This window comes from Vulpes vulpes, chromosome 7 (assembly GCF_048418805.1).
Source record: "Vulpes vulpes isolate BD-2025 chromosome 7, VulVul3, whole genome shotgun sequence".
Lineage (NCBI taxonomy): Eukaryota > Metazoa > Chordata > Mammalia > Carnivora > Canidae > Vulpes > Vulpes vulpes.
In genome coordinates, this window is record NC_132786.1 from 76,138,298 (window position 1) to 76,282,476 (window position 144,179).

The 144,179-nt window shown below is 34.4% G+C and overlaps 1 protein-coding gene and 1 long non-coding RNA gene across 13 annotated transcripts; one reads left to right on the top strand and one right to left on the bottom strand.

Moving 5' to 3' along the window:
* Nucleotides 1–38,215: 38,215 nt before the first annotated feature.
* LOC140599692 (uncharacterized) lies at nt 38,216–39,592 on the bottom strand. Its single transcript, XR_012002644.1, has 2 exons — nt 39,431–39,592; nt 38,216–38,701 (listed from the first exon to the last, which is right to left on the bottom strand). It is a non-coding gene; the product is annotated as an uncharacterized lncRNA (long non-coding RNA).
* On the top strand, nt 39,497–119,736 carry POT1 (protection of telomeres 1). 12 transcript variants are annotated; one of them, XM_026010764.2, is made up of 20 exons: nt 39,570–39,852; nt 40,653–40,836; nt 50,149–50,221; nt 53,442–53,533; nt 64,426–64,539; nt 65,327–65,374; nt 67,464–67,578; nt 82,682–82,812; nt 86,215–86,505; nt 90,629–90,784; nt 95,794–95,963; nt 97,025–97,113; nt 101,484–101,540; nt 103,850–104,006; nt 105,542–105,747; nt 109,322–109,457; nt 112,428–112,516; nt 114,454–114,545; nt 116,240–116,345; nt 118,582–119,736. In XM_026010764.2, the coding sequence occupies exons 2-20, from the start codon at nt 40,714–40,716 to the stop codon at nt 118,692–118,694; spliced, it is 2,358 nt and encodes a 785-aa protein (XP_025866549.1). In that variant the 5' UTR covers nt 39,570–39,852; nt 40,653–40,713; the 3' UTR covers nt 118,695–119,736. The 12 variants fall into 12 exon arrangements, with proteins under 12 accessions (XP_072620231.1, XP_025866549.1, XP_025866558.1 ...); XM_026010766.2 differs by having other exon boundaries at nt 39,578–39,852; nt 40,656–40,836; XM_026010767.2 differs by having other exon boundaries at nt 39,816–40,179; nt 40,656–40,836.
* Nucleotides 119,737–144,179: the final 24,443 nt, after the last annotated feature.

A 144,179-nucleotide genomic window follows, 5' to 3' on the forward strand; every position in this document is an offset into this window, starting at 1 on the left:
CACATCCGGCTCCCTGCATGGAGCCTGCTTCTCTGTGTCTGTCTGTCTCTCTCCCTGTGTCTCTCATGAATAAATAAAAATTTTTTTCAAAGGATACATACTGCTGACATCCAAGCATGTTAAAAAATATAATAAATTAAAATTTGAGTTACGTTCTACCAATTGAGTAAATTGTGTATAATAATAGTAAACAGCAAGGATTTTGTTGTATGAAATAAACAAGAAAATCCATGTAATGTGAACTGTGCTCAACATATAGTAAATGTTCAAAAATGGAAACTATGGTGAGAAGAAGGATAATGATGGGCACCTGGGTGGCTCAGTCGGTAAGCATCTGCCTTTAGTTCAGGTCATGATTCCAGGGTCCCGGTCTCCAGCTCCACCTTGTCAGGTTTCCTGATCAGCTGGCAGGGTGCCTGCTTCTCTCTCTCCTTCTGCCCCTCCGCTTCTGCTTCCTGTATCAATCATGCTCATTCTCTCCCAAATAAATAAAAAAATTTTTTTTAAAAAGAAGGATAATGAAGTCACCTCAATAAGTGAAGTCACTTATTTTGTTAGGAATAAGTTTCATACTCTTTGACACAGTAATATCTACCTTGAGAAGCTTTTCCTAAAGAAATAATTAGATATGTATACAAAGATTTTCATAAAAGTTAATTTGAACAAAGATATTGTTAGCAACCTAAGTATTAAAAGGGGAATATTTAAATCAATCAATAGTTCATAAGGAATCATGAAACACTATGAAACTATTTTAAATGATACCAAAGATTAATACTGGATGGCAGGATACATTTTTTTAAGATTTTACTTATTTATCTATTTGAGAGAGAGAGAGACAGAGATAGCGAGAGAGAGCGCAAGTGAGGAGAGAGAGAAGTAGGTCCCCTACTGAACAGGGAGCCCAACTCAGAGGGCTTAATCCCTGAATCCTGGGTTCATGATCTGAGCCAAATGCATCCAAGAAGATATATTTTTGATGACATATTGTTAAATGGTAAAATTTATTTAAATATGTTTTGAATATACATAAATAATATTTACCTGATACTACCTACATTTTAAATTTACAAACTATACACACATTCATAATGAAAAATATATACCTAATCTGAATAATTGTGTCTGTGTGTTGATTATTTGTGTCTTTTATTCTTTTTTCTGTTTTTTTTTTCTTTTTTGTGTATTTCCAATTTTCCATTTGACTATGCTTTATTTTTATAATGTTAATATCAATTGAATGATCTTCTAAAGGACTTTTTATAGATGCTGCTGATAAGACCAGGAAAAGTATTCAGTGAGTATATTGATTTGAATTGAAAATTTAGATTGTAAAGGATCCCAGAATCATATATCAAGAGTTATGGCCAATGCTGAAATGAATACTGGAATGAATGACTGAGAATCTATAGGGCCAACTTAATGTATTTTTTAAGCTGAATTCTAAGAATGACCCACAGAGTCTTCAAGCAATTTAGGACCCTCGTACACTAAACCAAGTACTTCTTGATTTAGTAGTTCTTTAACAAGTAAATTAATGAGGTGATCTCAATGATTGCTAACGCCTAAAATGTGTAGAGAATGTGGTCCTCCCTCCACATCCTAAAAAACTGAAAAAAAAGCTATCATAAAGAGGTAGGCAAATGAGTATGAGAATCCAAGCAGCAGATGGCTCTGGTGTTCTTCAGCAGGTGCTCATTTACATATTTTGGCCATAACCATCCTCGCCTTTCCCCCAGTATGGCAATATGCTCTGGCTTGAATGCACATTTAGACCAAAAGCTGTGAGATACAGTGAAAAATGTACTGAGTAGAGTCTTAGGTTGATTTATGATCCTGGCTCTTACGCTAAGTACATGTACAGTCTTAAACATGTCCTTTGAACTTTATGAATGCTTCTTATCTCAATCAGATTTGCTATCATATTATTTATGCACAGATTAAAAGGAACTAATGGAAAATTGGGCTTAAAAGACTTGAATTCACCATAAGTCATTGCTATTTAAAAGCTCACACTTTCAAAGAAACAGAATGGTGTAGTGGGCAAAAACACACAAGTTGCAGGTCAGATATTTTGGTTGTCTCTTTGTCAATAATTATAGTATGACCTTCATTACATATAATTTCATCCATCTTCAATATGCATGTATAGAAGAAAGGAAAAAGAGACAATAGGAATTAAGCTGTATTGTCTTTGAGATCTTATTAAATATAAAATAACTATGTTTTATTAAAGTGTAAAATACCTGTTCCATGAAGGGAGTAATCTGGTAATTTTTTCTTGAGAAAAGTATATCTATTCAGAAATTTTAAATGACTGTCATGCATTAATAGGAATACATAATAAAACATCATTTAAACAAAGGGTCTGTATAATAGCATCACTGAAACAAAATGATATATAAGCAGACATAATATTGAATAATATTTTCCCAAAATATTTTATGTATGAATAGAAAATAACTGATATATCCCTTACATGTGCAATACTTTTCTAATACTAGCTAAATATAAGGCATCCTTCTTACAAATAATATTTTTCTATATTATTAGTATCATAAACTTTTGTCATTATGATCCTCCCAGATAGCAGAAATATGGCCTAAATTAGTCCTTTAGGTACCAATGAAAGTTTTGAAATAGTAAATTAAATAAATATTTAAATTTTTTAAAGATTATTTATTTATTTATTTACTTATTTATTTATTTACTTATTTATTCATGAGAGACAGAGAGAGAGAGAGGCAGAGATACAGGCAGAGGGAGAAGCAGGCTCCATGCAGGGAGCCCAGCATGGGATTCAATCCCGGGACTCGAGGATCGCGCCCTGGGCTGAAGGCAGGCTAAACCACTGAGCCACCAGGGCTGCCCCAATATTAAAATTTTAAGGAAACAATTTGGACTAGCTTAAAACATGTTTTGTGGAAAGTGACAAGTTGGTTTTTTTTATATTCATTGCTATTTATTTAATATCTCCCAAGAATGATTGCTTCATAATCTGTATATTATAATATCAAATTAATTATGAAAAATTTCTCCTTGACAAAGTAATAAAATAATCTGGACATAGTAAAATATGTTCATATCTCACTAAATAACTAAAATAAAAAAATTAAAGCAAGTTTTATTTGGAGTTCATTCATTTATTGAACAAGATTTAATCGACTGTCTGATGTGTATGCAGCATTGCTAAATGCATTAAAGTCTTCACATAACATTAGGTGAATATTTGAGAGGAAAATAAGTAATCTCAGTTTCTTTGTATTCTTATTTGGTCTTTATGATATGCTAATCTTTCTACATCTAACGGCATCTTTCTATTCCCTAAGAACTTTCGATTCTTTGGAACTTCAGAAAAATGTAAGGATAGAGAAATCTTTTAACTAAAGATCATTTTAAGTGAATAGTATTATATATCACAAAGAATCCCACCAACCAAATTATTTTCATTCTAGGATACAGAAAAATAAGCAGGTTTCAAATACATACAGGGGAATCATTGTATGAATTATGTCATCGCCTAAAGAATAATATCTTTTATGATGAATTTTCATAGATTTTGAAAAAAGGATTACAGTAAATCATACTCAAAGGTGACAAACGTTTTTGCCATAGACTCTTTTACTTACTGAGAGAAATGTATTTTCATCCCTGAAAGAGAATAGTGATGAGTCTGGAAATCTGAACAAGTTATCAAGTTTTCAGGCAAGTATACAAGTATAATACAATATAAGAAAATACTTACAGAAAAAGAAATGCTCAAAAATACTGTGAACAATCCATTTATTTTACAGTAGTTGCTTCAAATCCGAAGAAAATAAAGAGCCTCCCTGTTACTGAGACTTCAATATATTCTGAAGAACTCACTGTCTAACCTTTTTAGAAGCCCACTCGCCAGATAGCAATTAGGTTTTAAAACTGACATTGAGAAAGACAGGCCAAATCTATCAAAAGTGATGCTATTTTTCAATAGTGATATAAATGTCAACTGTACTCTAAGATTGTTACAAGTATTCACAGAGCTAGAACAAGCAATCCTAAAATTTGTATGGAACCACAAAAGGCCCTAAATAGCTAAAGCAATCCTGAAAGAGAAAATGCAAAGCTGAAGGCATCACAATTCTGACTTCAAGTTATATTACAAAGCTGTAGTCATCAAGACAGTATGGTACTGGCACAAAAACAGACCCATAGATCAATGAAACAGATCAGAAAACCCAGAAATGGACCCACATATCAGGGTCAACTAAACTTCAACAAAGCAGGAAAAGATATCCAATGGAAAAAAGATAGTCTCTTCAACAAATAGTGTTGGGAAAACTGGACAGCCACGTGCAGAAGAATTAAACTGGGCCACTTTTTTACACCATACACAGAAATAAAATAAAAATAGATGAAAGATCTTAATGTGAGACAGGAAAACACCAAGGTTTCCTCAAGGAGAACATAGGCAGAAATCTTTCAGATATGGGCCTTAACAACTTGCAAGAAAATAATTTAAAATAATAGTTAATAATGAAAACATGTATGGCATCATGCAATTGAAAAATAATATTGCACTGAACATTTTATTTTCAGATATCCTGTTTAAGTCTTTATTGATATATCATACACTATTTTGTTTCTTAAAGATAGGCTGAGAGGCATGTAGAACTTAAATGAAGTAGCTTTCATCATAGTGAGGACTAAGTTGTGTTCAGATTAAGTGGAGCATCTTCCACTTTTCACACCTACTCAAAAAGTAAAATTAAATTGAACTGCTAAATAAGTTTATCAAAACAAAAATTAATATTAAAAAAATACAAGCTCCCAAAATGGGTAAGGGTATTTCATGAAAGTACACTTTTTTGTAATCATTCTCAAGAATAAAAGAGAGAATCAGAGAAAGAAGTAGGGGGAGAGAGAGAGAGAGAAAGAACACAAGCATCCAGTGGAACTAATTATTTTTTTCCCTTGGAAATAGCTTATATTTCATCTTTGTCCCAAAGAAGTAGAAGTGTAATATGGAACATTTCATTCTGACAGAACTAACTCTTAAAAACAAAGGCAAAATGTGACAGGAATTGTAACAAGTGAATGAGAACTCTTTTTAATTTGGAGCTGCACATTGAATCAGGATGCAAAAACTTATAACTGGATAGGAGAACAGTGTTTCCTTAATAAATATCTTCCCAAGAGCTTGTAGAAATAATGCTCTCTGCTACAGATTATATCTTGTAGATCAGCATCATCTCCTTAATGACAGATGACAAATACCACCAAGGAAGTTTAGGAGCTGGACAAGAGAATATAGACAGAAGCGAAGTAAACTCCTCTCAAATATATGACAAATTCATTTAAAAAAGTAAATCAAAATAAAAACCCACCAGAAATAGATACCTAAACTTTAAACTTTCTCTCTGTTGCTCAATCCATTAGACCATGTTATCTCTCAGGACGGGTTGAATTGAGCAATTCTTATTCACAATGCTAGAAACAAACGGGTGTGCACTGATTCTGTTTTAAGCCTGAATGGGTGTGAACTGACGGGTAGTTTGATAAAGGTAGTCATATGATGACTCTTTGTAAGAAAATGTTTGACAAGCTGCCAAAACTCTTTTGGAGAAAGAGTGGATAGAGTTGCTCTAAGGAATACATGTCAATTCAGTTATCTTATTTCTACATCATATTTTGATGTTAGATGAGTAATCTCTGTGGATCTCATGTTAAAAATCAGGTTAAAGTAAAGTGAGTCAGACTGATTTAGAAGCATTTAGCTAATGTTAACATTCATGCCAAAATTTTGTTACAGGGTAAGTTCAGCTTTACCAATACTTAAAACAAATATTGATAATATACAAATACAAACTTATGGCTTGATCAAATAATTCAACACACACTGGAATTCAGAGGCTTATGTATTAAATGTCAAAAGTTAGAATCTGAAGAGCTGTCAGGGTATAGGAAAAGGAGGGTAATTCTCTGAAAACAAATTAAAACCTGCAATCTGTCATCCGGGTAATGAGATCAAGAAAGATTTGTATAGTAGACATGTTGAGTGGAAGGTGATTTTAAAAAAAATAACTATCACTCAGTAAAATATTTTTATGACTTCCCATTTCTCAGGAAATATCATGCAACTACTTTAACTTTGGCATTCTAGGCCCTCTCTGATCTCAATGTCACGTGATGGTCCTCATTTCCTACATTCCAGCTGCACTAGACCTCTTACCTGATCTCTACATTTACTGCCTACAAGCCTTCACTGATAGTCTGTCTATCCATTAGAGAATTCCATTCTCTCTACCTCTGACTACTGAAACCCTACCTAACTTGTAAAATTCTGTTCAAATACTCATATCTCATATCTTCCAAGAAAATTCCTCTGATTTCCTGGTGAGAATTATGCTCTCTTGTGTACATACAGACTTTGATTTGACTCTATAATTGATTCATCACATTCTGCCATAAATTATGGTTAATTTTATACATCTCTCTCTTCCCTATATATAGTGTTAGAGAACAGGAACTATATTAGTCACTTTGTATCCCATTTATATTTGGAAGATTTTGTGGAATTTGACTACAGTTGACTCTTGAACAAGATGTGTTTGTACTGTAGGGGTCCACTTATAGGTAGATTTTTTAAATGTATAAATACAGTACAGTACTGTAAATGTATTTTCTCAATAACATTTCTCTAGCTTATTTATTGTAAGAATACAGTGTGTAAAACATATAACCTGAAAAATATGTGTTAATTGTCAATGCTATTAGTAATGCTTCTTCCACTCAACAGTAGGCTATTAATAGCTTTGGGGGAATCAAGTTATAAGAGGATTTTTGACTGTGTGGGGGGCATCAGCACCTCTAATCCCCATGTTGTTCAAGGGTTGTCAATGAATTAAATGGCAGATTAAAAGATCACAAACGTTTCATTTAAATATTCTGTATTAAAAAAAAAACATCTCAAAAGGTCTTCACAGACCTTGATTTGCCATTTTACATAAACGGGGGGAAAAATCCTCTGGGGTCCTCTGCCACATGTCTCCTTTGCCATTTGAGTACCCAAGTATTATTCTAGAGCAATGAAATATCTTTGAAAAATTGTCATATTTCCCTTATTTATCTCCTAATGCCTGACTATAGCTTGACGTATTCGTTTATAATAGTACCTCACACATTCCTTCTCATTTGGGATACCAACAGTCTACGGGCAAAGCATCACGCTGACTGTACTCTGAAGGCTGAAAATTAGATTTGGAGGCCTGAGATGTTGACAATCATTTGTATGTACTTTTATATCTATGTGGAGTTTCCGATGCTGGACGACAATGAGGACTATTTCTTCATGGTGCAATAAATGCCCGACGTGCCACAGTGACATTCTGAGGTTTCCTATGTAACGAAAAGGAAACCTGTCTTTGTGTTTACTGATTTAAAAGAAAAATGTTATGTTGGAGTTACAGTCCAACATAAACTCAGACCTCACCAGAGCTCTCAGCAGTTAACACCTTCTAACTAAGCCTTGTAATGTTAATATTTTATGAAGAGACTGGATGAAATGATCAGTGTAAGAACCACCTCCGCCGGAAACATCGTGTCTCCACGCCTGCTCTGGCAATCCTGCAGTACTCAGCTATTTGTTTTTAGACTGTAAAACCTCTATAGGCGTCCAGGCGAGAGTTCCTTAACACTGAAACTTGTCTTTGTGAGACAAGAACAAAGGAAGTTGAGGTTTGGGGAAACAAACAGCCTCAGCTTTAGAATTATTCCTTTTCTTTCTCCTTCCTCTGGTTCCATGTCTCTGTTCTCCAGTTACATTGCCCTTCTTCCTTCAGTTGATGAAGCCTTCTGATCCATCAGTGTTGGAACTAACCCATCTCCTACTGTTGCTTCAGTTTCTTCAGATCTCCCGGATGCTGATTAATACATGCACCTCAGACCTCCTGCTCTGCTTTGTCTCTTTTATCCACTACCTGGCCCTTGGATACTTCCTTTGCCTAAACATAGCATGTCCATCTGTGTTTGGCTTCCCTCATTACAGTTCTTCCAGGGGCTTCTCTGCCCACTGCCTGAAGAGGTAATAACAAATAACAGTTTTCACCTTCTCAGCTTTTCTCAAACACCAGGTGGCCATCAGCTTGTTAAAAACATTGGATTTAAATTTTTACTGGGAGGAAAGGATGAGAAGAATGGTATATTAGTTTTCCAGGGCTGCATAACAAATTACCACAAACTGAAGGATCTCAAAAAAAAAATTTTTTTTTTTTTACTCTCCCACAATGTGGAGGCTAGAAGTCCAAAACCAAGTTCTTGACAAGGTTGGTTCCAACTGGGGACTCTGAGGGAGACACTCTGCTCCACATTTCTCTCTTAGCCTTTGGCGGTTGCTGACAATCCTCGGTGATCCTGGTTTGTAGATGCAACTTCTGCTTTTATCGTTACATGGTGTTCTCCCTTTGTGCCTTTGTCTTTATGTCTCCTCTCTTCTTCTTATAAAGACACTATTTATACTGGATTGAGAGCCCACACTTCACTAGTATGACCACATCTCAACTAATTACATCTGCAACAACCCTTTGCCCAAATAAAGTCACATTTTGAGATAGTGGAGTAGAATTTCAACATGCTATTTTAAATCCACAACAAATGACAATAGGCTGCCTGGTGACATTTGTTAGCAGAAATTTAGGACTGTTCCAAATTATTAAAATTTCTGACTACAGATGAGTATATCCTAGCTTCTACAGGTATGGTTTCTCTGCCTCAGATATGGTTTTCTTTGAGAAGAAAACTCCCCAAAGTCTTTGTCTTATGCATATTAGTGGGATTTAGGGATTTTGTTCTTGTTTATTTTGTTTGCCATAACTGCAAATAGTTTCACATCTGTACTATAAATATGCCTACATTTTATTCAATAAGTATTTATATCTCTACTCATTATAAGATACTGTTTTAGGAGCAAGAGGGATTTATAAGAAAATATAAGGGCAACTCATTCCTTCAGGGATGTGTTAATTTAGAAGAAGACTACCTAAATTTTAATTTAGAAGAAGACTATTTAAATTTCAAGGTACTTACTGTATTAAATGTCTAAAAAAAGTACAAACTAAACATCATAAAAATTCCAATGGAGGTGAAGATGACATCAGCTGAGGGAACGAAGGAAAGTTCCCACTAGCACAGTTTTAGGTTTAGATGTTAAATGATAAATTAGGAGAAGAGCAATGAATACTGGATTAGATGGAAATGTGTAGATCTTGCCCCACCAAATTCTGAACTTCTTTGATTCCATCATTTCACAAATATGAAAATAGATTGGTAATGGGCAACATTCCAGGCAGAAGAAAATCAAACTGTAAATAATGAAAGGAGGGCAAGGAGAGTAAATCTCAGTGTGCTTGGATTAGAGCTAAGGGAACTAACCAGAGATGAGACTGGAAAGGTGGGCCATGTATGACCCAAGCTAGTTGCCAATAGCAACAGTTCAGCCTCCTGCTCTCAGGACCAATCTCTTTTAGAAATAAGAGATATATAAATATTTCCCAGTCAAAAACCTTGAGTTAAGTTTCAGGTCACCTTTACTCCAGGTTCTGCCTGCTTCCTAAGCCCAGCCATGTAATTTGTGTCTGAGTTTGAAAAAATCTAAAAGAGCACTCTGGGGAATGAGTAGTGCCTATGTATTTCTAGTAAAAATTTAAATTGTAGCATGTTTGCAGAACAATCTTGAAGACAATTCTTTTTCTCCCCTTAAAACTCATTTATTACAGAAGAAACACATTTATTATAGGAAATCTAGGAAATGGTATAAGCCAAATAAGGAAAAATCTTACTCATTGATAAATATTATATACCTTTCAGTATATATTGTCCAGGATATTTTCCTTTGAAAAATATTTTTCACTAAAGTGATTTCATACAAAAGAGATGTTGGGTGATAAATTAGTTTTTATTGCTGTTGTAACAAATTATCACAAATAGAGGCTTAAGACAAATTTCCAATTTCATGGTTCTGAAAGTCAGAAATCTCAGATGGATTTCACTAAGTTGAAATCAAATTGTCTGCCCCTTCTAGAGGCCCTGAGGAAGAATCCATCTCCTCACATTTTCCAATGTCTATAGACTGCCTAGTCTCCTTGGCTCTTGTCTCTTTTCTCTATTTTCAAAGCCAGCAAACTAGCATCTTGGTTTAATCACATCTCCTCCTCTGAGTCTGATATTCCTTCTTACCACTGTGTTTACACACATTTGGTGGGACCACCAAATAAGCTCTACTCACTGCAAGATTCTTAACTTACTTATACCTGCAAAGTCCCCTCTGCCATGTAGAGTAACATATTCACAGGATTCTGGAATTATAACATGGATATCTCTGGGGGGAAATTCTTCCACAAATGGGTTCTCTAGAAACAGATGCTGAGACAGAGTTTTGAATGGAAGATGTTTTTCTGGATTTCATCTGTGAAAGGGAAGGGAAAAACAGGCTTGGATGGAGGAAGAAATCAAACTTTGTCAGGTCTGAAAACCACAGCCAACCCAAGGAGGAATTCTAGAACAAGCCTGACCTTTCAGAGTGGTTTATGTCAGGTCCAAATTGTCAAATCCTTATACCCCAAACTGCATCAATTGCTGGGTGTGGGTTGCCCCAGGAGGGAGTGAGGTCAGGCAAAGCAGTTCTCTGAAGCTGTGGCTGACCCAAAAGGAATTATCTGCCTACCACACTTCCTGTGGCTGAGCAAGAAATCATCCTTGAAGGGGGGATCTGTGGGGCATGTCCATGTCACCTACATAATGTATTTAAGACATTATTTATGGATTATTCTTTTATAACTTCATTTTTTCATACAAAGTATTTTGAACATTTCCCAAAGGCCTGCATATTTCTTAATTTCTAATACTCATGATACCTACAACAGGTATTTCATAGCTGAGCATTTGAGTTATATTCATTATTTTTACTCTTATGAATAATTATACCATGAATTATGAACATTAGAAATATTTAATAATATTCACCTTAGACTTGCTCTTTCCTACCAGCACAAACTACTAATCACACATTTTTTCCCCCAACTCCCCTAACAATGAAAGCATATTGGAATGGAACATGGTAAATCATTCAAAGCAAAAGCTGCAATTTATCTTTCAAAGTTATATTTTACTTCTTATGGCATTAAGATCTGAAGTGTTCCTTATGAATGTAATTTTACCCCAATGAATACTAAGATATAGGAAATCTTGTCAAAATTTGTAAAAATTAAACATTAATTCTAAGAATAATGGGCAGCCCAGGTGGCTCAGCAGTTTAGCGCTGCCTTCAGCCTGGGTTGTGATCCTGGAGACCCAGGATTGAGTCCCACATCAGGCTCCCTGCCTCTCTCTCCCTATGTCTCTCATGAATAAATAAATAAAATCTTTTTAAAATTTTTAAAAAATATATAAAAATAAAAATCTATAGCAAATCTTAAGTTCCTCCTCTATGGTCAACCTGCCTCTCTCTCTTAGGTGTCCTGGTGCTCCTCACCTCCCATTGAAGCTGTACCTCCAATCCCATTGTCATGGAGTTCGCCTTCCTTCTCAGGAAGACACAAAGGACTGCTTTCCCAATCCTTGAAATTTAAATCTAGACCAGAGATAATGCCTTGAAATCATACAGACTAGGGAGATTTACACATTCCCTTCATGTGAAGCCAATCCTGAGTGCATGTTTATATCAACCAAGAAGAAACAAGAATTCACGCAAAGAAAAAGTGGCTGGGAGATTAACAAACCTCGTTGCTCTCTGGACCAAAAGTTAGTCATCTTAAGAGTCATGTCTGCTTATCTTCTTGGCAAATCCAGATGCACTGAGAGAATTAGGACACATTTGGGAACAAATTTGTACCATACAGGGAAAAATCTGATAATGTTTTCAAATATGAATCTCTTTTTTACATAGACAGATACATAAATAATTTTGCCAGCAGTTGGAAGTAAAATTGCATTTACAAAAATAACTTTTTGCATCTTTAAAAACATCCTACTCATAATTGCTCAGTACAGAATGTTTATTTTGTGTCTGTTTTTTTCACTTTTAAAAGAAGACCAACTTTTAAAATTTAATTTGCTACTTACCTGTCATGTCACAGATTATACAGCCACATGTAATTTTTAAGTATCTTATAAAGAAATATTCAGGGCAAATATTATAATGTTAAAAGCTTAGTGAAAATGTATTAAAAATAATTTTAGGTTTGCATTTTAAAAAGGCATGTGCCTATACTGTCCTCCCTCACTTAGAAAATTAAAATGAAATCTCCCTGAAGACACATACAAAGTTACATAACAAAAACTCCTTGTTTATGAAGTAGTTCATTAGGAGAGTAAGTCCATTTTTTTTGTTGGAATTTATCAGCAAACTGGTATTTACATCTCTGTGTATGTGTACAGAATTTTTATCTTCCAAGGTAAGGAATATTATACCTGAATACAGTCCAGTCACTATGACAAATTATTGATGGAAACAAACAATAAACTATTTTTCACTTTCATGGAAAAAAGCATTGGGTGTAAATGAAATTGACTGAGGTAAATGTGATCTGACAGTTGGATGGTAGTGCTGAACTAATTAGTGTAACACTAAATGAAAAGAAGTCATAGTTGGGTGCTAAACAAAAATATCTCATTTTGAACAGACTCTTCTGCCTTCTTTTAAAGTATGTAAAGGAAATTACAATCTCTAAATGAATTTCTCACCTACCTTGTAAGTTAAGACACTAACAGTGAAAACAGTAAAGAAGGATTGCAAGTATCAGTGAGATCATGGATCTTTTAGCATTTCTGTTTAAGTTGCTGTGTTTTTCTGATTGTAAGGCCATTTTTTAATAACTTGACATAATTATTAATTTTTTAATAACATAAGACATAAACATAATAGTTGTCTAATTATTGATGTAAACTGCTACAGTCTTCTATCAAAGTGACTGTTATCAATGGGATTTGCTCAATATAGGGCCAAAGTAGACCCAAGCAGGGTAGAAGTGAAAGATAATTATTCCCTTCAGATCTTCGTTCTAAAGTAGACACTTATGGCAGAAGGAATACAAGCCCTCATAACCTGTGTACTCTAACTCCCCAGTTTTTAGTGTTGGAACAGATCATAAATGTCTTGGGGGACAGAAGACTAGTTAGCAAGGAAGTGCAGACCTACAGTGATTGAGCATTTCTAGTGATATATGTTGCTTTGGCTCATCAACCCTACAGTTCATTATATAGCCAGGAATTGGTCCCTAAGTTCATAACAGTATCAGTTGGTGCCAAAAGGTTGGCAGGTTTCTAAAAACCCTGGACTTTCATCTGACACTGGTTCACTCTCATACTTGTATCTAATGAGGTAGAATTTTAGTTCTTTCATCCCTGTTAATGGCAAAATATCGGGACCTCCTTTTCTTTTTTCTACATCATTCCACTCCCTAAGGATATATTCTTGATTTTATTTGGCTCTTCCTGATCTTACATGTCTTGCCCTGGAAATTACAGAAGATATTGGCTTTCTGGTTTAGTATTCTCTTGTTCTCCAACTCCCTTTACCTCTGGCCATGTCAGGGAAAGAACAGGAATCAGAATCATGAAAAGTTTGCAAGCAAGAAAATGGTGTTAAATCACAGTCTGGTAAGGCAATAAAGAGAGAAAAAAGATGTGAGGTCAAAGAGTGAAAGATTAAAGACAAATTAGCATGTGATGGATGTAATGTTAGGATTTACTCGTTAAGAGATACAAGAAAAGGATGTTGGTGTCCACTTATGTGAAATGCCAACTTTATGTTGTAGAGAGGTGCCAGACAACTTAAAAGGACCTGTCCCTGGAAATGTCTTTGTTTACCCCCACCCCATCTGCCTGAACAACTATCCGTTTCTCAGCTTTCTCCAGCAGTATCTCTCATATCATCAGCTTATTTCTTCGTTAACGTTTGCTGCCATCTGAAATTAATGTATTTTATTAATATGTGAATATTTATCATCTCTCTTTTCTAATAGTGTATGCTATGTGATATTAGGAGCCTTTCTTTCTTGTTTACAGCTATAGCCAGAACTCATTAAGGAGGCCATGTGTTGTGATGAGCACTGGGTGTTATATTCAAGTGACGAATCACTAAATTTGGAGCACCTTGGTGGCTCAATTAAGCATCTGCCTTTGACTCAGTTCATAATCCCAGGGTCCTGGGATCGAACTCCACATCAGTCTCTCTGTTCAGTTTGGGGTCTGCTTCTCCCTTTCACTCTCTCTCTCTGTGCTCTCCCTCTCTCATATAAAAAAAAAATCTTTAAAAAAAAATCACTAAATTCTACTTCTGAAACCAATACCACACTTATGCTAACTAACTTGAATTTAAATAAAATCTTGAAAGAAAAATAAACACACAATGAGAGCCAGCCCTGAGCACAGTGCCTGACACAAAATTGATGCTTAATGATTTTGATAAATGCATGCATGCACAAATGGATGAAGGAATGAATTCAAGATCCATTTCAAGTATCACATCCTTTGTGAATTTTTTGCTATACACCTCAGTAATTCCTTTCTTGTTATAATGATGGCACCCCCTTATACAGTTGTATTCTACTTTAATAAACTCATTGTTTACTTTTGGTATCTAATAAAATATAAGTGCCCTAAAGATTGGGTCATGTATTATACCTATTGGAACTCCCAACCACTTAGTATATAGTTTTGTAAGTGGATAAACACTTTTGAGAAAATATTATTAGGTTTCCAAAGCCATTATGACCACATGAGAAAGTTTAAATTTTGTAAGTTATCAGATGTGGAAAATATAGTTTTTTTGTAATTCAGATAGTAGAGAGGTTTATATTATTTGCTTATGGAAATGCATCATAATCTAACTCTGCATTTTCTCCTTGCCTGTAAATTCTGGTCAGTTTCATCCACTTCGTTGGCTACAACAAAAAAACAAAAACAAACACACAAAATCTATTTAAAATAGGCAAATGCAAGGCTAAGAAACATTTCTGATGTATTATTTTTTAAGAACTGGTTACTAGCCTTATATTCCTTCACCTTCTCCAACTTATTAGATGCTGTGATGCTCGAAAATAATTGACTTTCTCTAGCATACATAATGAAAATTCCAAGAATACCAGAGACTTCTTTACAACAGATGTTAGTTTAAATGAAAAGTCATTTTCCACTGCTTTGTAAACTTTTCAGTGAATAAGATGCCCTACATTTAATCAAATTAGAAAGAGATAGGCTACAAAAGTGTGGACTTTGTTTTTACAATAGAAGACTCATATTAAGGAAAACTTAATATTTTTCTTCATTATAGATATTTACTTTCAGTCTTTTTGCCTAAATATTTATTTAGATAAATTTTCAATAAAAGGTATAAGATGTATGTGCTTTGGCTTTCTTAAAAGAATAGTGATATTATTCAGCAACCAAGTATCCCAGGTGCCCAAAGAGTTTCCTGAGTTATAAGACTTTGCTAAAATCAGGCAAAACAGGATGGTTGTTCAACCTAGACTGAAATAATATTTTTTAACTTAATAATATACTTGAAAGAGTTTTTAGAATTTTACAAGAATGCATCTCTAAGGTATAGTTAAAGAGAGAAAGGTAACTCATTTTGTTTGAAAGGTTGACACTTTTATGTTTCATTTTTATCCCAAGATGATGATGATGATTTATTTATAATAGTTGTAAGGGTACATGGCACTTACAAACACATAAAAGACAAAGCTCCTGTGAGGTTTCCCAGCTAACTCGATATACAATACGCTATGCAAGAGCAAAAGGGGAGACAGAAAAGGTTGGAAAAAAATCAATACTGGAAGGCTTAGTGAAAGAAATGTGTTCTAAGCTTTCAAGGAGAGATGTCAAGGAATAAAAGGAAGTGTGTTCAAGTAGGACTAATCTAGTTTTAAGCCCTTTGAGAATTATACATGCATAAGTAATAGGAAAATGGATTTTTATATCTTTTTTTCTTATTACATTGTCTTAGAGAAGTTTTTTTCAAAGTTATCATTTTACAATGACACTCTTTAACCTTACTAATGTTTTCCGCCTTAAACTGTTTTCCCTGGGAATTGTATAGCTACACCAGCTTCTTATGGTTAATATGTGTCAGGTATATAATTTTTGTTCCTCTTACTTTTAATTTTACCAAGTTACTATGTTTAAGATGTGCCTTTTAAAATAGGATACAGCTAGGGCGCCTGGGTGGCTCAGTCGGTTAAGTGTTGGACTCTTGATTTCAACTTGGGTCATGATCTCAGGCTTGTGAGAGGGAGCCCCATGTGGGGCTCCATGCTGGGTGTGGAACTTGCTTAAGATTCTCTCTTCCTCTCCCTTTGTCCTCCCCCACCAAAAATAGCATATAGTTGAATTTGGAATTCAGCTATCAAGTTTTCACCTTTTATTTAATTTTTTTTAAAGATTTTATTGATTTATTCATGAGAGACACACAGAGAGAGAGAAGCAGAGACAGAGGCAGAGGGAGAAGCTGGCTTCACACAGAGAACCCGAAGTGGGGCTCCATCCCGGGACCGCAGGATCAGGACCCAAGCCAAAGGCAAATGCTCAACCGCTGAGCCACGCAGGAGTCCCAAGTTTTCACCTTTTGTCTCTCTTTTTTCCTTTACCATGTTTCTTAGTATTTTATTTCTGCCAACTTACTTTGTATTTTGCATTTTTATGTTCTTTTTTTCCTTCTTTATAGTCTCTAATTGCGCTAACCAACTGTCTTTATTCCATTTTTTTCTCTAAACAATTGGAAGTTATACATTATTTTTCTGTTAATTTAGTGGTTCCTCTTAAATTTCTATTATGTGTAACCTAATCTGACAAAGTCTAACATTAATCAATATCCTTATACTCCACACCTGTGATATAAGTAAACTTCTAACACCTTCCCTATCATTCATGTCTAGTGTTTTCATTGTCTTATTTTTAAACCACAATAATTAGTCTTTATTTTTTCATTAATTTTCATTTAGATTTACCTCATATTTATCAACATCCATCCTTATCACCCATTTATGAATCCTGCTCCTACCTTTTGGGTATAATTTTCTTCTTCCAACAGTAAATTACTGAGTGATACTTTAAGTGATATAAAGTCTCTAGTCACTTAAAAAAAAAAATCCAGCAAACAAAAAGTCGTCTGTCTGAAAATATCTCCACTCTCCACCCACAACTCTTGAAGAATTATTTAGTGGGGTATAGAACTCTAAACTGGTAGTTATTTTCTCCAAGCATTGTGAAACTATTATTTATTCTTCATTTTCTAAGCTTTCTTATTGTTTTTGATATATCTGCTGCAGTCAAAATGTTATTGCTGTGTAGTTAATCTCTTCCTTTCTCTCACCTTTTCTTTCCTGGTAATCATCTTTCTCCTGACCATCTTTATTTTTTTTATTGTCTCTGCTGTCCAACAGTTTCAACTAGATATTACTGATATAACTTTATTTTCATTTATCCTGGTTAGAAATCATTTTGCTTCTGGACTGTAAGGATTCTTATTTTTCCTAAACATGGAAAAACTTTTAATCATTATAATTTCAAATATTGCCCTTCTCCTATTCTACTTCTTTAATTTATATTAATATAAATGTTGGTTTCCTATATGTCTTAGTCTTTTTCATTTGTTTAATCTTTGTACCTCTCTGGGTTACATCCTGAGAAATTTCACCAGCCAACCAATTCAATATTTTCTTTTCACTTTATTTCATCTGCTACTTGGCCCACTCAGTGATCACTTTTATTTCAAGAATCTTTAAAATTTTTTAATTTTTAAAAGTTTTAAGTGATGATTTCTCAAATCAGTCTGTATTTTTTTCTAGTGCCTAATTATTTTCTTATGGTTTCCATCCATATATGGCTTTAATTATATTAAATAAACTTATTTTATTTTCTGTCTCAAACTGTTTTGTTATTCTTTTATATATTTTAAACATATTTCTTATATATATGCTGGGTCTCAGGTAGATCATTTCCTTGTGATTTTTTAAATTATTTTATTGTGATCTTACCTTGCAAATCAATTATTTATTCCATTGGCATGTTGTGCAGCATAAATTATAAAAATATCTCTTCAAAGTAGTTTAACATTTATTATTTCCAAGTGTGTCAGGAGAAACACTCACCCAGGAATCATTTTTTTAAGCATCTTTATTGAGATACAGTTCACGTATCATAAAATTCATGAGTTTAAAGCTCACAAACCAATGGCTTCAGTATATTTACAGAATTCTGCAACCATCATCACAATCTAAATTTAGAAAAAGTTATCACTCCAAAAAGAAAGATGTACCCATTGGAAGTTGGTCATCTCTTCCCCTTCTCCAAGCAACTGCTAAAATACTGTCTGTCCCTAAGGATTTACCCATTCTGGAATTTTTTTCATATAAATAGAATCATGTAATATGTGGTGTTTTGACTCCTTTCATTGAGCATAGTAATTTCAAAGTCCATCTATGTAGAATCATGTATCACTACTTATTTCTTTTTTATTGGCAAATAATGTCCCATACTATAGCTATACTACATGTTGCTTATTCATTCATTAGTTAATGACATCTGGGTAGTTTTCACTTTTTTATTATGAATAATGTTTTTATGAATATTCATATATAAGTTTTAGCATGGATGTATGTTTTCATTTCTCTTTGAGTATATCCCCAGGAGTATTATTACTATGCCATAGAGTAACTCTATGTTTCACATGTTAAGGAATTGCCAAAATGTTTTCTATCATGTTTATAGCATTGTACATGTCCACCAGCAGTGTCTGATTTCTCCACATCCTCATCAACATTTGTTATGATCTAGTGTTTTTATTATAAACCATTCATTATGAAGTGGTATCTCATTATAATTTTGATTTGAATTTCTTTAATGGCTAATGATATTGAGCATCTTTTTATGCACCTATTGGAATTTTGTATATATTTTCTAGAGGTGTGTCTATTTAGATGGCTTTTCCCATTTTTTTTTTTTAGTATGTTGTCTTTTTATTATTGAGTTATAAGTGTTTGTATATTCTGGATGCCAGTCCCTTATCAGATAAATGATTTGCAAATGTCTTCTCCCGTTCAGTAAGTTGTCCTTTCACTTTCTTGATGGTATTACTTTCAGCAAAAGCAATTTAATTTTGATGTAGTCCAATTTACCTATTGTTTTTCCTTTGTCCACGTTATTTTTGGTGTCAAATCTAATAAATTCTTACTTAACCCAAGTTCATGAAGATTTATGTCTTTACTCTCATGCTTTCATTTAGGAATTTTACAGTTAACTCTTACTTTTAAATCTATGATCCACTTTGAGTTTATTTTTATGTATGGTTTAAGGAAGGGGTCCCATTTCATTCTTTTGCCTGTGGATATCTGAGGTTTTTTAGCACAATTTCGTGAAAAGATAATGTTTGCTATTGACTTGTCTTGGCACCTATCATGGTGAATTCTACGTGTCCACTTGGCTGGACCACAGTAGCCAGATATTTGGTCAAACATTTTTAATTTTTCTGTGAAAGAGTTTTTAAATGAGATTAACATTTAGGGATGCCTAGGTGGCTCAGCGGTTGAGCACCTGCCTTCAGCTCAGGTGGTGATCCCAGGATCCGGAATCGAGTTCTGCATCGGGCTCCCTGCATGGAGCCTGCTTCTCCCTCTGCCTGTTTCTCTGCCTCTCTCTCTCTGTGTGTGTCTCTCATGAATAAATAAATAAGTCTTTAAAAAATAAAATAAATGAGATTAACATTTAAACTGGTAGACTTTAAAAAATAAATAAATAAATAAACTGGTAGACTTTGAGTAAAGCAGATTATCCTCCATAATGTGGGGTAACCTCACCCAATCAGTTGAAGGCCTTAATAGAACCAAGATATCCCCCTAGCAAGAAGGGGACTCTAACAGACTGCTTTGGACTCAAACTGCAACTTTTTCATGGATTTCCAGTCTGCAAGCCTACCTTAAAGATTTGGACTTGTCATGCCTCTACAACTGTGTAAGTGAATTCTTTAAAATCTATCTATCTATGGATGTATCTATAGATATCTATGTATCTACACACACACACATCCATCTTATTGGGCCTATTTCTCTGGAGCACCCTGAAAACCCTATTATAGCATCATTGTCACAACTCAATTGGCTTTAATTGTAAGGATTTATTTCTGGATTTTCAATTTACTTCCTTCTATTCCATTTATCTATAAGTCTATCCTTATAACTGGAACTACCAATTTTATTTTATTTTATTTTATTTATTTATTTTTTAATACTTTATTTTTATTGGTATTCAATTTGCCAACATACAGAATAACACCCAGTGCTCATCTCATCAAGTGCCCACCTCAGTGCCTGCCACCCAGTCACCCCCACCCCCCACCCACCTCCCCTTCCACCACCCCTAGTTCGTTTCTCAGAGTTAGGAGTCTTCCATGGAACTACCAATTTTAATACTTATGTTTCTATTTCAGGATTCACAAATATAGGATTCATGCATATAAATGGTAGTTTAGGATCATATTTCAAACCCATACATGGCAAACACTTGGTTTTGAATTCTTCTGAGATATTTCAAAATATTTTCTCCCCAGAGAACTGAACACACATATGATTCATATTGGATCACTGGAAACATTTTGTTATCCCTTTATCACAAAAGGTTAAAAAAAAATCAGAGGACTCCAGATTTTTGCAGGTCCCTTCACTCCAATTTCATGTCTTAATTGCCTACCAAAGTCTTACTTTTTGTTTCTACATGGCTATTAAACTCAAGACTTTGGTCATTGTAACTGATCTCTGAATTTGATAATCACCTTCTAGATGTATAGCAACTTCTGTTCTTAATTGATCTTTATTTTTAACACTTCAAGATTTGCATTCATTCATTGCAAATATACATATAGATATATGTTTATATATTTTATATATATATGATATTACTTTGAGTTATAATTTATTATGTCTTCTAAGTATATGAGAGCAGAGATATTTTGATTAAAATATTTGCTGGAAGTAGAATTCAAATATATTATTTTTGTTTGACAACTTCAAGGGTCCACACTAAAAATTCAAGTATAGTTGAAAAAGTTCAAATATGGATTATATTCTCCTGTAGAAACAAAAAAATAAGCATTTTAAATTCTATTAACATGAATACTCTAACTTATTTATATATTGAATAAATTAAGCTATTATCAGGTTAAATGAGATAATCTGAGCTCAGCAATGTATTAGTAATTAGAATAAGTTAGTTGCCACTCAATAAATGGAATTATTAGATTAATTTTTTGTTATTATTTAGTTACACACTGGATTACATGTGTGTCTGATTTACCTTGGGACTTAATATTGTAATATTTCTTTCTTCATAGGAAAACATTCATTCTGAGTTTCAAATAACTAATTTACAAACTGATTTTGAAAAAAAAGAAATTGGTGTCTGTCATTATACATTATGTATGACTGTATTTACTTGAAGTTGGAATCATTTAGTCAAATATAAAGGCAGATTATATTGTAGTGGAGCATGTAATTTCTAAATGTTGCTTTTCCCTCACTGCAGTGAAACATTCAGGGAGATGCATGATTTGAATAATTGATTTTTAAGGTCTCAGAACACAGGTTCCAGAGAAAATTTTAACTATTTTACTGAAAAAAAAAATAATTAGCTATGGGAAACTTTCTAACTTAATTATTAATGCATAGAAATGATAGAACAAACCACAATAATCTTGAGAACATTTACCTATAATTCTTATGATGGACTATTTATCTTTCATTTCTAGTAAAGGGATAATAAAATAAACTTATTTCTAATATTTTTACTTCAATATTTTTACTTCAAATATTTTTACTTCTGATTTTATTAATACTGATGTTATTCTAAAGTAATCTATGAAATATATTTTTAAACTAAGATTTTAAACAGTGAAGTGTTTTCTTGTCAAAATGTCTTTGTTTTAGGAAAGCTATTCCTGTGTTGTATGTTGTCAAATACATTTCAAGAAGTAATAAATCAGCATTTTGCCAACACTTATTTTTTCCTAATAAGCATTTTGCCAACACTTATTTTTTCCTAATAAAAATTTAACAATACATTAATTACAAAACAGAGGTCTTCTTATAAAACACAAGTGAATTCCCATAGCCCCCCAAAATATTTTCTAGTCATACAACTTTGACTACTTCTATCTTAACCTGGTTGAAGAGCTAGTAAGTTCAGTATCTGCATTAAATTTCTACTAGTTTATTCAGGAAAGATGAGCAAAAACAAAGATATAAAATGTACTTAGGATGTGTAAATTTGCCAATATGGCTTCCTCCATCAATTAAAACAATTGCTAAGCTGTACACTTCATAACTGTATGCACACATTGTATAACCATAATTTTTCTTAGCTTCAACACAGATTTTACAGGAGCAGATGGACAGGTCTACAGAATGTTAAGCTGATTTTATACACATGCTAAAATTATTTCACATATTTTTGAACTTGTGCTTTGGATGAAAATTAATCTAATTTAAGCACACTTCCTATTTATTAAAATAGATATTTGGCTTTTTATATGTTTGATGTAGAATGAAGCCTTGATTATGCTTTCTCAATATGATTTTGCATTAGCTATGTGAATTTACTTCATAAATAACTGTTTTGCTCAGTTGCATTTCCCACTTGAGGCCAATCTCATTTTCTCATAATTTAATATTTTAAAATCTATAGAAGTGCTATTTTATGATTATGTTAATTAATTTCTAAAGAATATTTCTTCCCCTGTAGAAATAATCTACTCACTTTCAGGTAAAAGTATAAGATCTTTATTTTTAGCATATCTATTTTTGTAGCTTATTTGCTTTTATATCACTCATTATTTAAAAGTATCCCTTGAGGGGGCACCTGCATGACTCAATTGGTTAAGTGACCCACTCTTCATTTGTCTCAGGTCATGATCTCAGGGTCATGAGATTGAGCCCCATATTGGGCTCCCACTCAGCACAGAGTCTGCTTGAGATTCTCTCTCTCTCTCTCTCTCTCTCTCTCTCTCTCTCCATCTATCCCTCCCCCCTGCTCATGCTCGCTCTCTAAAATAAATAAATAAAATATTTTAAAAAATAAATGTTTCTGTCTGGTTGTTTGATGTCAAATAATAATAGTTCCATAAAATAAATATAGAGTTTTTATTAAATATATATAACATCTAATAGTCCCTCAATTCGTTATTGAGTTATTGATAAATAAAAACTTCATTCGCCCCAAAATACTAGGAAGAAAAGCCTCATTATATTAATCTCAGAACTTTTTCTGTTACAATGAAGGGAAAAGATATGACTGCCTGCATTACTCATATTTGATAGATAAAAATTCACAGTAAAAGTGAAATGTCTGGCCCATCCCAATAGAGAATTTGAAAATTATGACTTTATTTCCTAGACATTTAAAATTAGTCCTAAAATAATTCTTAAATATTTTGAACTAGCAGAACTACAAAAATAATGTCAAGTATAAATATAATGAATAAGTTTTTGTCACTTGTTATATTTAAATTTTCTATAGAGATTCTCATTGGTGTTATAGTTCACCTAGTAGTTTCTTGATATATGTGTTCATAGAAAGATTTTGAAGATCAGTATAAGATAATAGCTAACCATACGAATTAAGAGGAAATATGACTGTTTCCATTTTAAAACACCTATATTTTTCAGATGATTTACTTTAGGTTTCACATGAGCTCTATATACAAACAACAGATTGTTAGAGCATACTCTTCTCACTATGGATTTTGCTGTGTTTTCACAATCTAAGGTTCCAGTTACCAAATAATAAACAGTTAGCCTCTCTGGCTGCAGAGATAGCCTTCATGCTATAAATCAATGCACTAGCTTCTTGTAAACTGCTATGAAGCCAGACAGCCTGGAACAATTTAACACCAAGAGAGGTGTGAATTTCCTCTATTTATCTTAATAAAGTGTTAACTTCAGAGTATTTCAGTACTTTCAGTTATATTCCAAAATAAAAATGCTCAGATTCAGTTTTGGAAACTTAATTAAATAACTTCATTTCCTAGTGTCTTTCTTAGGTTCTGCTCTTTAACTACTACTATTTCAAAAAGGGTTCTTAGAACTAAAGAAAAAAATGGTAAAATAAATTTCTGAGCATAAACACAAAAAGCATTTTACAATACTGCCAAAGATTTTATCAATAATAAAAATAACATTGAATTTATCTATCATGTGATAAAACTGCAATGTTACTACAGAGTAATACATTGGCATTGAACAAGAATTGAGCTTCGTTTTAAAACAATGAGTCTGGATGAGATTTTTCTGGTTTAAGATCTTGGCTCTACTATTTACTACCTAAGCCAATTTTGGGGGTAAATAATATAACCACTCTGTACCTCAGTTTAGTCATCTGTAAATGGAATGATAATGGTACTACCTTACAGAGCTGTGATACAGATGAACTGGGTTCATATTTCTTCTTAGAACAGTGCCTGGCATATGTAAACATTATAGATGAGTTCAAGACATACTCAGTCTAATAGTGTGTCATTAAAATACCATGTGTTGGATGACATGCATTTTCAATTCTGTGGTGTCTATTATCTCTCTGGATATTGGATTGTTCTAGAAAATAATTAATACTAGTAAATTTCTCACCTAACGGAAAATAAAAGATAAACTTATCAAATCTGTAATACTTTGAAGAACACATTGACATTCAAAAAAACCTACTAGAAAAAAATGAGCTTATTATAGCCAGATAAAGTTGAAGCAAAAAAATATATAATTCTATGCTTAGATTTTTAAAATTAAATGCCAAGTCTAGAATAGGGGAATTTAGTTTACCAAGAAAGAGAGCTTGACAGCACTATTTGTCATCACACATAGTTCATTAAATTTCCTGGTAACTGACATGACCATCTGTGTTAGTTAATTGGCTTTATCCAATGGAAAGACAAACTTCTTATATCTTTATGATAGGAGGCTGTTTTGCAACTTGGAAAAAGGCAGCCACTTAAGTGAAGCTTCAGAAATGGGAAGAGATCAGGACGCTATCTCTCTTGATAATTATATTTCAAAGAGATGGCTCACAGATTCTTGAAAGAGATAAACTTGGGTCATAAAGCTGGTAAGAGATCTATTTTCCTTCTAAAAAGATTTACATACATTTCAAAAGAGAGAAAGAACTTACACGTTTTCTAAAGTTCTCTAAGAAATGGTTGAGACAGAGTCTCTTATTTTCAACATGGAGAATTAAGTCTCTTATTTTTAATTTACATTTGCCTTTGCAGTAGAAGAGAGAAATTTGAAATGAAGAGAAAAAGCAGAGAGTCTCTTCCATATATCATTAGATTTAAGAGGCAGAAAATATAAGTCGCTAAAGAAAGAAATCAAAGATATTTGGTTTTTAACTACTTATAAAAAATGAGTGATATGAAGGCATTTCCATTCATTAAGAATAGAGATATATATTGTAATATAACTTGAAATTATTAGAAATATTTACCATTTATATCTAATATAAGTTCAGCCCAGTAAAATTATGCTTACAAATGTCAGGGGGAGAAAAGAAAACTTTTTTCATCTGTGTCCAGCCTTCATTATTTATTTTCCCAGAAAGGCAACGGACAAGCTAAAAAGAATTGTATAGGGAACACTTGTACAACATTACCACAAACCCATTCTTGGGAATATGCTCTGAGAAAAGAAGAATGCATAGAATAAGAAGAGAATAAGTAGGAGAAACATTTCTTTTACCTTCTCGTATTGGAGGTTCACAAAGCATATTCCAATATTAAAGCTTCTAAGAAGCTTTTAAAAAGTCCTTTAAAATTTTGTATAAATAACATAGGCTACCCAATGAGAGCAAACAGCCTATTTTTTTAGATCTGGATATATCAGAGAGTCAGCCACTATCAGTTGTGTTGCCTTTACAGATACAAAAATTCAGAGCAGTACAAAATATTTGAGTCACACTTATACTTGAAGATTTCCTAGAATTACTTTACTTTCCTCTCACATTGGAAAATGCTGTAGACAAGGTTAAAACCAATCTTATGATCACCTCAAAGTGAGTTTACCTTTTATTTTACTTAGTGGTGTATATGCCTTAGAGACCTTTTTAAAAATTTTGTCCAGGAAATTTATGTGAAAATGTCACAGTTTTAATAAGACTGAGTCCATTTTAATTAGAGTACCATATCCATCTTCAATTTGTTGAGTCAAGTGTTTTCTTAATTTTAGGATTTGTTTTCTTGATTTATAGGTTTTTTAATTTATATTTTTAAGTCTACTTCCTAATTGTTCTTTTCTTTTTTACTTGGACCCCAGATACATGTATAAACTTTTTTGGCAAGTTTTCACATCTCTTTCTTCCTAATTATTTAAATGCTTTTTTTTTAATTACACAATTCAATATACTGAAATTTGTCCTTCATTTAGGTAGATTTCTTTTCAATGGTGGGGATGCTTCAACTGTTGCATCACTCATATGGTTTTATCTTTGTTCCCATTTCTTTAGTTTTGTTATTATTTCCCCCTTGAGTTCCTGTATTTATGTCTTGACATCTTCACGCATAGAGAACTTTTTTCTTTAATCAAGCTATTTGATTCCACAGAAAAATACTTCATCAAAGTATTTATTTGCTCTGTGTTGAAATATTTTGTTGGTTATCTTTGTTTTTAGCTTTTTTTTTTATGACTTTTGGCTTTATATGTTCCTTCTACAATGCTGCACACCTGTGAACTGGAGTTCTTTCTGGCCCCAGTTATTAACAGAATTTGATCTGGGAAGAGACCAGATTCGCACTTTGGGCTAACATAAAGAAGACTGGGTGATGGGCATTAAGGAGGGCACATGATGTGATGTGCACTAGGAGTTACATGCAACTGATAAACTATTGAGCATTACAACTGAAACTAATGATGAATTTATTTTTTTAATAATAAATTTATTTTTTATTGGTGTTCAATTTGCCAACATACAGAATAACACCTAGTGCTCATCCCATCAAGTGCCCCCCTCAGTGCCCGTCACCCATTCACCCCCACCCCCTGCCCTCCTCCCCTTCCACCACCCCTAGTTCGTTTCCCAGAGTTAGGAGTCTTTATGTTCTGTCTCCCTTTCTGATATTTCCTACCCATTTCTTCTCCCTTCCCCTCTAATCCCTTTCACTATTATTTATATTCCCCAAATGAGTGAGACCATATAATGTTCGTCCTTCTCCGATTGACTTATTTCACTCAGCATAATACCCTCCAGTTCCATCCATGTTGAAGTAAATGGTGGGTATTTGTCATTTCTAATGGCTGAGTAATATTCCATTGTATACATAAACCACATCTTCTTTATCCATTCATCTTTCGATGGACACCGAGGCTCCTTCCACAGTTTGGCTATTGTGGACATTGCTGCCTACACATTAGGGTGCAGGTGTCCCGGCGTTTCATTACATCTGCATCTTTGGGGTAAATCCCCAACAGTGCCATTGCTGGGTTGTAGGGCAGGTCTATTTTGAACTCTGAGGAATCCCCACACAGTTTTCCAGAGTGGCTGCACCAGTTCACATTCCCACCAACAGTGTAAGACGGTTCCCTTTTCTCCACATCCTCTCTAACATTTGTGGTTTCCTGCCTTGTTAATTTTCCCCATTCTCACTGGTGTGAGGTGGTATCTCATTGTGGTTTTGATTTGTATTTCACTGATGGCAAGTGATGCGGAGCATTTTCTCATGTGCATGTTGGCCATGTCTATGTCTTCCTCTGTGAGACTTCTGTTCATGTCTTTTGCCCATTTCATGATTGGATTGTTTGTTTCTTTGCTCTTGAGTTTAATAAGTTCTTTATGCCTTGGAAACTTGGAAACTAGCCCTTTATCTGATACGTCATTTGCAAATATCTTCTCCCATTCTGTAGGTTGTCTTTGAGTTTTGTTGACTGTATCCTTTGCTGTGCAAAAGCTTCTTATCTTGATGAAGTCCCAATAGTTCATTTTTGCTTTTGTTTCTTTTGCCTTCGTGGATGTATCCTGCAAGAAGTTACTGTGGCCGAGTTCAGAAAGGGTGTTGCCTGTGTTCTCCTCTAGGATTTTGATGGAATCTTATCTCACATTTAGATCTTTCATCCATTTTGAGTTTATCTTTGTGTATGGTGAAAGAAAGTGGTCCAGTTTCATTCTTCTGCATGTGGATGTCCAATTTTCCCAGCACCATTTATTGAAGACATTGTCTTTCTTCCAGTGGATAGTCTTTCCTCCTTTGTCGAATATTAGTTGACCATAAAGTTCAGGGTCCACTTCTGGGTTCTCTGTTCTGTTCCACTGATCTATGTGTCTGTTTTTGTGCCAGTACCACACTGTCTTGATGACCACAGCTTTGTAGTACAACCTGAAATCTGGCATTGTGATGCCCCCAGATATGGTTTTCTTTTTTAAAATTCCCCTGGCTATTCGGGGTCTTTTCTGATTCCACACAAATCTTAAAATATTTTTTCTAACTCTCTGAAGAAAGTCCATGGTATTTTGATAGGGTTTGCATTAAACGTGTAAATTGCCCTGGGTAACATTGACATTTTCACAATATTAATTCTGCCAATCCATGAGCATGGAATATTTTTCCATCTCTTTCTGTGTTCCTCAATTTCTTTCAGAAGTGTTCTATAGTTTTTAGGGTATAGATCCTTTACCTCTTTGGTTAGGTTTATTCCTAGGTATCTTATGCTTTTGGGTGCAATTGTAAATGGGATTGACTCCTTAATTTCTCTTTCTTCAGTCTCATTGTTAGTGTATAGAAATGCCATTGATTTCTGGGCATTGATTTTGTATCCTGCCACGCTACCAAATTGCTGTATGAGTTCTAGCAATCTTGGGGTGGAGGCTTTTGGGTTTTCTATGATGAATTTAAATAAAAATAAAAAAGAAGAGTATGGAAAACAGCTTTGTTTCAAACATGGAATATATGTAGGGTTTTTTCCTTCAACTCTTACTCCCTTGTCATTCCATGAGGACAAAGAAGGATTAGAAAGGCTTCGGCGCACACACTAGAGCCTTATGTCTAACACAGGAGTTAATTTTCCACTAGTTGACTCCAACCACTTTGGAGACCTGCTGCTGATAGATTTGCTTATGATCTGACATGGTCAGTGATCTATCTCCTAGACTTCTCTCTCAAAATGGTCCCCTGTTCAGTACATATGGTATACTTTATCAAAGTGTTTTAAAGTTTGGGATTATCTGTACTAATATCATCTAATATAAAATTTCTACTTCCATTTGTCATTTTCTTTGTTAGAAATGGGCAGAGATTTTGTTTCTCCTCCAGCTTAAAATGAAATGTCTCCATTGTGTATTTTTTAAGAGTGGATTTTTTACTATCTCTTCATTTCATCTATAGTTGTTTATTAATTCAGTTCCTATCACTCTAGAGTGAATTTGGGTAATTTATTCCCTCCCAATTATCCATTTCATTTAGCCTTTAAATTTTATTGGTGCAAATTTTTGCAGTGTTATTTGAACTTTTTTCTCATTACAAGCATTTATAGCATAAATTTCACTCTAACATCTGCTTTTGCTGCATCCCATAGATTTTGGAATATTGTGTTTTCTTTTTCTTTTGAGACATATTTTGATTTTATATTTTTATATTTGGCTCGTTGCCCTTGCAATAATGTGCTAATATTTACACATTAAGTATTTCATGTTTACCAAATATTGCTATACCAATTATTTTATATTGGTAATATAAATTACCAATTATAAATTATAATATAATTTCTAATATTCTAGATCTATAAGTCCCTTTATTATTTCTGAAATTTTTGTAACATCTTGACTCACTTTGATGATGTTAACTACACTTCTTTTAAAGTCTATTTGTTCTCTACAATATTAATTTCTTATAAAATTGGATTTAGTGACATATTAATAAAGCATATTTTCCTCAAAATTTTGGTGATATTTTTGCTATCTCCTCATATTTTTTATTTGTTTTGCCTAACTGTGGATGTACATTCTAACATAAGAGCTGGCCTTAGGAGACTGTGGGAGCAAAATGCTGGTTAACTATGCCAGAAATTTCTAAGATTATGTCTGGCTTCAATGATGTAGGCATTCACCCTTGCCACTTTGCTCTAAGGGCAAATGTAGCTGATGGCCAGGGAAGGAGAGGACTCTGTCCAACTATTCCACATGAATTCACCCAAATAATCCCTTCTCTGGAGGTCTCTCCAACTGTTTGAATGTGTTGCTCTGGGCTTGAAGCATCCTTTGGTACCATTTCACATCTGCTGCTCAATCCTTGTCTTAAGTCTTTGGGGCTGTGGTTTACATGAGTCTCATTTTTCTGTTTTCTGCATTTAATGGATTCCTCAAATTACATGACTTATTGATAAAAGATATTCTATGTTTCCATCACTACTTTAGATTTATTATTTTGTAATATATATGGCCATTTAAAAGTGATTTGGGTTGGAGAGAGTTATGTTTTGTTAGCCACCTTCATCCAATGTCCTTGCTCAGACCTTCTGCAATTACTGATTTGAAACCTGTTTTTTTCTGTGGCCTAGATTAAACATTTCTAAGAAGATAATGTAGTATCTTGTAGATTTATCTTTTCTAGAAATTTGGAGGTTTGTCTTAGTGGTATATTTTGTGAAGGAATTTATCACTTGCAGAATTTTTTCCCATACGTATTTAAAAGATAAGGCAGCATCTTTAAAAAAATGGGGAGGGGGGTACCTGGATGGCTCAGTGGGTTAAGCATCAGCTTTCAGCTCAGATCATTATCTCAAGGTCCTGGAACTGAACTCCATTTCAGTCTCTGCTCGGTGAGAGACTGCTTATCCTCCTTCTGCTGCTTCCCCTGCTCGTGCTCTCTCTCTCTCTCTCTCTCTCTCTTTCAAATAAGTAAATATATAAAAAAAAGATGAGGCAGCTTATAAAGGCCATAATAGAAGAGGGACCCGATTACACCTTATACATAATTCATGGTGCAAAGATCCGAAGAATATCATTAGATATTTTATTATCTAATAGTCCTAATTCACAGGGACCTTTTTAAACTTTTGATTTAGGTTATTTGGGGGATTTTACATATTTGGTAGTACCCATGTTTTTCATCTCTGTGGTAGTCATCGCCACAGAATGCAAATATCAAGGTGCAGACATAGTACAGATGATTCCACGAAAAAAGTGGATATTTACACTCCAACTTAAATGGCTGCTGTTTTTATGTTTGTGTTGGAAAGGAAAAATTTTCCTCTACAATTCAAGATTCTTTTGACTGGTCTAAGAATTAAATTGACAAAAGACAGATTAACAGGAGAAAATAAAATTTAATTATGAATGTATGAGAATACACATAAACATGAGAGATTCCAAAGACAGTAAGGCAAAGTGAGGTATATATGTCTCTTTTTTCTTTTCTCAAAGATTTTATTTATTTGACAGAGAGAGAGAGAGAGAGAGAGTAAGCATTAAGTAGAAGGAACTACAGGCAGGGGGAGAAGCAGGCTCCCCACTGAGCAAAGAGCCTGATATTGGGGCTTGATCCCAGGACCCCAGGACCATGACCTAGGCCAAAGGCAGATGCTTAACTAATTGAGCCACCCAGATGACCAGTGTCTTCTAAACTAAGGACAAGGTGTAGGGGTTCAGGACTTCAAAGGGAAGGAAAGCAATTAGAGGAAGATGAAAAAGAGTACTGTTTGGTAATCAAATGTTGCTGGGCCATTCTGAAAGAATGGGACATACAAAGGGATTTTAACAGATTTTGCTAAATTCCTCTCTATCACATCTAGTTCATATTATACTGTGGTTATTTATGGTAATATCTCATTTCTTGGAACAGGTCCTCTATCTGAATTCTTTTAGGCAATTAGAGAGGAAGAAGTTTTTCCCTGAGCTTTCTGTTTCTTAAAAATAAGCAGCCAAATAACCACATGCCAAAGAGACACATTTTGGAGTGGCAAATTTTGCTCCCCTCCATTTGCTTACATTAAAAAATGGGGGATATGCCAAAGATAACTTGGAAAGTCCTATTAAAACTTGGAGCTATTTGAATATAATATATAATCTGAATATTACACAATTATAATTGGAAAATGCTTAAACCACCAATCTACAATTGTTACTCTAGCTATAGTGTGTATTTACTATTTTATTCTGGGGAAAGCTAGAAAATTGTGAAGTTTATATAGGCTTATAGAAATTATCTCATGTAAAATTCTTGGTAAGAGTCTTATAATTTTAATATTTTAACCTTACATTAATATTTTATGACTTTTTAAAACAGGCTTTCCAGGATTTACAATAGTGCTAAATTTTTGTAATAGGTAACTGTTATTTACCAAAGGATCCTATGAAACTGGAATTAGATTAACAATTTATCACAAATCCCAGTTATGTCCTGAAAAGTGTCTTGGTTCCTGTTTTCTCCCAGATTGCTTATTCACCCTCAAAAAACAAATAGTTTGAATTAGGCTTGCTTTGCCTTGAGGCATTCACTGTCTGGACTTGTTCTTTTTTATTCAGTAATCCCTAAATGGTAAATGCTTTACCTCCTAATCCATATCCTGAAAATAGATAGTTTTAATTAGTCTTCAAAAAGTAGAATAAAAATTCCTAGAAGGGCATGCCATATATCCTCTTTGCCCTTCTAGACCTTCTTGCCATCTTTCTTTGACCTGCTCTCTGCTTGAGAAGGCTGACATGTACAGACATTCTTGCTATCCCATATCCTTTGGCTTCTGGTTGGCTTCAGCCAATGGTAGGCCTGGTAGTAGACCTGTGGGGTGGCCTGAAGCCAGCTGCTCTCCTACTCTGAAGGTCACATCTGTGCTCAAGGCAATTTCTGTTTAGCAGAGAGTTTGAGGAGGATATTTAAATACAAAGGTGAAGGTGGTGGAAGGCAAGATTATTTTTTCTGTGGTTAAAACACACACACACACACACACACACACACACACACACACACACATACATTTAAAACAAGGCACTGGGTGGCTGTTAAGTGTCTGACTTTGGCTGGGGTCATGGTTTCAAGGCCCTGGAATGACCTCCCTGGGGTTGGGCTTTCTGTTCAGTGGGAAGCCTGTTCCTTCCTGTTCCTCTCCTTCTGGGATCTCTCTCACTCTATCAAATAAATAAAATCTTAAAAAAAAAAAACACAAGTCTAGAATTCATGGGAAAAAAAAATTTGGAAACATATCAAGAGTTGAAGATATAAATTGGGAAACCATAAACATATAACTATATGCTTTGAGAGTGGAAAGGGAGTGATTCACTGATAGAATGTCAAGGTGTTGTAGGATGGTGGGTGGATAAGAAGTTAAAATCAGAATTCTTAGAGTCTATTTTCTCATTCTCTCATTTAGTATTGGATTTTGCTAAGTGAAGATTACTAGTGATGTTATATGTCTTGTACCTATGAATTCCCTCCGTTCACCTGAAACAAGGCTGCTTTTGACAGCTAGTAACAGAAAACTGAAAATTCAAAACAATTTAAACAATAAGGAAATGTGCTAGCTCATATGACTAGAAATTCAGAGATATGTCAGGTTTCAGAGTTAGTATATTCAAGGGCTTAACACTACCATCCAGTCTGCATTAAAAAAAAAAAATCTGACATTCTGCAGAGTCACCATAGACTGGCTTCACCTCGAATTTGGTTTCTTTTTGGTCATGGAATGGATGCTAGGAGTTACTGGTCTACAGGTGTCCTCACTTGGTCCAGGAAGACAGGAGGCTATGTGTCATGTTATCTCCATGGAGAAACAGAAAAAAAAAAAAAAAACCCTCTCCCAGTAGTCCCCAGCAAATATCCCTTCATCTCTCCTTGGGTTGCATTGGGTTACATGCTCCTTCCTGAATCTATAACTGTAGTAGAGAAGATAGGATTTTTTTCTGATGGAGGAATAGACAATTTGACATAAAGAAAATCAGGCATAAATGGAAAAAAAGAGGCTTTTATAAGATAAGGAAAAATGAGGGATGAGACTGATCAAGGTTAATATTTTAGCATTTCGAAGTCTAATATGAATAGAATTAGCAGATTACTTGAAGCACATAAAAAACTCTTAATAGATATAAATGACAAAACAAAAAAAAAACCATGTATTTCCTTTCTATCTTTTTAAAAAAATTCTAACACACTTACAAGACTGTATAACAAACATGCCTCTAGACCTTGGACCCATTTATACCATCTTAATAAGAAAATAAGTAGGAATGGCAGAGTATTTGTTTTTCTCCATCTGTTTTATTGCTTTGGCTGTGCCAGACCCTGACACTGCACTCTGGGTTGAATGTACCCTAATTAAGCTGAAGTTTTTCAAATGTGATTATATGGTAATCATTTCTATTCTGCTCTAATCATAGGAAAGATGTCTTGGACTAATTTTTTACTATTGAGAACTAGATAAAAGCAGGGCCAACACAAATGTTATTTTATCCTCTAATTAATACAGTAGCTACAACCCTATCATTCTAACACATAATCTTTGATGAGCAAGTTGTGGGAAGAAAGGATACACTGTCATTTAGCCATAGAAAGTCTCGCTGTTGTACACAGGTGAAAAATGAATAAAATACCCTCAGTATTATCAAGAGAACTCTGTGATGTTGACTTTTCCATTCCTGAAAAAAATGTATGAGTGTAATGAATAAGTGCAGATTCTATTTAATAGGGGATCTGACAAAGTTACAAAATGTCTTTTTGTGTTAAAAATGCATTTTGAATCTAAAGCAAATGGTTCTCAATTATTTCAAATAACCATGATGAATTTAAAAAATAGGCAACATCCTTATCAATTTTCCATTACTTAAAATCTTTCATTATAAAGGTTTTAAAAGTGTGCCTATTTTGGGTCACTCAAAAAAGAGAAAAATATCAGGCTAATAAGTATCTACCTGCTATGGTGCTTTCCAACTTTAAGACCACTGACTTTCCAAAATGAACAAGTCATCAATGCAATTTTTTATTCTAAGATTACATAGAAATAAGGTTCTACATGTGAGTGTTATTGCAGGATTTTCCAGGACATATCCTCATGGTATAAAATAAAGGGTATGTATAAAAGAGTTACTCTAAACTCTAGAGATAGACCCCTACTTTTATAGTGTTAAGAAGTTGAAAGATCTTATTTATCCTCATGTCTGTTAATTTCCAACAGGTCTTTTTCTCTTATTTTTCTTCATCTCCCTTCTGTGTGTTCTGCCTCAATTATACTTGAATCAATCTGAACATAAACCAAGTTCCTTGCTTCCTTACTGTGAGCTCAGGAACTTTAGTAAAGACTTTTTTCTTTTATTTCTTTTTTTTTTTTTGGAATCGGTGAATGGAAGACAGAACAAGCATCAGAGAATACACACCTTCTAGCTTTTTGATAGCTTCTCTTCATTTTCTCTTTCCCACCTCTACAGAGAAACCTGAAAAACCAACCATATTCTTAGGCAACATCATTTTTCCCCTACATTGGCACCTGCAAGTCTTGGTTTTATTCTATAAGCCTGCTTCTCAGAGAAACTTTTTCTCAATTAATACTTATGTTAATTTTTGTAAATGCAGGTTTTTTTCCAAGTCAACATATATCATTGGTATAACTCAACAGAAGGCTATCCCTGTTGAGTCAGCCTATCTTAACCCTTTTATGTACTATAAGTCACTAGATGCCACATGGCATGACCCAAAACAGATGAATGACCCTTTCCTCTTCATGTGAAAATCTTGGCCCTTCTTGCTTAGTTCAGACCTTGCTTTGCACACTTGAATTCCCTGTTATGCTACCTTCCTAATATGCACTGATTACAAACCTCATCATTTAAATTTATAATTTAAACATAAATTTAGTATAAATTTGTGTTTGAATTATCTTGTTTCAAATATATAACAATATAAAAATTTGATGCTTCATTGAAATAGGATTTTATAAATTGATCTAGACATTCAATAGGATTGGACCAAAATGCTCTTAGATTACAAGGAAATGAACTCTAACCAGTGTAGCCTAGCTAGGAAATCTGCTACAGAATCTCAGAAAACAATAGAAGATGATATTGTCAAACTATAGGGATGCAGCATGCTGACAACAGCTTGGAGAAAGACAGTAAATCGCAATAGGAAGAGGTTAATGATGCAGCAATTATTGCCAAGAAAATAAATTTGAAGTGCTGGGTGACCAGGAAATTCAATTCAAAGTTTCCGGTTAAAAACTAAATAGTAAAGAGCAATGTGAAAATGCTAACAAGAGAGAAGTGTATCAGAGAGCAACTTAGCATATCTGACTCCATAGTGCTTCTGTTTCTTTTGCTGCTGTGACCTAAAGCTGAGAATTTCTGCTTAGCCCTGCATATGGGCATGTTACAGCTAAGATTTGTAAAAACTGCTTTTTACCCCAAATCTACCTCATCCAAGGAGATAAGGAAATGTAATAGAAATGACTTTGCTATGTTTAAGAAATGGCATCATGAGATTCCTTTATACAAAGATCAAGAGACCAAAGACAGAAGTTACACAACCTTCCTGGGATGTCTACAGAGGTCCGTTACCTTTTGACTCCAAATTCCTTCCCTACTTTCTCCTTTTGCTAACACAAGTCTGAATTTCATGCCAGGGGAGATGGTTGTTTGGGATCACAGTCCAGCATCTCCTCTGTTTGCTGGCTTTCCAAATAAAGTTGCTTTCCTTACCCCAACATCTTGCCTCTCAACTTACTGCCCTACTGTGTGGTGAACAGGAGTTTGGTCTCCATTACAGAAGTCCCAGACATTTGCAGTTTAATTCCTTTTATCTCTGCACAATTATTTATAAACAGCACCATATCTTTATGTATATGCTTTTATTAATAAAAATACTTACCCACTTTTTACTAATGAGACTGTCATTTTAACTTTTTAAAAATCGAGGATTTCATATTGTAGTATGAAAAACTGACATGACTGTAGCCATTTAGAAATAGAGCCAGAGGGATCCCTGGGTGGCGCAGCGGTTTAGCGCCTGCCTTTGGCCCAGGGCGCGATCCTGGAGACCCAGGATCGAATCCCACATCGGGCTCTCGGTGTATAGAGCCTGCTTCTCCCTCTGCCTGTGTCTCTGCTTCTCTCTCTCTGTGACTATCATAAATAAATAAAAAATTAAAAAAAAAAAAAAGAAATAGAGCCAGAGAAACTGCTTTATCTATCTTTGAAATGGGCCATAAACTTTGGACTGGGCAAAACAGCAATTGTTCTAAGCAACTGCTTGAGAACAGATATCCTGATTACAAGACCTGAACTTTCCTGAAGATAGAATTAGTAGTCAATCAATGTATAACCTAGAATAACCTAACACCTACAGAAAACATTTTTCCCTTTTCAACTCATGTAATGGGCTCCCGTTCATTTCCTCATCAAAACCCTTGCTTTCACCCTACAAACTGGACACTTTTTGAGTTTCTACCTGGTTCTGTGCTCTGTGAATTGCAATTCTTTGATCCCCAAATAAAATACTTATTTGCCTCTCACTGTGGTTCTTATTTTCAAGTTAACAGTAGTTTTTGGATAAAAAATTTCTTCACTGCACTTTAAAAAATGGCGTCTTGTAATAGATAATACATTATTAGTCTTGGATTTTATTTTTTCAGTCTTGGAGCTTTTTATGCTGTTTTAATACAACACGTAGAAAAACAGTAATAATTGTTTTAATATATGACTTCAGGGCCTTATCTAGTTGATCCACTCTTTTTTCTCTGATTGAACTTAAGTTGTATCGGATAATCACATTCAATTTTCTTTGTTTATAGAACAACTAGTTACTAATGTGAGAGAAAGCAGTATCAGCTCTGGAGTCATAGGCATCCACCCAGCTCTGCCACTAAGTGGGAAATAGTGAGCGAGAAACAAGATTGGAAGTTACTTGGATGTACATGAAGCATTTAGGTTGTGGAGAAGCTGAGAAAAATCACAACCAAAAAAGCAGTTACAATATCTTCATCAGAATAGAATATGGACATTTACAGCCTAACTAGAGGAGGAGAAAAACTTTAAAAGATTCCGTTGATATAGGAAAAGAATCAAACTAAACACGTGGCAACAAAATGAAAATGCGTTTTAGAAAAATGAATAAGAAATAGTAAAGAGAGTGAAGAGTGCCCTTTTGGCTTAGCAACAAAGAGGTCTTCAGTGATCTTGGTAAAGGCAGTTTCAGTGTAATAATGGTGTGGGGATGGCGCCAAGATGGAGAGGTGGAAGCCAAAGGTGAGCAAAGAGGAACATACTCTCCTGAGCATTTATTCATTCAACAAATACACAGCTCCTACTAGCTCCTACGATATGCCTGCCACCGCGCAGGCTCTAAGCGTTTAGCAGTAAACAGTTCTTCCTGCCCTTAATAAGCTTAGGCTGTGGAAGAAACATTTAAATACCAATGGGAAAGTATAAAGAGAAGCTGAAAATATGGTGAGAGAAGATACATAAGTAATGATAGGTGGGGAAATGAAAGTGGCCAGAATCCAGAGCCAACGTGGACTTCACTTAGGGAGAAGGCACAGTATTTCTGAGTCGGGCGAGGCCAGGGTAAAGAACGAGAGGATCTAGGCCCTCCTTGGGATTGTTTCCTTGAAGTGGGCAGCTCAGCTCAGCTCAGCTCAGCTCAGCTCAGCTCGCCTCTGGTCCCCGCTGGTTTGTGCATGGCCTGGGAATTCAGAGGTGTGAGGGGAAAGAGAAGGCGGTAACAGAATGCTTCCTGCGGAAAAAAAAAAAAAAAAAAGTAGTTACTTCAAACATAGCCATTTCCTCCTGCAAATAAGTATCCACAGCAGATATTTTAGTCCAAATTAGCCTTGGAAATCTTTATGTAATTATTACATCCTGTCTTTGCATTGAGGTGGTTTCACCTTCATCAAATGACCAGAAATAGCAATTTTGCATTTGGCTGATTAGTGTGATGTTTCTTATGTACTTTATTAATAAAGTGCTGTGATTCAGTTTTCTTTCTAACAAATCATTAATACAAGTTATTACTGAGTTGTACTATTGTAGCAGTTTTATTTTGTGTGCTTGATATAGAGGCATTTAAATAATGCAGTTGTTTGCTAATTTCATACTTTTCTCCTGATTATGCAGTCTACTAACTGTATTTTCCTATTTTTGTTTTTTTTTTAATTTTTGTTCCTACTTATATTAGTGAAATATTTTTCAGTTTTAATCCTTTTATTGCAATAATTCCTTTTAGCTGAAGTGAACATGTTAGTATTCAGTAGGGTTAAAACTAGGAGATACCTTTTACTTATTTCTCATGAGCCAAAGATTCATTTACTAATACGTCTTATTAATTACACCCCGGAGCCATAGCCCTGTAGACCAACGAGGCTAAGCCAACCTATCTAAAAATAGCATTACTCAAGGATGGAATTATTTGTTTGTAAAATCTTCGTTGGGGTGATTGCTTCTGAGGTAGAAAACCCGGAGTTACCGGAAGTGCCCTGCCCACAGGCGCTCCTAATCTCAAATTCCGCCGCGGTTTTCAAAAAGGCTTTTTACTGGCTGCAGGATTTATGAATCTCCCAGCGGACTGTCCCAGCTTCCCGGCCCGCGTCTACAGCCGGGACCGCGGGAGATTGACAGGAGGCGGGGCTAAGGGGAGCAGCGCAGCTCCCGAGCGGCGGCTGTACCACGGCCGGGTCCTGCTCCTGGCCCGCACCGTCTCCGTACAGCGTGGAATTTCCAGGTTCCCTTGGGCCTGGCAATCAGCACGCAGTTCGCCCTCCGCGGGCCCGGGAGCGGTAAATTTAGCCCTGGAGACCGTGTACGCATGCGCGGGGCCTGGGCCGCCAGCGTGCGTGTGACGTCACGGGCGCGCCCTTCCAAACTTCCTTGTTTTTCTTTAGAGCGGGGGTAAGTGAATCTCTAAGTCGGTTTGGAGTTTGTTGCAGGGGTGCAAAGGGATTCGGGTTGTGAACAGGTATGATAAGGAGACTGGTTTAGCTTAGATCAAAATGTGTAGTAATTGCAGAAAGACCTTGTCTTTAGCGTGAGCCTCCCGTGTTCAGTGTCTTGCTTGGTGCTTTGGGAGCAGCTGACTTGAGTTAGTCCAAGTCTCGCCCTCGTGGAGCTCAGCTGTCTTGCGGAAGGGTGGTGCGCACACATTAAATTTTAATTTCGACACTAGTGCGTGTCCCGCCCAAAAGGTTTGAGAAGTAAGACTGAACCTGCAAAGCACAGGTTAGTATCAGTTCGGCAGTCCTTTCGGTTGTACAGAGGCTGGAGGGAGGAGGCCACGGGTATATTTTGGAGTCATAAGCCTCTGGTGCCCAATTTGAGCCCACAATATTACGACTGCCAAAGAGATTAAAAAAGAAAACCTATACGTTTCTGTCCCCCTTCCCTTCCCCAGTAACTTGTACACTTTAAAGCACGGTTTTGGTAAAAAGACATTGTTAGTGTAGTTTTCACAGACTCTGAAACTGGCGTTTAGAGGGACTTCTTTAAAAAGAAACTAAATAGGAAAGGCCTGAGTTTCGATGTCTTAGGGGAAATACGTGTATTGATCCTTATAATAAAATTGTAGAATAATCCACTCCACCTCAACGGGGATTACTAATGAATTTAAAGGAAAGGAAAAGCAAAACGAAGTCAAAAAAAGCTTAAAATTATTGACTACACTTTGGGTAAAACACTGGTCTTTGTGTTTTCAGCAGCAGGCCGTCAACTTCCTAATTGAATTTGCCTTCGACAATATTTTGAAGCAGATCTGATATGCCACTTGAATTAATAAAAGAAGTGAATGGAGTACCTGAGGTTGAGCTGCTAGGTGAATTAAACAAAGTAGATTTCAAGTCTCTACAACCAGGTTGTGATTATAGCAAGAAATACATCCAGGTAAGAATTTTCATAACTCCGAATGCTTTTTTTCCTTCCAAAAGAAATGTTCATTTTTTAGGTTGAGCTTATTTGTAGGAGTTGTTTTAGGTATAGTTTTACATGTGTCATAATGTTTGTGACTATTTTTTTAAGATTTTTTATTTATTTTTTTCATGAGACAGAGAGAGAGAGAGAGAGGCAGAGGGAGAAGCAGGCTCCATGTAGGGAGCCTGGCGTGGGACTCGATCCCAGGTCTCCAGGATCAGGCCCTGGGCTGAAGGTGGCACTAAACCGCTGAGCCACCCGGGCTGCCCTGTTTGTGATTATTTTGATGCTGTTATTCTTATTTAGCATTCATTTAGCAAACATTGGATTCTTTGTGATACACTGTAGTAAGTTTTAAGGGTACAAAGATAATACGGTCCTTGAGCTAAAGGGGACTGAATTCTTTTAGGTGGACAGGTTACCTTCTCTAATTATAATTAATGAATTGGTTTTAGAATTGTGGTATGTGAACACTTTGGTTCTGACTAGTTAGGAAAGTGGAGAGAACCTTTGGGACTAGTTAGGTCAGGAAAGTGGAGCTGGAACTTAAAAGATAACTAAGATTATACCTTCCAATTTGGGTATAAGCAATCCTCATGTGCATGTTGAAGAATTTGGATGTTATCCTAAACACTACGGGAGACCCTTCATAGATTTTAAGCAGGATGAAGACATGATTCACTCTGTGTTCAAATTACTCTGCCTTCTGGGTGAAGAATATATCAGAAAGGGCAAGATTAGAGGAAGTATGTTTAATTAGGTAAAAGATAGTTGCAGTAATCTTAGTTTAGAGGTGATGCTGGTCTGAACCAGAGTCAAGAGGAGATGATGGGAAGGAGACAGACAAAATAGTAATGTAATAATAATAACAAAAGTTAACATTGAGCTCTTTCTATGAGTTAGGTAGTATTTTAAGTGCTTTGCATATATCAACTCATTTAATCATCACAAAACCCTATAACTTGGGTCCTGTTGTTCTTTGACTGTGAGGATACTGCATTTCCAAAAGGTTAAGTGGCCTGAGATACAGTTAATAAGTAGTTGACCTGGTGTTAGAATCTAGACATTCTGCTTGGAACTGATAGAATATAAGAAGCAGCAGGTCTTGGAAAACAATTAGATTAAAGAGGTAAAGAGTTCAGGAAATTTACATGTTTTTAAGTCCTAACAACCCTGGGAAGATAATAAGCATGTGTTTAGGAAGAAAGACGATGAGTTCTGTTTATCTTACAGAGGTTTTTGAAGGGATCCAGGTGCCATTGTCCCATAGGCAAATAGATTTGGGGTTCTGGAAGTCAAAAGAGTTCCTACTCAGGGACATTTGGGCCAAAGAATAAAATGAGATTTGTTGAAGGATGTCAAGAAGATAGCATGAATAAGAGATAGATGATCCAGAGGTGTAGGAGAAAAAACAGGAGAGAGTGGTGTCTTTAGTATATTTAGTAAGGTAAGTTTCAAGGAGTAGTATCAGTAACTCTTACATAAGTTGCTCTTTGGGAAGCACTCTCCTAAGTGCTTTACATATGTTCCCTCTTGTACTTGTAGTGGCTGAGCTGTTATTTGAATTTTCATTGGCTTGGCTCTTAACCAAAGCATTATGTTGCTGCTAGATACCCAGTCTAAGGTATGAAAAATTATCTGTTAGATTTAATAACCAAGAAAGTATTGGTCACTTGGAAAGACTAGGGTTGCTAGGTCGACTTTTTTAGTGGTTTGAGGATTGAATGTTGGGTGAGAAAAAATGTTTTTCAAGGAGTATGTTGTGGCATTTTGATATTTTGATTATGGAAGTCATAGTCCTGAAATAGGAGTAGAAGGTTTTTAATTTTAGCCTAGTCAGTTTTGCATTTGGTTAACAGTGACTGACTTTTATACTACCTAAAATCAATTTCACAACTACTGCACTAAAGTGAAATAAATTCAGTTTTTTTAAAATTTAATCTGCATTTCCTTTCTTCTACTCACTCTGTCCCCCTTTCCCCAGTACACTTAAACTCAAAATCACAGCCATGGTCGCAAACTTTCTTCAGTAGCAGTTTAGCATCCTGAAATGGAATGGAAGCCCTGGAGACAGGCTGGCTGGATTGAAGCACAGATCCACCATTTACTAGCTATGTGATTGGGGAAGTGATTTTACCTGTCTATGCCTTATTTTTTTCATTTATAAGCTAGGAATTATAATAGAACCTACTTCATAAAAATGCAATGAAGATTAAATGTAAAGCGCTTACTTAATGAATTTTAAGCCTTCAGTAAATGCTGGTTATTGTGGTAAAGATATTGCTATCATTAACAACATGTTTTTGGACAAGGAATTTACCTAGTGTCATAGGTTTCGGTGAAAATAATGTACCATAATCTCATTGACTAAAGATAGAGTTATTTTGCAGTTAGTGAAACTCAAGCTTCAAAAACTTTACTTGACCAAGCCTAAGACCATGTTCGGAGTTTTAGAAATGAATTTACATTTTCATATTTGTAAAATTTACACAAGTGGGATGTTTTAACCTAACATGGTTAAAGATTGCTGTCTCTTTCCATTTTGACATCCCCCCTCCATCACATTTCCTGTCTCATCAAGTGGCATTGGAGTGGCTGAGAACTTTTTTGCAATATGTAGTTAAGGGGTAGTTGACTTGTACAATAGGTTTAGTGGGATATATTTGTGTGATTTGCAGTTACTGCCATTTATAGCTGGGATATACCAGTTCTGTAGAAGTGTTTGCAGGGACATTCCAACTCACTGGGTAGCATGGAAGAAAAGTATGGAGTCAAAAGTTGTACCAGGGCATGAATATATACTGTCAACACCGAGCATGGGGTATATATACTTAGTGGATGAAAATAGGTACTAAAACTAGAAATCTGAAGCTACTTCAAGGACAATTGTTAGAAATCTTGTATCTTATTTTTTTTTTATAATTTATTTTTTATTTTTTATTTTTTATTTATGATAGTCACACAGAGAGAGAGAGAGAGAGTCAGAGACATAGGCAGAGGGAGAAGCAGGCTCCATGCACCGGGAGCCCGACGTGGGACTTGATCCCAGGTCTCCAGGATCGCGCCCTGGGCCAAAGGCAGGCGCCACCCAGGGATCCCAGAAATCTTGTATCTTATATATAAGAAAGAAACTTAATAGAAATTTTTCAAACTTGACCACAGTCCTAAAAATTTACATGAGGCTATTAATAATGAGTGGCGAAGGTAAATACAATTGCTGTAAACTATCAATAACAAAAGTAATTGTGATTTTTAAAAATATTCCATTTTATAAAAAAAGAATACATTTGTTGTAAAGGAATGAAGAGAAGGGATGCATTTAAATGTAAGATTAAAGAATTAACAACATTGGGGAGAGTTAATATTAGGGATATGTCTAAATATGTTATTGTTACTGATTTGTGATTTCTGCAAGATTGCAGTTTTTTTGAGATTTATTAGGACTTAATAGGTCACCATGTGGTTTCCTTTCCTGAACCTTCCATGTGTACTTGACAGAAATGTATTTTTAGTAATTGTCAGATCTGGCGGTCTGTCAATGTTAATTGTTTAAACTTGTATGATTGTGTTTTCAGGTCTTCTGTGTTCGTACTGATTTTATTTCTCCTTGTTCTATCAATTACTGGACTGGACTGTCCTGTGCCTGTGTATGACTTTTCTTTGAATTTTTCCTTATGTATATTACTGAGCTTCTTGTATCTGTGAGTCAGTGTTTTTCATCAAATTAAGGAAATTATTGGATGTGTTTCTTGGAATTTTTTTCTACCACATGATTATTCTTTTCTCCTTTCAGGATATCAGTTACATGTATATTTGTATGTTAAGCTTTTTGATATTGTCCCATAGGTCTCTGAGGTATTGTTCCATTTTCTTCTATTTTATTTTGGTTTTTGGCTGAGTGAAATTTTCCAATTAATTTCTATTGATCTGCCTTCAAGTTCATTTAATGTTTTTTCTGTCATATCCAATATTCTGTTATAGATAGTGAAATTTTCATTTTAGTTGTTGTACCTAAGTTAGGGACTAAGGAGAGAATGTAACAGGAGGGAGGTGGGGGCTTTATTAGTGAAATGGGTCTGATAGTGAAAGAGAATATTGCTACATTTCAGTTTTTCTTTTCTTTTCTTTTTTAAGTAATTTATTTTTTCATTCATGAGAAACGCAGAGAGAGAGAGAGGGAGAGGCAGAGAGACAGGCATAGGGAGAAGCAGGCTCCACGCAGGGAGCCTGATGTGGGACTCAATTCTAGGAAGGACTCCAGAATCACTCTCTGAGCCAAAGGCAGGCACTAAACCACTGAGCCATGCAGGAATCCCCTAGTTTTACTTTTCTAATCAATATTCTTCATTTAGACATTTGTTACATATTTTATTCTTCTGTTTATTCTCCATTTCCCTGGTGTTTTCTTTTATATGAAATACAGTTTTAGGGATTACAGTTGATTTTCTACCTCATTGCATTTAAAGTCTTATCAGCTACTTCTTAGCATTGTCAAAGTTATTTTGCATTTGGCTGATTAGTGTGATGTTTCTTATGTACTTTATTAATAAAGTGCTGTGATTCAGTTTTCTTTCTAACAAATCATTAATACAGGTTATTACTGAGTTGTACTATTGTAGCAGTTTTATTTTGTGTGCTTGATATAGAGGCATTTAAATAATGCAGTTGTTTGCTAATTTCATACTTTTCTCCTGATTATGCAGTCTACTAACTGTATTTTCCTATTTTTGTTTTTTTTTTAATTTTTGTTCCTACTTATATTAGTGAAATATTTTTCAGTTTTAATCCTTTTATTGCAATAATTCCTTTTAGCTGTAAGTGAACATGTTAGTATTCAGTAGGGTTAAAACTAGGAGATACCTTTTACTTATTTCTCATGATTATCACATTTTCATGAACAATCCTCATTTTTTTTAAAAAAAAATGTTATGTCAAAGTATATGATTTCTGTCCTTCATGTATCTGAGTCTCTTATTTTACAGATCTCAATTTGAATTACATATCCTTTTTTAACCTGCAGATACCTCTTATTTGTGTTTCTTGAATTTTGTTAAATGCATTTTACTGCTTAATTCACTGTTTTTAGTGTACAATTCTGTAAGATGTGGCATATGTATAAGAACATATAACCACAAACATAATTAGGCTGTAGAACAGCCCATGGCCCCCCACCCCCCAAATGTTATAGTCAGCTGCTTCTCCAATTCCAACCTCTGGCAAACACTTTTTTTTTTTTTAAGATTTTCTTTATTTATTCATGAGAGACACACAGAGAGAGAGAGAGAGAGAGAGAGAGAAGCAGGAAGGCAGAGACGCAGGCAGAGGGAGAAGCAGGCTCCATGCAGGGAGCCTGACGTGGGACTCGATCCCGGGTCTCCAGTATCACACCCTGGGCTGAAGGCAGGTGCTAAACTGCTGAGCCACCCGGGCTCTGGCAAACACTTTTTACCAATTTTCTGACCGTATGCTTTTGCCTTGTAAGAACACCATGTGAGTGGAATCCTACACTATGAAGCCTTTTGAGTCTGGCTTCTTTCACTTAGTATGATGCATTTGAGATTCTTCCAGGTTGTTATGTTGGTCAGTACTATTCCTTTTTATTGGTGACTAGAATTCCATCACAGTCCATTTCTTCATTCCTCAGTGTATCAGCATTTGGATTTTTCCCAGTTTTTTATAATGATGAATAAAGAAGCTATAAACTTTAATGTACAAATTTTTTATGTAAACATAAGTATTTATTTGGGTAAATGTCAAGTGGTCAAATAGTTCTCAAGCAACAGTGTATAATCCAACCTCTAGGTTGGGGTGCTGCAGTTCAGTAGATTTGGTTGGTCAGAAGGAGCCAAAAAGTTTAGGTTCATACTGTGCACAAAAGCATTTGTATCCCATCTGAGAGGCACTGACTTTAGAAAAACTCCACTCTTAGAGTGGAGGTGATACATTTTTAATATCTAATATTAATTCAGTTTTATCCTGAAAGCTAACATGAAGTTTCTGGAGTATAGGCCAACTATTATTTTTACTGTCAGCAATGACTACATCAGTTTTCTATCCCCCATCTCCTCCTTCAAGGCAATACAGTGAGGATCAAAAGTCTTCCCATGTGTGTAGGGGGGATTTCTTGCACTATAGAAAAGGAACCTTGAAATTATGAATCTGGGAGTTTATATAAGATACCTCTCCAGTTTCACCCTCCCCTCCTGAGAGATGGAGAGAAGCCTCATCTCCTGAATGTAAATACGTCATTTACAGTGTAAAGGAATGTCTCTAGTTCTCCTCCATCTGAGAGAGCATGTCTCTGGGGGCCTAAATTCCCCTGGAAGTCTCTCACTGTTAGTCATCCTTAAACTTCCAAAGCTTATTCTTTAGTTTAGCTTCCATTTTTCTTTGCTTGCTTCAGCTACAGACCAGAACAAAATCTATACTACCTTTCTAATAGAATAACTCTATTGTGAGTAAAACTGCCTACTTAGTGTATACCTGAGGGCCACATAATCAACTCAGGGTGTTTCCTTAAACACTTGAGTATTTCTTTTAACTATCCCTAAGAGCAAATCACAGGTTTTTTGGTTAATTTCTGCTTTTCACACAGGAAGCACACATGCTAAAGGCATACATACTCCCTTTGGAAACAGTTTACAGTTGTTGAGGACCCTCAAGAAAGGATATAGATGAGTCAGGCAGCACAGATTGATGGTCTGCCAGCCGTAAGGCCCCTGGTTCAGTCCTAGTACTTCAGTTTAGTCCTTGTTTTCAGGGAGACCACTTGAGGGCAGTCAGTTAAATCTGGCCTTGGCCATTTCATTTACTCTGTAAATTGTGGAAACATTTGAAAGTATCTTACATGGAAGGTACAGGAGCTGGGCTATGCCCTGCTTGGCTCATGGTTAGAGCCATCTGGTTGGGGGTGGGTGTGGTGCAGTTAGTTAACTTTCAGAGCCCCTTGTAGTTTATGAGAGCAGCTCTAGTGCCTTTCCTTTGGAGTGAGGGGTGGGGAGGGCTTCTGGAATAGTTATAAAAGACAAATATTAAAATCCCTTCCTTCCCCTGTACTTCCTGATGTTTAAGGAGTTCCTTTCCCTGGTTTAGGGACTTCTCCCCAGGTTCTAGGCATCTTTCCCTAGATGCCAGAGTTTTTGACTCTCTGTTATTAAAATCTGTGTGTCCCATTCCAGAAACCATAATGTCACATTTTCCCATCATTCTAGACTCTCCTTTGAGCTTTCATCCAGTTGGATCAAGTGCAGGAGTAACAAAAGCACCTGTTTGATTGTACCTGGAAATGTGTGGGTCTTTCTGGTAGGCATTTAGTCTGGTATATTGAGTTAATCTAGTTAGAAGTTGAGATTTGGGATTTGTTGTTGTTGTTCTGGTTACTTCAGTGCACTATAAGCTTTAAATCCTTTAGAGTTACATTGTATTTAGAATGTAGGCTGGCTGGTTGGCCAGAGGGCTTTTTCTCATTGCCTATAGTTTTAGGTCTTTGTGCTTACCTTCAGTTCAAGTTTCTCTCCTAGCTCTTAGGGGACACCTGAGTGGCTCGGCGGTTGAGCGCCTGCCTTTGGCCCAGGGCCTGATTCCAGGGTTTCTGGATTGAGTCCCACATCCAGCTCTTGGCATGGAGCCTGCTTATGTCCCTACCTCTCTTTGTGTCTCTAGTGAATAAGTTTCTCTCCCAGCTCTTGATCCTCTGTCCTAGCAGTAGGTCATATTAATTTCTACTGGACACTCATTAGTCTTTTGGTAAGTGGATGTTCTTTGTTCGGGCTTAGCCTCAGTCTTGTCAGACTGGGTGGCCTGGGTCTTGTGGGTGAGGTCTTCCCCATGATTCTGTCTTGTCACTAGCTGTCCTTCTGGCCCTCATCCCTGTATACCTATTTCCCCTTATCCCTTGAAAAGCTGGAGAACATTTTTTTTTTCTGCAGTGGGTTTTCACCAAAGCTCTAATGAGATTCATCGGTTTGTTGCCCTTCTCCCAGCAGTTTAAGGACTTTGTATTGAAAGAAAGATGGGGAAGGTCTAGGCAGGGTTTTCTACAGTAACTGCTACTACCTTTGCCCTCACTCCTGGCCTGAACTTTGTCAGCTTTTTGGAGAAGAGCTTGTAAGTAGGTGTGAATTCCATTTGTGTTTGCAGTTCCCACAAGTTCCATGTCTTCTAGCCTACAGTTGGCCTTTAGTAACTCATTAAAAATGTTAGATGAATTTTCTGACAGATGTCAGGCAGCATTTGCCATTTACATTAGGTAAGCAAGTACTTACTGCCCATCTCTCTATAAAAGATCTTCCTTTTCTTTATATTTCTGAGAGACCTCATCTCACTGTTGTCCCTCTCTTACTGGAGGTGCTTCTCTTTTCCTAGATTTCTGGTTAGTTGGTTATCTTCTGACTTCAATTCTCTGGAAGGTCAAAAAGAAAAAGAAAAGGTTGAAATGTGTACATTGACCAACCTTTTGTTATTCTTTCCAGCTTTCTACCTCCTAAGCAAAACTATTTACTTTTGATGGAATCATGCACGACTGATAGCCTTATTTTAATTTTTTTGATTCCTATCTTAAAAGTAAAATTGGTATATAAACATAGCTTTTTGTTATTGTTGGCTATATCAAAGTCTGGAATATTAGTGTGGAAGATGTATATTACAGATCCATATTTAAATTTTATTAAGTACATTTTATTTCTGTGTGGAGTTTTCAAAGAGACCTATAATGTACTTATTCATAGGATTATTAAATTTTAGCACCAGCAAAAATTATAGAAACTACCTAGATTAAATACTTCATTCTTATCTGAGAGACTCTGATTAAATAGCTTTTTTAAGTTGATAGAGCCTGGTTAGTTACAGAAGAATGAGGACAAGACTTTATGTATGCTGTAGTTCATTTCTTTGTCTTCACTGCCCTTATTTATGAGATTACCACTTTGTGTTTTTTAATTATTCTTTAAATTAGCATTTGTTTCTTCTAGGAGCAAATTCTTCATTTTTCTTTAGTGGAGAACTTTATAGGTTAAAATGAAACTGAAGTTGAGCCAGCTCATCTTATTTGTAAAATGAGGAATTGGATAATATTTAATGATTGTTTAAAAATTAAATTATGAATTTATATAATTAGTCTTCTGAAATTTCTTCAGTAAAATTACTTTCGTGTCTTAAATATGGTGACTTGAACACAGTACTAATCAAAGTTTATTGCTTTTAAAATAGTTATTCCAATTTTAACTTATCTCTTGGTGTTGTGAGCTCTTTTGGGTTTTCTGTATAACCATATTTCTCTCATTTTAGGGAAAACTTTCACTTATTTCTTCTTTAACTTATGGTGGCAACAGAACAGCTGTTTTGAAGATTGCACTACAAGGTATACAATATAATAAGACCATTTCTGCTTCACCTTTTGCTTATAATCTACAGATGGATAACTTAATATGTATATGTACCCATAATACAAAAATGATTTCTGGTGGGTAATACACACACCATAGTATAAAAAACTACAGAATGAAATAAATTTTTTTTACTAAATTTTCCCACACCATCTATGCTTTTTCCCCCTCACTCATTTTTTTTATTTTACTTCAGATTCCTTTAATATTACATCTAGACTCTCATAATAGGTAACTGATCCCCCTATTTCTAGTTACACTAGTGTGACCTAAACAGCTTAGCAAACTTAACTTTATTAAAGCATTCCTTTCAGCATGTTATTTGTTACCTGGGTATAGTGATATAAGATTATTCCTTCTTCCTAGTAACCCTCAAATAATCCTGGTAAGCTAGGAAGAGCTACCATGATGTATTTGAGGACCAAAATAGATCTTATCTGAAGCTTGAAATTGGATTGAAGAATGGCCTGCAGCAGTGAATGGGAAATAGACTTTGAATACAACATTCTGTAACTACTGAAAACCGGTTACATATTAGACACCATTAGGTATGAGAGATATAGCAGTGACCAAAACAAAGCCCCTGACTTCATGAAGTTTACATTTTAGGGGGGTAAATAAATTCAGTAAGTAATTATGTAAGTAACATAGGTAGAAATGTGATCTGAAGAAAAATAAAGCATGATAAGGTAGTAGTAGGCCTGACGAATCATCCTTTTGATATATTGTTAGGTTTGATTTACAAATACTTGATTAAAGATTCTTACATCTAAGATTTATGAAGAACGTTGTTCCCATCTTTCTTTTTTTGTAATGATTTTGGGTGATTTTGGTATCTGTAATGCTGTCCTCCTGAAAAGAGGTGTTAAGTGCCTCCTTCTCTTCTATTTTCTGGAAAAGTTTATCTACAGTTGCTTTTATTTCTTCCTGAAATGTTTGTAGAATTCATCAGTGAAGCCAACTGTGCCTGGAAATTTCTTTATGGGAAAATTCCAAAGTTTCAAACCCTAAGTTCAATGTCTTCATTTGTTATATAGCTTTTCTTTTTTATCTCTTTCCTTGAGTAAGCTTCAGTTTGTGTTTCCAAAGGAATTTATTTCATCTTAGTTGTCAAATATATTGGCAAAAAGTTACTCATAATATATCTTTGATATACTTTTAATGTTGGTAGGATCTATAGGGATGTCCTGTTTCATTGATTTAATAATTTGTGGCTGTTCTCTGCCTCATTTCTCCTGATCATTCTGGCTAGATATTTATTTTATTGATCTTTAAAATCAGCTTTTCTTTTCATTGATTCTTCTCTATTTTTCAGTTTTCTGTAACATTTTTATTAATATGTTGTTATTTGATGTATATTTGGTGTACTATTCTAATATATATTCTTATAACATATTATTTTATAACTTCTAATATTATATTTTCCAACTCTGAAAGTTCATTTTGAGATTTTTTTAGTATCTTCCATTTCTTCTCATTGTGTTCATTCCTGGTAATTTTTTTACTGGATACCAAACATTTATAATTTATATTAGCAAGTGTTGGATTTATTTATTATCCATTCTTTAAATATTATTTGTCTTTATTTGGGGATACATTTAATTTTCTTGGAATCAGTTTGACGAGTGTTGTTGGGATGGGTATAGAACTGCCTTTATTTTCAGGCTAGTTTGGCCTTCTCACTGAGGAAATACCTTTCTGACACTTGTACTCTTGAGGCTTGTGTGTGAGGATTCCATTCTGTCTGGTTGGAACCAGAACAATTCCTAGCCCTGTGTGCGTTTCAGAATTGTTTTGCCTATTCCTTTCAAGTGGTTCTTCATCTTCATGAGGTACTTGACTTCCGCGCACTTGGAGATCACCATTCAGCCAAAGACCTGAAGGCACCCATCTTCAGATCACCAGAGCACTCCCTGTGCTACTGTCCTCCTTTTGGCACTCTGCCCTGCAAATTCTAGCCACCTTGGTATCCTCATATCTGAACTCTTCTGAATTCAGTGAAGGCTGCTGAGTTTTGTTTGGATTTTAGCTCCATTTTTTGCTGCCTAGAAGGTCTCCAGGAAGTAAGCTAGGGGTATTGCCTTGTTTTCCTTCTCAAAGAGATCACTTTCCTGCACTTCCTGTGGTCTGATATCTGAAAACTGTTGTTTCATTTATTTTTTCTTAGTTTTCTAGTCATTTTAAGACTGGAGAATAAACCTAGTCTGTAATAGTCCATCACGGCCAGACATAGATTTCTGATAGATCATTTAAGAAATTAACAGTATGTTATATTTTGATTAGAAACTACTATGTTTTTGATTTGAGAAACATTAATGTTTCATTTTATGTATATACTTGTTTTGGGTAGTTGAAGAGATAAATGAAAGGAGGCATTTAGCAGTTATGTGGTAGTTGTTTCACTGCTGAGTACCACCTGACCTGACAGTAGCAGATTCAAGAGTTCTAAGTCATACAAAAAAGACTGTCAGTTTGGGAAAGATCTTTCATATACTCTATAGATGCATAAAAATCTGATATAATGGCAGTTTCTTGGAGTAGTTGAATATTTGAAAGCTGATACGATTGAGGCTTTCTTCAGATGATATAATTCTTAGCATTTGGCCCTGCTGGATTGGTTATAGTAGGTGACCTCTAGAGAGTGAAGATTGTGGACATTCTTTTTTCCCCCTCCAATTAAATTTCATTTTCAAAATCATAGGCAGTTTGGTCTTTACACACACTCTATTCTTTTACTCTTCAATTTGTGCATGTTGGAGCAGAAAAATCCCATTACATACATTAAAACAATGTATGGATGCTGTAAATTACTAGAAGTTCAGTAATGGTGAACTACTTTGGGAGTGATATATAGTATAAAAATTCAATAATTATGCAACTTCTTTTGATTATAAACACGGAAAATAAATAGACATGGTTATTTTGTGCTGTTAATGTGATATTTATAGAAATTTATACAATATATTCTAGTTGAAGCTTGTTAAAATTTTGGTTTTAGTACCTAATAGATAATTGCATTATCTTTGCAATACTTAAGACATTAAACTAAAAGTGAACTATAATAAAAATTTTAATTATTCTTCATAATTACATTTTGAAGTAACTAGTTTTTAGAATGTAGTTGTCATCAATGCTTTTGTGTGTCTTAAACTGAATCTAATTAGTGTTTTTCTGTATGTGTGTTTTTTCTCCTAGAACAAGAAAATTCAAATTCAGACACCAACACCGTCAATGTACTATTCTTTGGAAAATTAGCAAAGGACTGTGCAAAAGTTTTTTATGAAGGGGTAAATTATTTTCATGTTACTTTGTTTTAGGAGTATATTTAAAATTATAGATGCTATATTCATCCTATAGATATTTTTTTGTTTGGTTTGTTTGCTTTTTGTTTTTTTGGTTTTTTTACAGATTCATTATATATTTGCAGCTATGTAAAAAGGATACTTAAGCTACAGGTTTAAAATTGCAACATTCCTAAGAGGTTGTAAAACTTATCACTGACATAGAAAGGGACAATTTTTCCGCTCACATCATTTTAATGCTTAGTATTTAACAGAAAGTCTTAAAGGTATGTATATTTTCTCCTCACTTAATTAAAATAATTCTTACTAAAAATAATACAGGCTATAACTATTTTTGTATTATTTTCTGATAATTGTTTCAAAATGCATGCCTGTTAAATCCAACGAAATACTACCAAAATGAACCCAATAGCATATTAAAAGGAGCAGACACTATGACCAAGTGAGATTTATCGGAGTTTGGGATAGTTTGGTTCAGCATTAAAAAAAAAAAAAATCAATCCTTGTTATATATCTCATTAATAGAAAAAGGAAAAAAGAAAAAAAAGGTGGCCCTCTTAATTGATACACAAAAGGCACTTGATAAAATCCTATACTCTTGTAATCAAAACACTCGAGAAACTAGGAATAGAAGAGAACTTGCTCAATGCAATATAGGGCAATTATGGGAAACCCACAGGTAACATCAGACTCAGTGGTGAAAGACTGAAAGCTTCTCCTCGAGATTAGGAGCAAGACAAAGATGCTTACTTTACCACTGCTTTTCAACATTCTACTGAGAGTTCTAACCAGCGTAGTTAAATAAGAAAATGAAATAAAAAATGCCTAATTATAAAGGAGAATGACTGTCTCTATCCTCAGATGACATGATTCTGTATCTGAAAATCCCAAAAATCAAGAAAGCTACTAGAATTAATAAATGAATTCAGCAACATGCAGCATACAAAATGGACACATAAAAATCTGTTGTTACTATAAAACCCACAACGAGTGATCTGGAAAGGAAACTGAAAACAGTTTTTAATATGTGTTAGCATCTGAAGGAATAATAATCCTATGAATATATGTAACCAATGAGGTAAAAGATTTCTACACTGAAAGTTAAAAGAATAATTAATTAAGACCTAAATAAATGGAAAGGCATCCATGTTCTTGGGAAGTAAGACAGTATTGTTAAGCTATCAATATCAACCAAAGTGATCTATAGATTCAGTGCAATGCCTGTCAAACTTCTAACAATTTTTAGAAATGGAATGGTTGACCCTCAAATTCACATAAGAGTTTCAAGGGGCCCTGAACAATCTAGGAAAACAATCTAGGAAAAAAATAACAGTCAGAGGACTCACACTTTATGATTTCAAAACTGACCACAAAGATACTGTAATCAGTGGTGTGGAACTGTTCTGTTACAAGGATAGACATGAATACCAACAGAATAGAATTAAGGGTCAAGAAATAAACCCATTTATCTATGGGCAATTGATTTTTGACAAAGGTGCCACGTCCACTTAGTGTAAAATGATACAGCCACTGTGGAAAACAGTTTGGCATTTCTTTATAGAATCGTGGTAATGACCCAGCAACCCACCACTAGGTATATAGACAAAATAATTGGAAACAAGCACTTAAACAGATATTATTATACCAGTGTTCATTGCAGCATTATAGTAGTTCCCCTTTTTATTTATTTTTTATTTTTTTTTATTTTTATTTTTTTTTAGTTCCCCTTTTTATATGTGGGAACAGGTTCCAGGACCCCCACTGGAATCCTGAAAACATAGATAGTACTGAACCCTATATACACTGTTTTTTCCTCTACATATGTGCTTATAATAAGATATAATTTATGAATTGGGCACAGTAGGAGATTGACAACAATCATTAGAACATTTATAGCAATATACTGTAATTAATATGAATGCATTTTCTCTTTGAAAATGCTGTATAGCACTCTTCTTTTGATGATGTGAAATGATAAAATGCATACATGATGAGATAAAGTGAGGTGAATGGCTTAGGCACTGTGATGTAGAGTTAGGCTACTATTGACCCTCTGACAGTACATCAGGAGGATCATCTGCTTCTGGCCCACAGTTGACAGTGGAGAACTGAAACTGGAAAGCAAAGCCATGAATGAGGGGGGACTACTTCATTTATAACAGTCAAAAGGTGGCAACAACCCAAGTATCCGTTAGCAGATGAATGGATAAAGAATGTGATAAGCTCCTATAATGGAATATTCTTCAGCCATAAAAAAGGAATGAAGTTCTGATACATGCTATATCATGGATGAACCATGAAAACGTCATACTAAGTGAAAGTAGCCAAACACAAAAGGACAACTATTGTATGATTCCACCTCTGTGAATATGTGGAACAGACAAATTCATGGAGACCAAAAGTAGATTAGAGGTTACCAAGGGCTGGAGTTGGTGGGAGGAAATAGGGAGTTTTTGATTAATGGTTAAGGAATTTCTACTTGGGGTAAAGAAAAGATTGCGACAATAGTAGTGATGGTTGCACATACTGTGATTGTAATTAATACCACTGAGTTATGTACTTAAAAATGGTTAAAATGGCATGTTTTACATGTTTTCAATGTAACATTTAGGCATTAGAGGTATGTAGTAGAACATGAGTCCTTCAAAGTTCTTGTCCTTATACAGTATACTTTCTGTTGGAGAAAGATAGTAAACAGATAAACATGTAATTTTTCAAGTGGCAGACAATGCTGTGGAGAAAAAGTAGTGGAAGAGAGAGATATGAAGGAAGGACTCTGATAAGGTGCCATTTGAGCAGAAACTTGAAAGAAGTAAAGTGATCCTTAGGTATGTGAAGTAAAAGTGTTCTAGAACACGAATTTGCAAGTACAAAGCCTCTGAAGTATGAGTGCATGCTCCAGACACAGCTGGGGGTCAGTGTCTAAATCCCAGCAGATGTAACTGGGACAAAATGCCTGACTCTGTTCAGCCTTTTTAAAATTTTAATCTTTAAAGATTAAAAGATTCTTTAAAAATTTTTTAATGATTAAAAAATTAAACTTTAGATTAAAATCAATAAAAATTAATTTTAAAAATCTTTTTAAAAAGTGTAAGATAGGAGTAGTAATACCTCCTTTTCTGGATTGTTGTCAGGATTAACGATAAATGTACTTACTCCTGGTACTACATGGGAACTCAGTATCTGGCAACTGTTGTTATTGTTAGGATTCTTTTTAATCTTACTGTAATTAGATGCAACCCCAATCAGAAAAAGCAGGGTAGAGAAAGGGCAACTGGGTTTGAGCCCAGGAGTGTGGCTTCCAGTTAATTACTGGATTTTGAGTAACCATTGATAATCTCCAGATGCAAATTTAATCAGATATAAAGTAAGAATGTTGGATTAGCTGAGAATTATGAATAATTCTGGCATACAGTGGTTTCAGAAACTGATCATTTATAAATAATTCAGTGGACTTGAGAAATGATACTATTTTTATAAAACCTGTCTTGTGGAGTCTAGAATAAAGATTTATTTCATGGAAACTGTCAGAACATCTACCTTTTTTTCCTTCTAACAAGCATTTTGGGAATAGAGTGCCAAACTCAAGTTTTGTTTTTTTTTTTTTTTTTTTTTTTTTTTTTGCTAAAGCTTCTGTGAAGAAGCAGTAAACCAGTTAATTTTTTCCTAATTTGTAATTTGAATAAAGGAAAGGAGAATTAGTATAGTGATTTTTCCTTTCTGTGAAAAGTTTATTAAATCTTGATATATTTTAAAATCTTACTTTAGGATTTAAGGAAATAAGGTGTTTGCTCTGTGATTCATTTCCTAAAACTCCTATAACATTTCATCAGACTTTCTCTCAAAATGATAACTAGAGGAATTTTAGGTACTAATTTTTAAATTAGAGATATGTAGTTCTAATCTAGTTGGTATGGCTCAGCAAAGTTCCAGAAGCAAATAGACTAAAAAAATAGGTGTAACCTGATGGTCTGCTTTAGGCCACTCAGGTAGGGTAGGAATCGGTAGCTCTAGGTGTATCCTAGGGTGCAGGGATCTCCAGTGAACCCCAGCAGTGTACAGATCATCAGAAGAGATTCTTGAATCAATTAAATGTGTATGTAAATGTATATTTTTTCATCTCTGAGAAGGCCATTTGTAATTCTTGTCTCATTCTCAGAAAGATCTGTGAACCCATGATCATTAAGAACTACTTTTTAAGAGCCAGATTTTATATAGTTCTATTATGGTATATAGTTGAGGTGTTATATAGAAATAATAATGACTTGATATTAGAAATTAGTATCTTCTAAAAATCTTGTATTATTTTTAGTGAGAAGTCCTGTAACAAACCTTAGCTTTACAGTGGCTATCTTCATAAAATTACAAATGACCATCACTGTGGAGGGTTCCTAAAGGCTCAAATGATAAATGTGTAGAAGCATTACATAATCTGTAAAATTCCCTACAAATATACTATTCTAAGTATTGTTATAGAACTTGTAGTAAGTGGATATACTACTCTATCTCCACAGCTGTATTCTTTTCCTGCCTCAGGAAGATAGTGTGGACTTAGATTAGATCTTGTAAATAATTTGGTTTAGATCTTCTTCTTTTTCTTTCTTTCTTTCTTTCTTTCTTTCTTTCTTTCTTTCTTTCTTTTCTTTCTTTTCTTTCTTTCTTTCTTTTCTTTCTTTCTTTTCTTTCTTTCATTTATGATAGTCACACAGAGAGAGAGAGAGAGGCAGAGACACAGGCAGAGGGAGAAGCAGGCTCCATGCACCGGGAGCCTGACGTGGGACTCCTCCCAGGTCTCCAGGATCGCGCCCTGGGCCAAAGGCAGGCGCCAAACCGCTGCGCCACCCAGGGATCCCAGAAGATCTTCTTGCTTGGTCTTGGTTTTAAAAAAAAAACATTCAAGTGGTATAGAAGGGTGTAACCAGAAAAGTGGAAGCTGCCCCTTTCCCTCAGAAGCCACACATAGCCTAGTCCCTTTATTGGATAAAATCACTGCTATATTTCTTTTCCTTGCATTTTTCCAGCTTTTATGTATGTGTGTGCATCTATATATACTTCCATATGTATGTATGTATCTATGTATGCATGTAGGTAAGCTCATATGCACATTTTCCATCATATGACAATACTACTCATGCTTTGTAAATTGCTTCATTTTACAGCATATTTTGCACATCTTAAGAAGGGTTTTATTTTTTTTAAAGATTTTATTTATTCATGAGAGATACAGAGAGAGAGAGAGAGAGGGAGAGAGGGAGGGAGGGAGGGAGGGAGGCAGAGACAGGCAGAGGGGAGAAGCAGGCTCCATGCAGGGAGCCTGATGTGAGACTCAATCCCGGGTCCCCAGGATCAGGCCCTGGGCTGAAGGCGGCACTAAACTGCTGAGCCACCCGGGCTGCCCAAGAAAAAGGTTTTAAAAATAAATACATGGTATTAAATATTAGTGATGTTTATATTCTAAATACATTTTTATCTTTTCCCTTTAAGATTCTTATATAAAATTCTTATTTGGAAACAAAATAAAAGGATTACAATACAGTGAATTACCAAAACATGTGCAGTGCATCTATAAAACATGCACAATATATGAGATATTAATATTTTACCTAACTGCCATATGAAAGGTGTTTTCTGCATTTGAAATATATTTTAAATAGGTATTCATTAAAACAGAATAGCACTACTCTGGCTAATTAGTACTTGTCAGGTAACAGAGAATGTTAATAATGGGAAGTCAAAGTTTTTCCTTTTTAAAAATATAATGGTAAAAGACTGAGGTCACAATTTACTTTAAAATCTTTCTGGGTTTAAAATCCATGAATGCTGATCATAGGGGAGGTCTAATTAGTCTATTTTTTTAGGGTTTATAGAAGTAAAGTTAATTATTGAAAATCAGAGGTAAAACTTTTTATATAAGAGAATGGATTTTCTTTTTTTAAAAAATATTTTATTATTTATTCGAGAGAGAGAGAGAGGCAGAGACACAGGCAGAGGGAGAAGCAGGCTCCACGCAGGGAGCCCAATGTGGGACTTGATCCCGGGTCTCCAGGATCACATCCTGGGCTGAAGGCGGTGCTAAACTGCTGGGCCACATGGGCTGCCCAAGAATGGATTTTCTAATCCAATTCTTAAATCTTTCTTATTTGTGACTGGCTTATTCCCTTAAGGTTAGCTCCACATTTGATTACAAAAAATAAATAAAATCCTAACATTAAAATGAATTTTAATAAAATTTTAATCCTTGCTTTGCTAGACTTGCAGGAATACACATGCTGTAATTGAACCTCTCTATGAGATACATTTTTCAGTTTTAGCTTTCCTTTAAAGGGAGATTTAACATTTACTATATGGACATACAATATGGGGAAAGACTTTTTCAAGGTTTTTGAAAGTTTAAAAAAGCATTTTATCACAAAACCATCAGAATTATAGATGTTTATTAATACATTGTTTTCCCTTCCTGTGAGATTTAGTTCGAGAGGTGATGTAGAATAATGCCTGTCTTGGAAGTTAGGAGATCTTTATTCTTGTCTTGATCTACAACTAGTTAGCTGAATGTGACCTTACACTGTTCATTTACCCTCTCTTGTCCTTATTTTCTTATGTGAAAAATGAAATTGTTTGATTACATGATCTCTGAAGTCCTGTTTTCAGTTTTGAAATGCTAAGATTCTATGAAGTAAGTTTTGTAGTACTTGTACAGTTTATTTAAGATTTAATGAAGGCATTATATATATATTGTATGATTCACATATTTGGTTATTTGTTTAGTTGTCCAAACACTTGTTGAATGTTTTTGGTCTTCTGTGTTGGATATCAGATACTTCTTAACTGAATAAGAGAGTGTGATGGACCTTGCCATCATTGGACAATGTTCAATGGAACAGAGGGTATTAAATGGCTGTTATTTAATTAATTATTATATCCATATGTGATATGACTAAGATTGAGTAGTAGAATGAGAAAAGTAGCAGAAAGAATGAGGATGGGTACTGGGACAGTGAATTAGTAAAAGAGAACAACATACACGAAGGCCCTGATTGAAGAACCTGGAATGCTAAAAAATTATAGAGAGGCAGGATTCCTGACAGTGTCACACAGTAGGTGGCTGGTGAGATGGTGGACATCAGATCGTATAGTGATTTCAAGATTTTAGATTTTATGCTAATATTACCTATAATACCTCTAGTTAAGTTCTTGATATTATAAGACCGAATAGATGTTAATATTCATAAAATACTTTTTTTATAATGGAAAAACATTTTCTATCAATCTCTACATTACCAATGACATCAGATTCCTGGCTTCTTCCTGTCCTCTTTCGCTCTTTAACAGTGTTTTAAAATATGATAACAAGACTTGCAAGACTTGTTTTAAAATATGATAACAAGACTTTAACATGCCTGTTAAAGTGAGGTGTTTCCCTTTTTGGATTATCAATTTTTTTCATGTTTTCTGAGTCCTTTTCCTGCTTACTAAAAGTGTAACAACTTGAGAATTGTGGATGCACTATCAATTAAAAATTAGCAAGTTAATACACTAATATTTGTAGTTTACATTTTTCTTAGTCACATATTGATTTTTTTCTTATTCCATCACTGATTGTATTCTATACTGTGAGATATTAGCATGTAAAAATCATATTTGTTAATATGCAAATAAGTTATCTGGTCTTTTTTTTTCTTTTTAGGTTTATTGTTAATTTTTAAGAACACTTTTTTGTTTTGTTTTAATATATTTTTTTTTATTCATGAGAGACACAGAGAAAGAGAGGCAGAGATACAGCCAGAGGGAGAAGCAGGCTCTATACAGGGAGCCCTACATGGGACTGGATCCTGGGTCTCCAGGATCACGCCCTGGGCTGAAGGCGGTGCTAAACCACTGAGCCACCTGGGCTGCCCAAGAACACTTGTTTATGTTAAAAAAGACCAATACGGTTTTCAGTGATATTTCTCTGAAACTGGTTTGCGGCAGAAATATTCCTGTTGGCTAAACCAAAAATTAAAGTGTTTAATGACAAAGTTTCATTTCTTCTAAAAAACACTGTGAAAGTGTAGGTTGGACACAAAAGGAAAATGACCCAATACTGATATCTGAGTATCCTGAGTTCAAAGATTTAAGATATACCAAATGTGTCAATTTTTTTTAGAACTTTCATACACAGATATTAATAAAGCCTTATCACTTTCAGTAATGTGGTGTTCTTCTCAGGCTGGTTTCCTAATACTTTTTTTCAGCAGATTGAGATAAATACCTGTTCTGTATATCAGAATGCAGTCTTAGCACTGAATTGTGTCATTCCTGTTCTTATTTGAATGGCTTCAGTATGCTCTGTTCAGAAGCTTAGAACTTAGAACAATGCATATTAAATCACATTTTCAACTCAGTCTAATGAGTGTTTATACAGACTAATACTGCTTATTAAATGTTTATCTTATCCTCTGTGCATTTGAATTAATTTAAAAACTATTATGATTTGTAAATTCATGGGAACTAGATTCTAAGAGCCATTCATTTTTCCCCTCTCCTGTTTAGAGATGTATTTTATTTTCCAGTATTAATTTATTCTACATATTTGTTGAGCACTGACTATGAACAGAGGCCCCTTCCAGTCACTTGTATGTGGTATAAAGATAGATAAGACATTTTTGGTCCTAGGGATCTTACAGACTTTCAAGAGCATTAAAAACATTAAGAAGCATTTTTCACACAAGGGAAAAATATTAAAATACTACAAAGAAGAGTTCAGAGGAAGGAAGAATTATTTTTTCTCAGAGAGAGCAATCTAAATAGACCTCATAAGAAAGAAGCATTTACAGTCCAGGTTTTAAGATAGATTGGATCAGATATATGCAAAAGAGAAAAATGATACTGTTAGCAGGGGCTCAGAATAAACAAAAAATGTATGTGGAAAAGCACTAGGCATATAAGAGAATCTGATCTGTAAAGTATTGAATAGATGTATATGGTAGTAAAACAGGCCAGGTTGATTGGGATGGAATCACTGAGAGCCTTTAATGCAATTTATAGATGTGTATTCAAATATAAGTTCAGGTTTATAAATATAATAAACACAATAGTTTTCTTAAATATATTTGGTATTTCTATATTGTTGAATTTGTGTTGGAGAAAAAGTTTTACTGTAACCTTCTACTGAATTGTATTGCTAGTGTTATGTTAGAATCAGACTTTTGAAAATTTTTTTTCTTATGAATGCTGATGTCCTGCTTTTAGTGATCTTGTCTATTTAAAATGTTTTCTCCATCATAAAATAAATACTTATTATTTAGATTATACAGAAAAATAGAAAAATGTTCATCTCTATGACTAACCACCTGTATTTTGTGTATTTCTTTCCATATAATATTTAAGACATTTTTAAGTAAAATAGAAAATAACATGAGATAGGTTATTTTTTTGTGTGCTTTTAAGAGGATTTATAACTGATAAACCATTGACTACCTTACTTCTGTTTATCTTCCTGTGTTAATTTGATTAAACAACTTTAAATCTTTGACTAAAATCTCAAGTTTTCATTTAAATCAGAATTTTTAGTCTGAGGTAAGTTGAAAGCATTGTGTATTTTTCAGTTTATAAGAGTAATTTATTCCAGAGGCGATCTTACTGTTTATTTTATTCCCCCTTAAAACTGCCTAAAAACATGGTAAAAACATAGAGAATATTCAGTGAGAAGGAATATTGTCTCCCGTTTATCTTTGAAGAGTTGTGGTTATTTAGCATTATCAGCACAGACACAATTATGTTTGCAGTCTCCCATAAAGAAAGAAAAAAAAATGCAGAAATTTGCAGAGCTAAAATTTCTGGATAGGGCTAGAGATTTTAGAAAGGCGATGTAAGATCCATATTTTGTTCACAGTTTGTTAGCAAAAGGCCCACTTTGTGCCAAACCTTATAAATACAGAGCAGAATAAGACATGACCCCTGTTGTTAAGGTGTTTACAGTCTTTTTTAATGGATCTAAACAGAGAATTCCAGGCATTGACACCAGACCCTTCCTTCCTTGTATGTGCAAAGCAGAAGTCAATAATGCAGAAGACTTCCATTTGATAGGAAGTAAGATTATTGAAGGAAGCTGCCTTAAAGCCCAGGAATTTTTATGCATCTTAAGATTTTGGTGTTAAAATTAGAAGAATAGGGTAATAATTTCATATATGTTATATATATATATATATATATATATCACATGTTATGTATGTAGAGTGCCGCAAGACAAGATTTTCTGAATGCATATGATCCAGTATTTGGAGAATGAGATTTAACGAAAGAATGAGAGAAGCAGGAATAAATGGGGACTGGCTTCTTATTATTATAAACCTAAGTAGAAAGACAGTTTTTTTCTTATTAGTATGTAAATGGAAATTTCTTATTTATGTCTCATAGCCTGGATTTATATGCACATATATTAGCTTTGTGACAATATGGAGTTTTTATACTAATGACATGTCTTTCTCACTGTAGTCTGTCAACTGTGACATTTAGTTTCATTTAAATTTCATTCTTAATACTGTTGAATCATCTGTTATGTCTCCATTGTTTATTTCTGCAAACCTATTCATATAAATGGAGATAAACATTGATTTTTGAACTCCAACTAAATAAATAAAATTTTTTGAGTGATTTAATGTTTTCCTGGTTCATGACATGACACATTATACCTGTCTAGGACTACATTGTTGATACCTTTTAGAGGAAGGAGGAGTCTCAATCTTATGTTCAGGAAGCATTAAACAAATTTAGGGTAACCAGTTTTCCATTTTGTAGAATTACCCCTGTTTTTAAATAATAATAAAAATAAGAATTTATATGATATTCAGAATTACAAATATTTTGATGATTTAAAACCACTTTTTCCTATGTAGGACACCATTGCAGTGGCTGGATTTGCTGTCTTGTCAGCATCTTCATCTACAAGCAGAGATGGTAAACACTGTTTATTTTTGAAAGCATTTGAAGACTTCAAATCAACTGTTTATGTAAGTATGTAACTTTTAGTCCAATCATATGGTTTTAATGAGTTAAGGGGATGGAATAGGAGTAGTATTTCTGTAAAGCTGCAGATAAACTAGTCTGACTGAATTATTTTAATTAAATATTTTAAGTTTAAAACATAATTCTTTTTTTGGCTTTATGTTTAGAATGACTCCAGGTAAAAAAGATCCCTCACAGATAATTATTTACTAACAGAATTTTTAAAAGATCCCTTAAAGATAATTATTAATGGAATTTTTAGACCTGATCTTATTCTTTGCACTTAAACCAGCAGTCTCTTTTGATGGTCTACTTGATTTCACTTTAAATTGATTAAGTGCCCATTATTACATAAAATTGATTTCCTTCTATTTTATTCTTTATAAAGATGTTCATTCTCTGCCTCTGTCTTAACCACTTCCCCCACAGCCCCTGTGTGTGTGTGTCTGTGTGTGTGCACATGCGCACATGTGGAGACTACTTGTTTGGTCTAGGCTGTCAGACAAGTAAAGTTGGGCTAAGCCATGTGTTTCTAAGACCACTTTCTGCCTGTTTTTCTGTGGTATCTGAAAGGGCATTATATGTGGTGGGGATGGTCCTGTGATATTAAATTTATGGGTTAGACTAAAATTTAACTTAGACAACTTTAAACATGTCAGTCTTAATTTGTAAGCCATACTTCTATGCCATTCTCTTGAATTTGAATATTCAAATTGTTTAGGTGCAATTAAAGGTCTGTAATCACAGTGGAGGTTGTTTATATACAAGTTAATGCTCTTTATTTGTTTTCAGGTTTATGTTAAATCTGTAAGAGATTTTTCGGCAGAATCAATGTCTTTGGTAAGATGATACTCAATTTTAATTGGAAATATGCACACACGCACACACGTAAAGATACACACATGTATGTACATACATATATATTTGATCCATTTTATAGACTCATTTTAAAATACTATCAATACAATGGGAAAACAAAGTCTCTACCTTTTTTATATCTAAAAATGTTAAATTTGAGTCATATGTTTACCTAGTAATTAAAACCTGGTTGTTCTGTTGCCTGGAATATCTGCTGATATTTTGTATAAGTTATATATCAAGAAAATTAAAAGGGAAAAAAGTTTTAATTGTGTGAAGATACTGGGATTAGTACTATATTTAAACATCTAGCAGATACTTTTGTTTCTTCATCAGCTATATTTATAAACATTATCATGTGCCAGATTGTGATTTGACAAATTATTTGATCCTAAGAAGTTTATTTGTGATACATTTTTCATTTTTTAATCTTTTTTCAATATTTTTTAAGATTTTGTTATAGTGATAGGAAGGTTCCCATTTTTATAGGTGAGCTACATGTAACTGAGTGGAATTGGAAAAAGGTAATATATATGATGAAGTTTAATATAAAGTTTATCTTCTGCCTATATTCTTTTTTTTTTTTTTTAAGATTTTATTTATTTATTCCTGAGAGACACAGAAACAGAGACATAGAGGGCATTTGAGAGCAGGCTCTTCAAAGGGAGCGTGATGTGGGACTGGATCCCAGGCTCTAGGATCACACCCTGAGCCAAAGGCAGATGCTCAACCACTGAGCCACCCAGACATCCTCCTTCTGCCTATATTCTTAACCCTTTTGTTTCTAATGGACAGAGTCCAGGAACTTTGTTTTAGTTAACAGTGACTATGGGATATTGATTTTAAATTCTGAATAATACTGTATGGTAGTATAATTCATGTTTGTCTAGAGAAACTGTAACCAATAAAAGGATTGATAAACTTTTTAAAAGCATGAATTAGCCCCAGGTATTAGTTTTTCTCAAAATTTTCTTAGATTCTCAGCTTCAAATATTTGATACATCTATGAAGCTGTATTTAAGGAAGAAGTAAACAAAGCCTATGAAATTGGCAAAAATGTCTTTTCAGAGAGCCCAGGGGGTATTCTGAACTATTAGAATATAACGTAAATGCTGTGCACATATATACTGGGTTATTTACATGGAAAGTCAAATTAGAATCAAGAAGTTGTTTGTTGTTCATCTACATGGAATACCATAATAGTTAGTGTCATTGAACTGTGCTTTCCTGCCCCATTTACCTATACATTAGAGAGATAACTATAATATCTTGGATCTAGTTATTTTGTCAGTTGATCACACATCTTTCTTTTCTGTCCCATAATGCTGACCATTATTTTTCTTTCATCATTTATGAGCTACAACTTTTTATATCAAGGATTGATGAGATTTCTAAGCCCTACTTTTCTTGCATTTGAACTAAAGGATCAGACTCCTTGAAAAAGCCAATTAACTCATTTTGGTTTGATTTTTGAAATTTTAGCTCATAGTGTGGTAGGTAGTAACCTTATTTTCGATGTGGATGGGATGGATGGGTATTGGGGCCAGATGTCTAAACCCTTTTAAGGTCTATTTGACTAATATGAGACATGTCCTTATAAGTCACTTTCCCCTTTCTTTCCAAACTTATGTACAATAATTTCAGAAAACTTTTCTATTTTTACCATTTTTAGTGTCTTTATACCATTTATAATCAAAACCTGGCTTTTTAGGCCTAAGTAAAATCTTTATAGTAATATAGGAAAAAAAAAAAAAAGAAATATATACCACAAATTTTGAAGTGGTATTACTTAAGGTTAAAATCCAGAACCAAAATCTCTTAAATTGCATTTCTTAGAATTATATACAAATTATAGTATTTATAATCAAAATCCTTTCTCAGAAAAACTGGTTTGTATAGTAACCTTTATAGGTTGTGTATTTCCTTTTTTTTCAGGCTACAGCCTCTTTTGAGACACTTAACAGGGGAAAAAATGCAATTAGATTGATTATTAATTTAAAAATTTAATCATAACATTATTCTAAAATCTAAATACTAGGTATTGATATATTCGCTGGCTTCTCTTTCTTAGGTTCCAACAACACACTATATATATACACCCCTGAATCAACTTAAGGGTGGCACAGTCGTCAATGTCTATGGTGTTGTGAAGTTCTTTAAGCCTCCATATCTAAGCAAAGGAACTGGTAGGTATTAAAATTGGTAAAGATTTTAATGGGCTGGAACTGATTTATTGGTTTCAGAAACGTACTCCTTCAATACTGTAAATCTTAAAGGCTCAATTTTGATTAATTAATTAAATTTTTTAGAAACTTTGTTTTAGAAAGAGAGAGAGTGCATGCATGCATGCATGCATGGTTGCCTGTGAGTGGGGAGAGGAGGTTGCAGAGAGAGATTCCTCAAGTAGACTCCCTGCTGAGCACAGAGCACAAGGAAGGGCTCTATCCCAGGACCCAGAAATCATGACCTGAGCTGAAAGTCAGAGTTAGCCATGTAACTGACTGAGCCACCCAGATGCCCCTCAATTCTGATTTATAATTGTCAAACAATGCTGATGCATGTTTTTTGACCATTTTCATTTATAAAGTAAGTATGGTCTTTATATTCCAAAGACTAAATTAAGGAAGGGTTGCTAAACTGCAACATGACAGCCTGTGAAAATATGAAATAGGCTAGAAAAGGTTAATATATAGACAAATACAGAATAATACTATAACAGTGACCTATAAATCGCTTTTACTTCTGGTATAGAACTTTAAAATGACTAAAGTATAAAAAATATCTGAACACATGTTAATGAATACACAATATAAAGATACAAATTATAACAACATCAAGTGTGTATGAGGAGTAGGAGTATAGTTTTTGTATAATGTTTATCAGCGTAAAATAAGTTGTTATAACTTTACGTAAACTCCATGGTAGACCAAAGAAAATACAAATACCTACAGAATATATATGGAAGGAAATGAGAAAGGAATCAGAGTATGTCACTACATAAAGAAAATCGACAAAATATGAAGAACAAAACTGCTAAAAGACAGAAAACAGTTAACCAAGTGGCAGTAGTACTTTCCGATCAATAACGACTTCAAATGTAGAAAAATTAGGGATGCCTGCGTGGCTCAGCAGTTGAGCATCTGCCTTTGGCTAAGGGCGTGATCCCAGGGTCCTGGGATCAAGTTCCGCATTGGGCTCCCTGCAGGGAGCCTGCTTCTCCCTCTGCCTGTGTTTCTGCCTCTCTCTGTCTCTCATGAATAAATAAATAAAATCTTTAAAAAAAAAAAGAAAGAAAAAATTAAACCTCAGTCAAAAGGCATAGTACTTTGGCTTTTTTAAAGGTAATTAATATATAACATACTAATTCTATATAATAATGCCAGCTTTTAAACAGACTGATGTGGAAAAGAATCAGAACACAGGAATTTCAGTTTTCTGATAGTAAATAATCCATATAACTTTACTTTGGTTTAATTCAGTTCAACTAAATTTAATAGTTACTAATCTATTTAATCTGACCTGAAACAAGGTTTGTAAAAGGCACCATTATGTATGTATCATCGGGAAAAGCTCTGCCAATTAAGTTATGCTTCACTGTAAATTTTAAGATGTAGCCATGTTTTAGATATGTTAACGCAAAACAGTGTTGTTGGTGAAATACTGTCTTTATCTGTTACATGCCAGCTGCTGTGGTTCCTGCTAGAAACACAACTCAATGTTCTCATTGAGTTCATATTTTAAAAAATATTTTATTAAATTATACATATGCAAATTTTGTTATTGAGTGAACTTGAAATGTACTCTTCAGTGCGGGATGAGAAGAACATCTTATTTTCATGTGGTCAGAGGATTTTGTTAATGCAGAATATAAAGACTTACTCTATGAAAGTGACTGCATGAAAACTAAGAAATCCAGAGAAATTTGAAATAGGTGGTAACTAAGTCTGGAGGTTGCAGAGGGATGTTCTATTAAAATTTCTGTTTTAGCAGAAAGGGAATGTTAAACAGGTTGAAGCAGAGAAGTTATTGTTTAAGTATTTATTTCTCAAATGTTTTCATTTGACTTTACTTTCTTCCACAGTCTACATTCCCCACTCCATAATACTGTTCAAAATACACTTGAATATTTACCTTGGTGGTTTGTTTTCATCATCAGGTTTACTCCTCTCTGAATCTTAACATTCTGTGAATTTACTGTAAAGGTGTGATCACTAACTATATGATCCTCTTCCAGTTGCGAGTGTTACCTGGTAGCTCTAATTGGCTGCTGAATTTAGGAATAAACTACATTACTGCCAATTATGTCTGTCTGACTTGATAGAAGATAAAATTTAAAAACTTTTCACACTTGATATGTTGCTAATTCTTGTCACTGTAAGGTTTTACTAAATCAACAAATGTATTCAAAAATAACAAGTTAGTAATATAGAATAAATTGATAGCTGTTTTTTTTTTTTTTTAAGATTTATTTATTCACGAAAGAAAGAGAGAGAGAGGCAGAGACACAGGCAGAGGGAGAAGCAGGTTCCATGCAGGGAGCCTGATGTGGGACTCGATTCCGGGTCTCCAGGATCAGGCCCTGGGCTGAAGGTGGCGCTAAACCACTGAGCCACCCGGGCTCCCCGATAGCTGATTTTAAAACATTGATGACTCAGTATTAATTTTAAGCTGTTATTAGACAGCATAATTATGTTTTCTTCTGACAGTGTTACTAAATCATGTCTATATAATGAAAGCCTTGGGGAACTGTAATATTTATTATATATTCATATGTATTTTATATCTCTATCAGATATGTTTAGTTGGATCCAGTCCCTTAATAAAAAAATTCATGAGTAGTAATAAACCATCTGTTATTACAATGATAATATGTTTCTCTATTTTTTCTGAGATACTAAATTAAAATGAATGTCATAAATTTTATCACAACATATTCATTGAAACTCTGAAGTATATTTTAAAATATAGTGAGATGTCTTTACTACTAGCAAGATGGTAAATTTTAAAATTATCTGTTACATAACTTTAGTTATACTTTTTATTTCTATTGATAGAACTCATCCTTCAACATGCTGTCAGAGAGTCAGACAAATAACACTTTTTGTGTTGAGGAAAGGATCAACTTCATTAGTGTTACCACTGAGATGTACCAGAACAAATGTACAGGAACAATCCACAGCTGTGCCTTTTTTATATTACATTTTAAAGCAATATTATTTTGCAAATATGAGACCACCATCTTAAAGATTACATCCAGATGTACATAAGTAGTTATGTGGAGGAAGATTACCTTTATGCAGCTCAAATTTAGGTAAATGGAAAAAAGTTTCTTCTCTTATATATATCATTAGCTGGAATTTTTCATTAAAATTTGTTTTATAAATGTTAAATTCAGTGCTACTGAGGCTACTGGTATACTCTAGCACTTGTATTTATTGACTAAAATTTTTCTTAAAGACTTTTCTCTCCACAGTAATAGTGATTGCATATGACCTGTAGCATGCTGCCATCTCACTTCTGGTAGCAAATGCTTTATTTCCCAAGCTTTATATTCAGTCTTGGAGAAGCTGTAGCTTTTTATTCTTGCAGAAGTCTATCAGTCCCGTTGTTTAAAGGAAATAGATAGTTACATTCTTACTCAATTGTGATAAGATTCATCATGAAAACTGAGAATTTCTCAAAGATTATGGAAACAACATTTATTAAAAGATCATTGTATCATCAAAATTGATTTTTGATAATGATTCATCCGGGGTACATAATATGTCCTCTTTTATATAGGAAGACAAGGTCATTGCTGCCTTCTTAGGATTTTGAGATTTTATAGCATTTATTTTTGAAAGCCTCACATTTACTTTTGCTTCAGAGAGCTGGTTAGACTGGTGTATAAGCTTTTTGCCTTACACAGATACCATTGATCATATTTTCTTTAGATAATGCCTATGAAAAGTTTAATTTTACTTTGTCTCAGATTTTAAGAAATAGCCTACAGTTTCTTTAAGCTTGAGACACATTTACTGTGTCCTTATTGTCTGTTCTTGGTAAGTAAAGATAAATGTATGCAGGCCATAAAACACTTGCAGACTTAATAGTATGTGGCTCATACTTGCTGTTATTAATATCATAATGCCTGCTCGCTCTTGAAGCAAACGGGAGTAGAGGTGCTTACTTTTCTAATATTTGAGTGTGGAAGAAGGGAGAGGATAGCCAAAATACTTGATATATCATTTTTTGACTGTCCACGTCTCCCCCCATTTTTTTTTCCTTTCCTCAAATTTTGGGGCCCTATAGGTCTCAGCCACATTATGTGGCACATCACCTGTGGGTCCCTAGTCTTATCTCAGGAATGCTTTATGTTCTGAAATTATTTGGTTTCCATACTTGTCTCCCATTAAGATTCTCCATTTTGGGAAAGCAGTTTGATTAAACTTGGACAGTTCTGGATGTTAGAGTATTTCTAGAAGCAGATCGTTTGTTGTTCATTATCATGAAAGGATATCTATTTTAGCCACGAACTGAGCATTATAATAAAATTTCTTAGAGCAGTATCCAAACATTGGACTTCTGAGAGCCCCTATCTATTTTGTTTTATTTTAGTTCTTGGAGTAGGATGCTAGGATATAGGGCCCTCCCTAGGAGTTTTTCTTTTCCTGTCTATATAACATCCCATCTAACACTAGAATGAATGCTATTTTTGGCTGTGTAAAAATATATTCACTTAGGAGAATGATTTGGCTGTGTAAAAATATATTCACTTAGGAGAATGATTTGACATTTATACATTAATATACATAGCTTTTTTGTTTGAATATTTCATTTTGCACAGGTAATATTAGTTGCATATTAAATGATTATGTAGTGTCTTACAATTTTTTAAAGTGTAACAAACTCCATATTAAAATGGTAAAAAAAGAGAACTCATTAATTACTGAATAATTCATAACTCATTGGCGTTCCATAAGATCCATGACACTTCTGATTCATCAAAGAGAGATTAAAGCATCTACTATAATGTAAAATTACATGTATATTAAAATATATTTTTTAATATTTTAAAATTGATAATGCATCTTTGGAAGTTTGCTTTGATTTTTTGTTTGGGTTATTTTGGGTTTTTTTTAAGATTTTATTTAAGTTCAAGTTAATGTATAGTGTGTATTATTAGTTTTGGGGATAGAATTTAGTGATTCATCAAGTTTAATATAACACCCAGTGTTCAAGTACCTTCCTTAATGCCCATCACCAGTTTCCCCATCTTCCCACCCTCCGTCCCTCCAGCAACCCTCAGTTTGTTCTCTGTAGCTACGAGTTTCTTATGGTTTGCCTCTCTGTTTTTTTTTTCCTTCTTTCCTCTATGTTCATCTGTTTTGCTTCTTAAATTTTACATATGAGCGAAATCATATGGTATTTGTCTTTCTGACTGACTTATTTTGCTCAGCATAGTACTCTCTAGCTCTATCCACATCCTTGCAAATGGCAAGACTCCATTCTTTTGAGGGCTGAATAATGTTTCTGTGTGTGTGTGTGTGTGTGTGTGTGTGTGTGTGTGTGTGTGTGTGTCTGTTGCTTCTTTCTCCATTCATCAGTTGATGGACATTTGGGCTTTTTCCATAATTTAGTTATTGAGTTCTCACCAACAGTATAAGAGGGTTCCACTTTGTCTGCATCCTCCCCAACATCTATTGTTTCCTGACTTGTTAATTTTAGTCATCCTGACTGGTAGGAGATGGTATCTCATTGTGGTTTTGATTTGTATTTCTCTGATGCCAAGTGATGTGGAGCATTTTTTCATGTGTCTGTTGGCCATCTGTACATCTTCTTTGGAAAAAATGTGTGTTTATGTCTTCTGCCCATTATTTTTCATTTTTTGGGTGTGGAGTTTGATAAGTTCTTTATAAATTTTAGATACTAATCCTTTATCTGATATGTCATTTGCAAATATCTTCTGCCATTCCATAGGTTGCCTTTTAGTTTTGTTGGTTGTTTCCTTTGCTGTGCAGAAACTTTTTATCTTGATGAAGTTTCCCAATAGTTCAGTTTTGCTTTTGTTTCCCTTGCCTCTGGAGACATGTCTAGTAAGAAGTTCCTGGGGGTGAGGTCACAGAGGTTGCTGCCTGTGTTCTCCTCTAGGATTTTGATGGACTCCTGTCTCATATTTCAGTTTTTCATCCATTTTAAATTTATTTTTGTGTATGTGTAAGAAAGTGAGCCATATTTCATTCTGTCTGGTTTTCCCAACACCATATGTTAAAGGGACTTTTTTTTCTGTTGGATATTTTTTTTCTTTCTTTGTTGAAGACTAGTTGACCATAGAGGTGAGGGTCCATTTCTGGGTTTCTGTTCTATTCCAATCATCTTTGTGTCTGTTTTTGTGCCAGAACCATACAGTCTTGATGATTACAGCTTTGTAATAGAGGTTGAAGTCTGGAATTTTGCATCTTTGGAAGTTTTAACCCTTTAGCAGTCCTTTATCCTTAAGAAAATGTGATGATAGTTAATGTTATAGAGCTTGCTGCACAGGATTCACATACGTGCCTAAAGACTTAAACATACCAAAAGTTCGTGCCCCACCCTGTGAACACCAGATTGCAAAGTACTAATCTATGGTATGTATATATGTAATCTGAATATTCAGTTAATATCAAAGCCACACATACATTTTTGGTTTAATGTGTGGTTTTTAAAATAAATAAATATATAGAGTTTTTTTTTCATTCACTCATTTATTCATTTATTCAATAAGTATTAAGTACTTTGTATATGCCAGGTGTTATATTAGATGTAGGAAACTCAAAGATATATGTCATTGTTTCTATTCTCAAGAAATAGTTAAGACAGACTATGATACAATGAATATATTTATTTGTGATTTCACTTTGTTTTTAGTCTTTCCTCAATTTATAAGACTCCACTTTTATTTGTCCACTTATTGTCAGCTATGTAAGATAGACTTTTCATTGTAAAACGCACTGTCCTTTTGAGTTTATTAAAGTTGAATAAAAAAAAGTTGAACAATAGCTTTACCTATTCTAAAGGCTGGAGGTTGTGGATTGGGTAGGCATGGAGTTTTCCATTTACCAAGAGCTAAAAAATTATGTCTAGTTGACTCAGGTAAGAGTGTTCGGCTATATTTCAGGAATGGAAAGCACCTAGGGGTGCATGGTTAATCATCATGTGTCTCCTTAAGGCTTTGGAGAGATGAGCTAAGCCTCTCTTCATTATTATTTCCTTCTCTTTTGTCCATGCCAGTAAGAAGTTGATTTCCACTTAGAAAATGAAGGTGGAGAAAGATCTTCCTTCCCCTGTCACTGAACCTTTGTATTACTTTGGTTGCTTACATTCAGGAATGACTGTGATGATGCTTGAGATCTCCATCTGGCTTTATATCCATATCCTAGGATTGACTCTGTATTTTATGACCTTTTCCTCTAAGAAATTATTTACCTGCTAATTTAGAGAATTACCCTTAGGTTTCATTAGTTTATAATTTCAATTACTTTAATGGATCATAAAAATCAGTACTGTTTCCTCATTCTTTCTTAAAACTTATGTGCTTTTATTCATTCAATTAAAAAATTTCTTTGCTAGTCTCGTATGGCATTGTATTGGACTTTAGTAGTTGTCGATGGTGATAAAGTGATAGACTCTCAGAGAGTTTATCATGAGGGAGATGAGGAAGACCTACATTTAATCAACTAGCTAAGGCACAGTTGTATACTATAACTACAGAAACAAGCAGAGTGCTTTGGGAGTGAGAATGGAGAGATTAATGCTAACAGGGGAAGGACTTCTAAGAGATACTGCATTTGAGCTAAACTTTTGAGGATAAATTGGATTTTGATAGATGAGGAAGAATAGGCTAACATTCCAGATTTTGGAATTGCAACAAAAGTTGAGATTTTTATAATGAAAATGTGAACTTTTTAATTTCAAAAGCTAACTGCTGGAGAAGTTGACTTAGCTATAATTTTAAGCAATGAAATGTCTGCAGGATATTGATGCATAATTTTATGCTCTTGAAGCAGTCTTTTTCAGAGATCATTATTAAAGACTTCTGATACTTTGTGGTGTACACTTTGTTTATATTCTAGACCATAATTTTAAAGTATTTTTATATTTAATTTATAGTTTCTATATATGGTAAAACTGATTTTCTAATATCTATGTAATCAGTAACTTTATATGATAGAACTGTAATATAGTTAGCAGTTGGTCTTTGAAAGATGATGTACTCAGAATTATTACAGATAAAATGTTTTAAGCAGCTATCAATGGAATGGCTTGCTACATTACTTCTCAGGTCAAATGTATTCTAGTATTTAGGTTCACAAAAATTACTTTCAGGTTACAAATTGCTTTGATTTCCATTTGCATTTTTAAGGTCCTCTCTTTCAGTGGACTGCTTTTCCTCCACTTTACACATTACTGATGTAGAAAATCAAAATATATTCTCTTTATCAGTTTGGTTGACTTTTTTCAGCTATTTCTGGAAGCTTCTCATATATTAATGATAATCTCTTTTTTGTCATAAGTGTTTAGATGCTTTTCTAGCATTTTAGTGCTGATGGTTTTTGAAATACAAATGTTTAACATACCTTTGGAGTCATAATTTTGTTTGGAAAGGTTTACCCATTCATTACAAGATCTGAAAAATATTAGTCTGTATTTTCTTAAAATTCTTTTATATTTTTAAAAACATATTGTATATACTACCTGGAATTTTGTATGTAGTATGAAATAATCTTTTTGTTGTTAACTCACTTATTTGAAAATCGTTTATTAAATCATGTGATGTAAAAGTCATACCTGTATATAAAGATCTATGGAGCAACACTTAACAGAGAGCCTGAGATGAATTTTCTTCTTCCTGTATGTGACCCTGTGATAGTTCTCCTTTGTTAAGAGGAGGCCTATTCAGATGTAGTCCAATTTTTAATCATTAGGCAGAGTATTTGCTACAATCTCCACATGAGCTTTTTGGAGATAATGGGTTGATAAAATTCTTTATCTCAATTTTAATTTTTCATATAATAATACAGTCTTATTGTTAATCTCAGGCTTTTTAGTTTATCATTTTAGTATTTTTTAAGAGTTGCAGGAATATGTTGCATGTATATGCAATATTCATACTAATTTGCTTTCTGGCTCTATACCCTTTTGGACACTTCACATATATAGTGTCATATAACATGGTCTTTTTGCTTCTGGCTTATTTCACTTTAACATAATGATTTTGAGATTTATTCATGTAGCATGTATCAAAATGTATAGTCATGGTATAGCATGTGTTCATGTTTATTGCTGAATATCAATATACTTTTATAGTTATTTAACAAATTATTCTAATTGTGTTGTCTTTCTTACCTTCAATACAAACTCTGTGAAGATAGAGATCATTGCTTAGTATAAATCCTTAAATCTAGGAATACCATCTACTGTGATTGCTTAGTATGTGGAGTAAAATGTTAAATCCAGACATAATTCCAGAATAACATTTATGAAGTCACAGAATATTAGCCTACATACCTGTCCTGTGTGTGTGTTGTTGTTGTTTTTTTTTAAGATTTATTTATTTTAGAGAGAATGCAAGTATGAGTGAGGGGAGTGACAGAGGGAGAGATCTTAAGCAGACTTCCCTCGGAATGTGGAGCAAGACACAGGGCTTGATCTCATGACCCATGAGATCATACATGACTGGAGCCAAAATCACAAGTCGGACATTTAACTGACCGAGCCACGCATGCGCCCTTCTAATTTGTGTTTAATCTGTATATATACTAATATATATGTTCGTGTATACATCTCTAGCATAATATTTATGCTTTCTTTCCTGCCTTTCATTACTTTTTTCTTTTGTTTTTTTTAAAGATTTTATTTATTCATTCATGAGAGACATAGGCAGAGGGAGAAGCAGGCTCCCCTCAAGGAGCCCAATGCAGGACTTGATCCCGGACCCCAGGATCACACTCTGCACTGAAGGCAGATGCTTAACCACTGAACCATCCAGGCATCCCTCATTACTTTTTTCAGTATGATTAAAACCTGAGGAGAAATTTACCTAATTTTACACCAGCATAATAAAAGGAATGCTACTATATGTAGTAAAGTTTTCTTATAAAATTAGTAAGATAATATTGCCTTGATTCAGTGAGTTGCCTTCATAACTTTAGTTGGGTGTTTCAGTAATAAACTTTTATACAAATGGAAATTTATTGAAATGCTGATTGGTTTATAGACAGTGCTGTAATAGATAAAAAAGGAGGTGAAACAACTTTTGTGGAGGAATTTTTTGTGGATTGTATAATTTATACATGCATGCTTCTTTGATTAGATGAATTACCAGCTTTCCCTTACAGTAAAACTCCAAGGCAATTTACACTTAATCATGCTGATGAAATTAGGTGAATTACTCAAGATTGCAGAATATAGGACTTAATTTATCATTTGTTATCTTTTCTAGATTTGTATGAGATTACATGAGGAGTTAATCTAAATGCTTTGTCAGCAGTTTACATATGAAGTTTTATTAAAGCATTAAAGTCAAGACTTTAATCAAGTTTATATATTTTAAAATGTATTTAAAGTAATTTATATTTATTTTTATATTACATTAGCACCTAAATGTACTATTTAGGTAGGTAAGGTAAAAATACTGATTTATGAAAGCTCTTTCTACTCTTCCTAATTTTCCTACTGGTGTTTGCTATCAAGAAAATGGACTATTATCTTTTAGCTTTGAAACTTCATTGTTAAAATATGAAGTTGTTTGTAATTTCACAAGTTATTTTTCCTCCATTTGGGAATGAGTTAAAAATGAGGCATGGGGAAAGTAAGTATATTTATTATTTTATGTAGTCATTTTTGATGGACTGTTTATTTGGTAAGACATTTCACTTCCTTGAAGCAGTAAAACATTTAGCAGTTTACCTTGTTAGTATTTGTTAAGATGAGTAGCTTAGTTTCTGGTCATGAATCATATTAGTTGAAAGAACCTGAAAGCTATTTAATATTTCATTTAGATTGTTATTTGTTTTTGTTATTGAGAGTGAATTATTGGGCAAGATTTTTTTTAAGATTTTATTTATTTTAGAGCATGCACATGCATGAGCAGGGGGAGAGGAGCAGAGGGAGAGAATGCCAAGCAGTGCCAATGACAGTTTTTTTGTTTTGTTTTAATGCCACTTGTTTTCCTGAATCTGAATTTTTGTTTCCTTCTTTCTTTGTTAATAAAATCTTATTATACAAAAGGATTTGAACACAGGTGGGTCTGTTTGGTTTAAACTTGATAGAAGTCATGGATGATGCTTTCAAAGGAGAAAATATAAGCCAAGAGAAAAAGAGTAAGGAACAGGGACTTATTAGCATATGATAGCTCACATATGTGGTGTGCAAGTATGCTCCATCTAAGGATATGCCATTTTCATCTACATAGAGTCACTTACATGAAAACATACAAATGTGGAGATTTCAGGCCTTGCAGTCACATCCCGAAGCAGCTGGGGAGTGCCCTCTTCTGCATAAATCTGTACCAGCACATGGAGCCATCCCATTTATCGACTCAGTTCTGAGCACATACTTACCCACTTGGCAGATACATACCGGCTGTGTGTATCTTTAGGCATCCCCTGAGGCTACTGTTGTCTCTCGGTGATCCATTCTCACTTCAACTCTGAACCTGACAAAGACCCTAACCGTCCTAACTCTGAACCTGACACACATACTTCTGGGGGTAGGGAGGGGGTGGAAGGGCCCGGAGAAGGAATGTGTACATTGCAAGTAGCACGTATGTCCCTCTTTCTGATGGTTTATATGAAAAGGCCAGAATGTAGATGCATGTATGTGTGCAGCCATGACTGCTACTCTCTTGGACTCAGTAAAGTTCCTCTGGAAAGATCTTCAGGTTGTCAATATTCCTATTTGAAAAAGGGGCACCTTTTTTCTAATTTATAGAAAGGCACTGCAAAAGCTAGTAAAGGCCCTGTAGATAGTAGGAGTATTTTCAGTGTCCCCTGGCATCCTTTGCTGTCCATTGAGTCATTTTTTGGAAAGCTGACACTTTTCTTAGGAAAAACAAAATAGTTTTCAATATTTTGAAATTCAGATTAAACCTTTTTTTTAAAGCCAAAATCCCAGTGTGATTTTTTTTCACTTATTCTTTAATATTATATATGTGCTACAGGACTCAACTGTGTCACTTCACCTTAACTAAGATTTAAATTTAGCTATTATTATTTATGTCTGCTAAATTTGCAGTTTTGTTTTTGTGTTGTAGCCCCAATTTATAAGAGTGGCTCATTTCGAGCCATATAAAGTAAGAAGAATAATAAAGGATTACTAAAACTTAAAATAACATTATGAATATAAGTAGTAAATAGTTCTCCAGTACAAATATGATGTGTAAGTTTGCACATTCTGTTACAAATGAATCTGCAATATGTAATTTTGCAGAAGCTATCAAGAAACAAAAATGTGAAAAAGTCAAGTTTGACGATGCATACCTGAATTGGATTTTGATAGACTAGTAATTTCTTTGCCCTGTGTTTTGTTTGTCATGAAATTTTATGAAACTGAAAACCTTCAGAGCATTTGTGTTTTATTCAAAGCATTTATTTGTACTTTGAACAAATTTCAGTAGAATTTTCAGTAGAATCTAAAGTGTGGCTGTCTTTGCATTTAGCTTTTGATTTCATCTAATCAGGGTGAAGGGACTGCTCTGTCAATTTTTCTCAGTGACTATCTGCAAAAACTTCTCATTTCTTAATTCTTAACAGTGTTTACATAAAGCTAAAGAAGAAACTCCAAGATAGTGTCTCCAAACTTCTTTATCTTCTTTTTACAATACTTGAGCAATCCAGTGCACTAGTGATGCTTCATTTTACTCTTGTATCTGTCTTCTAAGCAAGGTCTCATTTTTTCATTTTAAAAATCAATTTAGTCCTTTACTACATAGATAGGAATAATGACGAAATAATTACTAGGGTAATGAAATAGCAAAATATTTCAAGATACAGGAATACAGATGATTAAGATCCCATAATTCATCTTAGATTTATACAAGGGTGCAAGAAAGCCATATGATAACTGGAAAAAAAAAGGCTGTGTGTTTGATTCTATTAAAAATAAGTAAAATTGGGCAGCCCGGGTGGATCAGCGGTTAAGCCCCGTCTTCAGCCCAAAGTGTGATCCTGGAGACCCAGGATTGAGTCCCACATCGGGCTTCCTGCATGGAGCCTGCTTTTCCCTCTGCCTTTCTCTCTCTCTCTCTCTCTCTCTCTCTCTCTCTCTCTCTCTGGTCTTTCATGAATAAATAAAATCTTTTAAAAAGATAAATAAAATTGACCTTTGATATTTTATAAGACTGCTAAGAGAAAAAAATGTCATGAAACAATATTCCTCACAAAGAGAGCAACTGAAAAAAAACTTCAGAATATAAATTTGGGTCCAGTAGACTCTGCTGATGTATTAAGAATGAGAATGTAATATATTTTACTTTTTGAAGATGCTTATCAAGGTTTTGATTTTATTTTTAAGGTTTTTTTTTTTTTAAATTCTCTTAGTTTCCCTTTCCTCATAGAATCAGATTTCTTTTCCTCCCTCCTTCCTTAACTCTCTCCTTGCCCTTCTTCCTCCCTTTCCCTCCCATTCCTTTTCCCTGTCCCTTCACTCCTGCTCTCTTCTCCACTCTTCCCCTCTCTTTCCATTGTCCATCAGTCCTTTTTTCCTTCCTACCTTTCTTCCCTCCTTCCTTCTAATTTTGCTCTATATCTGGTAATTGTTTATCATCTTTATATTTAAAACTAGGTATGGTTTATTTTAGGTTATAAACATTTGTCTTGTTTGCTTTTTATGTAAGTACTTTGTTTTTCCATACTGTTTTGATTACTACAGCTTTGTAATACATCTTGAAGTCTGAGACTGTGATACCTCCAGCTTTGTTCTTTTTCATGATTGCTTTTCTGTTTTGATTTTCTCCTTGAATGGGAAATTTGATAAAGATAGGGCATGTTAACTGACATTGTCACTGTTGGGTGGGTGGAAAGAGCTGCCCAACTGGCTCTGGGCTCCCTAATGTGTTAATGAGGAGGGATTCATTCTGGGTGGTAGCACCCACACTGGAAGCCTTAGCACTTCCGTTATTCAGTGAAATATTCTTGGAAAACAGCCTGTATTCATGGAAGTGGTAGGTTTAAATACTCTGCCTCCCAACCTGAAATCATTTTCCTGGGCAATACAGATCATGATGGGTGGTTATTGCAACAGTTGTTCTGTGTGTAATCTTTTAATCAACCTTGATTTTGACTCTACTTTTCACTGCCACCCTTAATCTCAGTGGCTCCCATCTTTAGTGTAACCACTTTATACTGTCTTCTGGGTTGTCTCCTCTGTTAATTTTATTCCTAACTCTTTATTTTCCTTTCTTGAAACATGTTGCTATCTTCTCTCCTGCTCCTTCACTCTCCTCTCCTCTCTTCCTTCACTGTTGTGGGTTTAGGCTTTTCTGTCTCGATACTATAATTACTAGGGTACTAGGGAGTACTGGAAGTGAACACATTTTCTCAGTGTGCAACTTTCTGGAACATGCATATCAATCATATTACTGCAATTAATGCAATTAATTACTGCATTAATGCAATCATATTACTACCACTAGTATTTGAAATTTTCATTTTCATAGCAGCCCAACTATTAAATTTTTTTGCCAGCTAAAGTGTGTTTCTTTTTCTAATGTGTAATCTTCTATAAGAAATTAGCAAATTCTCATTTTTTTTTGAGTTTGTTGTTAATATAATTTTCTATGAATTGTTGATTACTTTGAATTACATAGTTACTGTGAAGTCCTGGGTCTTATAAGCAGTTTTCATAGGATCTTTATGCAGTACATTGAGTCTTTAGCACATTTGCTTCAAATATCTCCTAGTCTTTTCTTTTCACCCTAATTTTAATTGTTTATCAGTTATTTTTATTTGAACATGTTTATCTGCTTCATGATTTCTAAACTTTGAAATAATAAAAAAAAGTTACTGCCTCCCCAGACAATTTATATTAATTAGGACTTTTATTTTTGTTTTACTAAACTTTCTAAAATTAATTTCTGTGGAACACTCTTGCAGAATAATTTGTCAGGGCATTTTAAGAGCCAAGAAACTGTCTCTGTGTTTTGATCCTGTTCTCAGAAAGCTTAATTAAAAGGAGGGATAAGAATTTGTTTGGTGTCTTGAATTCAACTATATTGTTATTTTGTCAAATGGTTTGAAATACTAAACGATAAAATATTTTTGTGTTTTCCAGATTATTGCTCGGTTGTAACAATTGTGGACCAGACAAATGTAAAGCTAACCTGCATGCTCTTTAGTGGAAATTATGAAGCCCTTCCAATAATTTATAAAAATGGAGATATTGTTCGCTTTCACAGGCTGAAGGTATAGTTCATACTATCTAGAACTTATCTGTTTGAAGAGAACTCTATTTTTTCACTAATACTAGTTAGCACTAATTATGTGGTTACTGTGGTAGAACATGACATCAAGCATTTCAAGAGATAAGAAATGTAAATAATACCAGACTTCAAATAATTAATATTAGGAAGCCTTTTCATTTGGACAAATTCCCTGCCCTCCTTCTACCGAAAATGTATTAGATGCCAAGATTAAGACTAGTTGCATTGTCTTCTCACTTCTGAGTATAGATTGATACTTTTAGAGGTTTTCCATGTAGACTGGGTTAAAAAAACAAACATATACATATACACACACACACATACATATATACATGTATGTATATAAACAACAATTGAGAAGTTCTATTTTCCATGTTGTATTAATTCAAGTACAGTGAAAGCATTGAGAAGTATAAAATCAGTAAGTTCATCATCTTCTATGAAAAATGTATTAAAGCATGAACAGATACTTTGGTACTTTTAAAATTATGCTAGCTGTCAAACAATTATATGTAAGAAAACCTTTAATATGAAGGTAGAGCTATTAAATAGTATGTAATTTAAAAAGAAATTACTTTAATATTTTCAGGTTTAGGTTTTAAGCATTTTAATCCCTTCATCTTTTCCTCTTGTTACATGGGTTTCCATGAAGCTCTTTCATTATCTTGGTTGTCTTTTTTTTTTTTTTTTGTAATGCTTCAGTTTATCTGTGTCTCTCATGGTCAGTGCGATGCTCATAAGCGAGCAAAATATTCTGGAAGTGTTCTCTTCTTGGCTTTGGTGGGAATTACCTTTCTTAATCTCTTATGTCTTTCCCCGAGAATAGGAGAACAGTAGAGAATATTTGTGAAAAGTTAAAAAAGAAACAGAAGTATTGTCTTGTAGCACTATATTTCAGGTTTATCCCAACTTCAAAAAATAACTTATTTCCTACACACACTTTTTTCAGACAGTACACTCTTCCCTACTAATGTTTTTAGTTGTTATTGCTATTAATTGAAGTAGAATATACATCTCAGTTCTATTTGTTCTAAAGAGAATAGACTCTAGGTTTTGTTTTCTAATGTCTGGCTTATGCTTGTGTGATTCAACCATATTACTGCATATAGTTTCACTTTGTTCATTTTCATTGGTAAGTGGTTTTCCATTGTGTGAATGCATCAGAATTTATATAATCTGTGGGACATTCAGTAAGTATGAGGATATTATGCTGCTTATAAATAGTCTAATACATGGTTTTTACTGAATATATATGTTAATATTAATTTTATTTATTAATGGAAAATTTGCTGGATAGACTAAATAGATTAGCTATATCATGTTTACTTGAAGATCAATAGAAGTTATCTGCTCTGAAGAATAAAGATAAATAAAAGATTGACAGAGCCTTAGGGACCTGTGAAATAATATTAAATGGTGAAACATGTCATTTGAGATGCACAAGAAAGCCGTGTGAATGGGAAACAAAAGTATTTATAGAAATAAATAGAAACAACCAGAACTTTTCCAAATTTGATAGAAAACATGGACCTAGAGATTTTAGAAACTCAGTGCACCCCATGCATGGCACCACAAAGAAAAACACTTAACCAAATCACTGTGAAACCACTGAAAAAGATCTGAAAAAAAGATCCTCATATGGGCTGGCAGAGAAATAAGACATTCATTCCATATAGGAAACCATAATACCAGACATCTTGAGAGGAACAGAACAATGATAAATTTAAAGTGGTGATAGATAATTTATTCACCTGGAATTTTGTATCCAGAGAAAATGTTTTTCAAAAATGAGAGAATCCATGGCCAGTGTATCTTCACTACAAGTAAATGCTAAAGGATGGTATTCAGGACAAAAAAGAATGCTACTAATCAGAAACTTCATGGTTAGGAAATGATTAAAAACAAACAAAAAAAGGAAATGGTGAATAAATGGTAAAAGATATTGTTTTGTAGTTCTTCCCATAATTTCACTAAAAGATAAATGGCTGCTTTAAAGAAAAACAAAAACATTTAGGAAGATGGAGTTTATAAAATATGTAAAAGAATATGAACGATAGCACAAAGGATGGTAGTATGGTTAAATGGAATCATACTGTTGAAAGGTTAGTACCTTCAGAGGTTATTACACTTTTGGTAGAAAGTGTAAAACAGATATGGACATGTGGGAAATGTGATATGGAAAGTAGGGATTATGTAGTAGAACTATATTGATTCCAAGTAGACTTTGAGATAAGGATTCTTTCATAGCTCAGAGGAAGTAAACAGAATACTAATAAGTTCAAAATAAGATAAAAGGAAAAATAGAAAAGCAAAATTTTTAAAAAGCAAAAATGGAGACACAAAAGGAAAACAAATAAGATAGTAAAATATAACCATATCAATAACTTTTATGTAAATGGACTAAGCAGCCCTTTTGTATGGGAAAAGTAGACTGAATTTAAAAAGCTAAAACAAATATCACTCCCTACAAGAAATGAAGACACAAACAAGTTGTGAGTAAAACTGTAGAAAAGTTATACCAAGCAAACAATAGCATAAAGAAAATGAAAACACTGTTTTAATATCAGAGTATTACAGGAGATTAAAAAGGCATGCATCTCATAAGGACAAAAAGGTTTCTTTGTGAAGAAGATACAACCATGGTAAATGGACATACACATGAGTCCACTAGCTGAGCTTCAGAATTGGAAAGCCAGAGTCTTTGTTTATGATCTTGGCTCTCAGTCTGCTGAAATCATAGCCTCACTGCATTAAAATCATAGCCTCACTGCATCTTAGTCAAGTTGAAGTCTTATACTTTAAGTGTTCTAGTTTTCCTTGTAACAGTCATAAGTAATGGTCACTTAGCATCTTTTTTCCTTTTGTAAATTATACCTTAGTAAGAAAAGTAACAAATGGGGATCCCTGGGTGGCGCAGCGGTTTGGCACCTGCCTTTGGCCCAGGGCGCGATCCTGGAGACCCGGGATCGAATCCCACATCGGGCTCCTGGTGCATGGAGCCTGCTTCTCCCTCTGCCTGTGTCTCTGCCTCTCTCTCTCTCTGTGACTATCATAAAAAAAAAAAAAAAAAAGAAAAAGAAAAGTAACAAATGTAAAAGTGCAAACCTGATAGGGTCAGGGAGTGGATCATCTAGATCTTTAAAAAAGACCAATAAAAAAAAAAAGACCAATAAATATTACATAGTGTTTTATGGTTTGTATGGTGCTTGTGGATCTTGATACAGCCCAGTTGATTTTATCATTTTGTATGTTAATTAAATGAACATATTAAATAATTATATCCTCTCAACTATGCTGGCAGAATTTATAATCTCTCAAATTTCTTCAGTTCTTGGGTTCTGAATAGGTAAGCTGTTTTGTTTTCTGCTCTGCCCAACTTTCTTAGATCCAAGTATATAAAAATGAAACTCAAGGTATCACCAGCTCTGGCTTTGCATCTTTGACATTTGAAGGGACTTTGGGAGCTCCTGTCATACCTCGTACTTCAAGCAAGTATTTTAACTTCACTGCTGAGGACCAGAAAATGGTAGAAGCTTTACGTGTTTGGGCATCTACTCATATTTCACCTTCTTCAACATTAGTAAAATTGTGTGATGTTCAACCATTGCAGTATTTTGACCTGACTTGTCAGCTCTTGGGCAAAGCAGAAGTGGATGGAGCATCATTTCTTTTAAAGGTAGGTATTTTAAATACTTTAAGTTGTAAGTTAACACCACCTACATAAGAGTTTATGTTTCATTTTGATGGGATAAGTATGCATATTGTGTTATTATATTAAGAACTTTAAATCCAGCTTAACCAATTTATGATGAGCTGAGATATTCATGCAACTCTACTCTTGAATTTCTTTATACTTCCAGAGAAAAGTAGTATTACAATAGTTTATAGTTTATGCTTTATTTTTATTTTAGAATTAATAAAATATAGTTATTTTCTACTGTTTTAGTTTAGTTACAGTTCTACATATGCATGTTTTTGCTTCCCTGTCAAGGTATCCTTCCTTCTCATTTATTTTCTTGGCTCGTGGATGTTGGGTTTTCTTCCCATGTCATTTCACTGCTTGTTTCATTGGGTAGATCACAGATGATTTTGAAGTATTTATTTTTATTCTTGTTCTCTTTTGTTTTTAAATCATCATGATTTTTAAAAAGTAACATAAGACCATATAATCTTTGTTTACATACCCCAATTTACTCATGAATGGCTTCTGAAAAAGACAGTTGTCTGATGTTAATCCTCACCTACTCATCCTAGGCAGGATGCATTTAAACAAACACTGCTTCACCTCTGCTCCTATGGTTATTTCTTTAGCTTCTGACTCTTTGAAACAATAGGAAAAGAAACAATACAGAGGCACAAGTATTGGGCAAGTATTGGGTTTACCTTAATTATCATTTATAGCTTGCTCTTATTAAGGAATGGGGAAGATAGAAATCCCTGAATAAAAGACGAAGTTTTTTAAAGTTGTAAGCACTCTGAAAAAAATTAATTGCGTGCTATAAAAAAGTTAGGTCAAGTATGACATCTGAAGTTAAAGCAAAGTAAAATCATCCAAAGTTAGAAGGAATCATAGGTCAGCCAGTCATAGTTTCTGCTCAAAGTGACATTCTTAACAAATGAGCTTTTGTTAATCACTGAATGTTTCTGATGACAAGTAATCTATTGTGCAGAGTATACCCCCATCTTTTGACTGCTGTGTTAGAAAATTCTTAAATTCTGAGATATAATCTGCAGCCTTTTAGCTGACATGGCTGAATCTGCATTCACTCTAAAGCAACAAAACATATGCCTGCATCCCATTTTTATAGATAGCCTTTTCAGATAAGTGAAAACAGCTTTCATGTCGATGTTATTTTAGAATACAGCATTCAGAAGTGAATTTCTTGAGGACAATTAAAATAAATCTCAGAAGTCTGTATACTCTTTGACTCAACAGTTTTCTTTCTCTAAATTTATTTTTATAAGTTTTCTAAGTTTATTTTGTAAATATGGAAAATTGCATTTAAAAGAATATTCTTATATTTCTTACAGTAATAAAAATTGGAAAAATTCATTACTAACAATAGAATTAATTATGTGAAGTAGTAATGTATTATGTAATACTCTTTCAATAAAATGACATTACAGACATAGTTATTAATATGGATATTCATAATTCTACTTGGCAATTAATGCAATTTTATTTACATACTAAAATGTATTATATGCATAGTAAAAATACATTAAGAAGAATATATAGCAATATTTTTACTCATGTTATCTCTGGGAAGTCAAATTTTGAGTGATTTTTTTTTTCTGAAATTGATTTTCCTATCACATACCAGAAATAACTTTTTAAATTATGTTTTAAACACAAAAAGAGCCAGACATTACTCCAAGGTGAGGTATGGAATGTAACAATTATTTCCTGTCTCATCCTGGATATGATAGTAGTACAGTTTCCTTTATTAGTAACTATGATACTAATTTAATTATTCTTAGAGACATGTTTTACCAGTAGCACATTAAAACGATTATACACTGTAATCCAGTTTATTTTTAGAAATCAGAAATGATTATTTTTAAAGAAAACTATAATCCTCTTTGTGAATGTTAAATATATTTGTGAAAATGTTTAGCAAAATAGAAGTATACCTCCTTAACTCGATAAACAATTTCTCCTGTAAATTAATCAAAATGTTTAGTGGTAAAATTCTGTCAATAATGCCAGGAACAAGACAAAAATACCCACTATTTCTCTGTTACGTTGTTCAAGAAATCTCAAGAATTCACTAAGATAAAAAAAAATTGAGAGTTATAATTATCTTTAAAAGAATGAAAAAAAAATCAGTACTTTTAAGATGTAAAAACCCAAACAATGAACTGAAAAGCTATTTGGATTAATAAAATTATTCAGTGACATAGCTGATTTAAAACATTAGTGAAATACAGCTTTGTTCCATATAAGTAACAAATAGAACATATAATTGAGCAAAAGTTATTTCAACATCACAATGACTGTAAAACAAGACAGTTACAGCAAGAAATCCCTGAACGTCTGTGAAGAAAACTAGAAAGATTTACTGAGGAGAATAAAAGAAAAGTTAGGACTACTAAAAGATTTTTTATTCTTTTTTAAAGTGTTTTTTTTTTTTTTAATGAAATGCCATTTTTGTTATAACTGTATTTATTGAATTGACAGTGGTTCTGAAATTTATTAGAAACACTAAATGATCAAAAATAAGACAAGAAAAACTTGACAAAGAAAACTCGGTCGTTTTCTACCATATCAGATATCAAAGCATATTGTTCAATTACATTAATTAAGATTATAGTAAAACTGATGAAAAGATTGGGAACCTTACATTATACATTATACGTATAATATATGCATGATAAAAATAACATTAAAAATCATTTCAAATTGATAGGTTGTTAAATAGTGATTATTACCTGTTTTGAAAAAAGAATCAGATCTATATATAATACACAATTTCTAACAGATTAAGTTTTGATACAAAATTACAAAAGTTCCAGAAGTCATTAAAAAACAAAGCAAGACTGGGTTGTAAGTGATTAAAACTGAAGCATAAAAGCAATGTAGCTACACTGCTCTCTCAGCTCCTCCCCCAAAAGACTGGTAGATTTGTCTGTAAAACTATTTTAAAGTCATAAAAACAGTAACATAAAATGAAAGAACAAATTCCAAGTGGAGACAAATGTTTGCGACATGTAAGTGTTCCAAAGTGTTTGTCCTAGTTCTTTGAATAATCTAGGGAACAGTGAGTGACCCAGACTCAATGATTATTTATTTGAAACTTGGCCTAGTCACCAGTGTTATTGAATACTTCCTCTGTAAGTGGACACTGGCAGACAAGTACTCTGTAGAAATGTAGTGTTTTCTGTTTAGCAAGCCTGTTTCTCTTGCCTAGCCAAATTTCTTACATACAGAGGGATTCTTACCTCATGCCAGATGTCTTTTGTCATGCCCTTCTATAACAAAGGGCCTAGCACAGCACAGGCTAGCTTGCAACTTAAGGATGGCATGGTGCAGGGGATCCCTGGGTGGCGCAGTGGTTTAGCGCCTGCCTTTGGCCCCGGGGCGCGATCCTGGAGACCCGGGATCGAATCCCATGTCGGGCTCCCGGTGCATGGAGCCTGCTTTTCCCTCTGCCTGTGTCTCTGCCTCTCTCTCTCTCTCTCTCTCTCTGTGACTATCATAAATAAATAAAAATTAAAAAAAAAAAAGATGGCATGGTGCATATTTACTCATCCTGTGCCCTGTTGCATCCTTATCTCAGCATAGCTTACGTAGCAGTTCAGTATATCTTTTCCTTTTCCAGCACCCATGAGTTTCATTCATTTGTATTCATAATCTCTGATATAAACAGAATGTTCCTATCTGTACTTTTAAAGGCCTTTTCCAAAATAGAACAAAGTGAAAAAATGAGCGAAGTTTAGGATACATTCCTAAAAGTTAGGGATTCATACTTAAGAAAATGAGCAGATATAGTCATAAAGGTTTGTATATAAGATGGTAAAAAGATAAATTCAACAATATGTTAATACTTTTTTCTAAGCAGTGTGAATTTCTTTCTTCTTTGTATTTTCTACATGTCCTATATCTATGTAGTCCTTTTACATAGATAGTCCTTTTATATACATGTAATCAGAACATACACCATATTTAAGGTTTAGCAGATATTTGAGGGAATACATTTAATTACTTTTAAGTTATGTTATCGCAAATAAAATTCTTCTAAAAGTCTCCACAGTTACACAAAAAGATCCTTAAACTTTGCTCTATTCTGTTATGGCAGGTATGGGATGGCACCAGGACCCCGTTCCCATCATGGAGAGTCTTAATACAAGACCTTGTACTTGAAGGAGATTTAAGTCATATCCATCGGCTGCAGAATCTGACAGTGGACATTTTAGTCTACGATAATCATGTTCAAGTGGCAAAATCTCTAAAGGTGATGTTGAGTAGCAAATGTTTGCTCTTTTTGTTTTTACAGATGGGTAAATCACATTTACAGATATTTGAGGTCTAGAAATTAATTTTTAATGTGTAAAATATATTGAAAATAAATTATTAGAAGATGCATTAAGTTATAGTGTCTTAAACAACTTATTGAAATTATAAAGAATATTTCTTGAATATTTTAAAGCTGTACACAGTTTTACTATAAAAATAGGAAAAATTTTATTGTACGAAATTGTATAAAAAATTTGTAAGCTTAAATGTTAAGCTTTATTAATTGGTTTTTCAAAATCTAGCCTACAACTTTGTACTCATTATTTTAATAAACTGTTAATCCACTTCTAATATATATCATAAATTATATGTTTGTACTGTACAGTTTATTAGAATTTGCTCACTGCTTCTGAGTTATTTTTTAGGTAAAAGTAAACTTCAGATATGGCACTTCTTGATTATTACTATTGGGAATATTTTATTTTTTTATTTGCAGATATCTTTTCTAGCAACAAATGGCATCATTAATAACAATAGTAATGTTTGGTAAGCACATCATATATATTTAGCACTATCCTGTGTAGTTGGTCACCATTGTCACCATCCCTATTTTACAAATTAGAAAACCAAGCAAGTTTTTTTAATAAAGAATAGTTAAGGCAATCTTAAGCCCAAGATTTCATGGCTATGTGGATGAAGCCAGTATTTGAATCTAGTGTTTGCATCCAGAGCCAGTCCTTTTAAAGCAGTATAAAGAAATGATTCTGTTTATTGCAAATAGCTTCCATTCTACCTTTAGGGAGTTATACAACCTACTTATAGAAAGTTATATGGCCCGCTTATCGGAAGAAAACAGTAAAAGTGAATTGCAGTTGTTTTAGATCTGAATTTTATGACCTGTTTTCCCTTGTAAATAAATGTTCTTGGAAAAGGAAATAGTTCCTCCTACTCTGCATTACAAATAAGCCCATCCAACTCAAGTCAATAAATTTAGGTTAAAGTGAGGGTCTAGGAAAGTGATAACTGAACTTTCTTGTCCTTTGTGTATGTGTGTGTGTACATGTTTTCATACCTAAATATCAAGAGAAAATTGGCTGTTGAAAATACATGTTTTGCTGCTTTTCCCTGATTTTCTCTACACAGATTACTTTATTTTAAAAATAAATGTAATGATAAAGCTAACTCAAAGTCTTTTAAATGCAGATAGAGTTCTGGGGCACCTGGGCAGCTCAGTTGGTTAAACATCTGTCTTGGGCTCAGGTCAGGATCTCAGGGTCCTGCAGTAGATCCCTGCTCAGTAGGGAGTCTGTTTCTCCCTCTGCTTATGTCCCACCCACCACCTCGTTCTCACTCTGTCTCAAATAAAATAAATAAAATCTTTAAAAAAAGTAATAGAGTTCTTATGAATGAAACAGGTTTACATTTTCTGTTAAATTCTACTTTCACAATGTAATTCCCTTCTCTCTTTATGCTGCTTTTATAGGTCTTTCTGTTATCCCCCCCCCTTGCTTGTCCTGATTTCCTTGTCTAAGTTATTGAATACCGCCTAGCACAGTGCTTTCCTTTTAGTAAGGATGAAGTGAATAATATCTGCTAGTAATGAATGAATCAGTGAGCACTGAATTTTCAATTTTTTTTTCAGCTCCCTTTTTGTCTGCTTTATCTCACCCACTAGAGGGTGCTCTGAGCACACATTATTAGAAATATAGTACACTTCATCTTTTTCAAAAGATATTGTAACATCATATTATTTATCTGCAATGTAATAGGAAAATGAAAAGGATTTTCTCTGTATAAGTAATGCATCTGTTGGCTTTTATTAAATGTATATTGACATCCCATTTTATTTGTTCTAAGAACCATTTGATATTAAATTAACTTAAGAAATCCCCAGAGTCAGATGACTTTGATATAAATGAATTCTTATCAGCACTTGGTGACAACTGTTTGAAATTGATACTGAAATACATGGAACAGATTTTTATTGAATAGGAACAGGGAAAAAATATTTTTTAATAAAGAAAATAGTTAAGGCAATCTTAAAGTATAATTGGCTTTTATATATAATACATTTTATAATTGTAATTGCCTTTAACATTTCTCCTAAAGTTTGCTTTTTAAAAGTGTTACACAAGCATACATGCACAAACCCACATGTATATGGGCACACATGCATGCGTGCGTGCGCGCACACACACACACACACACACACACACACACACAAACTTCCAATTCAAAGTTTTTGTCCAGAAATTAAAGCAGTGTATTCCCAATCATTAGTCTTATCCTGACACAATTTAAAAGTAATTATAAAAAATATATAGTCTTAATTATTTTTTAGCCTTCAGTGTCCCAAGAGCTGACTCTCAGTTCGACTTATTGTTTTCAGACATACACAGGTAATTAAAACATTAAACTTAAAGGGAATTTCTTGATAGTTTGTGGAAGATTAAAATTATTTCTAAAGGGATAGCAATTTCCTGATAGCTATATTTGCTTTATTTTTTGTGTTTACTGAAATGGATTTTTATCACAATTTTTGAAAGTATATTTTTATAATTTTTGATTATGACTCACATTTTTAGAATCTTACCACATTACTGACAAGATGAGGCAATATGTGTCTATTATAGTAGAGCATCTGGCACATTTCATAGTATATTTAGCAAGCTTAAAAAAAAAATACAATGCTGCCTCCAGAAGGAATTTCTGGAAATAACAGTTTGTTATCTTGATAGGCTATTTATATAAATAAATTCTTTCTTAATCTTTACTGTTTTATTATGAAAGACAGTAGTAGAAAAGTTAATGCAATAAATACCCATGTGCATGTCATCTAAACTTAACATTTTTAAATGTTTTTGCCACACTATTTTCAGGTACTTTTAATTTTTAGGACATAAATCTCTACATTTTGAATCTTCTTTGTATGTCTGTTCATTCTAAATTTTGCTCCCTAGTATCTTCTTTCTTTTTATCCTAATATGTAGGTATGTACACATGTTTATTATGCTTTTATGTACTCATCTCTGAAAAATGCATATGGAATATGTATTATTCTATAATTTGCTTTCTTTCTTTGATGTTATATCCATGTTCGTATATGTGTTTGCATTAATACCACAGGGTCTTAATTATTACAGCTTTATTTTTATTTTTTATAGCTTAGTCTTTAAATGATATTCTGTAGATCAAGCAAACTTCCTCCCCACCCCAGTTTAGTCTTCAAACTTGACTTGTGCTTCATATCCATATACATTTTCAGATCAGCTTTTCAAATTCCATTAAAGACCGTGGAGATTTTGATTGAAATTACACTGATTTTAAAGATTAATTCATTGGGGGAGGATTGCTATCTTTATAATGTAGAAACTTTTCATTTATGTATATGATATCTTTCTCCACGTGTTTAGGGATTTTATTTATTTGACAGAGAGAGAAAGAAAGCACAAGCAGGTGGAGTAGCAGGGACAGGAAGAAGCAGGTCCCTCCTTAGCAGAGAGTTGGAAGCAGGGCTCGGATCCCAGGACCCCAGGATCATAACCTGAGCTGAAGGCAGACGCTTAACAGACTGAGCCACCCAGGCGCCCCTAAACTTTTTTTTATATCTATACAGAGCATTTTATTTAGAGGGAGGTGGTTTTTAATTTTTTTTTTAAGTATATCTTCCCAAAACTTGGGTCTGGAATTCATGACCCCAAGATTAAGAGTCACAAGCTATACTGACTGAGCCAGCCACGTACCCGCATGTGTTTCGGCCCATTTTCAGTGCTTTGTATAAATATGTCCTGTATTAGTGTATAACCTATATTTAAAAAGAATCATAGAATAATAAACGTTGGAAAGAGTGAGATAAAAGTGAATAGAAGTAGACTGATTTTTTTTTCCAGTATCGTACTTTGGAGACCATGAGGGAAATCAGTTTTCTCTTTTATTTTTTGCTTTCTGTATTTTCCTTCTCTGACTTTTTACCCTGTTCCCCTGCAGGGTAGATGTCAGTGGAAGAATCAGAGACAAAAAGACCTAAATCCCTACCTCCTCCTCACAAAAATATGACTGAGAGGAAAAAAGTTATATAGCTTCTTCCTTTGAGTAGGCGTCAATTTCTTTGATAAACATTCTGCATCTGTCATTTTAAGTCTTCTACATTAAAAGAATATCAAATACTCTATAATTAAAGACATTTTTAAGACTAAACAAGACCTCTAAAATTACGGAACATTTAGTTTAAAATTATAATTGGTTTAATCTTGTATTTGAACTCATTTTAGAATGTGTTTCACGTTATGGTGTAAAGACACAGTGCTTATTACAAAAGCTTTCTTTCCATAAAACTTGTGGACTAGGGGGATATTTATTATCACTTGTGGAATAGGGGGATATTTTTATATTACATTAAAAAATTTTCTAGTATTTGCATAATGAGAGTATTTTAGCAATCGTATTTAATTAAATCTTACCTTTAAGTAGCTAAAACAAATTATTTTCAGAAGACTCAGTTTTCTAAATCAAATAGAGGGCTTGAGTTTGATTTACATAGTGGGTTTCTTAACTACTGTATTTTATCAATGCTAAGACTCAATCTTATGTCATACTTGAATATCTCAGACATGGATATATGTCTTCCATTTGAAAAAAACATATATAGATGAATATATATATGCATATATATATATGCACTTACATAGTTAATGTAGATGTATATCCATGGGTCTAGGCATACATATATACATGCATATATATATATATACACACACGCGCGCGTACATTTATATGTATACATACATGTGTGTGTGCACATCACACAGGAACGAACACATGTTTTAGTTTTGATACAGTGTCCTTGGGGTGATACTCTGTACACACCAGGATAACATACCAGGATTCTTTCTGATTAGTCAGGACTCCTGATTATTGGTCTTATGCCCCATTTTGGCTAAGTATTTTATGTATCAGAAATTGTTTGATTTTTCTTCATTTTCTAAACAATAAATAATGTATTTTTAGGTTGGAAGCTTTCTTAGAATTTATAGCCTCCATAGCAAACTTCAGTCACTGAATTCAGAGAACCAGGCAACGTTGTTAGCTCTAGAGTTTCATCTCCATGGGGGTACCAGTTACGGCCGGGGAATCAGAGTCTTGCCAGAGAGTAACTCTGATGTGGATCAACTGAAAAAGTAAGCATATCATATGCCTATTTAGAAATTTCAAATAAGGTATTAAGCTGATTTCCAAGATACTGTTGTTCTAGATTGGGACAGATGGATCCGATGAGTTCTTTGTAATTGATCCTCATAATCTACTGTGCCAGTTATCCATTTGTTTAAATAGATGAACCAAATGAAAACAGAAGTTAAATGATTGTAAGTTCAAATAGATAAGTAGTAGCAGAGCCAGGCAGGGTATGGTGTATGGTTTCCAGTAGTGACTTGTGCACTTATATCTACAGTGTGCTTATGCTCTTTTTCCACCATTTGGCACATTTCCCAAGTATACCAACAAACAGTTGAAACTGGAGCTTAGCTAAAGTTTGGAAAACTTGATACATATCTAGAATTCCAGACATACTTAATCCTGCCATCAAAGAATATTACCTTTTTAAAGTGCTTATGACTGATAAAACAGGTGACAGAAATGTTTTGGAGTATCCTATTTTAAAAACTTACAGATGTGCCCAGGAAGTGAATTGTATCTTAAGTCCTGCTACACATGCAACTCTCATTTTTGTAAAGTATCTCTACTGCTCACTGTGTACAATATTCTGGATAAGTAACTAAGTAAACCCATTTGGTAAGTTGAAGGAATATTTCTAAGTTTTAATATGTTGAAATCAGTATGACTTTTAAAACCAATAAGCTATTTTTATAATCTTGTATCAGTTTTACTTCTTTATTTCTCATATTGCCATATATAGAGCACAATATTTCACTTTTTGATTCTGGAATGAGATTGTTTTGACAGAATGCCATCATTAAATTCCCAGTTTATTTTTGTTTGCAGCATTTCATCATCATGTTGTTTTACTCCTATCTTTCGAGGATCAGATTTTTTAAACGTGGGGGACCTTAGAACCTCAGATAGTCTGAGGAAAGCTATAGACCTTCTACTGAAGAAGATATACACACACATAATTTTTTATACAATTTTAGTGATTTCTTGTTTTCTAAGAATAGAATTAAACTAGTCATATTGACTATTTTATGCAATTTGATGTGAAATTATGTTCTTTCAATTACAGGGTTTTAGAATCTGCAGATTTGACAGCCAGTCAGTGTTCTGATGCTATATGTCATTCAGAACATGAGGACAGCTTTCGGACTCTTTCGAGTAAGGACAGGGTTTAATGTTAACGGTTTAATCTTTGCTAAGTAAAATGGCTTTATCAGTATTCTCTTTTTTAATACTTTCCTATCTCTGCCTAGCTTTTTTTGTTAAATCCATATTCGTTGTAAAGGAACAGGCTAAATCTATTATCTGTATCCTATGCAGAGGTTAACATTATTTCTCCCTTAATTATTTAATTGCATTTTCAAATTGGGATGATATATACTGATTTGTGGTATATGTAGTATTTATGTATATATGTTTATATGTGTGTATTATATGTGTGTATATATGTATACATTTGTGTGATACATATGTGTGTTTTTATATTCATTAAAATTCTGTATTTCCTAGGCAACCACTTTGTCAGTTTCTAAAATGAACAGTGATTGTTTTTGCTGTTTTATTTCAAAAAGCTAGATTATTTTTTGATTACACATATTTTAGATATACACATGGTTCCCGGTCTTTTTTTTTTTTTTTTTTTTTTTAATTTTATTTATTCACGAAAGACACAGAGAGGCAGAGACAGAGACAAAAGGGAGATGCAGGCTCCCTGTGGGGAACCTAATGTGGGACTCAATCCCAGGACTCTGGGATCATGCCCTGAGCTGAAGGCAGATGCTCAACACTGAGCCACCCAGGTATCCCTGATTTCCAATCTTTATCAAGTTCATCAGGTACCTAGTTACAAGATCTTAAATATTTGGTTCTGTATTTATATTATTGTCTACCTGAAAGGTGACAGTTCAAGTCTAGATTTTAAAAATCTGTAAGATTTTCTCCTTTACCATTTTGCTTTAATATCTGCTTATACATTCTGGGACCTAGAATCTATCTCATATTTTTATCCCATATTTTTTTTTCAATCTTAACTCCTTCCCTATTATGATATAAACTATTTTATGAGTATTTTCTCTTTCTATACCAGTAATGACAAGCATTAAAATTAACCTGTATTGCTTGGTGTAGGTGCCTACATGCATTATTATTTAATCCTAACAGCATTCCTTTCAGCTTGAAATTATTTTGTCCCTTTTACAGAAAGGTACCTGAGGCTTTGAGTAATCATGTAATTTGCCCAGAGTTACTTAGCTATTAACTGATGGCAAAGTCAGATTCAACAACAGGTTATTTAATTTTTTGTACATATTTTAAATTTATTTCTTTATCCTGCCTTAAAACTCCACATTTCTTAGTGCCTTGGTGATGGCATTTAGCCTGATCTGTGATTACTTAAACTCCCACTAGCAGGCTAATTTACTTTACCTGCCAGTCATGTGGGGACAGCATAATTTGTAATTATCCTTTATGAAATCTCTTTTCTCCTTTTACAAAGATTTTTAAATTGTTTTTAAATTATAAAGTTAATACGTGTCATGATATCAAGTTACACAGCTTCCCCATGCCCTTGTGCCCACTCCTGAGGTCACATTAACAGTTTAGTGTAGTTTCTTCAATACTTTCATGCTTATACAAATATATATACACTTGTACATAAACAGACATGACTTTCCCCTCTTTAAGATATCAAAATGAGGTGCCCAGGGGATCCCTGGGTGCCTCAGCAGTTTAGTGCCTGCCTTCAGCCCAGGGGCATGGTCCTGGAGTCCTGGGATCGAGTTCCACATCAGGCTCCCTGCATGGAGCCTGCTTCTCCCTCTGCCTGTGTCTCTGCTTCTCTCTCTCTCTCTCTCTATCTCTCATGAATAAATAAATAAAATCGTTTTTAAAAAAAAAAAAAAGAATGAGGTGCCTGATGGCTCAGTTGTTTTAGCATCTGACTCTTGATTTCATATCAGGCCTTGATCTCAGGGTTGTGAGTCAAGTCCTGTGTTGGGCTCCATGCTTTAAAAAAAAAATTTTTTTTACAAAAATGGGACCATACTATACAGTTGCTTTCTTTATTAGTACACACCATAGACCTTTTTATGGGCTAGTCCATGTTCCTCAAACTCATTCTTTTAATAATTACATATTTTATAATGTGAATCTATAAATTCAGCTGTTTTCCATTTGATGGACATTCAGGTTGTTTGCAATTTTTTGCTCTTACAAACAATGCTTTAGAAACCATCCTTGAACAATTGTACATTCCTGCTTTTCTTTCTCTAAAATAAACTCCTAAAAGAGGGATTGATAGATCAAGGGGTAAGCACATCTTTGTATTTTAAGAGATGCTGTCAGATTATATGACAGAATGTCATAGGATTCATATGCAAATAGCACTGTAGGAAAATGTCCTTTCCTCACATTCTCAAGTGGTTTTGGAGGTCAGCAGTGTATGTAAATTTTGACAGTTTGGCAGGTATAAGGCGATATCTTATTTAGTTTCCTTGAGTACTTGGAAACTTGAAAATACTATATATTCATCAGCCATTTTACTTCCTCTTTTTTTTGGTTTATCTGTTCTTATTCTTTATCTGATTTTTCTGTTGGTTTTAAAATTTTTAACCTTTTTTTTTTATCAGTTTGTGGGAGACCATGAATATATATTTTACACTAATTTTCATATTATTTGAATGTTTTAAAGTTTTTGCCATTATTTTCACTTCATGCAGAACAGCTGATGCTAAGTAATCAGATTCATTGAAATTATATTTTGCCAGCTTAATATTCCATTCAGGTTCTCTTGTCATTGATTCTTATGCCATTTATTAGTGATGTTGAGAAAGAAGGACTATTAATGCACATGTTTGTATATGATGCCACATAAATTATAGAAACATAATATGCTGTTCTATATAATAGAATGTAAGCTAAAGTAATTGCAAAATATGAGTACTTTTTAGTCTCAAATGCTTCATTTCAGAAAGCACTCTTAAAACCTATTGCTACATTCATTACTTCTACTTTCTTGTTAAAGTAAAATCCTATCTTACAGTCTTCATCCAGTCATCCTGTTCAATTTAGTAAGTTTATTATCTTATCCATTTCTATTTTCATTTCTTTCACAGTGTGTTTTTCCAAAATAATAAAAATTTTCAAACATACAGAAAAACCAAAACAGTTGTACAGTGAATAATCATATACATTCTATCTGGATTCTCTTTCCTCTGTTCTATCCTTCTGTCTTTTAATCCATCAGTCTGTCTTATATTCTGATACAATTCAAAGTTGCAGGCATAAATACACCTCCTAAACATTTCCCAATGAATATCGTTAACTAGAATTCAATATTTGTTGACCCTTTTTATTTTTGGTCTAAAGTTATTTGCAGTGAAATGGACAACCTGAGTGTACCAGTCCATGAGCTTTGGCTAATCGTGGTATAACGTGAATCCCCTTAGTGACGCCTGGGTGGCTCAGCTGTTAAGTGTCTGCCTTCAGCTCAGTGAGTGATCCTGGGATCTGGGATCGAGTCCCACATTGGGCTCCCTGCATGGAGCCTGCTTCTCCCTCTGCCTGTGTCTCTGCCTCTCTCGTGAATAAATAAATAAATCTTTAAAAAATAAAATAAAATAAATCCCTTTAAAAATCTAAAACATCACCCTTGTTGCAGAAAGTTTCCTCATGCTCCTTCCCAGTCAATCGTCATCCCCATTAGAACCCCATAAGTTCTAATTTTTTCCACCATAGATAATTTTGCTTCTTCCAGAATTTCAAATAAATGGAATAATATGTTACATACTCTTTTATGTACTATATGTTTTTGAAATTCATACACATCGCATGTATTAGAGGTAGACTTTTTTTTTAAAGATGAATTTCCAATCATTATAGCACCATTAATTTCCTTTTTTTCTGTAAAATGCCTTGGGTGTCTTTGTCAAAAATCAAATGAGTGTAAATGTGGATTTATTTCTGGGCTTTCCAGTCAGAAGTTCTCAGTAGTATGGTGTGAAGTAAACATTTGTTTCCCTCATACTAATTTCCAGTTGTTGCAGTACCAGAGTTTTGCTCTCCCTTTGGATTGCTTTGCTGCCTTTATCAAAAATGAAATGCAGGATTATTTCTAGGCTTCCTTTGTAATTCTCTTGATAGGTTTGTGAGTCTTCATGCCAGTATCATATTACCTTGATTACTATGGCTTTATAATAAGTCTTGAATTCAAGTAGAATAAGTCCTTCCGTTTTATTCTTTTTCAGGATTATATTTTATATTTTAGATTCTTCCCATTTATACCTGAGTGATAGAATCTCTTGTCTTTTTCTGCAATACAGCCTCTGCAATTTTGATTAGGATTGTATTGAATCTATAGATCAATTTGGGGAGAATTGATGTCTTAACAGTTTTGAGCCTTCCAGTCCATGAGCATAGCATATTTTACTCTTGTTTAGATTTTCTTCAGTTCCTGTCAGCAATTTTTCAGTGCTACATGGAATTTTTAACGGATTTTAAAATTAATTCTTTTTCCCTTCTCCTTCATGTAGGCTCTGGATCAGTATCACTGTATGAAGTAGAAAGATGTCAGCAACTATCAGCTACAAGTAAGATCAGTTCATTTTTGAAATATGAGTGTGATAGTGTGCATAATAAAATCTGTCTTACCAACTGATTTGTTCCTATCTAATATCGAGAGCAGAGATCCATGAGGGCAAAAATGTATCCCTATTTATATTTTATTTCCCTACTTCATCCTAAGTGGCATAACATGGGAACCCAGAAAGATACATGGTTTTACATTGACTATATGTTTTAAGTCATGTATCTGTAAGTTTTATAAAACATATTCCATTTAATAGTAGAGTGGGGCTTATTTTATTTTGAGAATGCAAAATATGACATAATTTTTATCTTTTCACGCTGTTCATTTAGCCATCTGCCTATAAAGGAGCTCCTTACAATATAACCCAAAACTTTAATGTTAGCAATGATAGTAAATCTGTCAGATACCTCTTTCTATTACTTTAGCTAAGATAAAATAATTTAAGAAAAAAATATTTTAAGCACAAGCCTATTAAGTGAAATTCTGTATAATATACTCTTAAGAAATATGAGTTTCTCATTACTGGAGAAAGAACATACAGCTATGAAACGGGAAAGCTAGAAGAAAGAAGCTTATGGTGGTGTTATTGGAATAGGAAGTGTCAGTATGTATTCATGGTTTTATAGATATAGAAGTAGATATAAATGTGTCTTTTTACATATATATTCATATATATACAGGTGTGTGTGTATAAGTATAGGTATGAACACATGTGTATATACACCCAATTCTGTCCAGCTAAAGGGCTTCAAAGTAATGGCATGGCCCAGTAACAATGAATGTACCTAGTGCATGAATCTTGGCTGACAAATAATATTCTCCCTTAAAAGGAGTCAGGGCTGCTTATAGAAATAGCAGACTCCAGGATTGGGACAGGAGAATTATGAGTCTGGAACATCTTGTGCCAGAAGGTAAAGAAGTTCTCAGGTAATGATGGAGCATGTCAAATCTGATACAATTGGAGCATCAAAATAAAAAATACTAATAATGGAGTAAAACTGAATAAAGTAGGAATCCATTAGTCCATGTGGACAGTAAATAAAAGAACAAATGAATAATTAAATGAGATTGAATGGAAAGCTCTTACTTATAATGGAATGACGACTAATAAATGTAAAAGGACTGATGAAGTTGGGGGGAAAATCATTTTGCAACCATGATGGTAATAATTGATTTAATTGTAAATCATCAGTGGATTCTAAACTATCAGGATCCTAAATGTTTACTGAAGAATGGGATATTTATACTTCCCCAAGTACTTTCTTATTATAAAGGGGAAAATAATGAATTTATAGTGGAGAAACCTGTTGAACACCACCAGCATAACCAACTGAGCAAAGTTAACATCCACAGGAATGAAAACATATATATATATATATATATATATATATATATATATATGTATATATATATATATATATATATATATGTATATATATATACACACACACACACACACACACACCTCTTGATACAATTCAGAGGATGTTTGTATCACTACTTACAGTATAATATACTGCCAAAAATGCGTGGTCTGCATCTGATCATGAGCAGAATCAGACACACCCAAATAAATGGCCTCTGCTCCTCAAATCTATCAGTGTCATGAAAGACCAAGAAAAACTGAGGGACCATTCTACATTAAAAAATTCCAAAGAGGGGCAGCCCCAGTGGCCCAGTGGTTTAGTGCTGCCTTCAGCCCAGGGCGTGATTCTGGAGATCCGGGATCGAGTCCCACATCTGGCTCCCTGCATGGAGCCTGCTTCTCCCTCTGCCTGTGTCTCTGCTTCTCTCTCTCTCTCTCTCTGTCTCTCATGAATAAATAAATAAAATCTTTTTTAAAAAAAAGTCCAAAGAGATAGGAAAATTAAATGCAATACATGGTTCAGGATTGAATTCTGGACCTGAAAATAAAATTCTAAACAACATTATAGGGACGTTGAAGAAATTTGAATAATATCTGTTGATTCAGTGATAATATTACATCAATGTTATATGTTCTTAGGTTGAAAATTGCACTGTGATAGGTCAGTGAAATTGCTTGTGAAATATACACTGAAATATTTAGAGATAAAGGAGCATGATATCTGGAAATTAATCTACAATGATCCATATATGTATATATGAATCTATAAGGAGTTATATATGAAGAGAGAGCTAAAGACAGATGGAGATGATAAATGTGGTAAAATATTAACAAGGCTGACAGTATGCCTTAAATCACTTTTGTATCTGTTTTGGGGGGAGTTCATATTATGAATATTCTTATTCTTGTAGATTATTCTAATTTAATCTAAAAATTCTTTTAAGTACTTACAGATCATCAGTATTTGGAGAAAACCCCAATATGTACCATTTTGAAACAAAAAGCTCCTCAGCAGTATCGTATCCGAGCCAAATTAAGGTCATATAAGCCCAGAAAACTCTTTCAGTCTGTTAAACTCCATTGTCCTAAATGTCATGCACTGTAAGTATTTTCTGTAATAAAACAAAAGTTTTTATTTCATAATATTTATGCTTTCTTATATATCACTTTAAGTCCTGGCAATGAGTAAATTGTGACTGTGTATTGTATTTTGAAACACTGGTAACATTTTTAAGAAAAAATACTAAATTTTTAAAAAGTAAATCCTTCTGATATTTCTTAGTAATGATAAATAAAAGTGAGTGCTTTTTTGAAATCTGAAATTCTATTTAGTAGTTCTGATTCATGCAAACAAACTATAAAAATACTTGGGGAGACTTTCTCATTTTTCACAAAAGAACTTCTTAAAAGTAAACCTTTAGTAACTAAAACTCTTAAATAGAGAAGAATTCTGGTTAGATGAAATTTCTAAATAAATGATAAAGAAAGCCTTGTTGATAATATTTCTGTCTTAAATATAGTATTCATAACTTAAATTTTTACTAATCATTGAGAACTTCTCAGTGCAGCAGACTTTATTCCAAACATCAATTATTATACATATATAAATAACTTTATAAGACATTAGAATGGATATGTACTTATTAGGTCAAGACATATTCTGAAATTATATTTAATCTCTTTTCCTTTTTCATGCAATTTGTCTTCCCTCTAAATATATAATGTGTAAATAAAGTACATTTCCATTTTAAAGTACATATTTGTATATATATTTGTGTGCATCTGTGTACACTAATACTAATATACATATATTTACTATTACATTACAAAATACTGCTATTTGTAGAGATTTTTGATCATCAGACTTCCTCATATAAAATGGGGGGCCATTTGCTACCCATTTGAGCTTGAAATGGTAGTTGGAATTAAAATGCAGATTTTAGGTAATTATTGAAATATTAAGTTAAAGCTTGTCAAATTCTGTAAAGTTGTGTAGCTTTGCCAAACAAAGCCATCCTCTCTGAGCATTTTTTTAAACAAATAAAATCATCTCAGAAAGGCTAAAGGTGTTACCTTAAACTTACCTTAAGTTACACAACAGGTTGGGGACAGAACCAGGATGAGGACATAGACCTTTTGATTCTGGATCATGTCATTTATTTCGTATACATACTTTACCATGCAACTTTTTAAAATTATTATTCTAGGTTAAATGTAATCGAAGGGAATATCGGTTTGTAAAGTAGGTGCCCTACGAAAGGGGGATTACTTAGGTAAGTGGATATTTAATGGGCAGCTGTCTTTTTTCCCCCCACAGAGAAGTTTAACATTCTTTACAAAAGGAGAGTGAATTGGTGTTAGAAACAGTTATAAGATCCTTGTTATTACTAAACCAGATAAGTAAATTGCTGGTGGTTAATGTGATTATGATAGATCTACTCAGATGTGAAGTATCATCAAATGTATCTTTTTTGTTGAATAAGTCATTCAATCTGCAAAGTGAATTATCTCCATATTTTAAAATAAGTAGCTGGCTCATCAGCATATAAACAAAAATTTTTTAATTGGATAATTTGTTAAATTTGAATTTCTAAGTTTATACCAATTGGCTTGTATTTCGTCATTGATGATTTTAGGCAAGAAGTTCCACATGAGGGTGATATGGATATAATTTTACAAGAGGGTGCAAGTAAGACCCCAGATACCAAACTACAAAATACATCATTATATGATTCAAAAATGTGGACCACTACAGATCAAGGAGAACGAAATGTGGCTGTTCATTTTGTAAAAAATAATGGTATTCTTCCACTTTCAAGTGACTGTCTGATTTTGATAGAAGGTATTTAAGTTACTGTTTTGTTCGAATACAGCTTTTGTCTATGTCTTTCTTTGATTAATGATCGTTAAATATATTTTAGGGCAACCTAGGACAATTCGATAAAATGGAATATATATAACAGATAGATTTAAATATACACACACACACACACACACACACACACACATACATATATAAATTAATCTGAATGACCTTTTGAGATTATACATTGAACTCAAGTGTTTGCATTTGTCCGTCTTGGATTTTAGATATAATCTTAAACAGATTCAAGCTCATTCTCAAGCTGAGTAGTGTTAATCAAGAGGCTGCTTGTTATGTACAGTTGCTTCTGTCTTAGCCTCTGGATGTCACTGTTGTTCCATAAAAGTAGAAGAAAGTCATCTCTTGATATGTAAGTCAAGGAAGGGACCCTTGAAATGAGTAAAGAAGACTTGACATGTTTTAAAAGACTGAAATCGAGTCATTTATTTTTGCATTTCCTTTCCACTTTTGTCTAATTTTAATCTGATGTTTATTTCATATATATATATACATATATATATACACACACACAACACATACTTTTCCCATGCCAAATTTAAAGTTTTATTATTTTCCTTGAGAATATTCTATAATAAAAGGAAACATCATCTTTAATTTGCAGAAAATCTTTAGTTTCATTTTATAAATGAACTGATCTTTATTACTTATGATCATTTTTGTTACTGACATTTTTCTATTTATAAAAGTAATATGTAAATTGTGTTAGTATATATATATATGAATACACATGAATTATTACCATTGGTATTATTTTTGTGACATTTTTAACACGTTTATAGTATACCAGAAATAATTTTAATTTCTATGTACTTAATCATCACAATAATCCTATTCAGTTGGTACTATTAAAAGTTGTGTTTTATATATGAGAAAACTGAATCATAGAGAAGTTTTAGATCTTTCCCAGTACAGATAGTTAGTGGAACTGAATTGTTTCCTGTTTTTTGACATAGTAACTCTATGATGAACTTTATCTTCCCTCTGGATGAAGTGTAATTAGGGGGACACAAGGAATAAAGTAAATGTGGCCTAGTTACTTTCCAATAGAGCTATCTTGGTTCATATGATTTAGTAGCATATGAGATTATCTGTTTCCCCATCCACATCATCATACACTAGCACTTAAGAAAATTTGTCTACTTTAGTGAGTGAAATGTGGTATCTTATTCCATTAGCAATGTTTTAATCTCTACCAGGAAATAGATATAAAAACAAAACACACAAACACATGCACACTCAAAAAAATGGATAAGACTATTTGTAAGCCCTAAAAATAAAATAAAGCCCTGGATCTATCAGGTTCTATAAGAACTCTCCTTGTAGGGCTAAGAGGATATCATGTGTCTTAGAGTTCTCCTATGTTATATGGCCTCCCACAATTCTGTGTTGAAGCCAAATGAAACTTGAGGGTCCCAAAGAAGCTTGAATGAAGAAGTACCTTTAGTTCCTGATCCTGTCTTTAATTATCACTCATCTCACAACCTATCTCAACTCCTACGATTTCTCGATCCTCATTCCACCCTCCAGCTATATCAAACTGGTAGCAATTCCTAAACCCAGGATATTTCTCTGTGCCTCTTTGCCATTCCATCACTATTCTCCATGCTCTACTACATGTTCATAAGTAACGCAATAATTCCCTTTATTCAACAGTTCATGTGAAATATTTAATGAGCACTTACACGTACCAAGCACTCTTCTGATTCACCAGGCAGATTTGAGTGGTTCTTACTGCATGGTGTATGACCTTTCAGTGGATCACTTTTCTTTTTGTATTATATTTGCATTATATCTGTTTATAGACTTGTTTGCTTATCAGTATGTAACTAATACAGGATACGTGTTTATTTTAATCTATAGATCTTTAGCTCTGAGGGTATAACAGTAGAGGTATGCAACTGGTTCTCAGTAAATAGTGAGTAAATAGGTATATTCAGAGTAATAACACTTTAACTTACAGAGCTTTTTAATAAGATTTTAATGAAAATATATCTGAAAGCACTTTAGTAAAATTATTTTTATTTTATCTTATTATAACCCTAATCATAGGCTAAGACCTACCTAACTGCAGTATGACATAGCAGAACTGTGATTTCCAGCCTCACAAAGCTGTGGGAAGAGGAATGGGACCTGGGCACATTAAAACACCACAGACCTTGCTGTCCTTACCAAGATTTATCTCTTTTTCTCTGAATAAACGCTTCTTGGATTGTTTCAAGAATTTGGTTAATTACTGGGGTTCTAAAAAAGTCAAATTTGACAGTTTTTGCCAATGTTCTTTTTCCTGTTCTGGAGAAGTGTATTTTTGGATGTCCTTACTCTGCTGTGCGGGAAGTGCTTCCCCCTCAAAATTGAATTTAACATTACAGATTTTAGGAAATACACAAAAGTATTTTTTAAATCATATTCTCTTTCCCTGGAGAGGAAGAATTATCAATCTAGGTGAAAAGTGCACCCAGAAAAGATACCAGTAGGTTTGAGTTATTATAGATATCGGTGCCTTGTGGTAGTACACCACTGGGCATGCTCACTCTTCTCTGCCAACATGATGGCTTTAATGGAAGTTTGAGGATGTTTCAGGAAAAACAAACACTATACATGAATCCTTATTACACAAACTGTTTGCATCTATATTTAAATATAATATCAACCTAAAAGTTTAAAAGATTTATTTCAAACCCAATATTAGATTTACTTAGACATTATAGCAAATTTAATAATGAGAATCCTGTTAAACTTCAGCTCTCAATTTTCTTTTGAATACTTGAACCAAACTGTTCTGGCATAAAAGAGCAATTTGTATAAAAATTTAGGGAAATGGGGGATCCCTGGGTGGCTCAGCAGTTTAATGCCTGCCTTCGGCCCAGGGCGTGGTCCTGGAGTCCCGGGATCAAGTTCCACATCAGGCTCCCTGCATGGAGCCTGCTTCTCCCTCTACCTGTTTCTCTGCCTCTCTCTCTCTCTCTCTCTCTGTGTGTGTGTGTGTGTGTGTGTGTGTGTCTCTCTTGAATAAATTTTAAAAATTTAAAAAAGGGGATCCCTGGGTGGCGCAGCGGTTTGGCGCCTGCCTTTGGCCTAGGGCGCGATCCTGGAGACCCGGGATCGAGTCCCACGTCGGGCTCCCGGTGCATGGAGCCTGCTTCTCCCTCTGCCTGTGTCTCTGCCTCTCTCTCTCTCTCTCGCTCACTGTGTCCCTATCATAAATTAAAAAAAAAAAAAAAAAAAAAAAAATTAAAAAAAAAATTTAAAAAAAAATCAGGGAAATGGTTAAAATTTCACAAGCCAAGTGTTTTGCTCAAGTCCTGGCATTTTTGTGCAGTGGTTTCTGTGATCAGGGCAGTATACTAAGTTTACAAATTACTGTATTTTACAATGTATGAATGTATTAATTATCTAAATTCATACCTTCATTGTCTTTTTCTTGCAATCCCCTTAGTCTTTTACTATACCTCATGTGTTACTTAATAGATACTCAACTTTGCCTTCATTGTATTTGTACTACTTAAAGGATTTATTTATTCTTTTTTAAAAGGAGGTACACTCAGTGAAATCTGCAAACTCGCAGACAAGTTTCATAGTGTAATTCCTGTGAGATCTGGCCATGAAGACCTGGAAGTCCTTGATCTTTCAGCACCATTCCTTATACAAGGGAAAATTCATCACTATGGGTATGCTTTCAAATCTGAGAATTTTGAGAATTAAAAACTGCATAGAAATAACTTTTATTACTTTATCCTACTAGTTGCTGTATATTCAATGGATACTCTTTGAATACCAATTTATAGGTACTAGATTTTTCTGGTATATGGTATATATTTATTCTTTTGATAGCATATGCGTCAATTACCTACAATGTGCCAAGTATAAGGCTAACCCAGAGGCTAATATTCATTTGTTTTCTTTCACAAAGATGTAGATACTCGTGCAAAGAATGGTTTAGAGCTGTATCCTACTAGAATTTAAGTGATTGAATTCCAAAATTTCTGTTCCAGATTAGTTGCCACTGAGGAACTGGAAGATAATCAGGATATATTAGGAACTAGAAACAGGCCTGCATTTCAAGTAATTTGTAGTCTGTCTTGTACCTTTTTAACTTTATAGTTTCTTCTGTTTTACAAATTTAAAATATTATATTTATCAAAATGTTTGTGAAACCTTAAAGGTTTTACTTACTTAGGTTTTAGTTACTTTACTCAGATTTCTGGACCTGATTCTTTTTAAAAAAGCAGAATTTAAAGTAATTGCTTCATGGTCATCTGGGTTGCTCAGTTGGTTAAGCATCTGCCATTGGCTCAGGTCATGATCTTGAAGTCCAGGGATTGAGCCCCATGTCAAGCCCATCATCTCCTCCTCCCGCTGCCCCTCAGCCCGCTCCTGCTCACTTTCATGTGCTCTCTCACTCTCAAATAAATAAAATCTTTAAAAAATAAATAGAAATATTTTTTAAAAACTAATGCTTCAGTTTCTTTAACAGTAACACATCTTTTATGGTTTTTTATTTCTTGACTCTTTTACTAATGAAATTTTTTTAGGAAAGTTTTTGTCTCATGTAAATTTAAATTTGTTGACATAAAATTGTTCATAGTGCTTTTGATGATTTTTAAATCTCCACTTTGTTCCTGAATCCACTTAATATTATTGCCACCTTTTTTTCTTGACCTTTTTTGCCAAAGCAAATAGCTTTTGTTTTGTTGACACTCTCTATTGTTTTATTATTGTTCATATTTTTATTTTCTGCATTTGCTTTTTTAAGATTTCTTCAGTTTTTCTTTTTCAAGCATTTTTAATTGAATGCTTACCTCAGTTAACTCATTAATTTTTAGTATATTTTTCAATATTTACATTTAGGCCCCTAATATTTCCCCTGAGAAAATGGCCATAGCTTTAACCCAGGATTTGAGTTTTTTGTGTGTTTTTGTTGTGTTTTGTCTCTTCTAAATGTTTCCTAATTCTCATTGTGATTTCTTCTTAGGCCCATTAATTATTTAGCTGTGTATTTTTAAATCTTTACACACACATTTTAGGTGCTCTGTTTTTTTGTATTTTACTTGGATTACTTTTTAACCACATAGCTTGATACATTTCATAATGATTCTTTGAGCTTCACTTAGCTTTGCTGTATCCTAGGATGTTTGTTCAGATTTTGTATATATTGCCTATATTTTAAAAAGAACATGTATTTTTTAGTAATTGTGTTTAGTATTTAATAGTGTTAAGTCCAGTAGACAAGCTTGTTAATCATATTTAAAACTTCTTTTTCCTTTGTAACTTTGTCTATTTAATCACTTCTGAGAGAGTGATTGCTTAATATCCTCAGTGGTTGTAGGTTTATGATCTTTTTTTTAATCAGGATTTGTTTTGTAGATTTCAGGGCTCTTTGCTGGTTAGCTTTCATGTTTCTTTGTAATATTTTAGGAAGTCTCATAAATAATTAGGACTAGATTTTAGTTATTTTAAAATATGTTTAAATGAGTTTAAAATATGTTAATTACTTGATATATTTAGGTTTTGTTTCTACATTTTATGTTGTTGTCTATTTAAACTATTACTCTTTCCCCTCCCCACCTTTTTTTGTTATTATTTAGCTTTTTTTTTCCCCTCTAGTATTCTGTTAGATTTATTTATAAAAATGTTCTTGATTTTTCCCCTTTTTCCTCTTTTATTACTTTGGAAGTAATGAATTCTGTACTTAATTTTTATGTTACCCTTATATTTTAATCTGTATATTTAATTTTTAATTTGCATACTTGCTTTATCAATGTCTAAAGTTATTATCACAGCCCGTTTTTTAGGAAATAATGTGCCTTCATTCAATATTCCCTTTTTCTGTTGAAGAAATATCTATGTATTTGAAGGGTGGGAGGAGATAATATTTAATATAAATACCCTCTACCTTTCCCTAGATTACAAGTGAAAAGGAGTCTGCAAAAAAAAAAAAAAAAAGTCTGCATGAACCTTTTGGACATTGATTTTTATATTTTTATTCAAGGATATTTTCTTATCAACATCTCCTAATCTTATGGTGATATATAATAAAAAAACAATTATTTGTACTTAAAGTATGTTTGTATATAAATAAAGCAAAATACCTGTACTAAATAATGTGCAGTTTTAGTAGATTGTGTAATTTCAGATTGATTTTATTATGAAAGATAAGTATTGTAGTAGGTGTTAGAAACTGTGAACCTCTAAATCTAAATATGTGCTCACTGAATATATTACCCAAAGTCTCACTGACTTCTTTAGTGAGAATGATTTTTTCCTATTGGTTATATTTACCTAAGACCGTAACTATTATCACAGAGCCATCAAATGAAGGAGTCCTTAGAGATTGTCTCTTTCACACTTTTTCATTTTACCAAATAAAGAAATCAGTCAAATTAACAATCTGGATCTGGACCCTCTCTCTTATTCTCAACCCAGTTCCTTATTCTGAACCATTCTTTCTTTTCAATTGCTTCTACTGTAAAAAGCTTATATTTTTATAATTCGGCTTATACTCTGTGCATTACAGTAGGGAACGTACCACACTATTGTTTAACTTTTTAAACTGCTTGTTTGAACAACAAAAATAAGGTATAATAAATGAGTTATAATAATTTTAAAAGCCTGTGGTTTTTTTCTGTCATTAATTTCAGATGTAAACAATGTTCTACTTTGAGACCAATTCAAAATCTAAATTCCTTGGTTGATAAAACACAATGGATTCCATCTTCTGTGGCTGAAGGTGAGCTAAATTTCTGTGTCGTGCAACTGTGACCTCACTGATTATATTTCAGTGTTTGTGGGTATAGTAAAACCAGAGCAAAGACTGAGCTATAGTTTAACTTTACTTAGGCAAAACCATTTTTATGGTGATTTTATAACCAGTTTTATCAGTGATTATAATAAAAGTATAAAGTGAAGTTTAAAATATTTGAAAACTTGCTTTCAAGCATCTACCAATATCTTTAGCCATTATATTTTAATGTTCAATAATTTTTTTCAGTTTTAATTATTAATTACAGATACAGATTCTGAAAAATCTCTTCAGTTCACAGTATTTTAGGATTAAAAACAGTTTTAATGATGGCTATTACACAGCTCTTTACCCAATACACATTTTTTAGCTGGAACAAAAGCTTCTTATATCATATTCTTCAACTGTGATCATCCAGCTGTGGCGTAAAACTCTTTCAGTGACAGAGGACTCATTACATTGCAAAGCAACATATGCCCTTAATTTTTAAGCAAAATCTGCCTCTTTAAAATTTTAATATAAACCGTGTTCTGTCAACTAGAATTAGAGTACATGTCTTCAATAAGATTAACCGGCTTTGTGCATTTAAAGATCCCCATCAAGCCTTCACCAAGTTTTTATTTCTCCAGCTAGGTACATACCCTCACTTCATTTGGTATTTTCTCACATTCCTTACTATTTCATTTCTCCTCCTTAGTAAACATTTCACTTTACCACTGTTCTTCTCAAAGTTTGTCATTTAAAGCTGCAAATAGGGCTGCAAATGTTGGCCAGTTGAGCATATAAAGAAAACCTTTATTTCTCTAAAATTGGACACTTTGTTTCTACTAGCCTGAAAATTTTATTGTGTAGATATTTATTTGTATACTTGGTTTTATTTTCTTTCGTTTGTAATCTAGCTATATGATATTTCTACCTCACATTTTGTTTGTGGTCCATGCAATTCCAGGTAACTTTCATGTGAGCTCCCTGCTTTACAGTGTGGTCTCCCTATCCCATTCTTAATGCAGTTCTTTGTTTAGGTAGGTCCCTCAGGGTGGATTTTATGGTCACCCTTCTTGGTTTTAGCTCAGTTTTAACCTATGGAGACCTTTAGAATCCTAAAATTCAGGTCTTCTATAGTAACAATTTTTGTCATGTCTGCATGCCGTAATTCATTTCTCTCTATCCTAATTTATTCTTAATTAATTACTCCTTTTAAATATGGATTCCACAAATGGAAGACAGTATTTCATTTTATAAATTTTAAATGTCTATCTCCAAATACAAAGTACCATTTTAACCTATGAATTTTCATATCATTTAGTATCTCTCTTTAATTTCTTCTTCCTCATCTTACCAAATTATGGAATCTCATCACTGATATTTTTGTCCATTGAATTATGGAATCTCATCTTCTGATATTTTTGTCCATTGAATTATGGAATCTCATCTTCTGATATTTTTGTCCATTGAACCAGATGATATCTTAAAAAATAAGTGATCCCCATGTTTATAATACAGAGGGGAGAGACATGTTACAGAATCATAAGTATTAAACTGTATACTATTTTTTTAGAACATTCTGAATTTTAATTTTGTCTTTCATGAAGCAGACATACAGTGAATTGTAGTTCATGAATCAGTTTTTGTTTTCTATCAAGTTAGCAACTCATTTTAATATATTATGTTAATATTTAATCAGAAAAAAAAAGAAGCAATTGCTTACGAGTCATTGTCCCTACATAGGTATAATGTAATGTTCTAAATTGGACCTGCTAAATGAATATAATATACTGTTATTAAAGAACGAAAGTCACATATATAACTTTTTACCTTAAATTATTTTAGTAAACAAAACATAACAGCATAAGACAATTTTTACTTCACTTTGAGTATAAGGAATAGAAGATTCACATAGTTTGATCTTTTTTTCCCTTCACTAGTACTGGGTATTGTACCCCTTCAACATGTGTTTGTAATGACATTTACTCTTGATGATGGAACAGGAGTATTGGAAGCTTATCTCATGGATTCTGTAAGTAACAGAGTTGGTATAGGTATTTATAACAAAAATTTTTTTTTTAAATTCTAATGTATGTATTCATACCTACTTTATTACTGAGAGGATTAAGGCAACTTAAGAAAATAAAATACAAGCACATAAATCTTGAAGTGTCTATATATTTATCCTGTCTTGCTCAAATCATGAAAAATTGAAGAATAGGAATTTGAAGAGAGAGTCTTCAGGTTTACTCCAGGAGGAGCCAGAGACAGAAGTATGACCACAACTTCTAGACATTATCTAGCACCATTTTACCAGGTTTTTGAAGTCTCCATATGTCCATATTAGAAAGAACTAAATTACTTCAGAAGGGAGATGGTTATATTGTGTGAAGCTAGGGAGCTATCCACAGACCTCCCTCATTTTTAACAACAGTTCTAAGTTTGGGGGTTCCTAGGACCACCCTGAAGTTTTGATAATGTGCTAGAAAGACTCCTGTACTTTCTCTAAGTTAGTGTGCTATTATGGTTTATTATACCTAAAGGATACAAATTAAAATCCAAGGGAAGAGGTGCATAGGACAGAGTCCAGGAAGTTCCAAACATGAAGCTTCTAGTGGTCCTCTTCCCATGGAGTAGTAGACAGTGTTACCAGCCTTATATGATGTGTAATGTTACACATGGAGTTTTGCCAGCAGGGAAGCCTCACTGAGCCTTAGTGTCTAGAGTTTTTATTGGGACTCTGTCATTCACGGTTAATAGCCCATATGGCTGATCTCAGTTTTCAGCCCCTTAAAGATCAAGTAAATACCACATGCCCCAAACTCCCAACCTAAACCTCTAGTGAAACAAACATGGACATTCCTAACAGGCTCTAAGGCTGAGAGATTATTTCCAGAAGCCAACAGCAGAGGCCAGATTTCTGTTAGCAGTAAGGTTGAATATTTTTACTGCACACATTGGGAAACAGTCTGGGGTAACGTTGAGAGAATTTTCCCTCCCACTTAAACAATTCATTTGTCCAGTTATTGAATGAATATTTAATGAGCACTTGCTATGTGCCAGGTACTGTCGTATGTGATGAGGTTATAACAGTGAACAAAACAAAGCAAACAAAATCTTTCTTTTAAGAAAGTATAATCTTATAATCTGATAGAGGAGGGAAAAAATGAATACACCTCATCATGTGTTATACTCTTTTAAACTTAACACTAGATTTTTTTCCTATACACAAAGAGAATGATAGACCCCACTCTTTCCTAAATACCATTATTCTTATCATTAAGTCAGTGCAGTTTAATTGGATTACACACACACACACACACACACACACACACACACACACACACATACATCTCTATGCTGTCTTTAGATTCCAGTAGTAAATCAGATTTTAAGAATTCACACAAGAACTCTATGAATTCTACAATATTGGTAGAGTAAAATAGTCTAGATTATTTTAATTAGATAATATTGAAATACTTTTATTATAACTTTTTAAAAAATTAACTTCTGGGGCGTCTGGGTAGCAGAGTCAGTTAAACTTCTACCTTTGGCTCGAATCATGATCTCAGGGTCCTGGGATCAAGGCCTCGTCCAGCTCCCTGCTCAGCAGAGCCTGCCTCTCCCTCTCCCTCCACCCAACCCCAGTGCTCTATCTCAAATAAATAAAATCTTAAAAAAATAAAAAAGATTAATTTCCTTTTTTCCTCTGTAAATTTTTTCAAGGACAAATTCTTCCAGATCCCAGCATCAGAAGTCCTTATCAATGATGACCTTCAGCAGAGTATGGATACGATCATGGATATGTTTTGTCCTTCAGGAATAAAAATTGGTAGGCAATATTTTTAACATTCATTCTTTTTTTGAAACAGTACTTGACCTGTATCTAATATGTAGATTTAGAGACATGAAAAGGGGATGCCTGGGTGGCTCAGCGGTTGAGCGTCTGCCTTCGGGACAGGGTGTGTGATCGTGGAGTGCCGGGACCAAGTCCCATGTGGGGCTCCCTGCATGGAGCCTGCTGCTCCCTCAGCCTGTGTCTCTGCCTCTCTCTCTCTCTCTCTCTCTCTCTCTCCCCCTGTGTCTCTCATGAATAAATAAAATGTTTAACTAGAAGAAAATAGAGGTATGAAAACTTGAAGTCTGGATCTAAATAATCTATTGTCTGGTTTACCTTTTGATGAAGACAGCAGGGAGAAAATAGGTAAGAATCAGAATTCATGAAATGAAAAGATTTTTAAAATTTTTTGAAATAAAAAGGGAGGTAGTTTTGATCACAAGCACATTTGATACTGTGTTTATGCATACAAATATTTTTGTTGAGATTATACCAAGAGATGAAATTTTGACAAGAGACATTTTCTTTCTATAACACTTCATTTAGCCAGTTTAATTCATTCATGAATTTCTGCTTAGTAATAACTAGTTTTAGATTTTATACATTTTTATTTTATTGTTTTCTGTCAGCTTTACTTGTTCTCTGGATAACATCTTATGCATTAAACAGATCTTCAGATCAAAGCATGTTGATTACAACATTTACTGCCACTGACTTCCTTTTGTGGCTATCATTTCTGTTTCTTTGAAATTTGCAGACCTTAGGGGTACCTGGGTGACTCAATCAGTTAAGCATCTGCCTTCTGCTCAGGTCATGGTTTCAGGCTTCCTGCTGAGTTAGGGAATCTGCTTCTACCTCTCTCACTCTCTCTCAAATAAATGAATAAAATCTTAAGAAAGAGAAAGAAAAAAAAAAGAAAAGAAAAAAAAGGAAAGGAAAGGGAAAGGGAAAAGGAAAGGGAAAGGAAAAAGGAAAGGAAAGGAAAAAGGAAAGAGAAAGAAAGGAAGGAAAGGAGAAAGAAAGGAAAGGAAAGGAATTAATTTACGGACCTCCATCATAGAAAAACAGCTTGACTCCCCTAACAATTTCTCATCAATAACAAATTTCACCAGCTGCAGATTTAGCTGCTGTCACTTTAACTTATTAGGTTATTTTTTTTAAAGATTTTATTTGTTTATTCACGATAGACACAGAAAGAGAGAGGCAGAGACACAGGCAGAGGGAGAAGCACGCTCCATGCATGGAGCCCAATGTGGGACTCAATCCCGGGTCTCCAGGATCACACCCCGGGCTAAGGCGGTGCTAAACCGCTGGGCCACCAGGGCTGCCCTGTTTAGGTTATTTTTAATCAGACTTTATTATCCCCTGGTCAGTCTGCATTTTATAACAATTCCAAAAAGATAGCTTTTATATAAATCTGTAGCTAGGTTTAACTTACATACTTTATTTGATGTCAGCTTTAATTTTTGGTTTTAATTCTTTTAGATAGATTTCTGGAAATAAAACTTTCATATCAAAGAGCACGGGCTTGGTAGGCTTTTGATAAATGTTGCCAGGTTGCTTTTCAAGAATATTCTACCTATTTATAGTTCTACCAGAAGTATAAGGAGAGGAGAATGCCTGTCTTGCTTGACTCTTGCCAGTATTGACATATTAAGTGTCTTTCAAACTTGAATATGAAGAAGCATTAAGAAACTTTTCTAGAAGTTTTAAATAGATTTACTGTGGTCATGACCGAAGGTTGGAAATAGCACCTCAGGTGCCAACATTGTCTGAACTCAGAGCCTGGTACCTGATGGGAGTTTCAGATAGACAAGTCTAAGAGCCTGAGCAGCTGATATGAATCTCGCAATCGGTTTATTTGCAGTCAACCAAGAAAAAAAAAGGAAAAGCTAAAAACAAAAATCTGGGGAGGTCAGTAAGCAGCAGGAAGAAAAGTTCAGAATGAGATGACTGCTACCTTTGCTATCAAACATTTGGAAAACCCCACATTTAATTATTGTTTTCTGTTGGGAAAAAAAATCAAATTAGTTAGGATTGTTGCAAAACAGTAACAAGAACCCAGTGTGTGTTGGAAGAGTAGATAATATTAAATTTAAAGTGTATTTATGTACTTTTCAAGCTAAATTAAATTAAATTTTTCTAGCTAAGCATTATACTTAGATACATATTTTTCAGAGATACTTGTTTAACTTTAATGGTTAAATAACATTATTTTTCTCATTTGTAGATGCATATCCATGGTTGGAATGCTTCATCAAGTCGTATAATGTCACAAGTGGAACGGAGCAGCAAATTTGCTATCAGATTTTTGACACCACAGTTGCAGAAGATATAATCTAATATTGTCATTTAGCTTAGCATATGTAAAATATTATAATTTTAGAAAACATAATTTTCTGTGAGATTGTCATCAAATACATACTTTATAGTTTATCTTTCCATTTTAACCACATTTAATTTTTTTTTCCACAAATAGACATTGTGTTATCTTACTGCCTTCTTGTGAGTAAGTTAAAAATGTTTCTTTTGCTCAAAATTTCCAGTATGGTGGTTGCTAGGGGCATAAAGGAGAAAGGGGAATAAGTAGGACTGTCTTTGTTTACCCCTAGTAGCCCTTTCAGAGAAATTGTTCTGATACCCTACACTAAAAATCACTTTCCTTATTGGTTTTTCCATGCATCAGCCAGTGATTTATCTGCCAGCCTCTATCTATACTTGACCTTCTTTTCCTGCCCTGATTTTTATATCAGCAGTGTTAATGATTTTAGCATGGATATGGGGTTAGAAAATGTCCTTACATTAACTCATTCAGCTTTTACTGAGTGCGAGGCATGTAGCGGCTAGTGGTTTGATTTGGTTTTGTACGACGGATCTGCTTAAAGAAGTACTCTTGCTGAGAAGTGCTCTTCTGACTGATGACAGCATGCTTACAGGACTGATTCACTTTAGTGTATGTGGCAGGATTGCTTTCTTTCAGTGCTGTAAACCAATTTAGGATAAATCCGTTTTTTTTAAGACCTGAATTATGTACTTCTGATTGCTTGCTTCTCTACATGGTATTAGAAGGTATTGCAGTCTACCTTGATCTAATAAAGCAGTCAGATTTTACAGTGTTAGTGACTTACTTATATTACCCTTTTTAAAATTGTCTTGTGTAATATATATCTATATTTCAGATTGAACATGGAATGAGATATTTATATGGTAGTCTACTTTTTATATGACAGTGGTTGTGAAATTTAGAATCATGAATATTCAGTTTTATACAAATATACAAATATTTGTATATATGTATAGACTTGCGTATATTATTTGGTAAATACTGAGACATACAGATCTACCTAGTTCAATATTAGTGAAGAATAAATTAATGCACATATTACACCTGTTTTCTTTATTTGCTCTGTGTTGAGTTGAAGCATGATTGGAGGCAAAGAATCACACAGGAGTGTCCATATAGAAGATATTTAAAACTGTCTATATACTAGGTACTGTGCAAAGCATTTAACTATATTTGAGTTTCACAACAATCATTTTCCTGATAAAACTGAGGCTTGATTGATGAGCTGACTTCACTAAGTTCACACAGTTATTAAATGCTAGTCAGTACTCGAATTCAGGTAATGTGTTCAGAGGCTGCAGTATTAACCACTCCAGGATTCTGGGGCAAAAGCTAGCATGGGATTTTCTACAAATGAGACCTTCCTTAAATTTGAAGTAACATTGGAAATAAATTATGAGAGGAGTCCGTGTTATGTTTTCTTAGACTATCAAAAGGCTTTTAACATTTTATTGGCCAAAAAAGGGTCAAACATCTGATTTCCTCTGCTCATAATAACTCCAAATTCTAGTTTCTGAGTACATTAGCCCATCCCCAGACCTAATTACCCATCTCTCATCACTGAATTATCAGCTTGTTAGAGATGGTAGAAAAAGAGGCTGATGCTGCTGGTTTGGGGATATAAACTTTGGTTCAAAACATCTTCAGAGAAAAGTTTTAGGAACTATATAAAAGAACAGATCGATTTCAGTATCAGTATGCAGGGGATCTGAAGGCGAGAGAGCCATTTCCTCTTCAGGAAACACCCAGTCTAGAAGAGGAGGGGTCAGAAGGTACAGCAGGTCACGGTGCCATCTCCTTTCTTTTCTTTTTTTTTTTTTTTAAATAAACTCCCCCACATTGTCATCATTTGTTTGTTTTTTAACCTTTCAGCTTGGAACAAGAACTGGTCTGTCAACACCTAGTGTTTATACAGTGATGATGTATGCACCTTACCTGAAGCAGGAACGCAGAATGCTAGGAGAATTCTATTTCTGGAACAAGTAGATGGTAGTTCACTATGCTCTGATTTGAGCCATGTCCTCTTTCCTGTTCATGTGAATGCCAGTAGTCTTCGTGTCAGATTTAAAATTACATAAATTTAAGAATGTAGTTTGTGCACAACTTCTTGCTCAATTTCCAGTCTCTGCAGCATCCATTAGCTACTACTGGATTGTCTCTTGTCACCCCTGCACTGTTCTATGAGGAAGAGACGGTGTAGCTTAGAAAATCTGAGGTAGTCAATTACACAATAATGAAAAATGCACTGCTCACATGCTTTTTTTTTAATAAATTTATTTTTTTATTGATGTTCAATTTGCTAACATATAGAATAACACCCAGTGGTCATTCCATCAAGTTCCCCCCTCAGTGCCCATCACCCAGTCACCCCCACCCCCTGCCCACCTCCCTTTCTACCACCCCTAGTTCGTTTTCCAGAGTTAGGAGTCTCTCATGTTCTGTCTCCCTTTATGATATTTCCCACTCATTTTTTCTCCTTTCCCGTTTATTCCCTTTCACTATTTTTTATATTCCCCAAATGAATGAGACCATGTAATGTTTGTCCTTCTCTGATTGACTTATTTCACTCAGCGTAATACCCTCCAGTTCCATCCACGTCGAAGCAAATGGTGGGTATTTGTCATTTCTAATGGCTGAGTAATATTCCATTGTATACATAGACCACATCTTTATCCATTCATCTTTCAATGGACATTGAGGCTCTTTCTGTCCCTACCCTCCTTTACACTGCTTTATTTAAGGGAACTACACAGGCCAAGATGAGATGCATCATTCCTTCTTCCCCCCACCCCTTTTTTTTACCCCTGGTCATGTTGCATGTTGGGAATTGTTTCTGAATGAATATAGAAAGACTGGTGTTAATGGAATAGAAGCTAAATACACCTCTGTCTACCTAAGAAAGCAATCTCCACACAATAGGGTACTGGCTGCACAATTTTTGAGTCCGTCTAGCTCCCATGTTGTAGCTACTTGCAGGTCCCAGATATAGGCCAGAATCTAACCAGCTGTGCTTTGGTGTTTCCAAAGTCAAAGCATGAGTTTGTCATGACATGTGACTCTCAAGCCAGATGATTCTCTTCTACACTTTCTTGGCACCTTTCCTTGATATCTGGGAAAATAGCTAGATTCTTCTGATTATTTTCAGTGTTTTGAATTTTGACCATGTATTTCACTAAGTTTTGATTGTATCCAGAATTTCTTGAACTAAAAGTAATTGGTATGAATTGAAACAATATAAAGCATATGAAGTTGAACAATAATTCTTACTCTAACTAGTACCGCAGAGGGTGTTTGGTATATAATTTTGCGGACTATTTTCCCTATGAATGGGTAAATACATGTATATATGCTTTTAAAAATAGCATCATGCTATAAATATATTTCTGCAACTTGCTTTTGTCACTTTATAAAGTAGACTTTGTATTTTATATAAATGCACAGAGAAGGACAAACTTATTTGTAATTATTCAGCATAAGTAGGAATTCTCTGATGATTTCATTTCTATTTTTATCGTGGTTTTTGGCCTATTTAAGTGTTCTATTTCTTATTGTAACAATTTTGGAATTTTATATTTTTATAGGAATGCATTCAGATTACTTGTTTTGTTGATTTTATTGCCTTATCATTATTCATAATAATATTATTATTACTTTTAGTCTGTCTTTTGTCTGGTGTTATTTTCCCTTTAAGTAAATCTGAAGCTCCTGGGACCTGGTTTCATTATATCTACTGGAAGTTCTTAGATGATCATAATTTTGAAGACCTGTCCAACTCCTGGTACAGATTAGGACTCTACCATGACACAATCGTCTTGAAATGTTCTTTCATGCTTCAAAGGACTCATTGTAAGAGAAATGAGTTTATGTTAATGTAAGAAAGGAGAATGAGTCCCGTAATGCTTTTCATTACGTCATAGAACCAGCCATGATGAGTCACCCTAAAGTTGTAAAACATCATTTGAGTGGAAATAAAGATATCTCTTCCTGTGCTTGCCCTGCAAGATCACTGGATGGCATCAAAGCTTCCTACCCACTCCAGGAAAAAGAGCTAGTAGTAGTCTGTGAAGGTAAAGTCTGGGCTTAGTGATCTTTCTTCTCTTCCCTCTGATACTTGGAAATGTTATCAGAACTCACTAAACAGGAAGTCATCACCACTGTGCTCAGGTATGTGAGATCACATCTTCATTTGGCAGCCGGGAAATGAATCAGTAGCACCATGTATTATTTTTCTCTGCAGTATTGTGATTTAAGCTGTTAAGAAATTTGAGATCACTTAGGGTTTCAAAGTGATGGTCATCTTAGATGGAGATAAATGTCCTTCCATTCAGGACTGCATTTGATGGGTTGAGAAGTGTTAGGTATCAATTACAGTGATAAGGATAATGCATTAATGTATATGGGAGCTCTCCCTCAGATGTGCCAGCTGGTGAAACATGGATAGTTCAAGGACTCTTCTGCTATTTCTAGACTGTAGCAGCATCTTAATGAATGTCTATCTTTTTCCCCTTGAAGTCTAGGTCGTAAAGGCACATTGGCATAGGGTGCGTGTATATATGTGTATGTGAGTGCAAGTGCTTGCTTTATTCTCTTTGAATTCACTTTGCAGGTTATTATATTAGAATTTATCTGACAACCTAGTCCACAACTACCAAAGAGAGACATTTTCAGCTTCTCTTTTATTTCTTTTTTTTTTTTTTAATTTTTATTTATTTATGATAGTCACAGAGAGAGAGAGAGAGAGGCAGAGACACAGGCGGAGGGAGAAGCAGGCTCCATACACCGGGAGCCCGACGTGGGATTCGATCCCGGGTCTCCAGGATCGCGCCCTGGGCCAAAGGCAGGCGCCAAACCACTGCGCCACCCAGGGATCCCTGCTTCTCTTTTATTTCATTTGTTCACAGTATTCTGAAGATTTGGAGCATGTGTTCATTGAAAAACCTCTTTATCGTCTATCTATATATTCCATCAAATATTGTACAGTTTCTAAACAAGAGTTTTTATATACAAGCCTGAATCTCTGGTATATACTTTCTTTTTCTTTTCTCCTATATCTTCAGAATGATTTTTCCCTTCTTTGAAATATGAACTCGCAGATAAAAGCTGGTTTGTTTTTACATATGACTCTATCCCTCAGCAGATTTTTGTCCTGCATTTGAGGGCACAGTCCTAGAATTTAAAATTTTGTACCAAGTTAGCTGTCTTTAAATGACTTTCTGTCTCAAGCTTCCAGAACAGGAAGTAGGAAAGACAACATATTTTAAAATGAAAAGCATTAAAAAAAAAAAAAAAAAGAAAGAAAAAGTATTAACTTGTGAGTCACATGAAAGCATAGCTTGCAGTGGATAGGCATGGTTGTGATTTTATTTGGCTGGATAGGAAATCCTGTATGTTTATTCCCATTAGATTAGGTTAGGAGCAATAAATTTGCACTTAAATTTTGGAATCATTGACAAATATTTCTACACAATGATCAAAGCTTGAATGGAAGTTAGGAATAAGTACAGAGTGCAAAATATGTATTAAAAGTCATATAAATATCACTGAGAAAATCTTACCTTTTCCTATTCTAATTACTGATAATGAAATAATTGTCTTATTTTCAATGTTTCTTGTCAGGAAGAATTTGTGTTTTAATGAATCACGGTTATTTAGAGGATAATATACTCTCTTGCCTTCAGTGCTCCATGGAAGGTGTTGCCTAAGTCGTAAAACAAACTTCACACTGGTGCCCAGGTAGGAATTTGCTGAGAGAGTATTTTACCTATGCCAAATTTATTAATCTCTGAATGCCCAAACATTAGATCTAGGCATCCTTGATCCCTCTTATACATGGCTCATATCCAATCCATTTGAAAAATTGTCATGGTGCACTCATTAAAATATATCCAGAATTTGACTACTTCTTAATACTTCTTCTACCACCATGCTGGCCATACTACCATCTTTTCTTGCCTTAACTACAGCCATAGCTCCCCAATTGGTCTTCCTGCTCCTACAAAGTTTCCTCACACAGTATATCCTCTATACTGTAGCTAGACTGATCTGTTAAAACATAAAGCAGATAATATAATTTTTCATTGTTTTCCAGTGTCACATGGAATTGAAATTATATGGCCTTTAGCACTCCATGTGATCTACTTCCTTACTACTTCTCCGTCATCTTATACCATTACTTTTCTCCTTTCTTACTCTTGTCCAAACACTGGTCTCCTTGTTTTTGCAATATACCAGGCAAACTCTCCCTTCACAGACTTTTCTGTTGTTACCTTAGCCTGAACATTGTTGAGCTGTTGCAGGTTCACTCTCTCACATCCTTTGTACCAATGTGACCATATCAGAAAACCTACCCCTGACTTACTTTTCTCCATTATACCTACCCATGTGATACATATTTATTTGCTCATACTTTTTCCCTTCCCCAGCAGCATATGAACTCCTTGGGAAAGGAGTTGGATTTATTCCTTGCTATTACCCAGCGCCTATTTCTAGAATGAATAAAATGATCATCTCGTATTAGACAGCCCAGAATCAAAATCTGAGAATTCTAGAATGTAATTAGCATGTAAAGTGATTTTAGAGCAGTGGTTACCATAGACCCAGAACTGCATTTAAAAATAAAACCAAGGTAATTTTGTTGCAGACTGAAAAAAGATTTTATGGGGCTGAGGTTTAATAATTTACATTTTTAACAATCTCCTCAGGTGGTTCTTTGGCAGGTAAAAGATTTAGTACCATTATTCTGGAAGTTCAGAGTATGAATTCTGTATCTGCGTGCTTCAAACATTATATTAACCTGCCTGATCCTGAAAGCATTTGAGTTGAAGTACCTTGATGTAGCATCTGGATCAGCCATTGGTTCCTTAACCTTGGCTTCATATTCTAATCATCTTGAGAAGGAACTTTCAAAGTAGCAGATCCTGGTATGTCACCCTCAGCTCTTGCTTGAGACTGCGCAGATTCAATCTCTGGCTACACTCTTAATAGCTTTTTGACCTTAGGCAAGTTGGTTATCCTCTCTGGAAAACTGTGAATACTCATAGTGCCTACCTCAGAAGACCATAGAGGGTCCAAGGTAGATGAAATGAAATTATATGTGTAAAACACTTAGACTCTGGCACACAGGAGACACTCATAAAGGCTTAAATAGGATTACTAAGTTTCGGTGAGAAAAACAAATCATCTTTACTGCTACTCTCTTATAAAGAAGATTTGGGATTTATTTTATTCTATTTTGCTGATTTCTTAATGTCCAAGCAAACCTAGCTGCTGCAGTGACAAGGGAAATGGCTACATACATGAGTCATTTCAGGCTCAATCTAGTAAAGCTGCTACAAAAATGGGAATGGAATGGAGTGAATAACATTGGACCAATTGACCAAAGCATCCTCTCTTGAGGTGGTCAGTTTGGATAGTTTTTTTTTTTTTTTTTTCAAATGCCATTTTCTCAATATCTCATTCTTACTGTGGAAAGGAAGAGAAATAAAAAAAAAACTCAAGATAAACATTCATCATTGTGTGCCAGTACTTTAAAGTAGAGGATAGCTTGACTGAGTAACAAGTGGAAGAATCTGAAAATAGCAGTGTGCAAGCACTAAAAAAGAATGAAAATATTTTTGTTCTGATTAAAAAACAACTCAAACAATGGTAAAAAAAAAAAAAAAAAAGGAAGAAAATGTCACGTGTAAATTTTATGTCGTGGAAATTCTTTGGCAGTATCGTCAGTTTATAAAAATCTCTTCATTTTTATTTGAGTCGCTTAAAACTAAAATACAAATAAAGCTATGGATTTCCCAGTGCTTTTATTATTCAAAAGCAATTATATTTAATGTAATTTACTAGCCATCACCTGTTTTTCAGAAAGGCATCAGGGAAGTTTTTTCTTAACATTTGGTAGAATCTAATTTTAGAATAGGCTTATATGACTCCGTGTACCTGTCTCTCCTTATAATAGAGATTTAAACAAAGAATAATGATGTAATACACTACTAGTGTTGAGTCCCTATGGTTTTAGTTAAATCTAAATGCAAATCAAGATGCATTTTTTATGCCAGGATATTTGGTGAGTAGTTTAATGCTTATTTTATGGTTCTACAGACCATAACTGACACCTATTTGAAAGCACTGAATTTCCAATATTGAATGTGCAAAATTACTTTCTACTCTAAGGTCACAGAAAGGGCATGTCACATATATCATAATTTATCTGCCTCAGAAAATAAGATTTGGTTCTTATAAGGATACACGGTAGGTACTTCAAATTTACTGAAACCTGGCTTCCATGTATTCCTCAGGCTTTATGATACATTTGGTTATCCTAAGACTGTGATAAGACAAATCTTTCAAACAGGACCATGCCTGCAGGATCATGGCAGAGGACGTTAAACTACATGGTACAATCCAGTTATTTCTTTTATAAAGGGAAGCCAATTCTGCAAACATTTGTAACCTGATTTGTACCTCTTGGTCTGATTAATATAACTAGTACTAATTAAATCCATCTAATCCTAAGCAAAAGCAAGGAGTCAGATCAGATTTCTCATGGGTAATTGTACAGTTTTTAAAGCTTTTTGAAATGTTGAACATAATTTAAAAACCTCCCGTTCTACCTGTTGCTTTTCTAAAGTCCTCCAGTAGTTCAGAAATTCAGATTGTAAACCAGTCAATCATGATTTGTAAAATTATTTATTTATTTTTCCAAAATGAGAATATCTCTTTACATCCGAAAGATCTTTCTTGGAGAACTTTAAATTGTTCACAGTCATTTCAGTTTTAAGAAAGAAGACAATCAATTACTTAGCTCCTTCTTCATCTGAATGGAGGGTTTTTTTTGTTTTGTTTTTCTATTGATTTCAATCTTAGTAGGTCAAACACTAGTATTCTGGCCAACCAAAATGTAATCATTAAGTTTAAGTTCCTGGCAGTTCATTTAAGAAGCAGGCAATACTTTAAATGGAAATTGCAGTCTTCTTTTTTTTAAAGATTTATTTATTTATTTATTCATGAGAGACACAGCAAGAGAGATAGGCAGAGACACAGGCAGAGGGAGAAGCAGGCTCCCTGCGGGGAGCCCGATACAGGGACCCAATACTGGATCCCAGGATCACACCCTGAGCTGAAGGCAGATGCCCAACCACTGAGCCACCCAGGCGTCCCTGGAAAATTGCAGTCTTAAATAAATAATGTACATTTGAATTACCCTTTACAATTTGTAATGCACTTCTATAGTGTCCAGATGGTGATATTAACCTGCTCCAGATTCTCTTAGGTACCTCGTCTAGTCTTGGAACAATAATTAATTTGATTTTCTCTGTTTGTAGAAAGAATTCAAAAATATGATTCTATGTATGTGGTAGGTGGTATGAATTAAATAGATGAGATAAATATGATGTTACAATATTTATTTAGAATATACCTCTTTCCAGTTTAGGGGGTCATGAGGAAACCTTCAAAAGGCCCTTCACCTAGTGACAATAGATAAAAAGTACTGTGTTCACTTGTTCCCATGTATGTATTAGAAATTCTTTTTCTGAAGATATATCTTTAAAAAACACCTTCATATATTGTTAGGAGTTGAACTTTTTCTGTAAAGTTATTAAGTAGCACAAATTTAAAGCTTTTTATTTTTTTTAAGATTTTATTTATTTATTCATGAGAGACACAGAGATGTAGGCAGAGGGAGAAGCAGGCGCCATGCAGGGAAGCCAATGTGGGACTGGATCCTGGGACCATGGGATCACACCCTAAGCCAGGGGAGACGAGACGCTCAACCACTGAGCCACCCAGACGTCCTAATTTAGAGCTTTTTAAAAACTGTCCTTTGCTGTCAGTTCTTCCTCTTTTATGAACTATGAAAAATTGAGAATGACTATAATATCCAAAAAATAATGTTGAAAAAAACAGAAACAACTATGATGTCCCCAGAATACTGATTAGATAAATTACTGATTGCATAAAAAAAAGAATATAATACAACCTTCAAAGATCATGTTTTAGAACATTCTTATTACATGAAAAAAGTGTATTAAGAGTTTGGCCCCATCTCAGTATGTAAATCAAATGCATTTATTCAGTGAGCAAATTTCACTGAGCATTTACTTTGTTCAGAGCACTGTGATGAGAAGAAAATTGGGAATGCAGCAGTAAACAAAGCAGTCTCTTCCCTCAAAATCACAGACATGCCAAAAATTACAGGCAGAACCAATCAGAAGGCTAACAGTTTGGATTGGTCTCTGTTTCCTTTTTTGAACCTGTTTATATTTTTCAGAATCCTAGGAGGATCATGTGTCAACTCATATTTAGACTAAAGCATAAACATATTGTAACTTTACTGACTTTATGCATAGTTGAGAAGAGACCCTAGCAGAATAAAAGTAGTTTTCTGAAGCAGCTTGAGAAAAGCAATCTTAGTGTATCATAGCATTTATGGTAGTCTTCACATATTGCTACTCTCTAAGATAAAGAGAGAAATGAATAAAAAGAGCACTCTGGTTTTTGGTATTTCCATTTTTCAACCAAGAGGCATTATGTTAAAATGAATCAAATGTCTCCAGAGAGAATTGATAAGAAAATGCAAGAACTCTAGTATATTGCTAATGCTTTGGCTCTTCAGAACTTATGTAAGATCACTAATTTAATATCTATTCAATAAAGTAGAATAATACTATGTATGGTCTATCATTTTTAATTATACTGAAAATCCCATTTAAAGATGTTATTAAATAGTTGAAATACCAATTCACAATTATCATTAGAAAAACTCTTGATTCCACTGGGCTTCTATATGTACTGCATAATTCAAGGAAACCATTGCTGATTTTAAGTTAAAATTGTGTAAAATGAGAAACACGTTTTTTATAAGATTAACATTAAGCAGAATTTATTATTTCTTATGTCCTTGGTCGTGAAAGGGTTAATTATTCGTGGATGAATAGATGTTCAAGTTAATCTTAAGAGATTTGACAGGAATTTTTGCTGCCTTTTTTATGTGAATTGGGCCATGATTTCAGTGATTAAATTTTGCTACACCCTTAAATAGATATCAAAATCATGCTACAGAGAAAATAACACTTACACTTGAAATAACCAAAGAAATTCAAATTTTTGCTTGCAGTAGGCCATTTAAGCCTTACTCATAAAATTATGATAATTGATATGTCATTGCCTTCACTTTAGCAGTTTTGAATTTGATAGGCAGAAAATAATCCATTAGATAGATCTTTTCTGCAATACTCAATTTTTTCTGTTTCACTGATACTGAGCAGATGTATATGAGTTGTATACTTTGGATTTCTTTATTCCTCCATATGAAATGTATTTGAAATTGCTTTCCACAAGGAAAAGGGGATGAATTTGGGCTTGTGATGCTAAATAAAAACTTACTGTACATGTAACAGAGATATGTTTTAGACTGCAAGCTCTAACATACTGACTTTGTATCACATGTATAACATTCAAGCCATGAGTATGATGAAGAATGTCAGAATACTAACCAGTTTTTCTATATAGCCATTCTCCATATCTTTTTAGAGAGCAACTCCTTTTGATCCCAAGTAAATCTGTGTAAAAGTATCTAAAGTTCTGAGATTAGTCTTGCACTAAACACAAACCAAATTGTCCTTGTTCTTTCCCATTCTTATCCTGATAAGTAGTCTAAAACAACAACAAACTGTGTCTATTGGAAAGCCAGTATTCGTCTAAAATTTGAAAACGAGGCATGAATTTAAATGAGTTTAGGAACTTTTGATTCCATAGGGCTGCATTTTTTTCCAGGTTCGGGTATAAATATATTTATCATCTTTTCAAGCACTATTAACTACCTGTCTTCTGCAGTGAACTTTTGTAAGAATTAAAGATGCTTTTGTAAAACTGATCAGGGTATCTTTCTAAAATTAGCGCAAACCATTTTAATTAAGGTCAGCAGAAAACCCTTCTTAAGGTTTTAGAAATCTTCATTTTCTGATCCCACATGCAAATATATTTGGTCTTTAAATTTCCCACACAAATTAAATCAAAATAACAAAAATGATTTGCAACTTTGTCCTAAATACCATATTTTGGTCTTCTGTAGTAATAAAACAAAATAGCAAAATATTTTACAGATGTGTTCCTTCATATAAGAAAAAATGTGTAAAAGTTAATTTGTTTAATACTGACTATTTCAAAAGAGCAGAGGCAGAGATAGTCTAATTTAGTTTGATGGTTGCCTATTTGTTCTTTAGTCATCCTTTTTTAAAGTCCAGACATATAACATTATGTAAATTTAAGGCGTACAATGTGTTGATGTGTGATTACAAAATGATTACTTCCATAGCATTAGTTAACACCTTCATCATATCAATTACTCTATGTATTTCTCACCACACATAACAATTGATGAGACCTCTCTCCTGTCTCAAGGTATTTATTTGAAACTCTGATTCTCCCCAATATGTTATTCTCTTCTTTCAGCCCTAGACTGGCAGAACAAACTCTACACAGCTAAATGTAGAGAAGACGCCACATAAAGTGGGTAGGAAAGGTGGAGACGTGGTCAAGAGCAAAAGGGACCCATGGGACTGTCAATAACAGAGGGATGCTGCAGACGTGGAGAGGGGAGAGGACAGATTCTCAAGCCAGACACCCCAGGTACAGGGAAGACAAATCTATAACATTTGGTTTTGAAAAGCAGCCCCACCATCTATGGGGCTTAACACATGGAGCTTTAAAAATGAGCAGGCTCTGCTCTGGGAGAGCCTAGAAGGTGAGAGGAAACTGAGTTCCCACTCTTAAAGAAATAGCACAACAAATAGCCCCCCAGAAAAACAGCATAGAAGTCTGAAAAATACCTGGGCTATATGGAAGGTAGATTTGTTTACTAATCTCAGAGCATGTGCCAGAGGAACAGGGAACTTTAGGAAACTTGAGGAACAAAGGAGCTGGTGGGTCACATATCCCTCCCCTTCCCCCCAGCCTAGCAATGGACACCTATGGGAAGCAGCTCAGTGCCACAACTCCACCTAGCTTGCTAACAGTGTGCCCCGTGGATATGCCTTCTCCAATCCAGCACCTGGTGGGAGTTTTCTCCTCACACAGCAAACTGGCAAGGACTTCGCTAGCACTCTGTGCCCTGCCCCTATATTCTCCTGAAGACTCTCGCCTCCAACCCTGTGGGCAGGAGTTTTCTAAAGCAGCTTGAGGTCCCATCTCACAACGGACCTGCACAAAACTTGCTCACAACATGTGCCCTGCCCCTGTGTTCTCCAGCAGTGATACACTCTGATACACTGTTGGCTGGAGCCCATCAAAAGGAGTGTCACAAGTCTGGCTGAAAGCAAGCAGCCCTAACAGGGCCAGCATAACTCCAAAGTGACTCCTGCCTTGTGGTGAGGGAAAGATAACCACAGACAGTTGTCCAACTGTGGCCAAAGCAGTGGGCTGGGGACAGACATCTGGTCTGACTGCAGACCCCACCCACCAACAAAAGTTTCTCAAGGGCCAACACAGGAAAAATTCCCTGAAATCCAGTAATACTGCATTTCTGGCAGGTGCCTGATCTGACTCAAGCCGAAGATGGCCCTAGATTGACCCGTTAACAACACAGGGACCAAACTATTGCCCACAATAAACAGAACCATTGGATGACAGGTCTGAAGGCAAATACAGATCAGCCTCAATAGCAAGGAACATGAAACACCGCTGAATCACCAGGTTCTAATGATCAGGAGACATTGCACTGCAAGGCACTATAGGGCCTATTCTTTATTAGGCCACTTAAGTTGCAAAATCAGGAGACATAGCTGACTCTCCTAACACAGAAACACGGTTAAATAAAATGAGACAGAGGAATATGTACCAAATGAAAAAAGAGGAAAGAATCACAGTATGAGAGTTAAATAAAACACAGATAATATTTAAAGTATTGGTCATGAAGATAATTCACTGGACTTGACAAAAGAGTGGAGGACCTCAGTGAGACCCTCAACAAAAAGAAAACAAAAAAGATGAACTCAAGGGAAATTAAAAATACACTAGATGGAATAAATAGGCTAGAGGAAGCAGAAGAATGAATGAGTAACATTGAAAAGAGAGTAATGGAGAGCAACCAGGCTGAACAGGAGAGAAAAAATAATAATAAATTAAAATAGAACTCAGTGACACCATTAAGCTTAATATTCCCATTGTAGGAATCCCAGAAGAGAGAGAAAAGGGAGCAGAAAATGTATTTAAAGACACAATAGCTGAAAACTATCCAAAAATAGGGATGGAAACGGAAACCCAGATCCAGGAGGCAGAGAGCCCTCAACAAAATCAATCCAAGGAGGTCCACACCAAGACATGTAGAAAGTAAAATGGCAAAAAACAGTGATTAAGAAAATTTTAAAAGCAGCAAGAGAAAGCAGCAGTTACATACAAGGGAAATCCCATAAGTGTGTCAGCTGATTTTTCAGCAAACTGAAGGCCAGAAGGGAGCAGCAAAAAATGTTCAAAGCACTGAAAGGAAATCTACAACCAAAAATACTCTCTCCAGCAAGGTTTCATTCAGAAAAGAAGAAGAGATATAGTGTCTCAAACAAAAGTTGAAGGAATTCATCACCACTAAACCAGCCTCACAAGGAATGTTTAAGGGAGAATCTTTGGAAAGACCATAAGCAGGAATAAGAAAAGTAGGAAACACAAAAGCAGTAAAATTAAGTATACCTATAAAAATGGATCAAGGAAGGGGCACCTCGTTGGCTCAATCTGTTAAGCATCCAACTTTCAATTTCAGCTCCAGTAGTGATCTCAGGGTGATGGGATAGAACCCTGCATTGCACTCCTCACTCAGTGGTGAGTTCACCAGAAATTTTATCTCCATCTCCATCTCCCTCTGCTCTTCCCCACCTCTAAAAATAAATCTTTAAAAATCAAGGAATTCACAAAACAAAAGGATGTAAAAGATGACACCATATACTTAAAATATGGAGGGGAGAGGAGTAAAGAAGGAATTCCAACAGACCCAAACAAAAATTCAACTCTTAACTATAGAAAACAAACTGGTGCTTCCCAGAGAGGAGATTGGTGGGGGATGAGTGAAATAGGTGAAGAGGATTAAGAGTACAGTTATCATGATGAGCACTCAGTAATGTGTAGAATTCTGTAGAATTGTTAAATCATTATATTTACACCTGAAACTAATAGTGTATGTTAATACTGGAATTAGAATAATGCATTTTAGGGGATCCCTGGGTGGCGCAGCGGTTTGGCGCCTGCCTTTGGCCCAGGGCGCGATCCTGGAGACCCGGGATCGAATCCCACATCGGGCTCCCGGTGCATGGAGCCCGCTTCTCCCTCTGCCTGTGTCTCTGCCTCTCTCTCTCTCTCTGTGACTATCATAAATAAATTTAAAAAAATTAAAAAAAAAAGACTCTCTTTAAAAAAAAAAAAAGAATAATACATTTTAAAAATAAATCAGGTTAAAATTCATTATGAGAAGCTACATCGTATAATCTTTTCCAATACTTATCTAGGATTAAATAACTTGTTATTATATCATATCTAGAAATTTCTTAGACTTCTAATAAAAGCGTATTTATCCCATAATTTTATTTAAGGACTTTGATAGTCTAATCCTTTCCTTTTATATCTTTGATCTACCTAGACTATATTTTGGTGTAAGACCTGAGTTAAGACTGCAATTTTCCCAGTTTACTAGAATGCCACCCCTAGCGTATGTAAAACTGAACCAAAACAAAAATAAAATCCTGTATATTGTCTGTAACCAAAGTTTCTATTCCTTTCTATTGATCTCTTATAATAAAGACTCTCTCTTTCATAACTATAGTTAACATCATAAACATCATAACCAATAGAGAATTATAGGAAATCTTTTTGTTTTATTTAGGAAAAATATATGAAATCATTCTACAGCATTTTAGGATTCTGGTGATTGTGGCTGATATATTAAGTTATGAAGCAGATCCAGTAGTATGAACATAGAGAAATAAAATATAAAATTTATCTCCTAACTCTGGGAAACGAACTAGGGGTGGTGGAAGGGGAGGTGGGCGGGGGGTGGGGGTGACTGGGTGATGGGCACTGAGGGGGAAACTTGATCGGATGAGCACTGGGTGTTATTCTATATGTTGGCAAATAGAACACCAATAAAGTAAATTTATAAAAAAATATATAAAATTTAAATGCATACAAAAAATTCTATATTAGAAAATCCAAGAATTAACTGGAAAATTATTATAACTAATGGAAACAACTCAGTAAATCGGCAGAACAAAATTTAATTATTCCCAAATCATTAGCTTTCGTAAATATTTTTGAAGCTGGATAATGTTTTGAGGTTATGATTTATGTTTCTTTTTTATTTATGCCCCCCCCCCCCCACTGACTTATCATCCACAATTTAAGTAAATCCAAGTTCTGCATTTCATTTCCTCAGGGGAGCATTGACTGAATAGGAAGCAAAAATGGCTTGTCTGCCAAGTTTTCATGCACTGGTTTTGAAGACCTAAGAGGGGCTCTTAAAATAAGCCTGTGTGAGCTTTCTACGTAATGAATTCTGATCTGTTCCTAATACAGGTCTTAATAGGACTACTTGAACATTCAAGTCCTGTAGGATCACCGAAAATCCACCCAAAAATAGGAATAGATTTTTAAAAATGTGTTCGACTATCTATAATACTCACTTTACCTTAATAATTACAAATTTAAAAATAAAAACTTGTGCTTCTTATAGTTAATACTTTAATCAAGGGCAAATGTGTGCTAAAAATATGGATAAGAAAGAATGAGGCCTTCTTGTCTTTATCTCTCATTAGTAAGCTTGAGTGGGTGTATGAGTCCATTCATTGTTTCTTTTCCTATTTATAACCTCAATTTTAGATTTGGGTTAACTTGAAAGCTATTGGAAGCTCTTACATAGTTTTACTGCAATTCTGAACTGTTTGCAATGTTTTTACTAGCAATTTTAGGAGAACGCAGAACATGTATCTGATAGGCCATGTCAGTTCATGTATTGGATCACTTATAGTAATACACCTTTTAGCACCTACTATGTGGCAGGGATTGTGTGATTGAATCTACAAAGGAAGGAATGTTGATGATATAAAATCTCATAATTTATTTAGGCAAGCAATATGTGGAGCTCCTTGGCTTTTCCCTTCCTTCTGCAGTTGGTCTTGGAGTCTGGGAAAAGCAGACTGCAGGGGTCAGACTCCCTGGATACAAAGCAGAACTAAGGACAAGGGCAAACATGACCAGAGCAGTCACAAAGGGCATGCAATTCAAGTTGTTTCCAAAAGTAGGGATGGATTTGCACTGGGTAGCCCATGCTGCTTCTCCTGTGAGTACCTAACCCTCACTGTTCTCATCCCGTGGGACACAAAAGGGAGGAATGCAGCAATAATGGCAGAGCCCCTTGGAACTTAAATCAATAACAGTTGTCTCATCGATCTAATATTGCATCCTGTCACACAAACCAAGCCATATAGAAAGTGACTTATTTTCCATAGCTTATTTTTGAAAAAACAAAAACAAAACAGACATTACTGCTTCATCATGCACTTTAGCAATAGCCATAGGGAATAATTTTGGACTATGGTAGTACAAAAGAATTCTCTAATTAAGAAATCTATATATTTATTCTCTTAGTGGTTCTTGTACTCACAGTTTTACTTATGTGTGACACATGGAGCAATTGAGCTAAAATGAAAATACAGCATCTCCCTTCTTCACTAGAATTTCAACTTTCAAAATGGGGAATTTATCTATTTTGTTCACTGCTGCATGGGCAGAATCAGGAAGAGTGACCAGCATGTAAGATGTGCCCAGCAAATAAAAATTTGTTTGATGAATGAAGAAAAGAGAAGCTTTATTGAAAAGCCAACCAGCCAATTGACCAATTGAATATGGTAATGGTAGAGTAGGTTGTATTTGATTCACAGTCACCCTACCACACTTTGTGTAACAATTATAAAATCTTTTTTTCCTGTTTTTTGAAATATAATTTAAATACATTATATAAGTTTAAGATGTACAGCAGAATGATTTGATATATGTATATATTGTGAAATGATTACCACCATAAGTTTTGCTTAATATCTATCACCTCACAGAGTTATAAATTACAAAACCTTAAAGAAAAATGATGAAGCCACTGGAGAACAACCAAAGCAGAATATGACCCTTGACATAAGGGGACTGTATTTGTCATTCTTTTGCACTACTTTACATAGTACAGGGTAGCAAGAGACAGCTCTCAAGCAGAGAGCTGCAATAGTCTTGATTTGTGTGTCAAGAGACAGGATGTAGGGCTGCCTGTGTGTCTGAGAATGTACCCCCAGTAAGGAAAGAGTTATAAAGGAGGGAGCACCACATTATAAATATAAACTTTTCTAAAATTCTTGGTAACTGTGTAAGCATAAGGGAAGTCCAAGGAGATGAGTGGTAAGCAATAGCTTGGAAGTTTGAAAGGCTCAGTGGAGATGTTAGCTGCTGCCTACCACAGGGAAGACAAATATTTGGAGTGAGAATCAGGTGGCAAATTAAAAGGTTTAATAAATACCTTAGGTTTTTTTATTCAAGCACCATACTTGCAGAATAAAAACTGTATTTTGTAGGATTTTCCCTTTAGGATTTTCCCTGATACATAAACAATCTAAAATTAGGCCTACCTTAACAATATGTAAAAGCAAGCATTTACAAGTGCAAGGTGAGCAACCAATAATGTGACTGCTAGGGGGGTAAAAAGTAGCACTCAGAGAATAATATAGAAGCCAGTTTCTCAATGTGTTATCCACCATGTTTAGAATATAACAAATATAACCATATATGCAAAATAAAATTATGACACTAAATCAAGAGGAAAAGCAGCCAATCGAAACAGACTAACAGGCCCAGAGATAGATAAGATGCTTTAATTATTTTAATAATTTTAATTTATTTAAATAAAATTTAATTTTAATTAACTTTAAAGCACCTTTAAAACTCATAAATATGTTCAAGGGCTGAACGAAAAATATAGGCATACTGAGTGAACATGTGGAGAATCTCAGCAAAAAAATGCTGACCCTAAGACAGAATGTACTGTAAATTTTAGAGCTGAAAACTAAAATATCTAAAATAAAAATGACACACGATGGATTAAGCAGTAGATTAAAGATGGTGGATGATCACTAAAAATTATCCAGTTTAAAGAACAAAGAAAAAAAGATTAAAGACAAGAAACAGACATTCAGACATATGTGGGATAATATCAAGTCATCTATTGTATGTATACATGAAATCACAGCTGACAGGAAGAGAGATAAGGGGGAGGAATATGTATGAAAAATATAATGTCTGAAATTTTCCAAATTTGGTGAAAAACATATACTTTAGGTTTCAAAATTTTAAAGAATTCCTAGTATAATTAAAACATAGAAAACTGTAAGTGTACACATCATAATCAAACTGCTGAGAACAAAAATAAAGAGAAAATGTTGAAAGAAGTCAGTAGTGTGTGTGTGTGTGTGTGTGTGTGTGTGTGTGTGGTGGTGGTGGTGGTGGTGGTGGTGGAATATTATTATATAAAAGGAAACAATGACCCAAAGATGATTAAAATACCACCAAAAATAGTGGAGGCTAGAAGACAATGCAACAAAAATCTTTAAAGTGCTGAAAGGAAATTCTCTCAACTCAGAATTCTGTCTTCAGAAAAATATTTCTCAAAAATAAAGGCAAAGACTTCGAATGAGTAAAAGCTGATAACGTCCTACCAGCAGACTTGCACTACATGAAATGGTAAAGGATTTTCTTCAGTTTCAAGAAAAATAGTAACAAGCAAACTCAGATCTTCAGGAAGGATGGAAGAGCAGCAGAAAAGATAAATATGTCCATATATGTGAAAGAATATCTTTTTCTTCCTCCTTTAACTTCTTTGTATTAAAAGACCACTGCCGGGATGCCTGAGTGGCTCAGCGGTTAAGCATCTGCCTTTGGCACAGGGCGTGATCCCAGGGTCCTGGGATCAAATTCCACATCGGGCTCCCTGTGTGGAGCCAGCTTTTCCCTCTGCCTGTGTCTCTGCCTCTCTCTCCGTGTCTCTCATGAATAAATAAATAAAACCTTTAAAAAAAAAAAGACCACTACATTTTGATACAGATATTATAAGGTTACATTGTGGGGCTTATAATGTATATGGGTTTGAAATATATGTCAACAATAACAGATAAAGTGGAGATAAATGGATTCATGCTGTTAGGCTCTAGCATTTTAATTCAAATGGAAAAAGATTAACTCAAAGTCAACTGATAAAGATTTATATGGTAATTATATATAAATTACTAAAAAAATAAAAACAGGTGAAGCCAAAAGACGAAAAGATTTAAAATAGAATGATAATTAATAATTAACCCAAAGGAGGGCAAGAAAGAAATTTATGCATTTCATTTTATATAAAATTTTACTTTAATAAAAACATTAGAGAAATACAAAATAAAATGAACAAAAATAGATCTAGTGATTCAGAATTAGGGGGTGGGATTCAGGAACTTGTATAACACCCACTTCCCCCAAATATGATCTCTTGTGTTTGAAACTACTGATGTCGATTGACTTCCCCAAACTACTTGTGATTATGATAAGAGGACAAGGCCATTTTGGGCTATTCTCTCCACACAGACACATCTCTCAATTGTAAGAGCAGCAGGAACCTCAGACTTGTCAGCTGGAAGAAGCTGGATATGGCCTGATGGTCTGCAAGAACTATGTTATCAAAATGACAGCAGTTACGACAGCCTTGGAGAGCTTAACAGCTTGATATTTTCTCTTTTATTCTTACATACTGCTTGCTAACTTTTATCTTCCCTCAATTTGTCTTCCTTTTATAGTCATTTGATGGAGAGAGAATTATCATAATCTGACACTTCCATTTTTGCAGGAAAAGGAGACTTGCAAGGGAATATCAGTGTTCTCTGTCAACTCACACATTTATGGCCTGAGCAGGTTGGCATTGAGGCTTTACAGAGACAAGACTGTGGCACTTACTACACTTATATAAAACCAAAGCTGTGCGAAAGATTGAGAATCTGTCAGAAATCCTAGATGTCAAACTCTCCCTCTTCACCGATGACATGATACCCTACATAGAAAACCCAAAAGCCTCCACCCCAAGATTGCTAGAACTCATACAGCAATTTGGTAGCATGGCAGGATACAAAATCAATGCCCAGAAATCAATGGCATTTCTATACACTAACAATGAGACTGAAGAAAGAGAAATTCAGGAGTCAATCCCATTTACAATTGCACCCAAAAGCATAAGATACCTAGGAATAAACCTAACCAAAGAGGTAAAGGATCTATACCCTAAAAACTATAGAACACTTCTGAAAGAAATTGAGGAAGACACAAAGAGATGGAAAAATATTCCATGCTCATGGATTGGAAGAATTAATATTGTGAAAATGTCAATGTTACCCAGGGCAATTTACACGTTTAATGCAATCCCTATCAAAATACCCTATACTTTCTTCAGAGAGTTAGAACAAATTATTTTAAGATTTGTGTGGAATCAGAAAAGACCCCGAATAGCCAGGGGAATTTTAAAAAAGAAAACCATATCTGGGGGCATCACAACGCCAGACTTCAGGTTGTACTACAAAGCTGTGGTCATCAAGACAGTGTGGTACTGGCACAAAAACAGACACATAGATCAATGGAACAGAATAGAGAACCCAGAAGTGGACCCTGAACTTTATGGTCAACTAATATTCAACAAAGGAGGAAAGACTATCCATTGGAAGAAAGACAGTCTCTTCAATAAATGGTGCTGGGAAAATTGGACATCCACATGCAGAAGAAGGAAACTAGACCACTCTCTTTCACCATACACAAAGATCAACTCAAAATGGATGAAAGATCTAAATGTGAGACAAGATTCCATCAAAATCCTAGAGGAGAACACAGGCAACACCCTTTTTGAACTCAGCCACAGTAACTTCCTGCAAGATACATCCACGAAAGCAAAAGAAACAAAAGCAAAAATGAACTATTGGGATTTCATCAAGATAAGAAGCTTTTGCACAGCAAAGGATACAGTCAACAAAACCAAAAGACAACCTACAGATTGGGGGAAGATATTTGCAAATGATGTATCAGATAAAGGGCTAGTTTCCAAGATCTATAAAGAACTTATTAAACTCAAGAGCAAAGAAACAAACAATCCAATCATGAAATGGGCAAAAGACATGAACAGAAATCTCACAGAGGAAGACATGGACATGGCCAACATGCACATGAGAAAATGCTCTGCATCACTTGCCATCAGGGAAATACAAATCAAAACCACAATGAGATACCACCTCACACCAGTGAGAATGGGGAAAATTAACAAGGCAGGAAACCACAAATGTTGGAGAGTATGTGGAGAAAGGGGAACCCTCTTACACTGTTGGTGGGAATGTGAACTGGTGCAGCCACTCTGGAAAACTGTGTGGAGGTTCCTCAAAGAGTTCAAAATAGACCTGCCCTATGACCCAGCAATGGCACTGTTGGGGATTTACCCCAAAGATACAGATGCAATGAAGCGCTGGGACACCTGCACCCCGATGTTTATAGCAGCAATGGCCACAATAGCCAAACTGTGGAAGGAGCCTCGGTGTCCATCGAAAGATGAATGGATAAAGAAGATGTGGTCTATGTATACAATGGAATATTCCCCAGCCATTAGAAACGACAAATACCCACCATTTGCTTCGACGTGGATGGAACTGGAGGGGTATTATGCTGAGTGAAATAAGTCATTCGGAGAAGGACAAACATTATATGGTCTCATTCATTTGGGGGATATAAATAATAGTGAAAGGAAATAGAGGGGAAGGGAGAAGAAATGGGTAAGAAATATCAGAAAGGGAGACAGAACATGGAAGCCTCCTGACTCTGGGAAACGAATTTGGGGTGGTGGAAGGGGAGGTGGGTGGGGGGTGGGGGTGAATGGGTGACGGGCACTGAGGGGGGCACTTGACGGGATGAGCACTGGGTGTTATTCTGTATGTTGGCAAATTGAACACCAATAAAAAATAAATTTATTATTAAAAAAAAGAAAGAAAGAAATCCTAGACAGTCCAATGGGACCTGCAGTATATCATCAGGCAAGTCATGAGAGATTTGATATAAGCCCATTTTTTGTGCCCTAGATGTCACCTTCCATCATGTTGAGGCAAAAATGTAAAAGAAATCTCTTCAGGAAATATACTGATTTGAAATCATGAGAGTGATTTATAATGGTAATAATGTACACATGCTGAACAGAGAGATTACATATGCAATTCTCAACATGGATTTTAAAAAGGGTAGAATTCTGGGATTATAAATGCTTCTTTAATTTTAATAATCATTTTGGAAGTACTGATTTCTTTCCAGTAACCTTCAAGGATGGCAGATAAGACTCTCTATTTCCAGGTACATGATCTCATAGGAATCCTTTAGTTTCTTAATTTAATATCCTGATTTAGGGTCATGTTTACTTAATTTAATGTCTCTATGTCTCCATTTCTGATTCTTTGAGTTGGGATTATTTTTCATTCACTTAATATTTATTCAATAGCTAATGGATTTCATACTCTGCTAGGCCATGGGGATTCTATCCCATCTTTACCTCTCTCAATGTAATGGGATGTGCCAAACTAGAGTCCTGAGATACTGTGTTAAGTGCTGTGATAAGGAAGGACAAGCACATAAGAAAGGGTGTGTAATTCAGACTTGGGAGGTCAGGGAAAGCTTCCTGAGAAATGTGATATCTAAGGTGAAACTTGAAGAATGGTTAGGATTTGAGACTTAACCGAGGAAGGGAATAAAGTACAGAGGAATGTTCCAGGAAGAGAAGCCAGCCACGCAAAAGCCTGTAGATGGGAGAGGGCATGGCAAATTCAGTAAACCCAACATAACTCAGTCCACCTGAAATATGGAGTAAGGTGGAGTGAGAAAGTTAGTTAATTAGAGAGAGAAAGGTGTGAAAAAAGTAGTTTCTAGATCATGAAAAATGTAGAAGTGATACTTGGGAATTTGTAGTTTATTCTTTTAAAAATATATATTCATGAGAGACACAGAGAGAGAGGCAGAGACATAGGCAGAGGGAGAAAGTAGGCTTCCCCTCAGGGAGCCCAATGCAGGACTCCCAGCACCCTGGTATCATGACCTGAGTCAAAGGCAGACGCTCAACCACTGAGCCACCCAGGTGCCCCTACAGTTTATTCTTGAAGCAACTACAATTCATTCAGTGGTTTAAAGAGGGGACTGACATGATCAGATGTGTATTGTAGAAAGATCACTCTGGCTACAGTTTCGAGAACGGGCTGGAGGGAAATTTGGAAGCACCAGGGCCAGGAAGACCTATGTGGATACTGTTAGTTAATCTGTGTGCAAGGTAATGGTGACTTGAAATGCACTGGTGGTGAAGTCGGATGGAAAGAGGAGTGCTGATTCCCAAACTATGTAAGTGATAGACTTGTAGGACTTGTACTATTAAAAAAAAAAAAAGTCATTGGAAGCTAAAGTGTTACAAAAGAAATCAATATCAAAAGGAGTTCATAGAAGTGGTTTCAAGAGAACAGAGGTCACTATGAAGTAAAACTTAATGTTTAAGGAAAGTAACAGATTGAGAGAGCTGGGAGAGTAAGACTGTGCTCAGAGTGGGGCTTTCAAGTCCAGATTTCAGAGATGGAGGAATGTCAGGTGATGATAAATCCCAGGATATGGCATTGGGAGCTTGTGACTGAAGTTAAGTGGAAGAGAAGGTCTTGGGAGGCAGAGAGCCAAGGAAGCAGTAGGTGTAGCACTAGAAGAGATCTCCACATTTCTTTTCAATTTTAAAAAGAAAATTGAGGCTTAGATGAAAACCATGAGTCAGACACTAAAGGCTTCAGTGAATGAGAGGGAGTTACATGGAAGTCTGTAGATGACAGAAGTAAGGAGGCATAGAGGTTAGTATAGACTGAATGACATGGTAGGAAGGAAGCCTGTCTATATAACTCAGAACAGGCAGAAAAATATGTCCTTCAGTGACATTTTTTCTCTAGCTTGCCAAGTCTCCCAGATGGAAGCTGATGAGTGCAGTGTTGCTTTTACTGCCTAGTTACATCTTTGACATTGCTACCTCACTTAGCCTCTGCTGATTCACCATTATAGGATCTTGTTGAATCCCAGTCCTCCTGGAGTCCTACTCTATCGTTTTCCCCTATTTTAACATGTATAGATCATTGGAAATCTGTTCAAGCATGTGTGCCTCTGTGAGTGTGTGTGTGTGTGTGTGTGTGTGTGTGTTGGGGGGTCTGAGATGGGGGATAATGGTCATTCTGCCTGTATAGTTTTTGTGTTCCAATTTTGGCTTATAGAAATGATGATTCTTTGTGAAGGTAAGAAGATGAATTCATGATGAAGAGAGCAGCTAGGTATTCAGATGTAGTCAAGAGTGTATAGACAATTGCATATTAGTACAATGTAGTCAGGATGGATGTGGATAAGCACTAAGATTGAAA

Coding starts and splice junctions, on each gene's coding strand:
- POT1 (XM_026010764.2), top strand. CDS start 40,714: ATGCCACTTGAATTAATAAAAGAAGTGAATGGAGTACCTGAGGTTGAG. Junction 40,837..50,148: donor ATAGCAAGAAATACATCCAG/GTAAGAATTTTC, acceptor CTCTCATTTTAG/GGAAAACTTTCACTTATTTC. Junction 86,506..90,628: donor GAGCATCATTTCTTTTAAAG/GTAGGTATTTTA, acceptor CTGTTATGGCAG/GTATGGGATGGCACCAGGAC.